The 144,179-nt window shown below is 46.8% G+C and overlaps 1 protein-coding gene and 1 long non-coding RNA gene across 2 annotated transcripts; both read right to left on the bottom strand.

Moving 5' to 3' along the window:
- Positions 1-62,147: 62,147 nt before the first annotated feature.
- LOC135362145 (uncharacterized) lies at positions 62,148-115,939 on the bottom strand. The gene is made up of 9 exons (XR_010406647.1): positions 115,430-115,939; positions 109,412-109,614; positions 106,192-106,374; positions 101,367-101,481; positions 88,061-88,194; positions 85,109-85,250; positions 82,272-82,402; positions 64,182-64,292; positions 62,148-62,607 (listed from the first exon to the last, which is right to left on the bottom strand). It is a non-coding gene; the product is annotated as an uncharacterized LOC135362145 (long non-coding RNA).
- A 4,943-nt stretch (positions 115,940-120,882) lies between these two features.
- On the bottom strand, positions 120,883-135,107 carry LOC135362144 (TBC1 domain family member 22A-like). The gene is made up of 4 exons (XM_064575582.1): positions 134,637-135,107; positions 133,310-133,650; positions 127,953-128,129; positions 120,883-121,079 (listed from the first exon to the last, which is right to left on the bottom strand). Exons 2-4 carry the CDS (start codon positions 133,485-133,487, stop codon positions 120,913-120,915), a joined length of 522 nt encoding a protein of 173 aa, XP_064431652.1. The 5' UTR covers positions 133,488-133,650; positions 134,637-135,107; the 3' UTR covers positions 120,883-120,912.
- Positions 135,108-144,179: the final 9,072 nt, after the last annotated feature.

Raw genomic sequence — 144,179 nt, 5'->3', positions numbered from 1 at the left:
ACTGAGGGTTCTAGAGGGGAGGGCGGTGGGAGGATGGGTTAGCCTGGCGATGGGTATTAAAGAGGGCACGTTCTGCATGGAGCACTGGGTGTTATGCCCAAACAATGAATCATGGAACACTACATCAAAAACTAATGATGTAATGTGTGGTGATTAACATAACAATAAAAAAAAATTTAAAAACTTAATGAGGTAGGGTGCCTGGGTGGCTCAGTTGGTTAAGCGACTGCCTTCGGCTCAGGCCATGATCCCGGAGTCCCGGGATCGAGTCCCGCATGGGGCTCCCTGCTTGGCAGGGAGTCTGCTTCTCCCTCTAACCCTACCCCCTCTTGTGCGCTCTCTCTCACTCTCTCTCTCAAATAAATAAAATCTTTGGGGAAAAAAAAAAACTTAATGAGGTAAAATTGACACATAATAAACTTCACATATTAAGGTTAAAAAAATTTAATGAAAAACTGAGTATTCATAGTTGGCTCTATAAAAATGAAATGTACCATTTTTCTTATCAAAGAATGAATAATATTTAAGCAGTAAGGCTATATTTATGTGATAACTATTTTAACTAAATTGTCTAGTCAATTCAATTAATAATTGGTGAAGAAACCAATTTAACTGATTTTGTTAAATTAACGATTTCTAATTATTTTAGCCATAATTGTGTATCTGTCATTGAACAATGGTGCATGTATTATAAAATTAAAATAACAACTCTATAGTAGTGGTTTAAATATTTTTGGAAAAACAGAATTCTATCTTCATAAACATGTTATGAGGAATTCCATGTATAAAAATGGATTAAGACTGCAGAGTCCAAATTGAAAAGCATTGCTTTACCAGTATGGATCTACCGGACTAATACACATGAGATTGTTTTAGTTCCTCAAGAGGGCCACAATATGCCTCAGCCACCTTAAAGGGGGAAACAGAAATTTCTACTAATGAAATGTTATGTACTAAGGTTTCCCATAAGCATGATCAATTTAGTGTAAGATACAACCCCCCATGTAACTTCTGTTTAAATACAGAATTCTTTTTTTATAAATTGAAAAGAAAGGGGGGGATGCCACTAGGAAAAAAAATGGCAAAATAAATGACTAAATAAATGCTAATTAAAACACAGATACCATTTTTTACCCATCAGAATATTAAACACTCAACACCATTGTTGAGGTTGTGAAAAAACAGGCATTTTTATACATTGTTGGCAGGTGCAGTGGATACCAAGAGTGGGATGGTGGGAACAGACCATGCCAGGTGCCCACAGTAAGAAAGAACATTGTCTATAGAGATTTTACAAACCAAAACTTAGAGTTGACTTGCTTATCATCATGTGTCAGTAATTTTTTAAAAAATATGAGCAATGAAATATTCCCTAGAAAAATCTTTTGTTGTTCCTAAATCTAAATAATTGTTGTGGCCACTGTTGTGTTTTAATAATATTATGCAAACCCAAAGTAGATGTTTTTATTACTTATTTCTTAAATGTTGAATTATATATGGAAGTTAATTTGGAGAACTCCCAGTTTAGCCTCTGATATACATGGACTCAATTTTACATATTCATTTCAGAAATTAAGTTTGTAATGGTTTGAATGGTTCAAGCTCCATTTGTGCACAGTCTCAAGCCCCCATGATATACTACATAGTCCTGCATTGAAACAATAGATTCCAAATAAACAAGGACAGCTGTATGCTATTTCTCTTTTCTAGGTTATCTGTTTTTTTCCTGGTAGGAAGTTTTAGATGAGTTAATCAGACCCCAAAATATTTCCAGACAGCTGGAATCAGCCTCAAACAATGAATAGTAAAACACAAAGCTTTAAACACAGTTATTTAAAGAACAGTGCACGGAAACTGTGGTTAAGGTCATTAACTATACCACAACAAAATGTAAGGAAGTGGACATTTACATAGAAGAATCAAATTTGGAAGAATGGTAGGAGAGACAACAAAAGATGCTACTCTTACTAGAAGAAACAAAAAGGCAATGTTTATTTGAATGCCTGGTTATAAACTAGTGGATCAAATAATGTCAATATTCATGATCATTCAGTCATTTTCTCTTCATATTGCAAATATAATAGACATTTAAGATGATTTTCTGGCAGAGATATTTTAGTAAATATTTTCTGTAATATACTATTTTTAATTTACTTTTACTAGTCGTGATTATATATTCAAATACTCAATAAAAGAATATAATGTTTCCATTTTGTTTCTATTATTATTATGGTTCATTTTATCTCATAGTTACTACTGAAAATAATTTTATCATATAGAAGAGTGATGTACTAAAAATTACCTGCTCCAGGCATCAAACACACTAGGTTTGCCGTTGTGGATTAAAATGATACAATGTATCATTTATCAGCGTAAAATGATACAACTAGCGTGGAAGAAAAAAAACAGGGACAGTTAGAGTTCTAGTTTCATAATAACAAAGAGAAACACTGGGGGGCTAAGCCAGAAATTAATAAAAATGGTTACCTAACATGGAAGTGGTAAAAGAACTAAGGTAGGGGGTAGGGATAGTAAAATCAAAGAAAAATTCTAACTATACTTTTTAATATAGTTTGACTTCTGAACCATACAAATGTTTTATATTCAAGAGAATAAAACCAAGCAAAAAATCAAAATCAGCAAACCTTAACAATGAAAACAAGTGGAAATAAATGAACTTAATTGCATATCAAGTTAGTAACATAACCACATGAAGATAAAAAAAAATATTTCAGGCCACTTTTTTTTTTTTTAGATTTTATTTATTTATTTGACAGAGAGAGACACAGCGAGAGAGGGAACACAAGCAGTGGGAGTGAGAGAGGGAGAAGCAGGCTTCCTGCCGAGCAGGGAGCCCGACGCGGAACTCTATCCCAGGACCCTGGGATCACGACCTGAGCCGAAGGCAGATGTTTAAAGACTAAGGCACCCAGGTGCCCCTCAGGTCACTTTTGAACAGAGCACTCTGACATATATACTGGGATATATCCTAAGGATAATAAAATGGCAAAGAAATCTTAAACCTCACAAGACAGCTGTAGTATTAATATTAGTTTATGTAATTTTGAACCTATTTTATTTGCACTGTACGATAAAACAGGTAGTTATGTAAATACTATTAGGAACCAAGAAGTTCGGTAGAAAACAGAAAACACCATATTGGATTGTGGTATTAAATCTGCACAGGTATCAACATGAAGCCATGACTTTAAAAAATACATGTGCATGTACAAACATAACTAGAAAAGTAGTATAATATATATACACAACTTAATTATATCCACTAGAGGTAATGGCAGCCCAGGAGCAATGCACGTCTCTAATGCTCAGATACTGTTTTCTAAATACCCTTCTCCATTTAAAGGAACCAGGGCTCCTTGAAGAAATGACTGGTTCCAGAACTAGGGCAGGAAAAGTATAAGCGAGCATAGTTTATGTTTTTCTGAAAAGTAAGGAAAAAAATAATGAAGGGCTGTCAAAAAGGCACATAAGCCAGCTTTGAGAGGCTCTCACCAGCCACTTGAGAGAATCTGAACAAAAAAGAAAACAGTTACAACTGCTTATGACAAATTGAACAAATAAAAATCCATGAGTCCATAATGATACTCTAACAAGAGAGAGCAGAAAAAAAGAGCTCATGTGTAACCAGTGGTGGAAATTGTAACACCAAATTCCCTGTCCTCAAAACTTCACATTAAAAGTAAAGAATTAAGCATTTATTCTGTCTTTGGGGGAAAGAACTGCTGTTCATCTCCAGCAGAAGAGGAAAAGTGCTTTACATCAGCTAACAGATGCAGAAGAAATGATAGAATTAGTACTGCCAATGAAATAATTGGTTCAGGCAAGAATCATCAATAGATACACTAAGGCATGTGGTATGCAATTATCACCTCACAGATTACTTGCTAATTTCAGAGGGGAAACGTATATTATGACACAGAAAAGATCAAATTTAGTATTGCTAACAGTCTGACACTCTGACATCCTTCTGATGTGGTACAACATGAAGTTCACAGTACCTCCTATAAGGCATATTCTTGTCCAAAATTTTAATCTGAATAGAATCAAGCCATTAGACTTATGTTCCAGTTTACAGGAATTCTAAAGGATAGAGGAACAAGATAAATGATACTACCAAGAAACACTCAAATAGAGGATTTAGAACATTCTGGTTTCTTAAAAAGCCAATGCTCCCTTGTAAAACAAAACAATAACAGAAAAAGTATGAAGATGTTCTAGAATGAAAGAGACTACAGAGGTGTAACACCCAAAGGCAACATGTGACCCTTGAATTCTGTTTAGGAAGGGAAAAAAAATCTTTACAAAACATTGAGATAATTGAGAAATCTGAATATGGCCTGAATAGTAAGGGATATTAAGAAATTACTATTAATTTTCCTAAGTGTGGTAATGGTATTACAACAAGAAATGCACGCTAGTTAGGAATATTTTAGGAGTGAAGTACCACAAAATTTGCAATTTACTTTGAAATGGTTTGGCTAAACATTCACAGAGGTGAAGAGTACAGAATCTAGGTGGGTTATATGGATGTTCATTGTCCTATTCCTTTCAAGTTCTTCATAGTTTTGAAAATTTTCATAACAAGAAGTTGAAAAAATAGAGAATTCTTTAGTAAACACAATGTTAACTAATTCTAGCAATATGTGTTTCAATAGAACACATAATTCACAAAAAGAACTTAGACCTCACTCTATGTCCTGACAATTTGAAATTGGTCTTACATCTTTTATTTCCCTCAGTCTGAAGCAAAACAGCAGTCAGCTACATCTTCTCCATGTTAGCAAATTTACTTCTCTAGACTTGCAACTTTTCTCAGTGGAGGAAGAATTTTCTTCTACCTGACTGCCACTTGACCTCAACTCAATGTCCTCTGAAGCCCCACGTTTTATACCTTGGCTTCTGACCTAAATAATACATTCTTAAGGATAACACAACCTTCATATGCCTTTCTCCCTATTTATCATGCTTTTCTTTGGGGCAGTGGGTGTGGGGTGGAGGGGTGCTGAGTGTCTCATTTACCCCTGCAACTTCTCTAACTATCACCTATATTCTAATAATTCCCCAAATGATATCTACTTCCAAACTCTTCAGCCTACTGAATGTTTTTACCTGGGCATCCCAAAGTTTCTCAAAACCAGCAAGTCCAAATGTGAATTCATCATCCCTCCTCTGCTACCAAAAAAGCACCATAATTTGCCTCAGAGGCCAAACTAGAAACTCAGGCATCAATCTTGGCTCTTCTCCCTCAATGACATATCGAATCAGTAATGATAACAATAATTGCAACTATACGTATATCATATATATGTATAGTATGATATTAATTCATTTAATCCTCATGACAATCTTCTGAGGTAAATACTGTGATTCTCTTCATTTCACAGATCAGGAAATGAGGTGCTGAGTGGTTCAGGAATCTGCCAAAGTTTACAAAGCTATTCAGTGGCACTGTTTGGATTTGAACCCCAACGTTTTGGCTCTAGAGTCTGTTTCTTTAATGCTGTACTTCCTCTTCCATCACCAAAGACTACTCTGATTTCATCTAAATAGTGCTCAAACTCAGTCAGTTCTCTCCACTGTAATGACAACTAGCCTGATGCGGGTCACCATCATCTCTTGCCTAGTTAAGCCAACAGCTTCCTCACTGGACTCCCTGCCACCAGCCCTGTTCTTCAGTGGAGCCAGGGTGATTTTCCTGAAGTACAAATCTGATTATATCACACCTCTACTTTCAGACATAACCTTCCGATGGCTTCCAACGGAACTCATAATAGCAGCCAAATCCTTTAATATGGGTGATGAGGCCTCCAGCTCTCCTCTTCAGCCTCGGCTCCTCTGTAGTTCCCTCTCCATACTCCACACACACTGTAATTCTTACATCCCTCAAATGTTCGTTTTTCTCCCAGGGTTTGTATGCAATGTGCTCTCTCTCTGGAACACTCTTCCTCCAACCCCTGGTCTGGCTATTTCTTGTACACCCTTTAGGTTACAATCATGTGTGTACATGAATGTCATTTCCTTAAAGAAGCCTCCCAATCTCCCAATTCTAAGTTTGCTGCCTCTCTTATTTGATGCCCCAGGACCAACTTACACACACACGTGCTTTATCACACTGTACTATAATTGCCTAATTACTTGTCTGTCTCACTCCCATGATTGCAACCATTAGGAGAACAGGGATGATGTAGCAAGAGCTCAATAAATACCGAAGAATAAAATATAACGAAGACATATCAGATAAAGGGCTAGTATCCAAGATCTATAAAGAACTTATCAAACTCAACACCCCCAAAAACAAGTAATCCAGTTAAGAAATGGGCAGAAGACATGAACAGACATTTCTGCAAAGAAGATATACAAATGGCCAACAGACACATGAAAAAATGCTCAACATCACTCATCATCAGGGAAATACAAATCAAAACCACAGGGAAATACAAATCAAAACCTCACACCAGTCAGAATGACTGAAATTAACAACTCAGGAAACAACAGATGTTGGTGAGGATGTGGAGAGAGGGGAACCCTCTTACACTGCTGGTAGGAATGCAAGCTGGTACAGCCACTCTGGAAAGACAGTATGGAGGTTCCTCAAGAAGTTGAAAACAGAGCTACCCTATGACCCAGCAATTACACTATTAGGTATTTACCCCAAAGATACAAATGGTAGTGATTTGAAGGGGCACGTACACCCCATTGTTTATAGCAGCAATGTCCACAATAGCCAAACTGTGGAAAGAGCCCAGATGTCCATCAACAGATGAATGGATAAAGAAGATGTGGTGTATCTATACAATGAAATATTACTCATCTATCAGAAAGGATGAAATCTTACCATTTACATCACAGTGGAAGGAACTGGAGGACATTATTCTGAGTGAAATACGTCAATCAGAGAAAGACAATTATATGGTTTCACTCATATGTGGGAATACAAGAAATAGCGCAGAGGATCATAGGGGAAGAGAGGGAAATCTGAATGGGAAGAAATCAGAGAGGGAGGCAAAAACCATGAGAGACTCTTAATTATAGGAAAAAAACTGAGGGCTGCTGGAGAGGAGGTGGGTGGGGGCATGGGGTAACTGTGTGATGGGCATTAAGGAGGGCACGAGATGTGATGAGCACTGGGTGTTATATGCAACTGATGAATTATTGAAATCTACATCTGAAACTAATGATGTACTATATGTTGGCTAATTAGATTTAAATTAAAAAAAAAGAGTAAAATGCAACAGAACTTAAAACCTCTGTCAAATAAAACAACCTTTTTAGTCTAACCATTTTTCTCTTCATAAGTCTAATAAATATCTCATCTTCGGGAATATTCTAATCAAAACATTTATTTTATTTTTAATGATTTTCCAAATCGTTCAAATTACTTCCATTAGTCATTTATCTTCTCAAAACTTTAAATTGTAACAGTTAAGTGGACTATAGAGAGAAAAAACATAGTTTAACAAAGTCTACTATCTTTTAATCTCTATATGCAGTTTTCAAAAGAACATCTTACAAAGCAATTGCTCCAGCCTCTTCAAAAATGTCAATGTCATGAAAGGAGAAACAGAAAAAGAAAAAAAGGCAGGAAGATTAGTCTAAATAGACTGAAGAGTCAAGACAAGTAAAGTAAATGTGATTCTTCTTTGATTCCTAGGTTTTTAAAAAGAGAAAGAAAAGAAAAAATAAAGAAAAAAAGCTACAGAGGACATTTTTGGAACAACTGGGGAAATCTGAACATAGCCTGCATATTAAATACTTCCACTGTCTCATTCTTACATTTCTTGAGCGTGCAAATGGTATTGTGGTTATGTAGGAAAATGTCCTTATTCTTAGGAGATACATGCTGATGGATCACAATATCACGATGTGTGCACCTCACTTTGAAGTAGTTTACTTTAAAAGATTACACACACATGTGCACATGCAAACACATGAAGGAGACAAAGCACATTTGGCATAGGTTAAAAATTAGTCTAAGCACAAGGTATATGAACATTCAGTGACTCTTCTTTTCCCATTTTTGAAGGTCTGAACTTTAAAAAACAAAGTTGAGTGAAAATAACTACCATTTACTGAGTGATGAATATGGACTGGACACCATCCTAGCATATTTGCATGTATTAACTCAATCCTCACAAGACCCCCTGTGAGTCTTAACATTGAACTTACTACCCACATTTGATAGATGAGTAGCCTGAGGCATTGAGAGGTTAAGTAGCTTAAAGTCATACAACTAGTTGTATGTACCTCTATTCCTGAATTACCAAATTATGAATCAATTTTCATGTGTCTTTATTTCCCTTTTTAATTTGGCCATCTTAACAAGAGAGGGTTGGAATTTTCTTCTAGTCTGTATTCCTCTAAGCTGGTTGGTTCAGTCTGTCTTCTCACCTCATATCAGATTCTTCTGTCATGTCCACAGCTCCATGAAAGAACCCAAGATGGGAAACCAGGAGGCAGGGGCTCTGGATCAGAGACTTTGCTAACTCTTCTTCCCCTTCACTTTAAGTCCCAACAGTGCCATGTGTGCAAACCTTGGTTTATTGTACTTGTCTTCATAGTTGTTTGGGTGTTTGTCTTCACCTTCTGCTCTCTTAGAGGCTGTGCTTTTCTTCTTCTTCTCCTTCTCGTTCTTCCCCTCTTTCCCCTCCTCCTCCTCCTCCTGCTGCTGCTTCTTCACCTCAATGATACAACTGGTTGTATGACTTTAAGCTACTTAACTGGATTTCAGGAAAGTTTTGCATTTAATGCTAATCTTCAATACTAATAGTAATCACATTTTGATTTTATACACAATTTTAGATGAAAAGAAGTCAGTCATCATCGTTTTCCTATCACAGCCATCCAGTGTGTGTTTGTACTCCCACCATTCCCAGATAAGAATGTCTCACTGTGCCTGTTTGTGAAAACAATGTGGTTCAGGCTGAACACGAGCATTCCCTCTGGGAGTCTAGAACTCTGGTATGTGCTAGTCAGAGGATACCGATGTGACTAGCCCCCATAAAAACGAGGCACTGACTCTAATGAGCTTCCCTGGTAGACAGTATTTCACATGTGTTGTCATAATTCAATGCTGGATGAAGTAAGGGCATCCTGTGTGACTCCGCTGGGAGCATGAACCCGGTTTCCTCCGACTTTGTGCCCTGTGCCTTTTCCTACTGCAGTAATAAGTCACAGCTATGAGCAGGACTATACGCTGAGTCTTGTAAGTCCTCCTAGCAAATCACCGAACCTGTGAGTGGTTTTGGAGACCCCTGACATAGGCATGCTAGATCAGATAGTAGCCCCATTATTTGGAGATAATGAACATTATCAAACATTTAACACATTTCCATAAAAAGTCATAACAAAAAGAAATTTAATAGAAGCCATTAAGATTTTGACTTTGGACTGTGTTTTACAATAATTACTTCTATCCAGTGGTTAATATAGGCTTCCCTCATGGGATAAGGAAGCAAAAAGATAATTAATTATGAGAAATTCAATCAAACTTTAAGCTATGAATCAGGTCTCAAGCCTCTAACGTAATGGAATTATTCTTAAGAAATCTCATTTCCATCCCAACCCACCTTCAAAAAGTCCATATAAACCCCAAAAGGCATACGTCTAGAACAGGTTTCTGGAGCACAAAGATTACATTTTAAAAGAAAAGTTCCTGAGGGTTTTGTTTCTGTTTGCATAGACAGGATTAGGGTGATGTCAGAAAGCATCAATGCCCTACCCCCCTGTTTTCTTTCTCCTAAAACAATGTGTAACTCATAGTTATGTGGGGAACAAACTGTTGCTCATTCCTCCAAAGAAATAAAATTTGGAGGCAGTATATATTCAACAGTTGTTTAGCGGTCTCCTGCATTATATATTTTGATTTATAAATAAGCAATGACATTCACTGAATAAGATGAATAGCATACTTATTTTTTAAACGATTTATTTATTTGAGAGAGAGAGAGAGACACTGTGTGTAGGGGGGTGGTGAGCAGAGGGAGAGAGAATCTCAAACAGACTTCACACTCAGTGTGGAACCCTATGTGGGGCTCAACCTCACGACCCAGAGATCATGATTTGAGCCAAAACCAAGAGTCAGACACCTAGCTGACTGAGCCACCCAGGCACCCCCTTGATGAATAAGCATACTTTATACCAAATACTAAACAATAGTCTAAATAAATTTAAATACTTTTTAATTAAAATAGTTACATTTAAGATCCCTTTAGAGACAACAGACAATACTCATTTTTACCTATCACAGGGAAATGTACTTGACCTAACGAGCTATTTTGCTTTGAAATAATTCTGTTAGCTAAGAGAAAGATTAGGTGCTTTGTCAAAACGTTAAATCACAGTATGAATGGAGGTAGCTAATAAATAGGAGTGGGGATGTGCAATTCTGATTGCGGGTGAAATGCTTCAATATCTAATCAAACAGCTAAGTGTAAGATACAAATAATTATACTTTTATGGTACAATATATAAATGTGTAAGAAAAAACACAGCAAGGTGACTTTTTTGACAGGATTTTAACTACTGTGCTTTTCCCAACCACTAAACTGAAATTAAGTATGAGGCTAATCATAACGTTCACTGGAAAGCCATTGCTTTTATAACTAAAAATATTTGGTTACTACTATTGAACGTATAAAGCATTACTCTAAGAAATATCAACGCACACGAAATCAGTCACGTTGAACACAGTGAATGGAAACTAATCTAACTTCATTCATTCAGTTATTCCATCAACACGAATTAACCATCACTGGGATGGTCTTTGCACTCCAGGAACAATGTGAGCAGTACGTTACTGGTGTTAATTCAGGAGCAGGTAAGATACATGTGGGGACACACAAGAGGAAGGGGTCGATTTTACAGATAGCCAAGGGTATGACGGTACAGGAAAATCTTCCTTGCAGCAGTGAGGAACCATTACAGGGTTCAGAGAAAGGGAATTAGAAGGGTCAAATTTCTGCTGCAGATCCAGCAGGGACCTAAATACACTGGGAGGAATCAGACACACCTGATGTTAAGTCCTGGCTGTCATTTATTTACTAGCTAAGTAAGTGGACTTGAGCAATTTACTTACCTCTGCTCCCTCACTTTCCTTATCTGTAAATAAAGATCATATCTATTCTATTCCACAGGGTTGTTTAAGGATTAAATGAGATAGTGAGATAATCATGTAAATGGTCTGGCACATTGGCACAGAGTATGCATTCAAAAAAGGTTAGATCACTTCTGGAAGTCACATATAAGTAAAAAAAACAACTTTAGTTGTGAAATTTAACTGCTTTTTAATGTAATGAACTTCTTTACTAATTTTAGACAGTTGAGAAGAGACACAAAAATTTATGCCCTAGGCTTTTTTTTTTTTTAAGATTCTATTTATTTTATTTGAGGGCTGGGGAGGGAGGGAGAGAGGGAGAGGACGAGAGTATCTGAAGCAGACTAGACACTGAGTACAGAGCCTGACATGGGGCAGGATCTCAGGACCCTGAGATCATGATCTGAGCCAAAACCCAGAGTCAGACACTTAACCGACTGAGCCACCCAGGCACCTCTCCTTTATCACAATTGAATTTTCTATTTCTATTTTATTGAGAATACTTGTTATGAAAAGGTTTGGATTTTGTCAAAGCTTATCCTACAACAATTGACATGATCATGTTTCTTCTGGATGTGGTCTAGGACACTGATTAGCTACGTTGAACAGCCTTTGCATTCCCGGTGTAAATCACACTTGGTCATGATGTAGAGTCCTGTCAATGTGCTGCTAGATTCTGTCTGCTAGAATTCTGTTGAGGATTTTTGCCTCGCTCTTCATAATGGATTTTGGCCTGCAACTGTCTTTTCTTGTAAGGTCTTTGTCAGTCTTTGGAATCGGGACAATGCTCGCATTCTAGGGTGATGTGGGAAGTGTTCCCTCCTCTTGTACTTTCTTCAGACTTTCAGAAGGATTGGTATTCTGTCTTCTTTAAATGTGTGGGACAAATCACCAGGGAAAGCATCAGGTTCTGGACTTTTCATTCTTGGGAAGTTCTCATGACTGCTTCAGTCTATTTACTTATTAGAGAGGTCTGCTCAGGGTTTCCATTTCTTCTGGAGTCACTTTGGTAGTTGGTGTGCTTCTCAGAATGATCGGCTTCATCTCAGGGAGCCAATTGGTTGGTATAAAGTGATTCCATTTTTGTCTCTTTGTCAATTTTGGTAAACCTGCAAAAGAAAGAACTGTTGTTTTCACTGATTTTTCTCACGTGCTCTTCTCTTCCATGTATCTCTGCCCTAATCTTCATAGTTTCCTTTGCTCTACTAACTTTGATCTTCTCCTTCGACTGAACCAGAGGAACATTCTAACTGTTCCAGATGCCAGCCAGCCAGAGGGCCATTGTCTAGGTCTGGGTTGTTGGGTAGAGAAGCAATACAGACTGGAGTGGATCAGGCTACCTGGGCAATTTCTACCTCACCTGGCATTCCAGGTCACCCCCAGACCGTCATTTCAGGCTGAAGCTCTCCTCCTGCCAGGCATGATGCCCAGCAACAGACTGACCTGACTTCCCATGAACCACTCATGACCTTAGGGGCCTTCTGTGCTCTAAGAACAAGCAGACTAGTTGAATTTTGCCAAGGAGCACTGCCCATGGGCAGAAAACCTGCATAGCTCATGGCACTGTATTCTGTGTGCTTCCTTCATACCTTCCCATGTGTGGGTCACAACCACCTGTGCCCACGGACACCCTAGAGCACCCATTCACCCAGGGTGTCGAATCAATGCAAAGTCAGCCCTTCAATTCTGCCACCACACCCCCCAACACAACACCCAAGACCAAAAGGAGCGCTCACTCCAAGTCCTGGGACCAGCTCAGATGCAGCCCCTACCTGCGCAGCAGGGACATCGCCTACCTGCTCTGCATGCTCCTCCAGCCCGATGTAGATGTGGACGACATTAGTGTGGGTTTTGTCCCAGGATCCCTGATGGCCAGGAAAAGGAGTTGACTGTCCCACCCTTTCTCCCTGACAGACATCCCTTCCTGGAGCCTGGGACCCCACTCCACAGCCACAAGGGGCCAAGAAGACTCAGTCTCTAGAAGCTTCTGGGCTAGATGCCGACTGGGGTTGCCTTACACAGACTGGTGTTTCTGCTGGCCTTGCCGTTCCTCGAGTTCCGGAGTTGACCTCCCAGTCGTCGCTGGAGACCTCAGGCATCATCTCAGCCTCTGTCAGCACCACCCCTCCTCAGCCTCCATCAGATCTGTTGCAGCCTCGGACTCACACGAGTGCCGTGTCTTGGTGTCTGCAACCACAGCTCCTCGCTGCCGCTCTCCATGCAGCAGGTGGGCGCCGCTGCGTCAACCCCATCAGCCTGGACATGAAGATCGGCACCATGTACAAGAGCATCCTGCTGAACTGGGCACGTGGGGCGTCCCTTTGGTCTCCTAACTCAGACGTCTCTGAGTACTGACCTCACTGGAACAGCTAGCTATTCTGACAAGAAGCCACATCTGGACTTTCCAGGCAGCATGCCCAGGCCTGGAAGGACGCAGACGACCACCACGGCCCCCACTCTACACGGAGGAAACTGTGGCAGCCTCCTCACCTCCGGCTGGTGCTTGCTTGGTGATCCATGCTTGGGTGGGGACAATAACATGCCCACCAAGCTCCTTCTAAATCTACGATGCTGTGGCTCTGGTAAGACAGCCCGGATTGTGTCCTGTGAACCGCCCAACCCGCAGTGTCCCCTGACTCCTTGCCCAATATCCAGAGAGCCCTGCGTGATCTGGTCTAGACATGCTCCCCAGTGTGCACACCTCAGCCCACTCCAGCCTCTGTAGGGCCTTCGTCCCCCAGGGAGCCCGGCAGGAATTTGCCCCTCAGAACCCCTGCTGTCCCTCCCTATGACCCCCATCCAGGATGGCCTCACCTCCAAGCCTGGGCTCAAAGGCTCCTTCCTCCGGCTCCTCTGTAAGCTCAGGCTTTGGGTCAGATTGAGCTGGGTTCAAACCCACAGCAGGGCCATGTCACAGCCCTGTGACTGGCAAGCTCCTGTGGGAACTCCTGGGACCTCAGTTTTCTACTTTGGAGATGGGGTCAGTGACTCCCACCTCAGGAGGATGGGTTGGGGTTGAAAGCAGGGAGATGAAGGTGTTTGAGTGCCGGATTTTGGCGAGAGGGGCTGCTGCCAGGAAGACAGGGGGAGGGGATGTAGAGGAGGAAAAGGCGGCCTGACCTCCTCCCTGCCACACGTGTCCCCATCACCCTCCCCTGACCCCCCCGCCATGCACTGAGACGAACACTGAAGTGGAACGTGGGGGCCAGGACGGCAGCGGGGGTATATTTCATTTCTCTCTAGTCCCCAGGTCTCCATGTCCACTCAGTCCAGCGGCCCTGCCTGGCGGGACTGGTCTGGCCACCGGCCTAAGAGGACGTGAGGGTCACTGAGCAGGCAGTGGAGATCGGGACACGGAGGACCAAGGCCACAGCCAGCCCCTCGGGGTTGTGTAGGCCTGCTGGCAGGTGGGGTTCCGCGCAGGCGCCGTCTGCTGGGCCGTGTGCGCCTGCGCAGGATCCACCTGCCTCCGACCCACCGTTGGTGGGAGGGCCCCGCCCACCCAGAGTGCACCTGCGCCACGTCCACCCAAAAGGTGGGAGCCGACCGGCCATGCCGAGCCACGCTAATGAAGTTCCTCCTCCAAGCCCTCATGGGACAGTCAGCAAACTGAGGGCAGTCGAGGCAGGGACTGGCCTGGGACCCACCAGCTGAGCAGAGGCTAGAGGAACAGGGAGGGTTCCAGCTTCCGAGGCCAAGCTTCACCTCGCAGGGGGTTTCCTTTGGGAACAAAGGCCCCTAAGATCTGGGGGACCACTGCCCACACTCCCATGTGGGACCCTTTCCTCTGGTCATCCTCGCACGGGCACACGTACGCAGAAGGGTCTCTGCCTGCGCGCGCATGCGCGCGCGCACACACACACTCACACACACACACACACATACAAACACCCCCGGGGTGTCCAAGGGGGCGTGGACCCTGGAGGGGACAAGGGGGAAAGAAGGAGGAGGTTGGAGGCAGCTGGGCCGTGGGCTGTGGGCATTGTCTCCTGGGAACATGCCCGGGGAATTAGCATGGGGTTCGGGGGAGACATGCCAGGCTGATGGCCAGGGCGTCCCCAAGATGCCCAAGGGCTGTCACAGGCACCCACATTCTAGAGACAGCCCCCTTCCTACTAGGTTCACTTGGCTGGAGATTCTGCAATCCTGCTGTATCCCGATGTCCCCAGGATGTGGTCTCAACAAAGCTGACAGTGAGAGCCGTTGCCTACACTGCAGACCTGGGGTCAGGTCCCACCCCTGACACCTCTGGCCATTTGCCTGGAGGGGCCCAAAGGGAACACAGGGAGGCCCAGAGCCAGCCAGGCCAGCCAGATACCGCTGTGATCCGACCGTGCAGCCCAGCGCCCCTCTGTGTGTGTGTGTGTGTGTGTGTGTGTGTGCAGAGGTCTCCGGCAGGGTAGCCCACCCTGAGCAGGAGCAGGGTGATGAGGGGCCAGATGCCTGGTGGGTGGATCATGTTGAAACCTCGGGTCAAGGCTGGCTGGGTGGGACGGGGTGTTTTGGGGCGGCCTCCTTCTCCCCAGGTTTGATCCGGAGCCCTGTCGATACATGTCACTGCACCCCGGGCACAGGGCTGTGCCCGCACGGGGCTGTGTCTGATCTGGGGGCAGCAGTGGGGCTGGGCAGGAGGACGGTGTGGACGGCCGGGCAGGGCTGTGATGCCTCCGGGCCGGGCGCCACTCACTGTCTTCGCAGAGCCCCATGGAAGAAATTGGGGAAAAGCTGGTCAAAAGGAGCCTCACTCGACGGCTCCCCGGCGTGGGGCACGTGCACCAGGCAGTTGGTAAGGGCTGGTGCGGGCTCAGGGGGAGTGTGTGGACGAGGGCGCTCCAGGACCGGGCTCGGGGAGGGCCGGGAGGGTCTCCTGCCCCGACGCCATCCGGGACACTGACGACCCGGGGTGCCATGACGGCTGTGCCCCTTACGTGGCCATGATCTCAACCAAAGGGTTCTGGGCTGCTCCCCTCACAGACACACACAAACAGACACACACGCCAAACACACACATACACCCAGTCCTTCAAACACACACACACACACACACACACACCTGGTCCTTCACACACAGACACACACACCCGGTCCAGCCGCAGCCTTGGCCAGGTACAAAATCACCCTTCACATACGTGGAAGATGATCCGAACCAATTTGGATATTCTGTTGCACTTCAGGACACGGACAGAAATAGTTTTGCAATTTCTGTGTTGTGAATTGTCCCTCCTTTATCCACAGATCAGCCCCACCGTGAACATGAGTTGGCCCTGCCGCTGGGGGTGAGCCAGAGGCTGTGGGCGGTCCGTGCTGACAGCCTGAGGAAGCTGGTGGAGCCGGGCCAGGCCCTCTCCTGTGGCCCCTCTCACGGAGCACCTCCCAGAGGAACGCCTCCCCAGCCCTTCCCACACCTGCTGCTCACCAAGGTGAGCAGGGCCCCCCGTCCCACCCGGAGGCTCCCCCTCACCTGCGGGCTGTGTGTCTCAGGCCTGGCACGTCCCCTCTCCAAACCTCAGGAGTCTCCTGGGGACCCTGCGTGCCACGAGGCCAGGCCCCACACACGGGGTTGCCGTCGGGCCTGTTGGGACCGCTCCCCGACCCTGTGGCCAGCCCACGGGGAGGGTCGCCTGGGGCTGAGGCGGTTCCTCTTCACCGTGAAGGAGCTCTCTGCCCCAAGCCTCGGTGTCCTGTGTCCCTGGCAAAGCCGCATTCCTGGCTGTGAGGAGGTTTCAGATTCCATCTGGGGCTCCCATCCTGGGTGGAGCCAGAGCAGGGATCCCTGGGGGCTGGCAGAGGGGCCCCAGAGCCACTCAGACATCTGAAAGGTGCTGGCTGGGCTTCATCGACTCCACACATGGACAGGAAGCCCCTTCTAGACATTTTCCATAATTCAGGGAACAGGGCAGACAAATGTCCCTGCCCCGCGGGCCTCTTTCTAGGTGGGGGTCCACCGCTCAGCCTAGACGACAAAGCAGAGGTGGGCACACGACGTTCCGTGGGACGCCCTGCCGGCCTCCTCTACATACGGATCCCTCTGCTCTCATTGTCCGAAGGATGACGGGCCCTAGGACGAAGAAGAGCCCTTGTCTCCGAGGTGGTGAGGGAACGCGGCGGACCGGTCAGGTGCGGAGCCATGGGTCTCGTGCACATCTGCCGCAGGGCTGGGTCATGGTCCAGGAGCTGTGGGCAGGTCGTCTGTGCACACCTGGCCATGATACACCTGGCTGGCCCTCTCGGTGGGGAGGCCTGCGTGCCTGGTGCACCTGTCCCCCACCTACCCCTGGAGGAGCAGCCACGTTCAAGCCTTTCCATGTCTGACCCTCAGGGACAGTTGGGAACCTGGGTCAAGAGAGGCAGGGACTGGCCCAGGACAACTGAGGGGTGCAGAGTCCAAGGAGCTGCTCTCCAATCCTAGGCCAGTCCCAACCCTCCCATGAGGTTTGCTTTGGGGGTGAGAGCCCCTCAGATCCTCGGGAAGAGCTACCCAACCCGTCCCATGTGGGGACATGACCTTGGCATCCCCAGGCACGTAGAGGCACGTGGACCTGCACATCCACCCCCCCACACACCCACCCACACACACACACCACTCTGACTGCCCAGCTGGGGGTCAGAAGGGGAGGACACCCTGGGAGCGAGGTGGGTGACAGCGGGGAAAGAAGAAACAGGTTGCAGACAGCTGGGCCATGGGGCAGGGCATCAGGACTCCTGGCAAGGACCCAGATGCATAGCATGGGGAGGGGAGACAGGCCAGGCTGAGGGTCAGGGGTCCCCAAGGGGCCCAGGGGGATGGCCAGGGCACTGGGAGAAGACAGGGTCTGGGTTCCGGTGTCCATCACCAGCCTGGGCACTTGGAAGCAGGAAGGCATACCCACCCCCAAGTCCAGAGGGGCTACAGCACAAAGGCCTCAGCTTACTCTTCTGTCACTTGGGCTGTAGAGATGCAGTGTCCCTAGGGTCCCACAGGCTTGTGGGAGAGCCTGATGGCCTTGGATCTCCATCCCCGACCCCCTGTGCTCCAAGTCCTGGGAAAATGCTTTGTACTCCCTCGAGGTCCTTCGGAGCAGGGGACAGACTGGGGGCTTGGGGGGCTGAGGACCTGGGTACTCAGAACGTGGCAGAGCACTGACCACTAGTCTGGGGACCAAGGCCAAGACCCTCCTTGTTGCAGCCTCCGGGTCTCCATTTGGAAGAGGTTCCAGATTCACTGCTCTGGTCCGGGTGACAAGGCCTTAGGCAGGAATGGAGCACCGGGACAGAAGAGGGAAACACGGACAAGGGAGGCTTCTGAGGTTTCTCACATCACCCCTGGAGTCCACAGATCCTGCTCCTGTGAGAGACACAGAGACAGAGACAGAAACAGAGAAGGAGACAGAGAATGAACACACGACACGGAACCAGAAGAAGTCACAGACTTTCCTTCATCAGCTTGGAAATGACATCCCAGCATTTGGCCCCATTCTCTTCCTGAGAGTGCGGTCACACAGGCCATCCACCCCGGAGGGGAGGGGATTCCACAGGGATGTGTGAGCAGGATGCGGGAATGCCCGGGAACCACTGTGGGGACTGCCCAGCACATGGGCGCAGACGAGGAGCCGGGGCCTGAGCCTAAACCTAATGGGAGCCCCTGGAAGTGTGCGTCACCAGAGGACAAGGTCGGAATCCGTTCATTGCAACCTTCTCACAGGGGCTGGGAACAGGCAAGAAGGGGGTGGCTTTGCCCAGACCCCAGAGCAGGCCCAGGCCCCTCTGAGCTGTGCTCCATGTCCCGCCCAGCCCCTGGCTCATCCTTGCATTGCCAAGTGTGCCCCAGCCTCCTGTGAGAGCAGGTCCGGAATGTATTTAGAGGTCCTACCCCTGATGGCGTCCCTAGGAGTAGAAGCCAGATCACCCCACTGTGCAGATGGGGAGCCTGGGGAGGCCCTGAGAGGTACAGGGTCTGTCCAGGTTCACAGCCCTAGGCACGCATAGGAGCCCAGTCTGAAGCCAGCTCTGTGTCCTCACAGCGGGGACACCGGCTGCACCCAGGCCTTGGGAAGGCTGTGGGGGGGCTGTGAGGGAGTCACTGTATGGATGGGGCATGGGGGGAGGGGGAACATTGAGCAGCCGCGGGAGGGGGCCCTCGGGGGCGGGGGTCTTGTGTGAGGAGGAAGTTGGGTAAGGGGACCCCAGGCACTGGTGACCTCACTTCCCTGACAACAGAGTCCAACAGAATTTGGAACCCAGGTAACAAAGGCACGCACATTCCACAGACAGCCCCCTGCCCAGCTCATTTCGTTGGAGATCATCCAACCATGAACATGTGGGCTTGTTGCCTCCCTAAGTCTGGATGCTGCAGGCTGAAGAAAGCCCGCCCTGCAAACGCTGGCCCCCGCTGGGGATGTCCGATCAGGGCTCCCCACCGCCTCTGGCCGTTTGGCCGGAAGGCCCGAAAGGTGACACCAGGAGGCCCAGAGCCGGCCACCCAGCCCCACAGGGTCTAATCCACCTGTGCAGCCCCAGGTCCCCTCCCCTCCGTGTGTGTGTGTGTGTGTGTGTGTGTGTGTGTGTGTGTGTGAAGAGGGGTCATGTGGGGTGGGCCAACGCCATTCAAGAGCAGGCTGATGAGGGGTCAGATAACCCGTGGGCAGGTCATGTTCAAGGTCAAGGCTGCCTGGGTGGGACGGGGTGTGGGGGGCTGTGAGCTTCTGCCCAGGGTTTCTCTCGATCGCCCTGCAGGGATGGGTCATTGTCCCGCGTGCAGGGCTGTGCACCCACAGGTGTGTGTCTGATCTGGGAGCAGCAGGGCGACTGGGCAGGGGACAGGGAGGTTGGCCGGGCAGGACTAGGATTCCTCCGGGCCGGCTACCCGTCCCTGTCTTTGCAGACCTCCGATGAGATCGGCACGAGGCTGGCGGAAACCCACTCCATGTCCGGCATCTGGAGCGTGACCCCACAGGACTCCCCTGGAGCAGGTGTTGGGGATTGCGGGGAGAGGCCTCCGACACCACCCAGACCACTGTCCCTGGTGGTCATTGACTGCATTGTGCTCCAGGAGCCGGAGCCCATGGAGGCCGAGCCTGAGGCTGAGAAGCCCGGGGCTGGGTGCCCGTGGGTGTGTGCGGAAGGGTGGAGGCTGGCCCCACAGGAAGGAGCCCCCAGAGCCTGGTGTGGGGCCTGGAGCAACGACTGGGCTCAGAGCGCCCAGCGGGTGGACTGCGGTCGGGGAGACGCCCCGGGGAGGGCTCCTTCCTGGCTGCAGCTTCTCTGGGAGGCCCTGGGCTGGGTTCTGTCTCCACGGAGAGCAGGCTCTGGCTGAGCTTTTCTCGTCTCACAGCTGCTCCACCACCTGAGGAGCTAGAGCCCGTTCCAAACCCATCGGCAGCTCTGGAGGGAGGGGTGGTGGCTGCGACTTCAGCAGGAGACCAGGAGCCGGCAGGTGACCCAGCACCCGCCCACGGAGAGCCTGACGGGGGCCAGGAAGGGCCTGCTGGACAACCTGCCTCCGGAGAGCCTGCCCCTGTGCCTGCCTCTGTGCCTGCCAGAGCCACCGCCCCTGCGCCTGCCCCGAACTGTGGCCCTGCTCCTGCCCCCGACCCAGCTCCTGCCCTGGATCCTGACCCATCCCTACCCATGCCAGTGCCCCGGTTCTTGCCCCTGACCCAGATACTGCCCCGGTTCCTGTACGTGCCAATGCGGCAGACCGTGTCCCTGCCCTTGTACCTGCCCACTCCCCTCCCCCGGCTTGTGCTCCTGTTCTGGCCCCTGCCCGATCTCCTGCCCCTTCCCCTGCCCCTGCCCCTGCTATAGCCAATGTCCCTTCTCCTGACCCACCTCCTGCCCCTGCACCTGCCCCTTCCCCAGCACCTGCCTGTGCACCTGTTCTTGCCCCTGACCCAGCTCCTGACCCTGCACCAGCCCCTTCCCTTACCTGTGCACCTCTTCTTGCCCCTGATCCGGATCCTGACCCTAACCCAGCTCCTGCCCTGGATCCTGCCCCTTCCCTTGCCCCAGCCTGTGCTCCTATTCTTGCCCCAGACCCGGGTTCTGCCCCTGTCCCTGCCTGTGGTCCTGCTCCTGTCTCTGACCCACCTCCTGCCCCTGCACCTGCCCCTTCCCCTACCTGTGTTCCTGTTCTTGCCCCGGACCCAGCTCCTGCCCTGGATCCTGCCCCTTCTCCTGCCCCTGCCTGTATTCCTGTTCTTGCCCTTGACTCGGCTTCTGCCCCTGCAACTGTCCCTTCCCCAGCCCCTCCCTGTGCTCCTATCCTTGCCTCTGACCCAGCTCCTTCCCCTTTCACTACCCGTTTCCCTGCCCCTGCGTGTGCGCCCATTCCTGCCCCTGGCCCACCCCCTGCCCCTGCACCTGTCCCTTCCTCTGCCTGTGTCCCTGTTCCGGCCCCTGCCAGAGCCGATGCCCCTTCCCATGCCTGCATCCCTGTTCCTGCCCCTGCCAGAGCCGATGCTCCTTCCCCTACCTGCGTCCTTGTTCCTGCCCCTGCCAGAGCCGATGCCCCTTCCCCTGCCAGTGTCCCTCTTCCTGCCCCTGCCCCTGCCAGAGCTGATGCCCCTTCCCCTGCCTGTGTCCCTGTTCCTACCCCTGCCAGAGCCAATGCCCCTTCCCTTGCCGGTGTCCCTATTCCTGCCCCTGCCCCTGCCAGAGCCGATGCCCCTTCCCCTGCTTTCCAGGGCCGCTGCCCCTTCCCCTGGCCCTGCCTGTGCTCCTCTACTTGCCCCGGACCCAGCTCTTACCATGGATCCTGCCCCTGGCCCTGTTCTTGTGTCTGGCCCTGCTCTGGCATCTGGCCCTGCCCCTCCTCCTGCTCCTGCAGGGCTCCCAGAACCACATCCAGAGCCCACATCCTCATGGGGAGAGCTCCTTGTACCATTACCCTTAGCTCCATCACCCGACCCCGATGCCCCGCCAGATTGTTTCCTCCCCTCCCCCTATGTTCTTTCTCTCTGGTTCGTATTAACTGTTCTATTCTCTTTCCATGTCCTATATGCTGTTTATTATTTATTTTAAATAAAATTCATTGTTTTCAGTTGAACAAGTCCTGAGCATCAAGTTCATTCCCAACGCTGGGCCCCACACCACAGGACATGGCTTTGGAATATCTGCTTCCGCAAAGGAGTCCCCGAACCAGAAGGCCACCCTGGAAACCCCTAAGCTGCTTCCTCTCTCTGTTCCTTTACCTGTTCTGGATGTTTCCTGTACGTGGAATCACAAAGTATGGGCCTTTGTGCCTGCCCCCCTATTTTCAAAGGGGACTCCTTCTTTTCTGGGTCACTTGACATAGAATTTCCCTTATTGGATGTTGAAATCCCCGATGGATTACAGATGAGATGGAACCATAGAGCCCCCTTTGGTAAATATGGACACAATCTCGGGGCGGAGACCCCTGTTCCTGCTGGGACACCTCAGCCTGACCCTACACAGGAAAGGGCTGGTTCCTCCTGTGACCCACAGAGAAACCAGGGAAATGCAGAAAGCTGGAAGACACACCCCAAAGGGCCAAAGCATTGCTGACAACCCAAGGCCACAGAAAGGTTTCCCATGCCTCTGGTCCAAACCATGCTCCAAGTCACTGGGTTCCACAGGGACAGAGACGAAATGCATGCAAGTCCAAGGGGAGGGGGACAGGCATGGGGGCAGTCAGAGATGCAGGAGCTCCCGGGGAAGGACTCTGGCAAAGGAAACCCTATGGAGGCAGCACTGGTCACCCTCAGACTGGCAGGTGTCTGGTCTGGGGACCAGCAGCCCTGGCGAGAACGGGAGGAAACGGAGGTCCCCGGGAGAGAAGGGTGACGGGCACCTCTGTCTGGGAGAACAGTGAGCAGCACCCATCCCAGGCCACAGGTGCACCCATCACCTAGCGTGGGCAGCTCACTCCCACCGTGTCGAAGGGAACACCGTGTCCATCAACCTCTCTTTGCCACAGAATCCATAAAGTGGAGTTTCTGGGTCAACACGTATACAGTGTTGAAGGTACAAGCCTCAATTTCCAACATCCCAGGTCTGCTTGTCCACCGTGAGCCTTGTTTGGGAAGCAGGGGTGGGGATCCCTGGGGCTGTGACCTGTGGGAAGGGTGGGGAGGGGGAGCTCTGAGTGGAGTGACCAATGTACCCGGGGTGACCTGCCCAGCAGGGACCCTCCCGCCCCAGCCCCTCTCCTGACCTCGTGCACGATGGCGAGGGTGTGACGGTGAAGGTGCTGGCCCTTGGCTGGCGAGTTCCCTAGCTGGTGCTGGAGCTGCTCAAGCTCCAAACCGGGCTCTGATCCCAGAGCTGGCGTGAGAGCCGAAGCGGCAGCTGCCCCAGTCTCGAGAGCTGCGGCACGCATCGGTGGAGGACCTGGCTCGAGCTCTGGGGCAGGTGCTGGAGCTGAATCCCCCTCCAGAGATGATCCAGACCCGGTTCCGCACTTGGATAGGGCTCTTGAACCCACGAACGGCTTTCCTCCCCTGCCCACTTCATGGATGACAAAACTCGGGACGGTGACGGGACCGGCTACATGGGGTAATGGCTACGGGGGGATTCTGACCAAGGATCCTGCATCCCCTTCACCACGTGCCCCACGCGGGTCGGTCCTGAGCTGCCAGACGGGGACAAGGGCCTGAACCGCTGCTCCCGGCAGCTGCCCCCAGCTGAGCAGAGACACTTGCCGGGGACCTGAAGTCCTCGTTTGACCTCTGCTCCGGCCAGCCCCACGCGAGCAGGGACCGTGCTTCCTCACCGCTGGGTCCCCAACCCCCAGAACAGTGCCTGGGAGGTGGTAGCACTTCAAAGTTTAGTGAGTCAGTGGGATTCCCCCAGCAGCACTGTGATGCAGCGGATGTTGTTACAGATGAGAGGTCTGGGCCACAGACTCTTGTGTTCATGCTTTCTTCCACGCGGGCATCACCCACACCTGTGTCTGTTCGCTGGAACACAGAGGGGACCCCCAGACATCCTCCCTGCCCTCGGAGCTCCCAGCCTAACCGGTGGGTCAGCATCTCACCCACGGTCAGCAAGTGGGCGATACAGAGCTAGAGCACCTCGAGCACGAGACCTTGCATGAGCCGTGGGGTAGCTAAGATCTCGAACCATCTGACGCACCAGAACGTGCCCCGGCGCTGACTCGAACCAGCCGTGGAAGCAGCTCGAGAGCCTGAGCCAGGGCCCTGCACACTAGAGCCCCTCCATCTCCGACCCGGGTCCCCCTGCGGAGGCAAAAGCGGCTCCGGGGTGAATTCCAGAGCAGAGCCACCTCCACACCAGTTCTCCCACCCGATCCGGCACCACTGGCAGAGTGAGAGGCAGCCCGAGAACGAGAGCCAGGTCTCGAGGCAGCTCAGCGTTGCTGGGGGAGGCCGGTTTTCTCTGACAAGGCACAGGGACGGGCTGTGGGGATCAGCACAGGGTGATCCCCCTGGCAGGGTGGTGAACTTCTCTCCTCCTGCTGCTTTGGCACCATCTCGAGACAGAGAACTGGCCTCTGCCCCGGGGCCAGTCACCGCTGCAGAGTTGACGCGGCTGCAGAAGCAGCTACAGACCCAAAGCCCGCTGCAGAGCTCGAGGCATTCCCATGTCCTGCTGCGGGGCCTTCGCCAGGAGCTCGGGAGCTGGAGCCACGTGCGCCCCAGTGGCAGGAAGCCCCTGGACGTACGGCTCCATCGCCGACTGCAGAGCTAGAGCCAAGGCAAGACTCCGAGCTGGACCGGCTCCACAGTCAGCTCCGGCGGCACCTCCGACCTGGAGCCAGCGCTGGCTCCCCCTGCAGAGCTAGGGCCAGTGGGAGCAAGACCCAATCCAGCACCAGCTACAGCCAGCTCCGGCCCCACCTCCCGGAGCAGCTGATGAGCTCCAACCAGGGCCAGTTCCAGCACCAGATTCGGCCTGTCCTCACCAGCGAACGCATTCCTTTTCTTCTCTTTTGGCTTTGGTTTCTTTTCCTGTCTCCAGGTATATTTGTAGTTTAAGATAAAATAAACTTTATCTTTTTAAACATTTCAAAGTGTGCAAACCACTGTTATCAACTCCATTTCCCGTGCTGGCACCATCACCCTATCTAGTCCCAGAACATTTAATGCCCTGGAGAGAAACCCCACACCCTCTGAGCAGGCAGTCACTGGCCATTCCCCATCCCCCTGCTCCCAGGCAACCACTGATCTGGCACCTGTCATTTACCTGGGACGAATTTTTCATACACGTGGGATCATACCGTATGTGGTATTTGGGGTCTAGTTTCTTCCACTGAGTAGGATGTTTTCGAAGTTAACCCACGTGATAGCGTGTATCACTACTTCATTCCTGGCGTGGCTGAATGAATCCCAGTGTATGAACAGACCAGGTTGTGTTTGTCCATTCAAGTGTGGGTGCACCTGTGGGTTGTTTTCATCTTTCGGTTATTGTCCAGAGTGCTGCTACGAAGACTTACGTGCAGGCTGTTGTTAGAGGGCCTGTATTCCATTCTTCTGTTTAGAGAATGAGTGGAGTTCGGCCAAATGAGAACAGTATGCTCAACGTGTGGACGACGTGCCACACCGTTTGCCACAGGGGCTCCGCCATATTACATCTCCCCCAGCAATGGAGGAGGGTTCTGTTTCCCCAGATCCTCTCCGACACTTGTTATTTCTGCTTATTCATTGGAGCCCCTCTTCCTGGGTGGGGGAAGGCATGTGACTGTGGTGTTGGCTTGCATTTCCTACGATCTCATGAAGAAAATCGCCCCATGTGCTCACTGGGTCGTCTGACTATCTTCTTTGGAGAAATGTCTGTTATTTTCAGTGGGGTTGTTTAGGTTCTTAAGTTGGAGGAGTTTTGTACACATTCTAGATGCAAGACTCGTATGAGATTTGCAAATATTTCCTACCATTCTTTGGGTTTATTTACATCCTCTTGAGATTACCCTTTCATTCACAACGGTTTTTAGCAACGTTGAAGTCCAGTGTCTCTGTTTTCTCTGTTGTTGCTTGGGCTTCGGTTGCCATACAAGAGACACCATATTACCAAATCCAAGGGAAGGAAGATCTGCCCCTAGGTGCTCTTAGTTTCCTTCTGAGTGGTAAGAATTTTCGCTCTTAAACTTCATTCTTGGATCCATGTGGAGTTCATTTTTTATAGGTTGGAAGGGAATGCTCTGTCTTCACTCCTTCGTATGTGGATATCCGGTTTCTCAACACCGTTTGTTGGAGACACTGTTTTTGCCTCATTGAATGATCTTGGTCTTCGTGTTCGAAAACAACTGACTGTACATGTATGTATTCCTTGATTCTCAGCACTATCCCATTGATCCATATGTGTTGGTCTTCTCTGCTCATACCTTTCGGCAAATATTATAATCTCGTACAGAGTTTTTCAAATTCTTAGGATTATTTGCATAGAAGATCATGTCCTATATAAATAAACTTTTTCTTCTTCCTTTCCATTTGTGAGCTCTTAGTAACTGATCTTGTATAATTTCTCTGACCAAACTTCCATGACAATATGGAAATAAAGTGGTGGACATGGGCATCCTTGACTTTTCGGGGATTTTAAGGAGAAAACTCTCAGTCTTTCACAACAGAGAATGATATACATATGAGTTATTTTTCATAAATATCATTTATCATAATTTTTAAAGAATTATTTATTTATTTATTTATTTATTTATTTATTTATTTATTTATTTGAGAGCCTGCAAACCCAGGAGTGGGGAGGGGCACAGGGAGAGAATCTCCAAGCAGACTCCTGACTGAGTGCAAAACCCTCCCTGGAGCTCAATCTGAAGACTCTTGAGATCATGACCTGAGCCCAAACCAAGAGTTGGACACTCAACCCACTGAGCCACCCAGGCACCTCTCCTTTATCACAATTTAACCTTCTATTTCTATTTTATTGAGAACACTTGTTATGAAAAGGTTTGGATTTTGTCAAAGCTTATCCTAAAACTATTGACATGATCTTGTTTCTTCTGAATGTGGTCTAGGACACTGATTAGCTACGTTGAACAGCCTTTGCATTCCCGGTGTAAATCACACTTGGTCATGATGTATAGTCCTGTCAATGTGCTGCTAGATTATGTCTGCTAGAATTCTGTTGAGGATTTTTGCCTCGCTCTTCATAATGGATTTTGGCCTGCAACTGTCTTTTCTTGTAAGGTCTTTGTCAGTTTTTGGAATCGGGACAATGCTGGCATTCCAGGGTGACGTGGGAAGTGTTCCCTCCTCTTGTACTTTTTTCAGACTTTCAGAAGGATTGGTATTCTGTCTTCTTTAAACGTGTGGGACCAATCACCAGGGAAAGCATCAGGTTCTGGACTTTTCATTCTTGGGAAGTTCTCATGACTGCTTCAGTCTATTTACTTATTAGAGGTCTGCTCAGGGTTTCCATTTCTTCTGGAGTCACTTTGGTAGTTTGTGTGCTTCTCAGAATGATCTGCTTCATCTCAGGGAGCCAATTGGTTGGTATAAAGTGGTTCCATTTTTGTCTCTTTGTCCATTTTGGTAAATCTGCAAAAGAAAGAACTGTTTTTTTCACTTATTTTTCTCACGTGCTCTTCTCTTCCATGTATCTCTGCCCTAATCTTCATTGTTTCCTTTGCTCTACTAACTTTGATCTTCTCCTTCAACTGAACCAGAGGAACATTCTAACTGTTCCAAATGCCAGCCAGCCAGAGGGCCATTGTGTAGGTCTGGGTTGTTGGGTAGAGAAGCAATACAGACTGGAGTGGATCAGGCTACCTGGCCAATTTCTACCTCACCTGGCATTCCAGGTCACCCCCAGACCGTCATTTCAGGCTGAAGCTCTCCTCCTGCCAGGCATGATGCCCAGCAACAGACTGACCTGACTTCCCATGAACCACTCACGACCTTAGGGGCCTTCTGTGCTCTAGGAACAAGCAGACTAGCTGAATTTTTCCAAGGAGCACTGCCCATGAGCAGAAAACCTGCATAGCTCAGGGCACTGTCTTCTGTGTGCTTCCTTCACACCTTCCCATGAGTGGGTCACAGCCACCTGTGCCCATGGACACCCTAGAGCACCCATTCACCCAGGGTGTCGGATCAATGCAAAGTCAGCCCTTCCGTTCTGCCACCACACCCCCAACACAACACCCAAGACCAAAAGGAGCGCTCACTCCAAGTCCTGGGACCAGCTCAGATGCAGCCCCTACCTGCGCAGCAGGGACATCGCCTACCCGCTCTGCATGCTCCTCCAGCCCAATGGAGATGTGCACGACATTAGTGTGGGTTTGGTCCCAGGATCCCTGATGGCCAGGAAAAGGAGGTGACTGTCCCACCCTTTCTCCCTGACAGACATCCCTTCCTGGAGCCTGGGTCCCCACTCCACAGCCACAAGGGGCCAAGAAGACTCAGTCTCTAGCATCTTCTTGGCTAGATGCTTAGCGCGGTTGCCTTACACAGTCTGGTGTTTCTGCTGGCCTTGCCGTTCCTCGAGTTCCGGAGTTGACCTCCCAGTCGTCGCTGGAGACCGCAGGCATCATCTCAGCCTCTGTCAGCACCTCCCCCTCCTCAGCCTCCATCACATCTGTGGCAGCCTCGGACCCACACGAGCGCCGTGCCTCGGGGTCGGCAACCACGGCTCCTCGCTGCCGCTCTCCATGCAGCAGGTGGGCGCTGCTGCCTCAACCCCATCAGCCTGGACATGAAGATCGGCACCATGTCCAAGAGCATCCTGTTGAACTGGGCACGTGGGGCGTCCCTTTGGTCTCCTGACTCAGACATCTCTGAGTACTGACCTCACTGGAACAGCTAGCTACTCTGACAAGAGCCACCTCTGTACCTTCCAGGCAGCATGCCCAGGCCTGGAAGGACGCAGACGACCTCCACGGCCCCCACTCTACACAGGAGGAAACTGCGGCAGCCTCCTCACCTCGGGCTGGTGCTTGCTTGGTGATCCATGCTTGGGTGGGGACAAAAACATGCCCACCAAGCTCCTTCTAAATCTACGATGCTGTGGCTCTGGTAAGACTGCCCGGATTGTGTCCCGTGAACCCCCCAACCCGCCGTGTCCCCTGACTCCTTGCCGAATATCCAGAGAGCCCTGCGTGATCTGGTCTAGACATGCTCCCCAGTGTGCACCCCTCAGCCCACTCCAGCCTCTGTAGGGCCTTCATCCCCCAGGGAGCCCGGCAGGAATTTGGCCCTCAGAACCCCTGCCGTCCCTCCCTATGACCCCCATCCAGGATGGCCTCACCTCCAAGCCTGGGCTCAAAGGCTCCTTCCTCCGGCTCCTCTGTAAGCTCAGGCTTTGGGTCAGATTGAGCTGGGTTCAAACCCACAGCAGGGCCATGTCACAGCCCTGTGACTGGCAAGCTCCTGTGGGAACTCCTGGGACCTCAGTTTTCTACTATGGAGATGGGGTCAGTGACTCCCACCTCAGGAGGATGGGTTGGGGTTGAAAGCAGGGAGATGAAGGTGTTTGAGTGCCGGATTTTGGGGAGAGGGGCTGCTGCCAGGAAGACAGGGGGAGGGGAACGAGAGGAGGAAAAGGCGGCCTGACCTCCTCCCTGCCACACGTGTCCCCATCACCCTCCCCTGACCCCCCGCCATGCACTGAGACGAACACTGAAGTGGAACGTGGGGGCCAGGACGGCAGTGGGGGTATATTTCATTTCTCTCTAGTCCCCAGGTCTCCATGTCCACTCAGTCCAGCGGCCATGCCTGGCGGGACTGGGGCTGGCCCCTGGCCTAAGAGGACGTGAGGGTCACTGAGCAGGCAGTGGAGATCGGGACACGGAGGACCAAGGCCACAGCCAGCCCCTCGGGGTTGTGCAGGCCTGCTGGCAGGTGGTGACCAGCGCAGGCGCTGTCTGCTGGGACGTGTGCGCCTGCGCAGGATCCACCTGCCTCCGACCCACCGTTGGGTGGACGCCCCGCCCACCCAGAGTGCACCTGCGCCACGTCCACCCAAAAGGTGGGAGCCGACCGGCCATGCCGAGCCACGCTAATGAAGTTCCTCCTCCAAGCCCTCATTGGACAGTCGGCAAACTGAGGGCAGTCGAGGCAGGGACTGGCCTGGGACCCACCAGCTGAGCAGAGGCTAGAGGAACAGGGAGGTTTCCAACTTCCGAGGCCAAGCTTCACCTCGCAGGAGGTTTCCTTTGGGAACGAGGGCCCCTAAGATTTAGGGGACCCCTGCCCACACTCCCATGCTCGGGCCCTTTCCTCTGGTCATCCTTGCGTGGGCACACGTACGCACAAGGCTCTCTTCGTGTGCGTGCACGCTTGCACACACACACTCACACACAAACACACACACAAACTCCCCAGGGACGTCCAAGGGGGCGTGGACCCTGGAGGGGACAAGGGGGAAAGAAGGAGGAGGTTGGAGGCAGCTGGGCCGTGGGCTGTGGGCATTGTGTCCTGGGAACATGCCCGGGGCTATAGCATGGGGCTCAGGGGAGACATGCCAGGCTGATGGCCAGGGCGTCCCCAAGATGCCCAACGGCTGTCACAGGCACCCACATTCTAGAGTCAGCCCCCTTCCTACTCAGTTCACTTGGCAGGAGATGCTGCAATCCTGCTGTATCTCGATGTCCCCAGGATGTGGTCTCAGCAAAGCCGACAGTGAGAGCCGTTGCCTCCACTGCAGACATGGGGTCAGGTCCCACCCCTGACACCTCTGGCCATTTGCCTGGAGGGGCCCAAAGGGAACACAGGGAGGCCCAGAGCCAGCCAGGCCAGCCAGACACCACTGTGATCCGACCGTGCAGCCCTGCGCCCCTCTGTGTATGTGTGTGTGTGTGTGTGTGTGTGTAGAGGTTTTGGGCAGGGTAGCTCACCCTGAGCAGGAGCAGGTTGATGAGGGGCCAGATGCCTGGTGGGTGGATCATGTTGACACCCCGGGTCAAGGCTGGCTGGGTGGGACGCGGTGTGCTGGGGCGGACTCTTTCTCCCCAGGTTTGATCCGGAGGCCTGTCGATACATGTCACTGCACCCCGGGTGCAGGGCTGTGCCCGCACGGGGCTGTGTCTGATCTGGGGGCAGCAGTGGGCCTGGGCAGGAGGATGATGAGGACGGCCGGGCAGGGCTGTGATGCCTCCGGGCCGGGCGCCGCTCACTGTCTTCGCAGAGCCCCATGGAAGAAATTGGGGACAAGCTGTTCAAAAGGAGCCTCACTCGACGGCTCCCCGGCGTGGGGCACGTGCACCAGGCAGTCGGTAAGGGCTGGTGCGGGCTCAAGGGGAGTGTGGGGACGAGGGCGCTCCAGGACCGGGCTCGGGGATGGCCGGGAGTTTCTCCTGCCCCAACGCCATCCGGGATACTGACGACCCGGGGTGCCACGATGGCTGTGCCCCTTACGTGGCCATGATCTCAACCCAAGGGGTTTGGGCTGCTCCCTTCACAGACACACACACACAGACACACACGCCAAACACAGACACACACACACCCAGTCCTTCAAACACACACACACACACACACCTGGTCCTTCACACACAGACACACACACCCGGTGCAGCCCCAGCCTTGGCCAGGTACAAAATCACCGTTCACATACGTGGAAGATGATCCGAACCAATTTGGATATTCTGTTGCACTTCAGGACTCGGACAGAAATAGTTTTGCAGTTTCTGTGTTGTGAATTGTCCCTCCTTTATCCACAGATCAGCCCCACCGTGAACCTGAGTGGGCCCTGCCGCTGGGGGCGAGCCAGAGGCTGTGGGCGGTACGTGCTGACAGCCTGAGGAAGCTGGTGGAGCCGGGCCAGGCCCTCTCCTGTGGCCCCTCTCCCAGAGCACCTCCCAGAGGAACGCCTCCCCAGCCCTTCCCACACCTGCTGCTCACCAAGGTGAGCAGGGCCCCCCGTCCCGCCCGGAGGCTCCCCCTCACCTGCGGGCTGTGTGTCTCGGGCCTGGCACGTCCCCTCTCCGAACCTCAGGTGTCGCACGGGGACCCTGCGTGCCACGAGGCCAGGCCCCACACACGGGGTTGCCGTCGGGCCTGTTGGGACCGCTCCCCGACCCTGTGGCCGGCCAACGGGGAGGGTGGCCTGGGGCTGAGGCGGTTCCTCTCCACCATGAAGGAGCTCTCTTCCCCAAGCCTCGGTGTCCTGTGTCCCGGGCAAAGCCGCATTCCTGGCTGTGAGGAGTTTTCAGATTCCATCTGGGGCTCCCATCCTGGGTGGAGCCAGAGCAGGGATCCCTGGGGGCTGGCAGAGGGGCCCCAGAGCCACTCAGACATCTGAAAGCTGCTGGCTGGGCTTCATCGACTCCACACATGGACAGGAAGCCCCTTCTAGACATTTTCCATAATTCAGGGAACAGGGCAGACAAAAGTCCCTGCCCCACGGGCCTCTTTCTAGGTGGGGGTCCGCCGCTAAGCCTAGACGACAAAGCAGAGATGGGCATACGACGTTCCGTGGGACGCCCTGACGGCCTCCTCTACATACGGATCCCTCTGCTCTCATTGTCCGAAGGATGACGGGCCCTAGGACGAAGAAGAGCCCTTGCCTCCGAGGTGGTGAGGGAACGCGGGGTACCGGGCAGGTGCAGAGCCATGGGTCTCGTGCACATCTGCCGCAGGACTGGATCATGGTACAGGAGCTGTGGGCAGGTCGTCTGTGCACACCTGGCCATGACACACCTGGCTGGCCCTCTTAGTGGGGAGGCTTGCGTGCCTGGTGCACCTGCCCCCCACCTACCCCTGGAGGAGCAGCCACGTTCAAGCCTTTCCATGTCCGACCCTCAGGGACTGTTGGGAACCTGGGTCAAGAGAGGCAGGGACTGGCCCAGGACAACTGAGGGGTACAGAGTCCAAGGAGCTGCTCTCCAGTCCTAGGCCAGTCCCAACCCTCCCATGAGGTTTGCTTTGGGGGTGAGAGCCCCTCAGATCCTCGGTTAGAGCTACCCACCCCGTCCCATGTGGGGACATGACCTTGGCATCCCCAGGCACGTAGAGGCACGTGCACCAGCACCCCCCCCCACACACACACACCACTCTTATTGCCCAGCTGGGGGTCAGAAGGGGAGGACACCCTGGGAGCGAGGTGGGTGACAGGGGGGAAAGAAGAAACAGGTTGCTGACAGCTGGGCCATGGGGCAGGGCATCAGGACTCCTGGCAAGGACCCAGATCCATAGCATGTGGAGGGGAGACAGGCCAGGCTGAGGGTCAGGGGTCCCCAAGGGGCCCAGGGGGATTGCCAGGGCACTGGGAGAGGACAGGGTCTGGGTTCCGGTGTCCATCACCAGCCTGGGCACTTGGAAGCAGGAAGGGATACCCACCCCCAAGTCCAGAGGAGCTACAGCACAAAGGCCTCAGCTTACTCTTCTGTCACTTGGGCTGTAGAGATGCAGTGTCCCTAGGGTCCCACAGGCTTGTGGGAGAGCCTGTTGGCCTTGGATCTCCATCCCCGACCCCCTGTGCTCCCAGTACTGGAAAATGCTTTGTACTCCCTCGAGGTCCTTCGGAGCAAGGGACAGACTGGGGGCTTGGGGGGCTGAGGACCTGGGTACGCAGAACGTGGCAGAGCACTGACCACTAGTCTGGCGACCAAGGCCAAGACCCTCCTTGTTGCAGCCTCCGGGTCTCCATTTGGAAGAGGTTCCAGATTCACTGCTCTGGTCCGGGTGACAAGGCCTTAGGAAGGAATGGAGCACTGGGACAGAAGAGGGAAACACGGACAAGGGAGGCTTCTGAGGTTTCTCACATCACCTCTGGAGTCCACAGATCCTGCTCATGTGAGAGACACAGAGACAGAGACAGAAACAGATAAGGAGACGGAGAATGAACACACGACAGAGGGAACGAGAAGAAGTCACAGACTTTCCTCCATCAGCTTGGAAATGACATCCCAGCATTTGGCCCCATTCTCCTCCTGAGAGGCCATCCACCCTGGAGGGGAGGGGATTCCATAGGGATCTGTGTGACCAGGATTCGGGGATGCTGGGAGTCACTGTGGGGACTGCTCAGCACATGGGCACAGATGAGTCCCTGGGACCTGAGACTAACCCTAATAGAAGCCCCTGGAAGTCTGTGTTGTGAGAGGACAAGGTCAGAATCAGTTCATTACAACCTTCCCACGGGGGCTGGGAACAGGCAGGAGGTGGGTGGCTTTACCCAGACCCCAGAGCAGACCCAGGCCCCTCTGAGCTGTGCTCCAAGTCCCGCCCAGCCCCTGGCTCATCCTTGCATTGCCAAGTGTGCCCCAGCCTCCTGTGATAGCAGGTCCGGAATGTATGTACAGGTCCTACCCCTGATGGCGTCCCTAGGACTATAAGCCAGAACACCCCACTGTGCAGATGGGGAGACTGGGGAGGCCCTGAGAGGCACGAGGTCTGTCCTGGGTCACAGCCCTGGGCACGCACAGGAGCCTGGTCTGAAACCAGCTCTGTGTCCTCACAGCGCGGACATCAGCGGCACCCAGGCTTCCCGGTGGCTGTGGATGGGCTGTGAGGGAGTCACTGTATGGATGGGGCATGGGGGGAGGGGGAGCATTGAGCAGCCGGGGGAGGGGGCCCTCGGGGGCGGGAGTCTTGTGTGAGGAGGAAGTTGGGTAAGGGGACCCCAGGCACTGGTGACCTCACTTCCCTGACAACAGAGTCCAACAGAATTTGGAACCCAGGTAACCAGGCACCCACATTCCAGAGACAGCCCCCTGCCCAGCTCATTTCGTTGGAGATCATCCAACCATGAACATGTGGGCTTGTTGCCTCCCTAAGTCTGGATGCTGCAGGCTGAAGAAAGCCCGCCCTGCAAACGCTGGCCCCCGCTGGGGATGTCCGATCAGGGCTCCCCACCACCTCTGGCCGTTTGGCCGGAAGGCCCGAAAGGTGACACCAGGAGGCCCAGAGCCGGCCAACCAGCCCCACACGCTCTGATCTGACCTGTGCAGCCCCAGGCCCCCCTCCGTGTGTGTGTGTCTGTGCGTCTCTGCGTGTGAGTGTGCGTGTGCGTGCGTGTGTGTCTGTGGGTGTGCGTGCGTGTGTGTGTGTAAAGAGGGGTCATGCGGGGTGGGGCCACCCTGAGCAGGAGCAGGCTGATGAGGGGTCAGATTCCCAGTGGCAGGTCATGTTCAAGGTCAAGGCTGGCCGTGTGGGATGGGGTGTGCGTGTGCTGCCCCTTCTACCCAGGGTTTATCCCGATAGCCCTGCAGGGATGGGTCACTGCATCCTGGGTGCAGGGCTGTGCACTCACAGGTCTGTGTCTGATCTGGGAACAGCAGGGGGACTGGGCAGGAGGACAGTGAGGATGGCCGGGCAGGGCTGTGATGCCTCCCGCCGGCTACCCGTCCCTGTCTTTGCAGAAGGCCACGGATGACCGCCCGAGGCGGCTGGCGGACATGCCCTCCTCCCTGACGGAGGGGTTGACCCCACAGGCATCCCCAAAAACAAGTGCTGGGGATTGCCGGGAAGACCTCCAACACCACCCAGACCACTGTCGCAGGTGGTTGGTCACCGGACAGTGGTCCAGGAGCCGGAGACCACGGAGACCGTGCCCGAGGGTGAGAAGGCTGGGGCTGGGTGTTTGTGGTGTGTGGGGATGGGTCGGTGTTGGCCCCACAGGGACGAGGCCCCAGAGGCTGGTGTGGGGCCTGGAGCAAAGACTGGGCGCAGAGCATGCAGCGGGTGGACTGCAGTCAGGGAGACACCCCAGGGAGGGCTCCTTCCTGGCTGCGACTTCTCTGGGAGGCCCTGGGCTGGGTTCTGTCTCCACGGAGAGCAGGCTCGGGGTGAGCTTTTCTCCTCTCACAGCTGCTCCACCACCTGAGGAGCTAGAGCCCGTTCCAACCCCATCGGCAGCTCTGGAGGGAGGGGTGGTGGCTGCGACTTCAGCAGGAGACCAGGAGCCGGCAGGTGACCCGGCACCTGCCCACGGACAGCCTGACGTGGACCAGGAAGAACTGGCACCTGCCCCTGACCCAGCTCCTGCTACTGTTCCTGCCCCTGACCCAGCTCCTGCCCTGGATCCTGCACCTGCCACTGCTCCAACCCCGATCCTGCCCCTCCTCCTACCACTTCCCCTTCCCCTGCCAGAGCCACTGCCCCTTCCCCTGCCCCTGCCCCTGCCTGAGCTCCTGTTCCTGCTCCTTTTCCTGCTCCTGCTTCTGCCCCTTCCCCTGCAAGACCTGCTGCCCCTTCCCCTGCCCCTGCCTGAGCTCCTGTTCCTGCTCCTTCTCCTGCTCCTGGCCCTGCCCCTGCCAGACCTGCTGCCCCTTCTCCTGCCCCTTCCTGGGCTCCTGTTCTTGTCCCTGACCCTGCTCCTGCCCATAACCCTACCCCTGCCAGACCTGCTGCCCCTTCCCCTGCCCCTGCCTGAGCTCCTTTTCCTGCTCCTGCATCTGCCCCTGCCCCTGCCTGAATTTCTGTTCCTGCTCCTTTTCCTTCTCCTGCTTCTGCCCCTTCCCCTGCAAGACCTGCTGCCCCTGGCCCTGCAAGACCTGCTGCCCCTGCCCCTGCCTGAGCTCCTGTTCCTGCTCCTTTTCCTGTTCCCATTTCTGCCCCTTCCCCTGCCAGACCCACTGCCCGTTCCCCTGCCCCTGCCTGAGCTCCTGTTCCTGATCCTGCTTCTGTGCCTTCCCCTGCCCCTGCCTGAGCTCCTGTTCCTGATCCTTTTCCTGCTCCTGCTTCTGCCCCTTCCCCTGCAAGACCTGCTGCCCCTGCCCCTACCCCTGCCCCTGCCTGAGCTCCTTTTCCTGCTCCTGCTCCTGCCCCTTCCCCTGCCAGACCTGCTGAGCTTTCCCCTGCCCCTGCCTGAGCTCCTGTTCCGGCTCCTTCTGCCGCTGCCCCTGCCCCTGCGCCTGCCGGAGCTCCTGTTCCTGCTCCTTACCCAGGTCCTGCCCTGGATCCTGCACCTGCCACGACTGCTGATCCTATCCCTCCCCTTGCCCCTGCCCCTGGTCCTGCTCTTACACCTGGCCCTGCCCCTGGCCCTGCCCCTATCCCAACCCCTGCCCCTACTCCTGCTCCCGCAGGGCTCCCAGAGCCACATCCAGAGCCCACAGCCCTGCGGGGAGAGCTCCTTGTACAATTACCCTTAGGTCAATCGCCGGACCCCGACGCCCCGCCAGATTGTTTCATCCCCTCCCCCTATGTTCTTTCTCTCTGGTTCATATTGTTCTGGTTCATATTGTTCATTTTCATGTTCTGTATACTGTTTATTATTTGTTTTAAATAAAATTACTTGTTTTCAACTGAACATGTGATGAGCATAAGTACATTCCCAACGCTGTGCCACCACACCACAGAAGATTGCTGTGGAATATCTCGTGTCTCAAAGGAGTCCCCGAACCAGTAGCCCCCCTGCCCATTTCTCCCCCAGCCCAGACCCTGGAAACCCCTAAGCTGCTTTCTCTCCCTATTCTTTTACTTGTTCTGGATGTTTCTGTATGTGGAATCATGCAATAGGAGCCTTTGTGTCTGCCCACCTATTTTCAAAGGGGACTCGTTTTCTTCTGTTTATTTGTCATAAAATTTCCCTTATTCGATATTGAAATCCCCGATGGATTACAGATCAGATGTAATCAGAGAGGCCACTTTAGGAATTATGAGCACAGGGGTGCCTGGGTGGCTCAGTCGTTAAGCATCTGCCTTCGGCTCAGGTCATGCTCCCAGGGTCCTGGGATCAAGCCCCGCATCGAGCCCCTGCTCCACGGGAAGACTGCTTCTCCCTCTCCCACTCCCCCTGCTTGTGTTCCCTCTCTCGCTGTGTCTCTCTCTGTCAAATAAATAAATAAAATCTTTTTTAAAAAAAGGAATTATGGGCACAATCTCGGGGCAGAGACCCCTGTACCTGCTGGGACACCGCAGCCTGACCCCAGACAGGAAACGACTGGTTACTCCTGTGGCCCACACAGATACTAGGGAAACGCAGAAAGCTGGAAGACACACCACAAAGCAAGGCCAGAGAAAGGTTTCACCTGACTCTGGTCCAAACCACGCTCCAAGTCACTGGGTTCCACAGGGATGGAGACCAAACACATGCCAGTCCAAGGGGGAGGATAGGCACGCAGGGAATATGTGTCAGAGATGTGGAGCTCCCAGGGAAGGATTCCGGCAAAGGAAACCCTATGGAGGCAGCGCTGGTCACCCTCAGACTGGCAGGTGTCTGGTCTGGGGAGAACGTGAGGAAGTGGAGATCCAATGCAGGTCCCCTGGAGGAAAGGGTGACGGGCACCCTTGTCTGGGAGAACAGTGAGCATCACCCATCCCAGGCTGCAGGTGCACCCATCACCTGACATGCTCGGCCTCGGACTCACCCCCGGAAACTCTGGCTCAGTTTTTCACAGATCTACTTTCAAGAGTGTTCATCACAGCGGTGGTGGAGATAGCAGGGAATGGAACAACGCTAATGCTCAAGGAGATGGATGGGATCCATGGTCCCAGTCCTCATGATAGAATGTCCTGTAGCCACTGTCACATTGTCCTTCGGGGCACAGGATCCGGGAAGCCCCTCCTGAGACTCCCTCCTGCCACCCTGTTCCTGGGAACATTGAGAATTGTTTGAGGAGGAGGTGGAGAGGATCCAGGATGACACCGGGTCCAAGGAGAAGGAATGTCAGCACTGGGAGGACAGATGGACGTGCCCTGAGCCACCATCCAGGACCCAGGCTGTGATGCCCTCGGACCTCACCCCAAATAATGGCTCCTGAGGTACAGATCCAGCTTCTGTGGTTTCACTCCCTCCCTCCCTACGTCATTTATTCACTCATTCATTCCCCCCTCTCTCTCCTTCCCCTCCACTCCTCCCTTCCCTCCCCCACTCCCTCCCTCCCTGCCTCTCTGCCTCCCTCCCATCCTCCCTGCCTCCCTCCCTCCCCTCTACCCCTCCCATCCTCCCTTTCCTCCTGCCTCTCTCCCCTCCCTCTCCCCATCCTGCCTCCCTCCCATCCTCCCTTCCCTTCTCACTCTCTCCCCTCCTTCTCTCCCATCGTCCCTCCCTCTCTCTTTCCCTCACTCCCATCCTCCCTCATTCAGCACAGGATCTGGGGTCCCTGCTGGGTACTGAGCACTGGGGCTTCATCAGTGACACCCCCCAACCCACATGGCCACGTCCACTGTGGGAGGTGATGGGGGGCAGTCCTCACGGCTACCTCTGGCGATGAGCACTAGGAATCTGCTCCTGGAAACAGGCCAGTCGCACAAAGAAAAGAATGGAGAGACCCGTGTTTAGCACCTCCTCTAGAAAAATCTCGTCCTGAAAAGTAATGAAAAGTAAGTATGTCCTAGACTTCATGCCATGTGAGTTCTAATGGCAGGTACGCACTGATTCCTAGAACCAACAAAGAGTAAATCATCCAGTGTCAACTGGGGAGTTGTGACACAATTTTTCTGACCAAATGACAGCATTTAAGCCAACATCTCCAGGGCCTCCGTGTTTTCCCAAGGGTCTCTGTGATCCTTTGATCCTTCCATCCACCTCCTTAGGAAGCTCTGTCCTGTCCTCTTCCTTGTCTCCTGCCTCTTCTGAGACCCTTCCGTGGCCTCCCCCTCCCCCACTTGCCAGGGCCGCCCTCACCAGGATTCCCCATGCCCCTTGGCTGGGCGCCCGCATCCCACACTGAGCCCCATGAGCCCAGCGCCTTCTGCAAGGCCTGTGCGCTCCCTCTGGGATCACTTGGCATCTCCCCTTACAGCGACCTGCATCGTCCTGTGCTGAGTCTCCTCTGAGCAGTCTGTGAGGCCGGCCTGTGCCCATGTCACAGGAACAGAAGCGAGAGTCCAGAACGTCCAGATGACCCGCTCCCAGTCCCAGCGTGTGGAGCCTGGGCCAAGGATGGTCCACGAGCAAAGGAGGACTCGGACCCAGGGAGCCTGAGGGAGGATGTGGCACATTGAGCCCATAGGACGAGAGTGAGCAATGTGGGGGCCTGGTGCTCAGACCTGCTGGGAGACCACATTGCACTGACTCTGTCCACAGGGCTGGAGGTTTTCAGGGTATCCACCCTCCCATGCTGTAGGCTGGCAGTGACTGGCAGGGGAGGAGGCACCTGGTGCAGGAGACAGCCCTCAGGCAGAGAGGAGGGGGCAGGCGCTCCCCCAGCAGCTGCAGGAACTCGGGGTAGCCACCCTCCCACCCTCCCAGGCTGCAGGCTGGCAGTGGCTGGCAGGAGAGGAGGCACACCTCGTGCAGGAGAGAGCCCTCAGGCAGAGAGGAGGGGGCAGGCTCTCCCCCAGCAGCTGGAGGAACTCGGGTAGCCACCCTCCCAGAGTGCAGGCTGGCAGTGGCTGGCAGGAGAGGAGGCGCACCTGGTGCAGGACAGAGCCCTCAGGCAGAGAAGAGGGGGCAGGCTTTCCCCCAGCAGCAGGTGCACTTGGGCAGGCTGAGGGGGCATCAGTGGACAGCAGTGCCTGCAGCTGGGGTCTCCACACAGACCCCCTCCTCAGCCTCAGCACAAGCTTGTCTGGATGACCTTCGTCCCCCAAACACAAAGTCTGACCCAGGACCCCCCTCAAGCCCTGACTCCCAATCCTTTCTACTCAACTCAAGTGACAAGAAATGGCCAATAGTTTAGGTGGTGTTGGGTGCACAGGAACATTTGTTTTTCTGGCCCATGCTGTAACGTTGCTGGCATTTTAAAGATCTCAGGGCTTTGATTCAAAAACGGTAGGATGCCGGGGACCCCAGACAGCTTTCTGGAAACGTGCCTCTGGGCCTTGCAGCCCTCCCATCCCACCAGCGCTCAGAATCCCACCAGCTGCTCAGAATTCCTCCAAGCCACAGACCCACAGTCTTGAGTCCTCAGATGGCCCAGACGACGTGCCTTCAAAAAGTGATCCCGGTGAGGCTGCAGGACACACTGCGGATTCCAGCAAATCCCCCTCCCAGAAAGTGAGGGTACCACTGGACAAACTGTCCAAAAACAGCCAGGTCAGGGTTCCAGGAAGACACCAGAGGCACAGGAGTAACTGAGGAGCTTCTGAAGGCCAGGTAGGGACAGTGAAAACCTCTGGTGTTTTTGCCTAGGGGCAGCTCCGGTCCCCCTAAACCCTCAGTGGAATGGCTTTACTGGGGCACTGGGGAGGAACCATGCCTGGAGGACCTGTGGCTCCACTGTCCGAGGTCGCCGACTTGATCAGTGCACAGGTGGGGAAAACCGGCCACACCCCGAAGAATTTCTAGAAACAGTAGCCATCTCAGTGGTAGCTGACCTGGGAGGTCAACCTTTCAGCTGCCTGAGGTGAGATCGAGCCACAGACTAGCACACTAGCCAGAAATGGAAGAAGGAGAACCAGTTCTTCATTTCATAGTTTCTAAGTCACCGGTTTGTTCCTATGGTTAGTATACCTTGCATCCTGGGAAATCTCTGCCTGTCTAAGGTCTTGAAACTGTTCTCCTCATGTTCTCTGCTGGAGAGGTTCTTGCAAAATCTCTGGTTTATAGGTAGAAATCATCTGGAATTGACTTTGGTTGGCACACCCATGCTGGGAAAAGGATGAAGCTTCCCCAAAATACTAAAAATAGAACTCCCATATGATCCCACTATCAGGTAGACCTTTTCAGGAAATAAAGTCAGTTTCTCGAAGTAAGATCTGCATTCTCCCACCCAATCTCCCTGAGGAGGGGCGGCCACCCTTAGCGACCCTCCCCTTGAGGCAGGTGCCTCCCTGGACAAGGGGCTACCCCAGGGCTGGAAGGTCTCCACAGCAGCACATCCAATGTCCTGGATACTAGGAGACACAGTACAACACTAGGCCAGTGAGGGTCAGGACACACTACCCCGAATATGGCACCTTGGCAAAATAAATACAGAAGCTAAAAGAACTTTTGCATAGAGCAAAGCAAGAAGGTCTCTCTGACCCCCAGCCATCAGCCCTTTTTCCCTTAAGCAGGTCAGAAGACTGCCATGTGGAACTTTCTCACCCCGGACCACAGAGATGACGTGCTTATCACCAGAGTCAAGGAATTTAGGACCACGGGGTCTATACACACACACCTGGTTAAACTAACCCTTATCTTCCTAGTTACTTCTTTACCGTTTACGAGCCCTAGTCCAAACCCCTGCCTCTGTCAATTCTTCACACACTTACTGCTTCTTTGTCTAAAAGGTAGAAGAGCTGTCAGCTCCAGTCACCTCTGCTGGTCTTCATGGTCTTGTGAGGCTCCCACCAAAGCAATCAATACATTTTGCTTGCTTTTCTCCTGTTCATCTGTCTTTGTCAATTTCCAGACTCAGCCGGGGACCTTAACAGGGTTGAGGAAAACTTTTTCCTGTCTTGCAGCTCTGTGGGGCAGGGGGTGGGGAGTCAGGAAAACCCATCCCATCTTCCTGGCTTTGGTTAAAACTGACCTCTGCTGGGAAGCAGCATAGGACTGTGCACGGCTGGGGGAGCCAGAGAGAGGCACGTGGAACATGTAGGAGCTACCTGACCCCCAGCCGGGGGACTTGGCCCCAGTGACAAGTCCAGGGTGTGATTATGAATATTATAATGGAAGCATCCTGAACATCAGACCTTCCCCACTCCAGGCTTCATGATTGCTGCTCGTTGTAGTTGCTACTGTTGGCTTAGTGACTTTTCTGAACTCACTTTGTCAAGTCTGTATTCTTTGCTGTGTGTGGCCACTGAATCCCTGTGCTGTTAACTCAGTGGTCAGCCAGTGGCTGGGCAGAGAGGTCACCCCTGTTTCTGAGCTATGGGCTACAGACTGAAAATCCCCACAACCTCCTCTTCAGGTTTGAATAATCTGCTCCCGTGGCTCATGGAACTCAGAGAAACATGTTACTTACTAGATGACCAGTTCATTAAAAGGACGGAACTCAGAGCCAGGCAGCTGGAATCGATGAGCAGGGCAAGGTGTGTAGAAGAAGCTCGGGGCTCCCCCGCTCTCTGAGTTAAAGAGGCCTTTGCCCACCCCCACTCTGACCTTCGTCTGTACTTCCTAACTGATGACGTCCTTCCTTCGGGCTCATCTGTTAACTCAAGTGAAAGACCCGGTGGGCACCAAAATGACTCCTCAAGTAATAACCACTGCTGATGTCCTGGTGATTCTTGGGCACAGCCATGAATCTCAGCTTCTTCATGATGGGGCGCAGCCCAGCAGCTGTGGATCCCACAGGTCCTCCAGGGGCAGCCCAGCAGCTGTGGGTAGCACAGGTCCTCTCGGGGACAGCCCAGCAGCTGAGGGTCCCACGGGTCCTCTGGGGACAGAACCTTAATGGGCTTATGGCCCAGCAAGTACCTGTTCAGGTGGCTCTCATTGTGCCACACAGCCTCAATCCCAGTGGCCAGGTTGACCCCCATTGCCTGGTGACAGGCCAAGGTCAGTTGGTGAACCTCTACCACCGACCCCCCAAAAAAGGTCCTCATGTAGTAAAAGTCGCCCTTGTCCCTGGGGATGTGTGCCTCGGACTGTGGCCAATGCTCGTAGCTGAAGTCCTTGCGGGCTGCCTGGTAGAAACCGGGGTGCAGGGTGCCGAAGACGGGGGACAGGATCTCCGTACTCACGTGGTCGCAGAACTTCATGTCCACCTCTGTGCATACCAGGTAGTCCACCTCACGGAGGAAGTGTGGAATTATTCTTAGAAAATATACTGTAAGCCCTCAGGAGTGATTGTGGAAGCAGCTGAAAGGTCAACAGCATTCCTGTTCTCAGACTATTGATCGCAAGGGCCCAGTAGGAGCAGGATCCCATGATCCCCAGGGGCAGGGCACAGGTTAGGAGCTAGGAAAGAATGTAACCCTCAGGTCCCCTTTCTGCACCTGGTGCTTGCTAGCACAAACATCCTGCTTTTCCCTTATCCCATGACTGCCTCCCTGCGTGCCTGCCCCTAGGGGAGGGTGCAGGACTGCTTTACAGCTTCAGGATACTTGCCATCCCTTTGTCCTCCTTTCCCACGCTTTGAGGCAACTGCCCTTGCTTTTCTGATAAAAAAATGAAATAAAAGCAGAGGCAGCCCTTCATGGTCACTCAGCTGCTGGGCTGCCCCCCATCATGAAGAAGCTGAGATTCATGGCTGTGCCCAAGAATCACACATGTTTCTCTGAGTTCCATGAGCCACTGGAGCAGATTATCCAAACCTGAAGAGGAGGTTGTGGGGACTTCCAACTCATGGCAGGTGGGGACAGAACCTTCAGGGGGTCAGCCAGGGGAGGGTACCTGCAGGGTTTGCCCGGGAGCTCAGCACAGGGGGAGTGTTCCTGGCTCCAACATGCTGACTGTGGGGCTGCATGGGTCACAGGGTCACCTACCCGAACCCTTAACCCTAACCCTAACCCCTAACCCAACCCTAACTCTAATCAAACATCATGCTCAATTTAGAGGACTGACAGCTCTACTTTGAAATCACAAACAAGTCCATCATGCTGGCTTTCACTCATTGCTCAGTATCGTACTGGAAGTTCTACCCAGAATAATAAGGCAAGAAATCCACTTGTGAAAGAAAACAGTAGAACTACGTCTATTCAGAGACCAGAGATGACATCATCTCCTAAACAATCAACACAAAAATGATTACAGCCAGTTAATATCAACACACAAAAATCTCTCTTATTTGTATACATTAGCCATGAATCATCCAAAAAATAATTTAAGAAAACAATTCTATTTTAGGGAACATTAACATTGACAAAATATTCAGGAATAGATGTAATCAAGGTGCAAGGCTTGTACACTGAAAATTACAAAACATTGCTGAAAGAAAGGGAAACCTAAATAAATCTGAGGACCCCATGGTGATGAAAAGACATACTATTGATAAGATGGCAGTAGTACACAATGCAATGTGGAAATTCAATGTGTTCCCGAGGAAATTCACAAAGGCCTTTGGAAAGAAACGCACAAGCTAATCCTAACAGTCATATGGAATTTCAAGGGACCACAAAATAGCCAAAACAATCTTGAAAAACAAAATCAAAAGTGAAAGGTCATACTTCCAAAGTTCAAATATTAATACAAAGCAACAGTAAATAAAACATTGTGATACTGTCATAAAGGTAGCATTCACCCTGAAACAAATAATACATTATACGTTAATTAGTTGAATTTAAATTTAAAACGTTTTTAAAAATAAATAAATAAAATAGTTTTTTTAAAAAGATATGCATACAGATCAGTGGGATTTAACTGACAGCCCAAAAATAAACCCCTTCATCTATGGTCCACTGAATTTTGACAAGGGTGGCAACATTACACTGGGGGAGAGAATGGTCTTTTCAACAAAGGGTGCTAGACAATTGACTATCCATGTACAGAGAGATGAAACTGGACCCTTACCTCACACCACATATAAACATTAACTCAAAATAAATTAAAGGATTAAATGTGAGAGGTATAACTATAAACTCTAGAAGAAATAAATGGGGATAAATCTTCATAAGCTTGGATCTAGCAATGCTTTTAGATCTGACACCAAAGCATAAGAAAGGAAAGAAAAAAATAGATAAAATAATATCCTCAAAATTAAAAATCTGTTCTGGGTGCCTGGGTGGTTCAGTTGGTTAAGCGTCCGACTCTTAATTTTGGCTCAGATCATGATCTCAAGGTCATGAGATCGAGCCCACGTCAGTCTCCACACTGAGTGTGGGGCCTGCTTAAGATTCTCTCTCCTTCTCCCTCTGCCCCTGACCACTCGCACACTCTCTCTCACTCACTCTTAAAAAAGAAATGTAGGTTTTTCATAGATGGCTTTTATGATATTGAGCTATGTACCCTCTCTCCCTATACTCTGAAGAGTTTTGATCAAGAAAGGATGCTGTACTTTGTCAAAAGCTTTTTCTGCATCTATTGAGAGGATCATATGATTCTTGTTCTTTCTTTTGTTAATGTATTGTATCACATTGATTGATTTGCGGATGTTGAACCAACCTTGCAGCCCAGGGTTAAATCCCACTTGGTCGTGGTGAATAATCCCTTTAATGTACTGTTGGATCCTATTGGCTAGTATTTTGGTGAGAATTTTTGCACCCATGTTCATCAGGGATATTGGTCTGTAATTCTCCTTTTTGATGGGGTCTTTGTCTGGTTTTGGGATCAAGGTAATGCTGGCCTCATAAAATGAGTTTGGAAGTTTTCCTTCCGTTTCTATTTTTTGGAACAGTTTCAGAAGAATAGGTATTAATTCTTCTTGAAATGTTTGGTAGAATTCCCCTGGGAAGCCATCTGGCCCTGGGCTTTTGTTTTTGGGAGATTTTTGATGACTGCTTCCATTTCCTTAGTGGTTATAGGTCTGTTCAGGTTTTCTATTTCATCCTGGTTCAGTTTTGGTAGTTGATACATCTCTAGGAATGCATCCATATCTTCCAGGTTATCTAATTTGCTGGCATAGAGTTGCTCATAATATGTTCTTATAATTGTTTGTATTTCTTTGGTGTTGGTTGTGACCTCTCCTCTTTCATTCATGATTTTGTTGATTTGGGTCATTTCTCTTCTCTTTTTGATAAGTCTGGCCAGGGGTTTATCAATCTTTTAATTCTTTCAAAGAACCAGCTCCTAGTTTCGTTGATCTGTTCTACTGTTCTTTTAGTTTCTATTTCATTGATTTCTGCTCTGATCTTTGTTATTTCTCTTCTCCTGCTGGGTTTAGGCTTTATTTGCTGTTCTTTCTCCAGCTCCTTTAGGTGTAGGGTTAGGTTGTGTACTTGAGACCTTTCTTGTTTCTTGAGAAAGGCTTGTATTGCTATATACTTTCCTCTTAGGACTGCCTTTGCTGCATCCCAAAGATTTTGAATAGTTGTGTTTTCATTTTCATTGGTTTCCATGTATTTTTTTTTAATTCTTCTTTAATTTCCTGGTTGACCCATTCATTCTTCAGTAGGATGCTCTTTAGCCTCCATGTATTAGAGTTCTTTCCGACTTTCCTCTTGTAATTGAGTTCTAGTTTCAAAGCATTGTGATCTGAAAATAGGCAGGGAATGATCCCAATCTTTTGGTACCAGTTGAGACCTGATTTATGACCTAGGATGTGATCTATTCTGGAGAATGTTCCATGGGCACTAGAGAATAATGTGTATTCCGTTGCTTTGGGGTGGAATGTTCTGAATATGTCTGTGAAGTCCATTTGGTCCAGTGTGTCATTTAAAGTCTTTATTTCCTTGTTGATCTTTTGCTTAGACGATCTGTCCATTTCAGTGAGGGGGATGTTAAAGTCCCCCACTATTATTGTATTGTTGTCGATGTGTTTCTTTGCTTTTGTTATTAATTGCCTTATATAATTGGCTGCTCCCATGTTAGGGGCATAGATATTTACAATTGTTAAATCTTCTTGTTGGATAGATCCTTTAAGTATGATATAGTGTCCTTCCTCATCTCTTATTACATATGAGGAATTCTTTTTTTTTTTAGATTATTTATTTATTTATTTAAGACAGAGAATGAGAGAGCACATGAGAGGGGGGAGGGTCAGAGGGAGAAGCAGACTCCCTGCCAAGCAGGGAGCCCGATGTGGGACTCGATCCAGGGACTCCAGGATCATGACCTGAGCCGAAGGCAGTCGCTTAACCAACTGATCCACCCAGGCGCCCCTACATATGAGGAATTCTTAATCGCAGGAAACAAACTGAGTGTTGTTGGAGTGGGGGGTGGGGTGGGAGGGATGGGGTGACTGGGTGATGGACACTGGGGAGGGTATGTGCTCTGGTAAGCGCTGTGAATTGTGCAAGACTGTTGAATCTCAGATCTGTACCTCTGAAACAAATAATGCAATATATGTTAAGAAAAAAAAAAAGAAGAAGAAGAAGAAGGTAGCGGGAGGGGAAGAATGAAGCGGGGGAAATCAGGAGGGGTAGACAAACCATGAGAGACGATGGACTCTGAAAAACAAACTGAGGGTTCTAGAGGGGAGGGGGGTGGGAGGATGGGTTAGCCTGGTGGTGGGTATTGAGGAGGGCACATTCTGCATGGAGCACTGGGTGTTGTGCACAAACAATGAATCATGGAACACTTCATCTAAAACTAATGATGTAATGTATGGGGATTAACATAAGAATAAATTAAAAAAAAAAAAAAAAGAAATGTAGGGCGCCTGGGTGGCTCAGATGGTTAAGCGTCTGCCTTCAGCTCAGGTCATGATCCCAGGGTCCTGGGATCGAGTCCCACATCGGGCTCCCTACTCAGCGGGGAGCCTGCTTCTCCCTCTGCCTCTCTCTCTCTCTGTCTCTTATGAATAAATAAAATCTTTAAAAAAAAAAGAAATGTAAAAAAAAATAAAAATCTGTACATCATAAGATACTATCTGGAAAGTGAAAAGAAAGCCCCCAGAATGGAAGAAAATATTTGTACATTATTTATCTAATAAGAGTCTGTTGCCCAGAATGTGTAAAGAGCTTTTACAACTCCTCAGCAAAAAGACAACCCATTTTTTAAAATAGACAAAGGACTTGGATAGACCTTCCTCCAAAGAAATCATACAAATGGTGAACAGCACATGAATAGATGTTAAGCATCCTTAGTCTTTATGGAAATGAAGATTTAAACCAGTTAGATGTCCTTTTACACACGATAGAATCGCTCTAATCAAGAAAACTAAAATAACAGATTTTGGAAAGGATGTTGAGAAACTGAAACCCTTACACCTTGCTTGTGAAAAATGGTGAGTCTACATATAAAATATTTTGGCATTTACTCAAATAGATCAAATTAGAATTACCATATGGTTCAAAAATTACACTCCTAGATGTATACCCCCAAAATTGAAAACACTGATACAAACAAACAAAAATATACAGAAATATTCGTAGCAGCAGTGTTCACAATAGGCAAAACCCAGAAACTATGCAAATGTCCATCAATGGGGAAAGGATAAACAAAATGAGGTAGATCCATAAATGGCAATCTTGTTCTGCCCTATGAAGGAATGAAGTAAAATGGTTCATTTGTAGAAAAAAATAGGGTGGCTCCTCAAAATATTGAATGCAGAATTCCACTGCAGCATATATGCCCCCCAAAACTGAAAGTACAAGTGCCCTTATTCAGAGCAGCAATTTTCACAACAGCCAAAAGGTGGAAGCAACCCAAGTGCCCACTGACGGATGAATGGATAGACAAAATGTGGCATATACAGTGTGGAACTCGATTCGGCCTTAAAAACGAAGGGAGTTCTGACACAGGCTACAACACGGATTGACCCTGGAAGTTGCTTCGCTGAGTGAAATCAGCCAGTCACAGGAGGACAGACACTGTGTGATCCCACTTACAGGAAGTATCCTGAGACACGAAGTAGAATGTGGCTGCAGGGGCCGAGGGGAAGGGCAAAGGGGAGCTGGCGTCTCATGCACAGAGTCCGCCTCGCGGAGAAGGAAAGAGTGCTGGAGAATGAGGGACAACCGCGCAACTCGGCTGAGGCCAGAGAACTGTGCACCTGCAATGTTGTAAGTGGTCGATATTATTATGTTTAGTCACAGTGAAAAGATGAATGAGGGACTGAGGCAGGTCACAGCGTGGGTGGACACTGAAAACAGCCGCAGGGACAGAAGCCAGACAGGAAAGGCCAGATTGCAACCAGCTTGCTCTTTACATCCGCCAAGGTTACCCGCATAAGGCAACGTGTCGGGAGCAGTTCCAGAGGAAGAAAACCGGACGCGAGTGGAAAAGGACGCTTCAGACAGTGGGGCAGGTGGTGACCGTGGAAGCGGGCCTGCGGGCTGGGTTGCAGTGTGGACACCGGATGATCTCCGCACTTAGGGTCATGTGCCGGTTCCAAGGGACGGCGTCCCTGTTCGGGGTCCAAGGCACCCAAGCGCCCCGTGTGAGGTGGTGAATGTGCTGAGCCAACGACAGCTGGGGGCCTGAGTGCGGAGACCGAGCGTTTGTGCCGCTGGGACAGGCTCGCCGCAGTCGGTGACTCTTCCGAACACCCACGTCAGCACCTCCCAGAGAAGCAGAGATGCCAACCTCCGTGACGGAGCCGGAGCCCCACCCAGATCCTGACCGCGTGGACGCGGGAAGGAGCACGAGCCCCGCGGCGGGTGTCCCCTCCCTGCCTGCAGACTGTCTGAGCAGCCCCAGGAACCGAATCCGAGTGGCCCATAAACACAGACCCCGGGGCCTCGGAGCGGATCCGAGCTCAGGAAGGGGAGACCCGCCACCCCCGCGCCCAGCCCCGCGCGGGACCCCACGGCAGCGCACACAAAGCCCCGCATCTACACAGCGCGCCCTTCCCCAGCGGGGTCCCGGGAGCTCGCACCCCCCCCCCCCCGCAGTCCCCGCTCAGGCGGCTTCTCCTCACCTTCTAATCCTGGGGGGTCCTGACGCGGCCGGACTCCTGTCAGCGTGGACGCGGCCCCACGTCCTCCCGGAGTCTCCACAGCGGGTCCTGAGGAGGCCCGGCTGCCGTCAGCGTGGACGCGGCCCCACGTCCTCCCGGAGTCTCCACAGCGGGTCCTGAGGAGGCCCGGCTGCCGTCAGCGTGGACGCGAACCCACGTCCTCCCGAAGTCCCCACAGCAGGTCCTGATGAGGCCGGACTCCTGTCAGCTTGGACGCGGCCCCACGTCCTCCCGAAGTCTCCACAGTGGGTCCGGAGGAGACCCGGCTCCTATCAGCGTGGATGCGGCCCCACATCCTCCCGGAGTCCCCACAGCGGGTCCTGACGAGGCCAGACTCCTGTCAGTGTGGACGCGGACCCACATCCTCCCGAAGTCTCCACAGCGGGCCGGAGGAGGTCCGGCTCCTGACTGTGGATGAGGCCCCTCGTCCTCCCGAAGCCTGGGCGTCAGCACAGTGGGCTCTGAGGCTTTGGAACGCCGGTCCGCGCCCCGAGGAGAAGGGCTGAGCGCGCATGCCCCGCAGGGTCTCGGAGCGGGACTCGGGCGCCCCCTGCGGGAGGCGGGGGCAGTGCAGGATGCGGTGCACTCAGTTCAGCGGAGGCACCTGTCCTGGGGTCCAGCTGAATCCATTACATTTCGGAAATTCGAACTGAAATGGAGTCCCATTGTCCCCGACTTCTCCAGAAATAGAAACAATTAATTAGAAACCATACGGAATTAAGTGAAATGCAGACACAGGCTTTACAACTTACAGCAAAATTCATTCAAAACTGTAGATAAATTTAAAATGTAAAACTATCAAAATAAAGGGGACGCCTGGGTGGCTCAGTCCGTTAAGCGTCTGCCTTCGGCTCAGGTCGTGATCCCAGGGTCCTGGGATCCAGCCCCGCTTCGGGGTCCTTGCTCAGCAGGGAGCCTGCTTCTCCCCTGCCTGCTGTTCCCCCTGCTTGTGCTTGCTCTCTCTCTTTCTCTCTCCCTCTGCTAAAATAGCTTTTTGCAAACCAGAAAGAAGTGTTTAGGACACCTTCTAATTTGGAAACTTGGCAGTGTGGCTTTAATTAGTAGATCAGAAAAAAGATTTCTTAGGAGGTGGAGTGACTTTTCCAAGGTCCCATGGCCACTTTTTACAGGCTCCCAGTCTAGTGCTCTTTCCACTACTGATACATTTTCCATTCTCCCTCTTTTTTAAAAAAAATATTTTACTTATTTATTTATTTGAGAGAGAGAGAGAGCATGCACACAAGTGGGGCGAGGGAGAAGGCGAGAGAATCTTGAGCAGACTCCACACTGATTGCGGAGCCCAACGTGGGGCTTGATCCCACGACCCTGAGATCATGACCTGAGTCAAAACCAAGAGTCTCTCACTCAACCGACTGAGCCACCCAGGCACCCCATCCATTCTCTTGTAACTAAAATACTCCTTGGAGTGACAGCTCTAGGGATTCTACACCAAGTGGACTCTATGCTTTCTCTAAAGGACCATTAGTAAATATTTTCAGCTTTGGGGGCCATATGGTCTCTGTTACAACTGTTCAACTCTGTCTGTGTAGCCGTACAGCAGCCATGGAAAATATGTAAACAAACGGCATCACTATGTTCCAATAATACTTTAATTACAAAAACAGGCAGTGGGCTAGCTTTGGCCTGTGGACTGTAGTTCTCAGGCCCCTATATAGACTAAGGTTGGAGTCCAGTTTCATTAACCCTCACTTTCCTGTTCTGTAAAAAGGGTATAATAATCAGTATAGCTGTATAGGTTGGTTGTAAGGCTTCAATGATGTGAGTAGGTCATCTGTTTATAGCACCTGGCACATAACACTCAATAAATGTTGGAAATTATTATTAGTATTATTATTATTTAAAGACTTTATTTATCTATTTGAGAGAGAGAGAGAGCTTGAGTGGGGGGATTGGGGGGCAGAGGGAGAGGTAGAAGCAGACTCCCTGCTGAGTAGGGAGTCCAACATGGGGCTCAATCCCAGAACCCCAAGATCATGACCTGAGATGAAGACACTTAACCAACTGAGCCACCCAGGTGCCCCTTTTATTTTTTTAAATTTCACTACAGTTAACATACTGTTATATTAATTTCAGGTATACAGTATAGTAACTCAACAATTGTATACATTACTCAGTGCTCATCATGATAAGTATACTCAATGTCTTTCACCTATTTCACTCATTCACCCCTATTATTATTTTTTATTATTATTTTACCACTAGTTTACTTTTTACCATACCTTCCAAAAAAAGGAAGAGAAACAAAGGAATCAACATTTAGTGATCTTTCTTTTTCCCTTGCCCCAGACAAACCAAAATGTGCCCACTGCCATGAGCCCCCCACTGCTTCACGGACATTATCGGGTAGCTGATCATCACAATCACACAGATGGTAACATCACACTCTGAGCTCCCAGGGCTCCGTATGCCTCAGATAGACAGTGTGTTTTCTATTTGGAACCCTGGTAAGTTCTGAGCTCCAACAGCCTCCTGGCTCCCTGACACCAGGTGCTCAAATAGGTAGTTTCTTTTAAAATATTGAACAGCTTTCACTTTCACTGTTTATTTCTAGAGATTTTAATGAAGCCAGGTGCATAGTTTCAAAGACCAGTCGTTTTTGCTGGTGCCACCCTGCCCCTTCTGTTCCCTTCTCATTCGAGATTTTGTACTTCACAGAGCTCCATCTTTCCAGTGCTTGTGAAAGCTACAGGAACTGGGGCTTCAGCTTTGTTGAAACCTTACTCATCTCTCCTCATGCAAATAGGATGGGATTCAGGATAAGGTGGGCTATCTTTCACCTGCTATAGTTTTTACTGAATTATAAAACTTCATCATTATTACATTTCAATGACACAGGCCCCAGAGATTGCATTATGACAAGGTTCTACTAAACTTTAAAATACTAAACCCTTTTAAAGCTGAAAGTATTTAATAATGTGTCTCATTAATTCTTTAACCTCTTATCTAGGTGACAAATATTCCTGAATTTATGGTTGACAAATTAAACCCTAGAGACAGTCCTGAAGTAGATTGACTGTAAACTAATGAAATACCCTGTAAAATTGTTCTGTCCAAGCTTGGATTCGACACTGGAAGTCTTCACCGTATCATTGCCATGGAGCTCTGAAGTCAACACGTTCATATATAAGAAATATCCATTTCATAATTGCCTTAATGCACCAGCGCATGGCTCCAATAAAAGTATCACAAAATCAGGGCGCCTGGGTGGCTCAGTTGGTTAAGCGACTGCCTTCAACTCAGGTCATGATCCCAGGGTCCTGGGATCGAGTCCCGCATTGGGCTCCCTGCTCTGCGGGGAGCCTGCTTCTCCCTCTCCCACTCCCCCTGCTTGTGTTCTCTCTCTTGCTCTGTCTCTCTCTGTCAAATAAATAAATAAAATCTTTAAAAAAAAGTATCACAAAATCAGAGATACAGGTGTCCTTTTCTTCACAATTTTGGCAACTATGTGACATTGCATTAAAGTTTCCTGAAAATGACACACGTGTTTCTTTCCTTTCACTTTCTTCAATGTGCCAACAGATCAACCTTCATGGGCACACTACCACATATCCGTCCTCTTCGGTGGGGTCCAAAGCTTAGATACACATTACAGAGGGTCTTTAAATTCAGCAAAGACACTTCCAGTCTAACTTCCAGTGATTTCCCTTCATGAAACTTCTGCCAGATTTGAGATAACTACTTTTGGTGCCGTTCATGCCTTGCCACCTCCTCTCCCACACCTGGTAGGTGATATGCGTCCATCCTTCCGGGCTCAGCTCAGAGCCTCCCACCTCCCTGCTGTCCCTCTGCATCACTCGGGGCAGAAGCCAACTCTCCTTCCCCTGTATCCAAATACCCATCACCCGTGCAGTCAGCGCTGAGGTGACTCCCTTGCTCTCTGATCGTATGGCTTCTTGACTCCATACAGGACTTCTTCTCTCCTTTACTAGACCACAGGGTAAGATTATTAAAATCCTTTTCCCTCGGAGCCTAGCACAGGTACCCTGCCCAAATGACAACTTCAGTTAATGTTTATTGAAAGCTCAGTGCAAAATCTAAAACAGATTACCTTCAGGCTCTATTAAGGGGAGCCCCATAAATTAAATGGTATTAATTTGTAGTTTTTACCTAAGAAAATAGATTTTAACTTCAAAGTAATCTTATTAACTGCACTTAAAAAATCCATTTAGGAAGACAAATGAATGAGTCAAATTGTTTTTCTTGAAAACTCACTTCCATACAGGCAGCCCAGAATGATTTCAGTCCTGCGTGTGGCAAGGAAATCTGTCTCAAGAAAAGCAAGTGCTCTGATCTTTTGCTCCAGAGGGGAGTTTTGGACCAAAACAAAGACCTTGCTGAAACTTCAGATCATGCTTTGAAAGCCAACCAACGAAGGCTACCTTTGGTTTAGTGAAGAGTTTTATACATCCAGACCCTAGAGACACATCTTGCTTGGTAGCAAAGCTACTCAGATTTGGGACCAGAAAATGAGCCCCAAGGCTAAGCTTGTGAATAAAAAAATTGGGAAGCTATATGGAGCATGGGAGCCAAGAACACTAGGCTCCATCCAAAGCCCTTAAAATATGCCCTTTTAAACAGCACTCTTCCAATTTCCCTCCTTTGCCTGTTCGGAGATTCAGAAATTCACTTATAATCTTTCAATGATAGACATTTATTGGGAAAAAATATTAAAATATTTAAAGCGTTAGCTGGCGTACTTCAAAGGAGCTAGTCCCATTGACTCGTTGTTCCCACCCCAACCCCTTGGTCCTTTTCTCCTCTGCCTTCCAGATTTTGTTTGACATTTGGAAGGTTCATCTCGGTACACAGGAGCCAGCCCCAATCCCACACTTGAAGTGAATCTGACTCTGTGCCAAAGGAACTTTGCAATCTTTGGGCAAGTTGCTAGTACACACATCCTTAACTCACTTATCATTTTTTAAAAACCTTCTTCTTCCTTACATTTGAAAAAAATTCCTTCACGATATAATTAATTAAACACAATTTTATTAAACATATTGAGCAAAATATGCCAGGTGGTGGGAGCAGCAGGGACAACGTAAGAGGATGTGTTCTGAGGAACCTACTACGACCGAGTCTTAGTTGTGCAAGTACACACGCCCCCGTCCAGGAAAGTACCTAACGGAGAAAGCACAGCACTGGGGCAGTGGTGAGAACCACCAGTTTAAGTGTTTTTAGCTCTTTCTAACAAAACACTAAGCTCAAATGGCTTAAACATTTAGCAAGGTGGCATTATTTCACATAACGAGAAGGTTGGAGTTGGTTCATTCAGCTGCTCAATGTCATCAGGGACCCAGGCTCTACTCATTTTTGACTTGGTCGTCTAGTTGACTTTTGTCCTCAGGCTTGCCACCGCAAGGTTGCAAAAGTGGCTGCGGCAGCCCAAGCATCAACACTTACACCAATACTACCTTTAAACATTGCGCTCTGAGGGTAAGATGCTCCCTCCTTCTGAAGAGGAAGGAGGCCTCCCCCAGGAGTCCCCAACTGACTTCCCATTGGCCAAAATTGTGTCACATGCCAATTCCTAAATTCATCATCCAGCCTGGAGAAGAAAATTCTCATGACTAATTTAGATCAAGAACAATTCACATCCTGAAGCTCCTGGGTATCTGATTATGAATAAAATCAGGGTTTATTAGCATGGAAGGCAGAGGGGCAATGACTGGTCATTAAGCAACGACAGTATCTTCCATAAGGAGGTCACATACTTCAGGGAGATTAGGAATGCAGTTTGAAACCTCTATACTTTAATTTCTGGTAATGGGAACTTCCTGAAGGCTTTTGAGCAGGAAAATAATATGAGCAGATTAAGATGTAAGGGATTTGGAAAAATTGTAATTCTGAAAATTATAATTCTTGTTTCACAACATTTACTGGTGGTACACATATTTTCATTCATTTATTGAACAAATATCTTCCGAACGCCTGCTGTTCCAAGTGTGAGGATGCAATGCTGAATAAATGCTGGGGTTCTTGCCTTCAGGAGAGCTTATATTCTGGTGGGGAAGGCAAACTACATCATTTCAAATTTGACTCTGTTTAAGCAGAAAGGAAGCAGTGTAATAAAAATACTCAGTGAGGGAGTGGAGGTGGGACTGGTTTAAATTGGCTGGTCAAGGAAGATTCTTGAGAAGATGATGCTTGAATTAAACCAGAATAATAAGGTGCCTGCCAGGGGAGGATTTGAGAGCAAGTTTGAAGCAGAAGGAACAAGTACAAAGCCCCCAAGAGGGATAATCTTGGCATGTTAGAGACCCATAAGGATCCTAGACAACAGTCAGAAGGGGGCGTGGTGGGAGATAAAGCTGATTTGGGTCGGGAAAGGATTTCTTAAACACCCTCGCCCCCTTCTCAGAGTTGAGATGGAGGAGAAGGACACGGACCAAGCCAGGCACGGCTTCTGGCCATGGTGAAAGGTTGTATGTTATTCCAGGTGTAACGGGAAACACACAGTTTTCAAGAGGGAAGATATTTTTCAAATTTTACTTTCTTTTATTTTCTGGCTTCTGTGTGAAAAAAAAGAGACATAAGGGGCAGGAGCCCTCTTACAACTCTTTTGTAAGGCAGAGTCCCAGGTGCACGAAGGTGACTTGGAATTGGGTGGCAGTGGGACAAGTAGACAGGTATTATGGGATGCTTCCTAGAGACTGTGAGGTATAGGAGTTACGGTCAAGAGCTACTTGGAAAAGTTCAGTAAGAGCAGAGAGAAATTACTCCCTGGGAATGTTCTAGGCCAGTGCTTTAGTGTGCATGTGAATCCTCTAGGGATCTTTGTAAAGTGCAGATTGTGACTCGGGAGGTCTGAGGTGGGGCCTGGGCTTCTGCTTGTCTAACCAGTTTCCAGGTGATGTCACAGCTTCTGGTCTGAGAACCACACTCAGTAGCAGGATTCTAGCACAAGTGACCTTAACTTACATATTTGGTTGTATTTCCTACTACTGTCCTGTGCATACCATGTACAGACCGGTACTGAAACAGTGGCTACATGTTGCTAAATTTAATTAAGCTAAAATAAGACATTCAGTTCCTTAGTTGCACTACTACATCTCAAATGCTCAAAGCCACAGGTGGCTAGTGGCTGCTCTATGGGACAGCCCATGGATGACGAACTTGCCCTTATTAAAGAAAGTTTTACTGGGTGGCGCTGCTCCAGGCAGAGGAAACTATTTCTAGTTCTCTACGCCTCCTGTTACCATCTTTCCTTATTCTGTCTTTTCCAAGGAACACACGTGTTGTCTCTGTTCGAATCAAATGCATCTTTTAAGAACTGTCTCAAATCTGTGTCTTCTACGGAACTTTCCTGGAACTGAAACTGGGTGAGCTGCTTCCTTCAGATCTGCGTATTTGGATTTTCTCCGCGATGTGTTTCTACTGTATTTTGTCCACCTCGTATTCAAGGTCCCCAGCCCTTTTCTCTGGTTGTAGAACCCCACCTTCTATGGGTGTGCACGTTGGGGGGGGGGGACTATTTCTCACTTACGCGATTCCGCGTGATTCATGCGAGCCGAACGCTGCCCTCACCACGGTCATTAACACATGTGCCAGAGGAAGCGACGTCAGTGCCAGGACATTGGCTGAATAATTGAAGGCGCTCTCTCAGCGGGGCACCCAGGAGATAAGGACAGATCCTGGACGACGTCGTCTCGTGCTTGGCTCTGCCTGTCTCTGGAACTCCTTCGACCCTCGACCGTTCCTTACCGGGAACAATCGATCTCCTCGTTCCGCTTCAGCCGGGGGGCCACGGTCATTATCATATGAGCCAGAGGAAGCGACGTCAGTGCCAGGACATTGGCTGAATAATTGAAGGCACTCTCTCAGCGGGGCACCCAGGAGATGAGGACAGATCCTGGACGACGTCATCTCGTGCTTGGCTCTGCCTGTCTCTGGAGCTCCTTCGACGCTCGACCGTTCCTTACCGGGAACAATCGATCTCCTCGTTCCTCTTCAGCCGGGGGGCCACGGTCATTAGCACATGAGCCAGAGGAAGCCAGTGACGTCAATGCCAGGACATTGGCTGAATAATTGAAGGCGCTCTCTCAGCGGGGCACCCAGGAGACGAAGACAGATCCTGGACGACGTCATCTCGTGCTTGGCTCTGCCTGTCTCTGGAGGTCCTTCAACCCTCGACCGTTCCTTACCGGGAACAATCGATCTCCTCGTTCCGCTTCAGCCGGGGGGCCACGGTCATTAGCATATGAGCCAGAGGAAGCGACGTCAGTGCCAGGACATTGGCAGAATAATTGAAGGCGTTCTCTCAGCGGGGCACCCAGGAGATGAGGACAGATCCTGGACGACGTCATCTCGTGCTAGGCTCTGCCTGTCTCTGGAGCTCCTTCGACCCTCGACCGTTCGTTACCGGGAACAATCGATCTCCTCGTTCCGCTTCAGCCGGGGGGCCACGGTCATTAGCACATGAGCCAGAGGAAGCGACATCAGTGCCAGGACATTGGCTGAATAATTGAAGGCGCTCTCTCAGCGGGGCACCCAGCCGGCCGGACGCGAGTCCGGGTCTGGGGCAGCCTTTTGCCCTCAAACGTGGAGCCCTTGGCGTGGGAATGAGAACCGCGGAGAGGAAAGCCAAGCCAGGAGATGAAGACAGATCCTGGACGACGTCATCTCGTGCTTGGCTCTGCCTGTCTCTGGAGCTCCTTCGACCCTCGACCGTTCCTTACCGGGAACAATCCATCTCCTCGTTCCGCTTCAGCCGGGGCCTTGCTGATGCTCGGCCACCCCCCGTCCGGCCGCCCGTTCAGCCGGTCAGTCGCGCTCGCGCTCCCTTGGTTGCCGCTCACAGGTTCGCGGGAGTCCGTGAGCAGATACCTACCGAAACTACGTGTTTCTTTACAAGTCTTGATAGTCAAATTATTTTGACGTGTTGATAATCAAATGTGACGGAGCCAAACACAATTTTCCTTATATGCTAATGAGATGCTTATGGAGAGTTCTCTCCCGAGTTTTTAGCTTGGCACATGCATACTACAAATTGACTAGCCTCTGTACTACGTCACCCAAAACAAGCCCAAACTCCCCAGTTAGCACGTTCTCACTTGCCCGGCTAACCCACAGGATCCTCTGGCGTATTTGTCCTTCAGCCGCCCCACCTCCCGCCTTTGAAGGACTTCTCTGAAAGCCACCGCCCTGGGCGCTGGGTGGGGCCGGCGGGGTGCCTCCAGATCCCACTCGCCCTCCTGATCAGCTCACGGGAAACTTCTTGGCTTCCTGTGTCGTCTTCCTCTCACTACTGTCCTGTAACATACGGAATCTGACCAGACCCTGCTCCTCCAATTGGCTCAGAAGGCCCCACAGGTACCACACTGTCCGGAAGGTTCCCACACCCCAAACTCAAAGGTGGCCACAAACCCAGACAAACTCATCACCACCCCCGCCTGCCACTTGCTCTCTCAAACTGTATTTCCCAACCAGCACTGGGCAGAAGGTCTAGTGATTCATTCTTGAAGGAACAAAGAACAGACCCTCACTCTTCCACCCTACGCCTCAAAATGTACTAATTCTTGTTGTTTACAAAATAAGACTTAAGCAGCACTCTGGAGGACTACGTACATGGTAAGATTTATCTTTTATTAGAGATCTTATATTACATATTCCCAAAAAGATATAAAACCTTCCAAGAGAAAAATATCAAAACCTATTTGATTCCAAGATAAGCAACATAATCAAAATGAAAGCAAAGATTTTCTTCCAAAGGAATGTGAAAACATTTCGACACAAGTACAACAAAGACATGGGAAGGTAATTAAAATGTTTCACAACACATTTTATAGCATTTTATTTTAATCAGTATTTGAAGAAAACAAGAATGCCGAGTTCTCAAACACTGCAGGTAAAAGCTCAAATTACCAAAAAAAAAAAAAAAAAAATCACAGGAATGACCTACTCGCTCAACTGAACATCTGCGGTAACAAATGTAATAAAACCCAAGCAAACAAATATGCCACCGAGATCACAACTGAAATGTAGGTTTTTAGGTGTGCCAGAGACACTAAATTAATCAGTTCGTGACCGCAACCCAAAGCAAAAGCATCCTCTCCTCATTTCCCTGATGATTTATTCTAAAAATAAAAAGCAGAAATTTGCTGGTTTAAAGAGAATTTCTGCTTTACCTGTGAACGGTGGCAACACACACTAAGACCCCGACTGACATGGGACAGATCCATCTCAAACAACCAGAAGTGGCAAAACCACTGTTATTGCATCAAGATTTTTTATTTCAACTGATCAGAATTTCCACAATGATTAAGCACACCCACTTAACCACAGAACACAGTGAACTCCCAAAGGAAGGTTTTACATTTAAGATGCAATGAAAATACTGATCTTATTCCTGGGATTTGCTTCTGGCAATCTTAACATCTGTAGATGTCCACAAAAAGGAAGTGTTTTGTTTTTTTTTTTTTTCTTTTAGTTGTTTATCCCCCAAAATGAGGAAGGAAACTTACAGTACATGTTTATTGCATGAAATTACTCCCTTATAATATCTTCATCAACACCAGTATTGTTTCCTTAATTATTAAAGGCGAAAAAAATTTATGAACTTAACATAACTTAGCAATAATTGTAGGAGCTGCATCTTGGTAAAAAAAAAAAAAAAAAAAAAAAAAAAAAAGGATGATCATCAGACTACCTGGTGAAACAGAAATTAGGTTTCAACTTCTCTATAAAGATGCTGGAATGGCAGGAGGTAAAAGGAAGTTTAAAGTCAGAGAATACTAAATTTATTAGGTAACACAAAGAGAATTTTCAAAAGTGTACATACTCAGTGAATCCTTTCTATCCTAAAACTGAATATTCTAAATGTTTCTAATGTTGCTTCAGTGTTAATGTCATGTTAATCATGATCCCAAATAAATTTTATCAAAAGTACTGTAATGGCACATAGGCTTGGAACTTCACTTTGAGGTTAGCACGTACAAAAGTTTGGAATTCACTCAACACACATGTTCTTTAATAAAAGAAATCAGGATGAGCTACCTATAAGTGGATTTCAAAACAGGGTCCCTTTTAAAGCATTCTTTCATAGAGTTACCTCCTGTGAAATGGAAACAGTGTATGGATTTTGCATGTCACAAAATCCTTGCTTCAAGCTGCCATCTTCTTGGCAGCAGCGGATTTTAATGGAACAGTACTTTTTCTTCCTTGTTTTGTTTTCTGACATCTCAGTACATTCAAATAGTCAAAATGTTTAGAATAACATCACCACAAATTTAATGAAACAGATCAGAATGTGGCCAGCATTGTCAGGCAAAACCGATAACACTTTACGTGTCATAGAAAGTACCCACCTCCTCCCCACCCCCGCCCTCTCCCCCTTTCTCAGTCATATGGACACCAAAATATTTAACAAGACTTATAAAAAAATAAGGCACATTTATTTTGATATGGTTATTTTTAAAATAGAAAACCCCTCTCCGAACATCTGTATTCAAATGAGCTGTGTAAAAAGACACCTTGTGGTACCTAAAAGAGGTTATGGTACCTATGGGATTGCTTTTTCTACCTTAGTGACAATGGAATAAATTGCACCTATCCCACATTGTCAAGTAATGGAAATATGCCTCTTTTTCTACTATTGAATGATTCAAAATCTGCTATTTCTGGAAATACAAAGAGTGAGAAGGGAGGGGTCAAGTGGTACATTAGAAAAAGGTGTGAAGATCAATGATGTACAGATATCATAAGGGTTGATGGATTGCACTTTTCCACATATTTCAATACACACAATTTTTCGAATGCGTATGAACAATTGCAACCATTTTGGCCATTAGCTATTACCCTTCAGCTTTTTATTCCATTTTGGTAAAAATGGGTATTTTTGTAAAACTAATGAAGGATCAGCAACATGAATACTTATAACAATCTCTTCACAACTCCCGACACAGATATAGTTAGTTAGCATTTAACCTGAGATACAATCTGTGGAGAGGTTGTTTTAGACATTTCTTCCTTCATTGTTGCATCGATTCATACTGATGGTGGTGATTCATGGATGGAACTTAAAGAAAAACTGGCTATAGCATGGCTTTTTTTTTTTTCTTTCTGTACTAGTAAAAAAAAAAATAATAATAATAATAATTATAATAACAATCACAGAATTCATGTCCTCACAGTAGCCAGAAGCTAAAATAATCTGCTTCCTTATTGCACGTCAAACCAAGAAGTGTATAAAAGACAATGCTTCCCAATCCAAATTTGAAAGCCAGGTTCATCTCAACTGGATTCGGAATGTGCTGATTTCCATGGGACTCAAGTTGATCTCACTTATATTTCGGGCGTCTGGAGGTGAATGCATCAAGGATAATGATGAAGGTATGAGACTTGCGACAGTAAACATGCTAAAAAGCTTCTGTACCAAAATCTAGAAAATAAATGATAAAAAAAATTGCACAGTTAGGTCAACTTTGAAGAAAGATTAGTAACACATCTATATATTTATTCAGTGGAAAATAGTAGGAGAGTAAAACAGTGTATTTGAAGTTTCCTTTTAATGATAAAAAGAGGAAGAGGAAGGAGATTAGATACAGCTATGCATGCCTGGACACACAGACCACCCTGGGAGGGACACCTAGGAGAAGTGTAACCAGGAGAGGACAGCTCACTCTACATTCTTCTTCTGAATTTCTTGAGAACTTATCACGTGCAGGGGCCACTTTTTCAATAAAAGAAAACACATCTATGAGCCAGCAAGCTTTAAAAACATCCGTATCCTCTTACACCCAACATTTACACCTAACAGTTGTCGTTCTTCTTGTTCCCAAAGAGCTGAGAGAAAGGACACAGGCTCCTCATGTCAGTGAGTCCCATTTTCAGGGTTGGGGGGTTGCTGAGAAAGTACTACCCTCATCCCATGTCTCTCTGGACCATATAATCCCCTTAAAACTTGACGCCTTAATGTCTATATACAAATGCTTACAACCAAGTACACTCACATCATCAGTAATAAGGTGAAGCGTAAATATCATGAAAAACAAACCCAAAACCATCAGTGCTTTCTTCGCACCAATTCCACGGAGGGCATGATACGAGAAATGAAGAAGCTTATTATCTGCCTAAGTGGATTTTGACCCCCTACCATATTGTCTTTTCTCTCCTTTTCAGACCCTATGCACATTCTAGTTGGTAGGGTTGGAAATGAATCTCTTAAGTCTGATCTACAGGTTATCTGTGAGGTTTTGGAGAAGAGCTGGGTCAGCTGAGCTGCCCCGTGGGGCAGACCTGCCTGTGTGCCATCCAGCTGTCTTCTCTGAGCACAACCTGCTCAGAGCCAGAGGCAGAAGGCTGGAGGTTCATTTCCTTCCAAGGAGAGCCTGAGGGAACTATCAGAAAGACCAGCTCAAAGGAGACAGAAAAACTGGGCAGCCGGCAGGTCAGCCTGAAGACCTGTTTGGCTGGCACAGCGAGGACTCCTATGCAAATCTGTCTTGATCAGGAGATCTAGACCCTCATTTCCCCTGGGACAACAACTGACTGGAGCTAAGTAAGGTTGCTTCGGGGCCGACTGGCCAGTGTCACCACTTCCCTACCCCACCCCACCCCACCTTTAGTTATTATAAAACCTGCTTTTGCCCCTCTGAGACTTCATGGACCTAGATCCTACATGAGCATGTGTGAGAGAGGAGGGAATATTGGGGGATGGGGGGTGGGGAGAGGATGTTTTGTCAGCTGGCAACGGAAGGCCTAGGAATGGAGGAGAATGTTGCCCCTACACGTGCCCATGTTCCAGACGTGCATTTTGATGCTGACAAGGAGAAGAGATCGAAGGTTGAGAAAGTGCTTTCTTAAGATGGAGAGACTTGAGCTAAATTACAGCAGCTGAGGGGAATGAGTCCACGAAGAGGCAATGAAACATTATCTTATTGTCAGAATGATTAGCAGAAAGCAAGGATTTCAAAGCACATGAAATCAACAAGCAAAAACCACTTTTCAGCTCACCTTTCCCTGGGTTGTGGAACAAAGCAGCCCCGTGTCTCTGCTCGAGAAGCGGCAGTCAAACCCCTTCCTGTGGAGGATCAAGGCTGCCTCATCGGAATGCTTGCCATCCACCTGCAGATGAGCATAGAGTGACAAGACGCCACAGCGACATTAAGGCAAATAGCGACACTACTGTATACTCCACTGTTTTAAAGTCAGCGTCCCCAAACCAAAAATGCTCACTTTATTTAGCAGTGAAGCCAGGAAAATTCATTTCCCCTCCAGTCCCACGTTCACTGTCACACCTGCTACATCCCCTCTACCTCCCCCACAAGGAGGCAGGTGACAATATGTTTTAAGTCACCTCATGCCCTGGTTTCTGGCACAGTCCCCAAGGACCTGCGTGTCCTTTTGTCTACATGCCACATACTGTTTTATCAAAGTTTCTTCAAATAAAGCATTTACATTTTTTTAATTTAAATTCAATTACTTAACATATAGTGTATTACTGGTTTCATGTCTAGGTAGAGGTCAGTGATTCATCAGTCTTATATAATACCCAGTGCTCATTACATCACGTGCCCTCCTAAATGTCTATCACCCAGTTACCCCATTCCTGTAACCCCTCCCCTCCAGCAACCCTCAGTTTGTTCCCTATGATTAAGAGTCTCTTATGGTTTGTCTCCCTCTCTGGTTTTGTCTTGTTTTACTTTTTCCTCCCTTCCCCTATGATCCTGTTTTGTTTCTTAAATTCCACATACGAGTGAGATTATATATGATAATTGTCTTTCTCTGACTGACTTATTTCGCTTAGCATAAGACCCTCTAGTTCCACCCACGTCGTTGCAAAGGGGCAAATAAAGCATTTAATTTTTATTTATTTGGTTTTTAACATACACGCCAGCTGAATAAAGTGTACCTGAATTTAGTCCTTATCTGGTCATTGAATGATGTATCATCCATCTCAAAACTGAAACACACTTCTTTATTGAATGCTAATTTTTGCTAATTGCATTAACATTTTTAATCTTTAATACACTGGTTCATTATTTTTATATAAAAGACATTTAAATTGAGTTAGTTATGCTTATCACTTGCTAGGCCAACCACATTTATTAGCTTGATGTATCATTTAAATTCACATTACAGAAGCTATTCTTCTTGTGCAAAGAGAAAAATACTAAACATGACAAGTAAGCTACAGGGATCAATATATACTTTCTTGCAGTAAAATTTCTTGCATCCATTTAAATAAAGATGCCAGGAGTGCTCTGAATATTTTAAGTTACAATTCTCTTAATAAATTTTATGTTTCCTCAAGGGGGGAGACGCTTCTGATAATAAGCAAAATAAATTAAGAATCCTTGGACGAATTAAGAAAGGGACAGCTATTCAAAGGAGTTCAGTGTGCTCAGCACTGACCTGTGATGAAAATGATCCCTTTTTCTCCTCTGTGGCCACAGATACGAATATGTCCAAGTTCTTAATCATCTTCACTGGGGGATATGATTTTTAAATGTGCCACAGAGACATCTTTTCTGAGGAGGAGCTGTCAGCATTCTCACCACTGATTTGACTTTAATGTGCCTCAACAATTTAAAGCTGGCCTCACCTCGGATTCTTGGCTGGAATAACCTGCTTTATGATATTTCACACTGGTATTCTGCAGTGGTACTGCTAAGATTTTGTTTGAAGGGAGAGGAAAAAGTCATTTAAGGAATTCTGAGTCATCACAGGACCAACATGATAAACATAGCAAGTTTAAATCATATGACAATGTTTTCTAATAAAATTTCAAGGTGGGGCGCCTGGGTGGCTCAGTCGGTTAAGCGACTGCCTTCGGCTCAGGTCATGATCCTGGAGTCCCGGGATCGAGTCCCGCATCGGGCTCCCTGCTCGGCAGGGGGTCTGCTTCTCCCTCTGACCCTCCCCCCTCTCATGTGCTCTCTCTCATTCTCTCTCTCTCAAATAAATAAAATCATGGGGCACCTGGGTGGCTCAGTTGGTTAAGCGACTGCCTTCGGCTCAGGTCATGATCCTGGAGTCCCTGGATCGAGTCCCACATCGGGCTCCCTGCTCAGCGGGGGGTCTGCTTCCCCCTCTGCCCTCTTCCCTCTCGTGCTCTCTGTCTCTCATTCTCTCTGTCTCAAATAAATAAAATCTTAAAAAAAAATAAAAAAATAAAAAAATAAAATTTCAAGGTGTTTCACACAGTCCCAAAAGAGCATGAAAAGAGCACAGTAAAAAAAAAAAAAAAAAAAAAAAAAAAAAAAAATCCTTCATTTATGACATACATAAGGTCTCCAGAAGGACAAGGACAAGTCTCTCGTGTGCTAAGTGTATAGGCTTGGAATAGTTACTGATCACCTAAGCATCAGTTTCTTTGCCTATAAAATGGACCTAATGCAGGTTTCCCCTCTTCATGGAGTCATGGCGTCTAGTAAGACGTTGAAAATACGAGGTATGGTGGCTTAGCTTATAGGACAGAATGTGTTGGTGTAGAAGCTACAGAAAATGGATCAGAACCTGGGCTGGGAGTCAGGCAGCTCGACATCTAGATCCTAGCTCTGCAATTTCCTAGATGCTTTTAGCAAAACCTGGTTTCTCCTGTAGCATAAAATGGAGATGAAATTCAATTGTGTAACAGAGACTCAGCCCAGTGTCTGCAGCAGAGGAAGCCCTTGGTACATTTTAGCCATTATTCTTTCTGTCATTGTAATCTATCAGATAAGTACTGGTGATTATTTTCCCAATAGCTCACTTAATTTTTTATTCACAAATTTTCTTTAGTGACATTATAACTCTGTAGCTGAGGAATCAGAGACCCTCCAAACTGTATGTCAACAATTATGCATCAAAATCATAACATAACAAAATCATGACTAAGTCCCAATTCAGATTCACTATTTACATGGTCTATTGATGAGGCTCTTTTAAAAGCACTTATCATTATAACCTGAAGCATTTAGCCATTTTAACTCACTAAACCATCCTTACAAAACCACCAGACAGCCGGCTTTGTGAAAATTCCTGCAACACATCTGCTCTTGAAATAATGAATGTGTGAGGCCTTTACCAGACTGGAGGTGATAATAAAAAAAAAAGCAAAAGGAAGCATCTTTGGAATTTTGCCATTAGTTTTACAAGAGATTTAAACAATACAAAAGTAGAAATTGAAGTCATAAAGAGTAATTTTCACTGATGGAAAAATGTTACACTTTCTCTAAAAACCAAAACTGCATCACTTTCGTAAGGACCAGAACACCAACTGAAATAGCAATCATCTTGTCCAAGTTTTTAAAAATTAAATATTCATGAAAGTATCAGTTTTCAAGCAAAAATACCTGAGGCAAAGCAGCAGTTTTTCAGTTTCAAAGTCTGTCTCGTCATTTTATTTCCAAGAAAACTGTTTTTCAAAGTAGGGAAACTGTGAATTTAACTTGAATATGCATGCAAGAAAACAGATACTTTCGCAAAAAAGATGCTGTTCACTCGAGGAGAGTAAACAGACTCTGAAAGACCTGTTTTTATATTCATTAATGTATGAGTACTATCCGGACCTCAGAAAAAAAAGGGGGGAGGGAGGAGGGAAGAAAATTGACCAAGTTTGAAATTGCACCAAGCACTATGCTAGGTGAACTTCAAATCAAGTGTCTCTGTTTACAGCTCAGATCACATTTGAGACTGAATCCCCTCGGGAAGGCCTGGGTGTTCCGAAGTCACTTGGAGAATCCACCGCAGAACTTACTTCCAGGGGATAAAGCAACCTGTGGCTCTGAGGCTAAGCAGGGCCCGGGAGGTTTCTCTGGCAACGGGGTGGGGTGGGGGGGACGGAAGATGGTGCGGCTGGCAGAACGAGGCCATCAAGGCTAGAAGCAGCTGGACTGGGGGCAAAACACACGAACCAGTCCTGTGTCTGCAGATACGTCATTTAACCTCTCAGAACTCAGAAAACTCGGGAGACTCGTGAAGCGCCCCTCTGAGGATCAAGTCCCAACCACAATGACAGTAACAGTAATCGCAGCTAACACTTTTTGAGCACTTGCCGTGTGTGGGACCCTGTACAGAATACTTCTCACGGAAGAACTCAATTCATCTCATAACAGCCTTTGAAACAGTGGAGTTGGTATACAAGTTTGTATTATTATATTTAAGTGCACATGAACATCGCAATCATGAAGCATGCCTTCTCATAGTCAACTAGCAATGATCACTGACCGACCCTACATTAGTCCTTCATGACCTTTCCCACAGATGGTGGATCCTTCTGAGGGTGTCCCATCATAACTGAGTGGTCAAGAGAAAAACAGGCAGAGTATTCCCTAACATTTTCAGCACTCTCACTCCCCTTTGTTTCCATACAAGAGGAGTAGAAGGTTCTGGGCGGGGATCTGGAGTCAACATGCTGGGGTGCGCCTCTCAGCACACCATTTACTGGCTGCATGACCTGGGAAAGCTACCTACCATCTTTAGGTCAGCTAGTTTCCTCTTCTGTAACAGGGGGGCACAATATTGCCTACCTTCACAGTACTGCTGGGAGAGCTAAATAAGGCTCTCTTTACAAAGAAAACACTCAGCATAATGCCCGGCACACAATTTTAGGTATCTTATTAACTTTTCAAAAAATATATACGGAATACAAGTCAAGGTGACATCGAGATTTACTTTGGGAATAAAATTCAACCTCCAATTTATAAAAAAAAAGTGCCTATATTTTATTTCATTTTTAGCAACAATCACCACTGCTCATGACTGAACTCTCACTGTTGACAACCTTCATTCGTCACGCACTCAGTGCTTAGTACGTGCCAGATACTGTTCTAAGTGCTCTACAAACATTAACTCATTTGATCCCTAGGACACCTCTGAGGTGTGTCCTGTTATCATGGCCACGTTGCGAATGAGGCAAATGGGAGAATGAGGGGCTGTGTGCTAAGCAAACTGGCCGGTAAGCACAGGTGATGTGCTCAAACAAAGGCAGCGGGACTCCAAAGTGCTCTACCAGCTTCGCCCCCCTGCCTTCGCGCTAGCTATGGACTGGCGCTCAAGGACACCCGCTAGGAGGGGAAAGAGAAAGATCACTTTTAATGTAACAGAAGAAAAGGCTATAACCCGAAGGAGCTCACTCTCTGATCTGAGCTTAGAAAAAGGGAGTATTTAATCCAAGGTTCCAGCAGCCTAAAACCACGACTTATCAGAACATACATTAGTTGAGAAAGGAAGGCATGGACACTGTCATTTCCACCCACCCGCCCCATTTTAAACGGGATTTAAAGCCATTCTGAAAATCATATATGCACACGGCAGTGTCTCATAAGCAGAGCAGCAGGCAAGTGTCCCTCCATCGACATGGGTGAGAACCCAGAGGAGAGAGCTGTGGCCGTCCCGTCTCACACCAAAAGAAATCTGACTTGCTCATTAATAAGGTGAGCTTCACAGATAAGCACACTCCTGGAAACTGTAGTCAACGTTATGTGTGCACCCTTTTTTTCTGTGGAAGAGAGAAGCCATAACTTCGACTAGATTCCCTAAGAGAAATGTGTCTCTATCCTCCTCAAAGAATGTCTAAGGTCCATACAAATTAAGGCATGGCTAAACAGCTGGTGGAGAAATTTCTCCAACCTGCCCAGATTCCATGAAAATGCCGACTGACATCCATCTTTCCCTGTATTCTGGCAACTGGAAAGGTGGGAAAACTGCACACTGCATTTTAAGTCCTGAGACAGGATGTAACCAGTAGGAATTCATTTTCCAGGGCATTCATTAAAATGTCCAATAACAGTTATCCTGTTTCGATCAACAAGATAAGATGACAGAAAGAACAGAGAAGGTGAAGGGCTGTATAACGAGGAAATTTTCTCCACAATTTTCACCTTTCCAGAAGCCAGGGAGATTAATAAAGCACCGATCAATTCTTCTAAGAAAGGCAAAATGAAGTAAAAACCTTAAACTGCCTCTTATAAGAAAAGGGGGTGTGTAAACAAGTGGAGAGAGAAAATCTTATTCAGTAAGTGGTGATGTTGAAATGATAATATTTAACTATTTGCAAGAAATGGTTAAGCAGAAATCAGAATAAAATGTCAGAGATAGAGTTAAATGTAATACACAGAGAGAGAAGTAGATACAGATATAAAGATACATATCTATAAATGAATTAAATAAAAATACATCTGAACATAAAAGAGGTGGAAATAATCTGGGGGAAAGAAAAAGGTTGAACAACGTATCATTGTGCAAAACATCAAGGCAGCATGGCTCCATGAAGCCTTTAATTAAATGGCTTAATCAAATTCCTTCTGGTCCCTGGAATGTCTGCATTCCAGGCTGAAGCTATCTCTCCAGCCTACAGAACCCCGACCGATGATCCATGCCCCTGTGAGATTCTCCCAGCATCCTCTCTACCAAGACTCCCTTCCCCCCTAATCAATACCCTTTCCTGAGGATGGCATGGTTTTCCTGTTCCCGACCACTTCACTGGTGCTCCTGTTCCCCAGCTTTCAAGCCTTTACAGAATCTTCTTTTTAATATCTCAAGCTTCTGACAGTACAAGAAAAGGAGATGGTAAAGAGAAGAGAGGGGGGCCGAGCCTCCAGGAGGAGAAGGCTGACAGTTCACTGCTAGACGGGACTTCACTGGCACACTCGGTGGTGCTGCGAGGCAGGGTTTAAGAGATGCCTGCTCCCATCGTCCTCTGACTGCAACTAGATGACATGCAATCAGTTTTTTCCAAAAACATATAAAATAAGAGCAACATATGCTTATATAAAACCATAAACTCATCTACCAATACAGAATAATTCCTGAAAAACTGGACTCTGAGGAACAGATTTAGTAACTCTTAAGAAGTCAAACGCCACCCTCTGAGGCCCTGTACAGCACCCAGATTCAGAAAACCTGCATGTGGGCCCTAATTCTGCCATGTACCACTGTGTAATTTTATCTTAGTCATTTAATTTCTAACTTTTACTTTCCCAATTTAGTCAATGGAGATAACAGTAATTTCTAGAATCATGAGAGTTTTTGAAAATTACTGATTCCTAAGTTGCCCCACCCCAGACCTAGGGAATCAGAATCTCAGAGATGGGGAAATTTGTAAGTCTTCTCTATTTCAAAATCTCCCTGGTGTGATCTGGACACATAGGACTCTGAGGACTGGGAGCTGGAAATGCTGCAGCACCTTTGTGGGTTAGCAACACCTCCAACCCTACCTTGCCTCTCTCACTGTTGCTCGAGTCCATAACCCCTTTCTCCCTGAGGAGTCAGGCTGCCCATGTGACGTTTAGAACTTGAAGAACCATCAGACGGTGACCCGGGAGCTGGGCAAGCAGGGGCCTCCTCCATCCCGCTGCCGACGAGGAGGTGCGGCAGAAACAAAGACATGCCTCCATCGTGTGAAGGTGGTTCTCAGACATGTTTCTTGTGGGAGGTGGTAGTTAGGAAAATGCTTACTTACATACAGGCCAGTGGAGACCCTGGTCTGGCTTGGAAGCTAAGAGCTATGTTCACACTACTTCAATGGGAAAAATGCTTTGCAACCTCCAGAGGAACAATTCATTATTATATGTTTGGAGCTGCCAGCACACAGAAATAGGGATGCAATCCAAAATGCTGAGGTCTGGTTTCTGGATTTCTTCCAAGTGATTTTTGTCTTCTTTTAGTGTAACCATGAAATTACACTTGACACCTTTTTAAGTACCGAGCTTTCTTTGATTCAATACCTACGTCAGCTTCTTTCAATGATTATTTTCCTATTATCAGAGGTTAAGGGACAGAATGCAATTCTTTAAAGAAGTGATTTTGAATGGACAAATCAATCCCCTTGGATTACCGGTGAGCTTTTAACCAACTGTTAGAAATATGTGCTAAGAGTCAAAGACTAACACAGGAACCGGCACTGATTGATAGGATAAAGTAAAACAGCCCCCAATAATACCGACTTCTGATCATGTGCCAGTGTGCTAGTTATGGTTACACATAATATTTCAGCCTTTATTCTTCCTGGTCAAATTGTTAAATTGCTTTCTATTTCCTCTGCTAAAACCCTAGTTTGCACCTGAGCCGGCAAGTACCATAAGCACCATCAGGACAACGCATGTTTATAAAGCACTTCTGTTTCCAAAGGGCTTTCACAAGCATTAGTTTATGTGTTGCTCACAACAGACCCGCAGCAGGCAGATCTGATATCAGCCCCATTTTATAACGGGCAGCTGAGTCGGCACTCGGCCAGCCATCAGGGAGTGGAGGTGGGCCACCTGTTGAAGGGTGTGAGGAACAAGGGGAAGCCAAGCGGACATAGTGAGTGGAGACCAGACCACACGGAGCCGAATTCTTCAGAGTGTGAACCAACTGAATAGCAACATTCATTGACTCCAGACAACTGGATCTGCTTCCAGAAAACAATCATGGGAAAGAGTCATCTAGAAACGAGGCTAAGGAACAGTGGCCGCCATGTGCCCCAGAAGCCTTCAGATCCTTAGGTTGCTAATGTCCTCTACCATCATGCCCAGAGGTGGCAACCTGAGGCTCAGAGTCTTTAGTACCACCCCCCCCATCCCCTCATTCCCTTTGGCTTATGAATTAATGAGAGGAAAAGCTCAGGGAGGCTATCCATCGCTGGTGTGTTCTTTCCATGAGTCAAAAAGTTGACCCACAAAAGACTAGCAGAATCCTAGAAACAGAGCTCATGAGATTCGCTCAATCAGCAAATTGTTGCTGAGCCCCTTCTATGTGCAACCATTCTTCTAGGCAACAGGATGCAGCAAGGAATCAAAGAAAAGACCAGCTCACATGGAGCTTCTATTCTCACCACGGCACCCACGTTTAGGCCTTTCTACTTGCTTGTAACTCTTCCTGGACCACTCTACCCCCAGAAATCTGCATGAGTCACTTACTCTCTAACCTCCTTCAGATTTTTACTCCATTAACACCCTTTCTGCAAGGTCCTCTTCCAACCACACTATGCAAACTCGCATCATCTTCCAGAACCATCCTTACCTATTTTCCCTAACACTTATCACCATCTAACACATTATATGTTTCTCTTATTTTTTCTTATTTTTCTCCTCCCACCAGAATCCATGCTTCAGAAACGCAGGGGTGATTGTCTGGTTTGCTCATGACAGTATCCCTAGTGCCTTTAGCTATAACTGGCACGTAGTAGGCATGAAATAAATCCTGGTTCGTTCGCATGATCAAACAAGGCTTTTGACACATGCAGATATGTGCAGGCCTCCTGTGTTCACCTGTATTCATTATCATAAGCCTCATGGATATTCCTACATAGGCCTAAGTTCCTTCTCTTGGTCATACAGTTTTAAAAGCCCTATATGTCCAAATTTGCAGGCATTTATCCTTACTTTACTTGGTTTGCTTTAGTTCTTTGTGCTTAAACGAAACATTTTTCTCTTCTTATGTGGTCTTCAAACATGAGCATTCTCTTCTTTTCATACTCAGACCATTTATTACATTCCCTGCAGAATCCCTAAGCACTTAAGACTATTTGTAGCTACACATATGTCAATTCACAATATCACAAAACAGCTCTACAAAAGATAAAAATGATGTCAAATGTCTAATTTTTATTCTTTTCAAATGCAATCTCTGACTTTAAAAGTAGGCATACATGTAAACAAAAGCAGTCTAACTGAATTAAAATTCCAAATCTAATAAAACCTTCCCCTCTCTTCCTCTAGTATATCTTTGGATGTCTCTAAATAGTTGGGTTTCTCAATGCAAACATCTGAGTTGCAGTGATTTTCAAGAGAAAGATATGAATGTACAAGGCCTCTGATACAGAAATAATTAAATGCTATGCTTCTTAATTCTCTAACTCCTCAAGAAACACTGGCTAACAAGGAGAAATGAATGGAAAATGCCAGAAGAGCTGATCTTATGGCCTGTTCTCCCACCTACTATAATGTGACCCCAGGGCCAGTTTTTGCTTTCTTATCTGTACAAAGATAATATACCCTGACCTTCTCACCACAAAGAACTTTTCCGGGAATAACATAAATTAGTAGTGGGATATGCTCTAAACTACACAGCAACAGTCAAATGAAAGGTAGAATGATTTTGCCTAAAGGCCAAGTCCTCTTAACGGCTCCTTGAGGCGCAGTAAAACCCACAGTACCGTTGACCCTTGAGCTGTGCAGGGGGTTAGGGGCGATGATCCCCCTCCCCCGAGTCAAAAATCCGCATGACTCTAACTCTCCCAAAACATAACTACTAATAGCCTACTCTTGGTTGGAAGCCTTACTGATAACATGAACAGTTGATCAGCACACATTTTGTATGTTATATGTATGTTACACTGTATTCTTATAATAAAAGAAGCCAGAGAAAAGATGATGTTAAGAAAATCATAAGGAAGAGAAAATACATTTTCAGTCCTGTAGTGTGTTTATGGGAAACAATCTGTGTAAGTGGACCAGTGCAATTCCAGCTCATGCTGTTCAAGGGTCAGCTGCAGTTCTTTCTGCTTCTCATCCCCTTATATCAAATACATCACAAAAAAGTAATTCTTTATAGATACATTTTGGGATATACCTTTGACTGTATTGTCCTCAGATTTTTTTTTTATTAAAGATTTATTTATTTATTTTTATTTGAGAGAGAGAGAATGAGAGAGAGCGAGTACATGAGAAGGGGGAGGGTCAGAGGGAGAAGCAGACTCCCTGCCGAGCAGGGAGCCTGATGCGGGACTCGATCCCGGGACTCCAGGATCATGACCTGAGCCGAAGGCAGTCGCTTAACCAACTGAGCCACCCAGGCGCCCCTGTATTGTCCTCAGATTAACGAGATGAATGTCACAAGGCAAAGATGACAGTAACGGAGAGAATTCACCTAGCAGCTGAGGGGTGGACACGGGGATCTTTTCTGTCATTGTAAAGACAGGATGATTCAGGAAAGAGGAAGTTATGTGGCTAACGAGAGAAGGATAACTGACTGACTTCTTTTCTTCTTCCTATCAAGAAAAAACAGAAATGCTTAAGTGTTATATATATATGCAGTTTTCACAATATTAATGGAATTACCTGACAGGGTTTAAATAGAAAAGAAATATAAACAAAAACAAATATTTTAATTTTATATTTTGTAAATAACAGTCTTAGCCAACACAGAGATTACCAAGTCCATTTGTAAGCAATACAAGAAAATGAACAGTGTCCACCTAACTCATGTTTAGAAAGATCTTTTTTCCATTGCTTTAGTACTAAAAATCCTGATAACATTTTCCAAAAAACATTTTAGGACAAGGCATAACATTTTACGGAAACTCTTTCTCAACCTACCACAAAATTCTTAAATAGATGGGCTGGGATATTCACACATCTTGCACATCATCAAATGTGATCTCTTCTCCCTCAGGTTTTACCCACCATATACTCATGGTTTCATTTATACACTCAACTAGACCATAACATCTTGTGATCTGAAGCTATGCTCCATATATGTTACCCAATGACAGGATTTTTTGGGGAAAAACTCTCAAAATAAATAAGGTTTTTAAAATAACACAAGGAGTATACCTATATCATCTGTTAAATTTGGTAAATCACTACCACTGAACTGAAACTGTTAAATTATGTTATATAATAGTTAGTACATATTTACCTAGTACACAATTATTCAGTAGAATTTAAAAGTACTTTGGTCATTGCTATGGTATATACTTAAAGACAAGTGTTTCTGCATGTTCAAACATTAAACAAGTCTGCCAGGGCTGGCGATAGGCATATGGTAGATGACACACTCAATTAACTAAATCAATGACTAAGTAGAATCTTAACCAATAATGCCTAAGGTATAAGAGCACACAGAGAAAAACACTGAGAAGAGAAAATAATTTATGTAGAAAGGTTTTTTGATCAACAGTGACATGTGGAACAAATTTAATTTTGTATCTTATTTTTAAACTGTCCATTTCACTGATATCCTCTGATTTTGCATCCTTTCTGCAATACAGGGCTCAAATAAAAGGCTTGGCTACTTATCTGGCCGAAAAGATAGGATTTATAGGAGATACGGGGCTTAAAATTCAGAATGTCAGATTAGCACTGAACAGAGGGTATTGAGCAAAGAGTGACAAGCATCTTGCCAGCAGCGAACTGTAGATGTCATTACAATTCAGACTATGGAGAAAGAAAAAAAATTAAAGGCAGTAGAGGGACAGTGCATACTGAGATACTGACACAAGGTCTAAATGACTTGTAAATAAAATATGCACCCATCCCACACTCTTTTTTTAAAAGAAAGATTAAAAAAGCATATATAATAATATTCACCAACAATACTGAAATTTAATGCATGTTGTTGAATACTGAGGGAACAGTTTCAACTGGAAACTTTAAATGTACTCCAAGATCAAAGGACTTCATAATCTAGGTCAGGATTGCTGACAAAATCACTTTTCAATAATAAAAGATAAAAGATCCCAACAGAAAAGAAGACACCTGCCGTATTAGAATCAGAAGGCATTAAGTCCATTCTAGGTCAAGTAACATTCAGAGAAAGCTCTCTGGCTTTGTTCTATGCTCTTGGAGGAATCCCTGGACACTTCAGTGAATAGGTGGGATACTTCTTGATGGATTATGTATACCTTTCAAACAGTAATGTGCATATATACTCTTCCTCCCAACCACACCAGTTCCCTTGACTCTCAGTGCCCCCCTGCAACCTACCATACATAAAAATGGCTTGGGGAGCTTTAAACATAGATCCCCGAATCCTAACCCAAATCTACTTAATCAGAATTTCCAGGGGTGAGCCCTAGGTAGCCAAAGCTTAACAGCCCCCAGAGTGAATCTCAAATCTCGGTCAGTCTGACACAGCTCTGTGGACACGTGCTGGGAACCATCACCCCAGACATCCTCCCAACCTTGTAGAAGAAACCGCTGCCTTTGCAATCAAATGTCTGAGTCTCATCCTTTAACTAGTTTTGGATTAAGAAAATGATTCAGACTCAGAAACATGTTAATGCTAAGTCTCGTCAAAGGAAACAATATCATGACTGTAAGTGCTTCGAGAATTCAAGAACTGTGCCATTTACTGTCCTAAGCAGGATAAGGGAGAGAAGTTTAGGGAAGATTTGTGGTTCAGAGCTATAAAAGCACCACGAACAAATAACGCTGCTGGAAGCTGGCCAGGCAGGGTGGGACAAAATCTCACAGAAGGTTCCATGATTCATGCACTTTCTTAACATGTTTATAGCAACGAGGGGCTCGACAAGATATTTAGCTGGTGAATTATCACCTTTTGATTAATCTCCTGGAAAGGTAATCTTTTAACTGTAACCTTTATGATAAACCCAAAGCTTATAACACATGTTTGCTATAGGAAATTTTAAGCTGTAAATGAATTCTCCAGACTTGCAGTACTAATATACTACTCTAAACATTATTTGGTTCCTTGTGGGTTGGAAGGCTTCAAGCTGTTCAGATCTAGCTTTCTCCTTGCATTCTGTATGAAATTATAAAGAGTTTATAGCACATTCTGATCCAAACCACAAGAAGTTGAGATCTCCATTGGGTTCCAGCCCTTATTTTATAAATCAGAACTTCCTGCTAGGCTCCATGGTGTCCTTCATGAAGCCCATTTAAGTTATCTGATCCCTAAACATCAAAGGTTTCCATCCATCTACAGCAAAACTTGCTAAATAAATTATCTAAGACAATAAGAGATGATATTTTGAGTCACTTTGGCTTATTCAGTATGACCTGATACATGGTGAGAACTGGATAAATGTTTTTTTAAACTTAATCTATCAACAAGTAAATGTAATATAAATAAAGGAGAGAAAAATACAGTAGGAGAAAGGATGTGGTAAAAAGAGACAGAAGAAATAATTGATGAAAATTAATGAATCATAAGATTTAGAAATATATCTCATTTAGCGCAGAGGTGAAGCCTGGTGATCTGTGAGCTAAATCTGCCTACAGATAGGTTTTGATAGGTCTGCATGGTATTAAAAAGTTGTCTGTTTTTTGGCCAACTCTCAAAAAAGAAAAAAAATCCAGGAGATTTCACAGTGAAATTGTCAACAACAACAAAAAAACTCCCTAAAACAGGTAACTTTTTTTTTTTTTAAACCCAAAACACTGGAAACCCAAGTCACCCTGGGCCCCCATATTCCCTCAAGCGCAGCTGAGTTGTAGCTCCTTGGTGGGATGTGTCCTCACTCATCACAGACCCGGGGTCACCTCACTTACGCGTTTGCCCTTAAACCTGACCAACCTCCCTCATGCCATCACTTTTCTGAGTCCTGTCAGCATTTGAGCTTTTCATCTGATCTCTCCTAGCTCCTTTTCCTGACATGTAAAGAACTGGTATCCACAGGTAAAATGACACAACTGTAATACCTGAACACTTCCCAGCACTTCTAATTCCTGGTTCAATGCCCTCTACCTATAGCAGTCTTCAGCAGGAAGGGATAGGGAGTAAGTGTCAAAGAAACAAAACCTAAAGGGTCAATGCCAAAGAGACAATTCCCACTTTCCGCTTCCGTTGGTCATTACACATGGATGATAGTCCACCTCACATAGCTACAGTAACCCACTGGGCATCTGCACATCTCACAGCAATTATCATTCCAGTCCTTGTTCTCACTGCCTCTCTGCAGAACACTCACGAACAGGATTCGGTTCCACTTAGTCACCCAGATAACTCCTCCCAGAGGCTCTGGCAGGCTGAAGACTTTCTACTAAAATGCCTTCCTGTACAGAGACTGTCTCCTCACCATGGTTCCTACCATCGACATCTTAAACATGAGAGTCTGAGTTGAAAATAAAAACACTTTCTATAAAGTTTAAGTTATAGGAGATGGAACATTCCTTAATCAAATGCCTTTTTAATCAATTGCACTAGAAATTAAAATGTATTTTCTCTTCTCTAGTTCATTTTTTATTGAAAAGAAACTATTGATTTAAGTCCAAGAATCTATAGTTGAGCAAAAAGAAAAATTTAACCAACATAGGATTATACAAACACTGGATCAAATTTCAATCAATTACTATCCAAGGAGTTTTGAATGGGAATAAACAAATTATTTCACTTCTAAGTGAAAGCTTTATAGATCTGACATGAAAATGCTTATTGCCATAGTTAATAGAAGCTTTGCAAATTAGTGTCTATATAGAGAGAAAAAAAAAATCATAAAAGCCAGAGACATTTTCGGGAGGAGAAAAAGACAGTAGCTGCCAGCACTCAGACAATAATTTTCCTGTGCAGTTTTAGTCCTCAAATTAAGCTATCCTGTCAGTAATTGATTTAAACCATGAGTCCCAAGAACTGGTTTAAATCTTGACATCTAAAAATGGATATTAAAATCTTTTTTCCTAAAAGATTCTAGATACTGAAAGAATTCTTGGCTTTAATGAGCTGTTGCCATTTCATTCAATCAACCAGTGTTTTATTTATAGAATAGCTACCATAGGCAAGGAGCCCTGTGGGGTACATAAAAATGAAGCAGACAAGTCCCTGGAATGGAGCAGGGGAAGAGAACATGCCGAGTATGACAAGGCAGTAAGCAGGGGCTGGGATAAATGCGGTGGCACCATGCGCTATTACAGCTCACTCATTTATGCATTTGTGCATTCATTCATGCAACACATATCGGGTGCTTCCTCTACCAGGAACAATTCTAGAAGCAGAGGAACATGGCCCCCACTCTCATGAAGTTATGGTCCAAAAGAGGAGAGAGACAATGATCAAATATAATCACATCTATGCACGGAGAACAGATGCGCAATTCTGAGGAGGCACTGAGGATGGTGATCTGGCCTGGTCAAGAAAAAGCAGTTGACCAAGGCAGCTTTGGCCTGAACTATTATGAAGAGTTCCCTGGGCACAGAATGAAACCACAAATGCAAAGGTGCTGTGGGCCCCAGGTGCGTAGGGAGCACTTGGGACTGAAAGAAAACTAGTGGGCCTAGAGCAGAAATAACACGAGTCATGCTGGATGAAGCTGGGGGACAGGCAGGGCCCAGATCATGAGGGGCTCTTCAGGCCATGGGAAGGATTTTGGCTTTTATTAGGAGAGCAATGAGAAGACACCTGAGGGTTAAGAAGGGAGCAGTGAGGTCAGATTGAATTTTGAAAAGATGAATCACTTTGCTTACTTGATTTGAGAACAAATACGGCAGGAAAAGAAGAGCAGAATGATTCAGGAAACACATGATGTTTGTTTAGATAATGGTGGTCAAAATAAGCGAGTTTATAGATTTGAAATATTTAGGCAATAAGATAGTCAACACTGGTGATCATTGTTTTAAGAAAGGGGCAGGCAAAGGAGAAGTATCAATGAGAGATGACTGCTATGTATGTGGCACTGGATGGAAGGTGGTACTAGTCCCCGAGAGAGCAAACACTAGAAAAGAGCAGGTCTGGGGGGAAGGGAAGAGAGATCATGAGAGTGATCATGGATATGTCGGGTCTGAATAGCAGGATGCAGCTAGGTAGATGGGTCTGCAGGTAAGAGGTGAAATATATGTGTGGGTTTCATCTGCGTAGAGGTGGTCACCAAAGCCACAGGAGTAGGAGAGATTGCAGAGGGAGAACATATAAAACGAGAAAAGGAGAAGGCGTGGGGCCAACCCTTGAGGACTCTGACATTTAATGGCTTAATAACCATCAGAGAGATAAAGAACCACTTGAGAGCTAGGAGGAAAACCAGATGAGCATGGCACCACGGAAGCCCTGGCTAGACTGTCTTCTAAGAAGTGACATGGTCAGTGTCGAATGCTGCTGCAAGGTGAAGTAAGATGGTGGATCTCGTGACACTGGCAAGGGTGTGTGTGTGGTGGGGGAAGCTAAAGCAAATCTGAAATGAGTCGAGTGTGACACGGAAGCAATGAAATAAACCCATCTTCCAAAGCGGCTCAACTGGGTGTGGAAGACAGGACGGGAGAGCAGGGCAAATGGACACGAGTCTGTGTGGAGGTTGTTTTTGGTATGTATGTATGTATGTATGTATTTATTTATTAAAGATTTTATTTATTTTTTAGAGAGCGAGCGAGCGAGAAACAGCATGAGAGGGGAGAGGGTCAGAGGGAGAAGTAGGCTCCCCGCTGAGCCAGGAGCCTGATGTGGGACTCGATCCCAGGACCCTGGGATCATGACTCGAGCCGAAGGCAGACGCTTAACCATCTGAGCCACCCAGGCGCCCTTGGTTTTTATTTTTAATAGGAGAAAATGAAGAGTGTCTAAAAGCCTGCAGAAAGGGTTTCTTTCCTAGGGAAATGTCAGCTATGAAGGGCAGAGAGAGGGAAGGAGGATGATGATGCTGAGGAGGGCGCTGGGGTACGTTGCAAGGACAAGTGGAGGTACTGGCCTGGGAGGAAAGGAAGGTAAAAATGTCTCTATTGCAACATGAGGGAAGAAGGAAAGGGTGGGAGGAGATGGTTGATACCTAGAACAGAGAGCCCTGTCAGATGTGAAGTCGATGGTGAGGCCACCAGCTAAAAAGAGTAGAAAAGATCTGAAATGGATCAGTGAAGAAAGAAGGAGAGCAGAGTGAGAAAAAAAGGGCTGTGTACAGATCATCTGAGGTGGGAAATCAGTAAAGCACGGAGGACTGTGATGATGACTTTTGTGTAGCCTTGAAGAGGCGTATTGTCATGTTGGTTTACATCCAACTGAGCTTTAGCCAGATTTTTTTAATGGAATGCTGAGGTTTTGTCTTGAGAAATGAAAACTGAGCAAGAAGATAGACAAGTAAATCCATTTTCAATTGAGGAGTCTAAGACTAGAATAAGCACACTAAGGTTTCCCATAAATTTTACTAATCAAACTTAATCTAAGTATGTGATTAAGTTCTATTCTTAAATTCAACTCTTATTTTCTTTCAAAATAATCTCAGAAAATCTCACCCAAACTGATTCTTTAACATTTTACATCTACATAATAAGGAAAAATAAAAAATAAGATGACCTAAATGCAAATCTGACATATGTGTAACTGAAGTTCTCTTTTTTGTCAATATAGGCTACACCTATTATAAAGATATCTCAATCCTGGGAACTGAAAATCATAAAAAAAGTGGACAGTCATAATTTCAAATTTTGGGTGGCAAAGAACAAACAACATCAGAACGTATGAGTTATTATTTTTTCCTACCGTATTCACACTTCTTTTTTCCAGTAGTAGTCGAAATAAATTAGCTGTAACCTTGTTATCATGGACACCTTGCTCAAGGCCGCGATTATCATCTTGCATGAGTCTTCGATCCATGATAACTTCAATCTGACCTAACAAACAAACAAACAAACAAACTGGCCAGAGTTATTTAATACAAACATCCAGTGACAATCACATAAGTTTAGGCACGGTCCTGATTTAAGCCAAGGAGACAGATCCATATAGCCCAAAGTACCAAGGGCTTTCTCAAAACAGCTAGGATAAATGCAAAAAACAGGACTTTATTTCCATTCTTCTTCATAAATGTCTGGTAAAATTTGGTAAGAAATTTGAAAATGAGACAGATCAAAACTTAAGTGAAATTTAAAAAGAATTAATCTGAAGAGTAAATTATGTCCTCTAAAATTTTTAGTGGTAGCACCTGGAATTTAAAAACATTTACGAGGTTCATTAGGAAACATACATCACACCTGGAGTAACAAGGCAAATACAGATGTGTAGAATCTAAAAAGGATTTGAAAGACTAAGCGTTTTGGTTACTTGGTATCTGCTGATTCTCTGAAGAAACCCCAGGATTTGGAGACACCCAGCACGTACCCCCTTCCCTCCCTGGTATTAAGTTAGTGGCATCAACTATCCTCTCTCCTCTAGTTCAAGAAGAGGTCATATTTGGTTCCTTCATTGGCTGTGCAGTAATTCCACACCTCCTCTAGGTTAAGTTGTAAGCTAAGAATTAGGCTATGAGACTACAAACCAAAAAACCCTATCCAAAACAAAGCAAAAAACCACCCAGAGCCACAGTCATATATTTACACTAAAAAAAAACCTAGTCATACATAAAAAAATATATGCATATTCATCCATCCACTCATTCACATTTGTTACAGTACTAAATGATCTTTTGGCATAAAAGAGCAATACATAAAATATTTTAATAACTATTATTTTTACACAGTCAATCCAACTCTGTTTAGTTCTTTCTTCTCAATTTAGGTACCCAGTACATAAAACTGCCAGTGATGGTCAGAATTTTCGTTGTTACTACCTCCATATTTATTTTAGAACACAACTGTCTAGAATGTGCTCCTCAGGCACTGGGACGAATTGGCCATCTAGAGCTTGATCATGTCACACCCAAATGAGTACATCAATCTCTTGGCAGTTTCTCTCTTCTCCCTGCCTCCAAATGTTAGCCCTCATAATATGTGACACTCAGTAAATCTCCTGGGCTGTACTCAAATTGTTCTTCTGTTTGTAGGTACTGAAATGCTAGGGTGCTTGGCTGTCTGTAGCAGGGGCACCTGGGCCAGGTGTGACTCTTGAGCCCCCCATTTTTAAACGTTGCCTTAAATTCTCAAAGCTGGGTCCTTAAATAGGGAACTAGACATTAGGACTGGAGCAATCATGGAGTAGACAGTTATGTCACTTCCCTTGACAAAGGCAAGCTGAGAAATAAAGCTCCTCTGTCCCTAAACCACATTTAGGAATTTTATGTGAAGTTGTCCAATCTATAAATAGTTGACTTAATTTTTTAAAAATCAAAACATATGGAGTGCCTGGGTGGCTCAGTCATTAAGCGGCTGCCTTCAGCTCAGGTCATGGTCCCGGGGTCCCGGGATCGAGCCCCATATTGTGCTCCCTGCTCCCTGGGAAGCCTGCTTCTCCCTCTCCCACTCCCCCTGCTTATGTTCCCTCTCTCGCTGTCTCTCTCTTTCTCTGTCAACTAAATGAATAAAATCTCCAAAAAAAAAATAAAAATAAAAACATAAAAAATTCCAGACTCCTGGGCTCTTCAGAAGCAGAAAAATTTGGCAACCCTGGGCCCCTTTCCCCATGGTGACAACAACCTGGCGCTGAGCAGCGGCTGCCCCACCGTTCACTGGGAATGGTGTGCCCCAGTTTGCCGAAGCCCCACCACTCCCCGCTGCATCCCTGATGTGAGGCCATTATTATTTTTCTAACAGCGTTAATGTCTTTACGGCATCATCTCATGAGTCTGTGTAATGAAAGCCACAAAAGAAGATGAGTAGTATGCTTTTTTGTGGGGGTGGACATATGGAATGTATGTATATGCCCAATTAAAAAAGTGGGTTTGGGGCAAAGGGTACGTCAGGTACCTGCACACCTTTATTATCTGCCTGGCTCCTTAAGACATTTGTCTTAGCAACTCTTAATATGTAAGAAAGAAGAGCAATTTGACTACATATAAATGATAATGAAAAAATATGTATTATAAAGGACATACGCCTCTCCATAGAAGGTTTTATAAAAATTAATCTGTGTTTACGATTTATTTTCTCTGTCCATCTTGTTCTATCTTTTGGAATCCTTAAAGTTGTGTCTGTCACCTCTTTATCTGCCTAGCTGTATCATTGCAACTCCCTTTCTTCTTTCGGGTAGAAGTGCCCTAGAACGATACGATTCAGAGGAGGAACTAGGTTTGAACTGTTACGTCCCGCCTTTGCGAACTTAGGCAACTCTGGGAATTTCTAACTTTTACCCCAGCTCCCTCTCCTCTTTGGCTTCTGGGAGAGTTTCCACAGCCATTCCATTATGACAACGACAGAGGCTTGTGCAAACAATGAGCTATCAGGAGAGAAAAATTATCTTTAAGAAGCCATGGTTTCATGGAGCTTTAGGTCCCTCATTCTTCATCAGAAGATTGAAGAAATACATTATTTTATGTTATTCTCACAAAACCAAAATTAACTAATAGCTGGTGTCTGAAGATGATAATTAATAATATGACCAACAGAAAAATTATACATTTGGAACTGAAACTTGTAAGAGCAAAAAAGAATCCAAACAACACGCACCACTTTTCAAACTTGAAACCCCTAAAGACTGAGCTGAGAGTAATGTCAAGCGATGCTTGGTGTCCTGTATATAGGCCATTGTGGTCATCGGATAGACATTTGCTTGAAGAGGCAATTTGCTCATCGTCATTCTGGGCTGAATCTATAAGACCAAACAGTTCACTTTAAAAAAAAGAAATCAAGGGATATTTACAGATGTACTTTAAAAAATTAGTACTGACTACAGATGACGTTTCTTCCAAAAAGAAAAAGGTATAGCTTCCTTTCTTGTTCAAAGGAAGAGCTAATTTAGGAATTAAAACATTCTTTCAAACAATATGAAAAAAAAAATGAGGATCTTAGAAAACTTTTAGGTGAGAAAGGTAGAACTTATCCAGGTTCTTAAAATAGGCATTCCTATTTAAATTCAGAATAAAAATCCTTAACAAAAGTCTTCTAGCTTTCCAATATTTGCATAAAACAAATTATAAAGGTAGCAAGTATTCATTTCTCATCTAAATCTAACATACTGCTTTTGTAATGAATGCTAAGCATAATAGCTCTCTATCCCCTTTCAAAAAATCTCTCTTATAATTCTTGAATCAGTTTTAATAAATACCACAGATCCCCTTATCAAATCCTCTAACATATTACATTAAAATAATCAAATTAATATTTATATTTAAAAACTCTTCAGTGCTTATTCTTCCTGTTTAGTGTCAATGTAGGTAGTTCCATATTTTAACTTCTCTTGGTCTGGTATGTGAATGCATGAAATACATTATTTTATTTTTTGACCGAAAATTCACTAAGCTGGTTGGGGCTGAGGAGAGTCCCTCAAACCTCAGGAGGAAACATCAAACAGAGACTTTGTTACGAGGTATCTTATTCACACCACATAAAAATGACATCTCTCCTGTTCAGCTCATGCAAGTCTGACATGACACTCAAGAAGAAAAGGAGTACAAAGTTAATGTAATAGTATTGAGTGCCCATTATAACGAGACAAAGTACGGGCATTCACAAATATGATCTTTAATCTTTACAACAACCCTGTAGTGCATCCTTTAACTTACTGGTTGTACTGAATAGTGTCCCCCAAATTCATGGTCATCCATAACCTGTGAATGTGATTTTGTTCTGAAATAGGATCTCTACAGACATAAGGTATAGTGGATTAGGGTGGGCTCTAATCCAAGGGCTGGTGTCCTTCTAAGCGGGAAACCTGGACACGAAAGGACACACACGGCAACACAAGGAGAATGCGACAGGGACTCTGGGACAGCAGAGGCAGACAGTGGAGTGATGGGTCTACAAGCCCATCAGAAGCCCCAACAGGCAAGGAAGAGTATTTCCCTAGAACCTCTGGAGGGAGTGTGGCCCTGAAGACATCTTGATTTGGGACTTCTGGTGTCCAGAACTATGACAGAATAAATTCTTGTTGTTCTAAGCCACCCATTTTGTGGTAATTTGTATCACAGGCCCAGGAAATTATGAACCTGAAGAAACAACTGCAAAATGTTAAAAAAAAAGAAAAAGAAAGAAAGAAAGAAAGAAAAAAGAAGAGAGAGTTTCAAAGAATTTTCCATTTCTCCTTTCCAATCTGGATCTTCCCAATCAAATTAACTTGTATACTCACTGAAAAGGACATTCACACTGTCATGACTATAGGGCTGCCACCCTCACTCCCTACCTGTTAGTCTAGATTTCTAGTTTTGCTCAAGGACTACTCTTTCCAAGGCTTAAAAAATGGCCTATTTTAGAAGCAGAAATATTTAGGTCATAAATTTAGAAATTTAGAAGTTTAGAAATAATATTTTCCCATTTATTCAAATGCTTGATCCTTGAAAAGAAAATTCACATGTTTATTCACTTTTACTAAGTTTTTTTCATTCATGTATACACCCACACATACAAATAATTGCTTTTGTAAGATTTTAAGAAAAGAGTTTCTTTTGTACACAAGGAAAATGAATCACCATAAAGTCAGGGCTTCATTTGAAAACCAAACAGCTGTGGTAGAATTAACATGTAAATTCAAAGTGTATAATGCAATTTTTATGCTTTGGAAAAGGTTTAAATTTAACCTTTGCAGGAAATTGTAGAAGAGAAAATTATCACAACCCCTTCCACTCATCCCAGTTGAAAATCAGACAAAGTAAAATCATTTGTTGTGAAATTATTTCTATTCATAGCCAGAAATTTCTAAAATGCTAATGTCTCAAAAACATGCTAATGTTTTTAGTGGTAGTATTTCAAAGCTATGTTGTCACACACATATACTCTGAATATAGAAATTTATGTAACAATCAAAAGAGCCCTATTAAATTAAAGAGCTAACAATCTGAAAAAAATTGAGTCAATTTTCTCATTACTATTTCAAACTATTTTGTGAACATTTTGATTAAATACATACCTGCCCACATTTCTATATATGTGCTTGTATTTCTTTGTCTATGTATATGTACACAAGTGTGTGCATAAAGGTAAATACACATACATTATTGATAAAAAGAGGGAAAGAGCTTTCCTGAAATTTAAAAGAGCCCATTATTACATTATACATTTAAAAGTATATATGTAATAGATTAAATACACACATACCATTTCTTTATGAGGGGAAAAATACATACTCCACCAATCCCTAATTATGTTTCCTTTCTATTAAACAAATTCAGATATATTTTGGTGTCAAGGCATTTAACATGCAAATGGTCACCAAATCTGCCTTTGAAAAAACTACCTCCGTAAATCAGATGCTCTACAAACCAATCTCTCAAATATCTGTTCTAACTTTGGACATCTGGTTGAATATAGAACCTATAAGTACCTGTTAAAATTCAGTTTTCCTTTAGAAATAATTTGTAAACTTAAGCATATTTTTCAAAGGATCCAAAATTAACTGGCCCACTACCATATATAAAAGTTACACACTAACACAGCTATTACTTAGACATTTTAAGGGAAAATTACCTGATATCCATTCAGGTCAGTATAGAATTTGTTTTGACTGTTTATGCTAGAAGAAATTCTCATTGCAATCTCACGGTTATGTTCTTTTCAGATGTCCACGATATTGGACACTTCCACAGACTGTCCGTCTATTCCTAAATTTAAAAGAATATATATGTTAATAGAAATTGATTGCTCCACTTTTCTTATACTGTACAGAACTTCCAGAGTGACATACATTTTCCCGTTTTCTATTCCTATCTTCACCATTTTTCATGCTAACTGTGCCACCGTTCACCTTTTTCTTTCTTTTCTTTCTTTCTTTTTTTTTTTTTTACACTGTCAGACAGTAGAAAACATTTACTCCGGAGAACATGTAACTCAACAGAAGGATGAAGAGCTTGGGATGAGATAAACGCAGATGAAATATAACATGCAAATGATTCTCCAATGAGTTCTGGAGGGAAAAGAGAACTTTAAATGAGAAAAGGTTAGCCCCACTCCAGGCCAGGCCGCCTGTCACGTGTACGGCCATTCTCCAACAGAGCCATGTGAGCCTATTTCTTCACGGCTCGCCTTCCGTGCTGGAAATCTGAAGCAGTGAGATCTACACTCTGTTGGTTCAAGAGACAGTCTATTACTGCCCATGATCTATAATCTAGGAAAAGAGACACGAGATCCAATGAGATGCTTTATGGCTAAAATGGATATTATCATATTAGTATTTGTGGAGTATAATCTGGACAGCTCCCCAGAAGTTAAATCAATTTTTTTTAAGATTTTATTTATTTATTTGACAGAGAGAGACAGCGAGAGAGGGAACACAAGCAGGGGGAGTGGGAGAGGGAGAAGCAGGCTTCCCGCCGAGCAGGGAGTCCGATGCGGGGCTCGATCGCAGGACCCTGGGATCATGACCTGAGCGGAAGGCAGCCGCTTAACCGACTGAGCCACCCAGGTGCCCCAAGTTAAATCAATTTTAATTGAGTTTGGTATCTCTTAGGACCCCTTGTTATGGAGTGATTCATTTTGCCCTTTGCTATATGAAGCAGAGGACAGCTTGAAGAAGTCCCAGATGTATCAAACATTTATTTTTTTGGATAAGCCTAAACTTTTCACTAATTTCTATCTGTCATGCCACCCTAACTATATCTTCTGGTCCTGAGTGAAGCCTTGGGTCTATTTCTGAGACGGAGAGGGGAGTTATGGAGTTATCCAACACTCCTAATACAGACTGAGTATGTAGAAGAGATACTGGATCTCCTACAAAAGAGCAATCAGGAAAGCAAGCAATCAAAAGAAGAAAGACCGGCCCTATCCTATTTCATACGGCAGAAGGTTTTTAAGGTTCTAAGAGCCCTGGACACGTACCTGCAGTTTTCAGTCGTTACCCACCAGGCCTCACACACACTCTGTCACAGCGTGCTGATCACCAGGACACTCTTTAGACAAAGAAGGCTATGTAAAGAGAAATGGGGAGTGGGAGAAGGGAGTAAGGAGGACTTTTTCTGGAAGCCAAGAAGAATCCCCAGGGCTTAGAGAAGATGAAAGCAAACAGTTAAAGGAAGGAAGTTTGAATCGGTGGGACTGGTGGAAAATAATGAAAATGCAGCTAGCTGAGGCACTATAGGTTTATGTGAGAAGTACACCGGAAATTGTAAGACATCAATAGTAATATGCTGACAATACTAAATGGGCAGAAGCCTCCATCAACAGATTTTTCAGAATTCTCACAGAAGTTCTTTTCTGGGAGATGTTACGCCTCCAACTCGACAACCTCAGTCAGAGATGACTTCAGTTTCTTACTATGTTCATAAAGCTGTGATGAGCAGTATGACCTCATGTGTGGGGGAAGAAGGTCCTTTTCTTTTCCCTCCCACTTTATGGCCAGTCTGAACCACTAACCAGTAAAATATACATATAACTTTCCTTCTGACAATTACCAGATAACTGACCCAAATAGCTTCACTACTACTGGGAAGTTAAAAGAAAACAAAAATCACATCCACTGATGCCAGAACAACGGTGTTTTCTTTGACTAGGAAATGTATTACTTTCGATGCAAACTTTCCTTTCAGTAGGTTTATGTCAACCCCAATATCTTTCAAAGCCAATGAAATGTATATGGAATTCTAACAGACAAGCTTCCACAAATGAACCAAAGATGCCAAAAAACACAAAATACAGCATAGGGATGAAGTCCCCCATGAAGCATTCAGGCGAACACCTCATCTACTGGAGGCATTCGTGGCTGTTTGGCACCACGTCCGTTTTCTCCTCTCTAGACTGGATATTCTCCCAGGGGGTCAATAGAGTACATGAAATGAAATAAAGTCTTTACAAAGGAGAGTGTCATTAATTTCAAGTCACGTATCTCTGGAAAACATTTACAAAAAACATGCTTCAAGAAAAAATAAATAATTTCACATTACCTCCGGCAATAATAAATTATTTCTGTTGAGAAAATGATCTTTCTTGAGCTCAGTATTATGCTCAGATCCGGTTGTGGCAACAAATGCTTAAGTCTCCTTTAAAAGGAGCCTCGATGTCCATTCACAGTTCAGCAAGACATCTGTGCCAGGACAGGCTTTTAAAGTAAGATCAAACCTAATACTCTTATTACGAACAAACCAAATAAATCTTGTAATGGTAATCAAAGCAAGGAGGTATCCCTGAGTCATCAACGGTAATTTATTACTTTTTAAAGAAGAATCTATGTGAGGGGGATAAAGGACTGCTACCTTTTCCTACTCTAGGTCAAGAATTCCCTAAAGTGTGCCATTCCCAAAGAAGCTCATGGGATTGAGGGGAGAACTCCCTGGGAAGCATGGGTATGAACCGATCGGTCTCAGTGACCTGCAGAACCTTTGCAGCAAAAGGTTCTTTTACCAAATTGGTTCCACCTGGGCATGGATGGCCAGGAATTTCTAAGCCCCTCTGGTTTTTCTTCAGTCCTGGGAAAGAAAACAGCTCCTACCTAACAAGCGTAGTCCAAAGAGTTATGTCATTGATAAAGACAGAGAATTAAGAACTCCCTTGCTGCTAACACCTCACCCTCTGTCCCCAGAAAGAGAGAATGGAGATTATTTATCTTTATTAACAGAGGCAATGCAAGGTAAAAACAGAGCAAGTCCACAGGTGGAAAGCCATCATAGAGAAGCGGAAAGAGTCTTGCAGAACTCTGAAGTTTTTTTTTTTTTTTTTTTTTTTTTCTCCTCCCTGGAGCCTGTTAGCTCCTTACAGATTGTCTTACACACCATCTCTGCATTCCAGTTTTTAACAATAATTTGGGGATGTAGTACGTGCTGAATCACCATTAAAGAGAATGAGTTAAGATGTGAGAGGCTGTCCTTCATGATGCAGAAGTCAGCTGACATGGGAGGAAAGCAAACTAGGCCATGGACAGAGTTTAAATAGAAAGAAGGGAATAAGTACTTAGATTTTGAGCAAACACATGCATGTTAGAATGTAAGCTCCTCAAGCACTGGGACCATGTCTTATTTATCTTTATGCTCCCAGCACATAATAGGCAGATAGTGTTTGCTGAGTAACGGGCAGCAGCTACATGGAAGAATCAGCCAACAATTACTGAGTCCCCGCTATGTACCATATGCCCCGCCATATGCTTTACATACAGTAACTCATTCAATCCTGACCCTAAGCCTAGGAGAACATACCTTGCCCCAGATCACAAGGCTGACAGAACCAGCACTAAGCCTCTCGGCCATCATGTCTCACTGGCAAATTGACCACTAGAGAATGTTAAAGTTACTTTGGGACCATGGATTAGAGAAGCTTTGCAGTGACTCTAAGTAGAAAGGAGACCTCCAGGTTATTTTTTAAGAAAGGGAGAGGGTACTGATCTGGGATGATATGCTGCAAGTGCTACCTAAAGGAGACAAATACATTATCAGTAAAATAAAATAAAAATAATAAAAAATAATTATGGGACAGGCTTGCCAGAATACAAAACTTCTTCAAAACAATCCGAAATCTTTTCTTTAAAAATGTCACGGTCACTTTAGAAGCCAATAAAGTAATATATACTAATTAAAGACACTGTGATCTCACGTATTTACCTAAGATGAACACTAATCACAAGCACAAGCATGTTCACTGTGCACTGGTGCCAAGTGTAGAAACATGGGGAAACAGGCTAGATGCCCACCAACAGACAAATGAATAATAAAACCAGTACATCCACGTTTTGGACTGCTCTGTAGCAAATGAATGAGGTAGCTCTCTGCCCCGGCAAAGAAAGATATCTGATGCAAGAGGTGAATGGAGCATTTGCACAGTGTGATGAACTTTTTGCTAAAACCAAACACAATACTATACCTTTCTGCAGATATGCATGCAAGAGAGGTGTGTGTGAGAGAGAGAGAGGAGATAGAGAGAGAGAATGCAAGTGATCCGAGGGTGCACACAGGTATCTGATTACCTCTCTTGAGTAGTGGATAGGGACCACGCACAGATTCTAGAGGGATTTTACATTATATACATATACTATAATGTGTGACACTTTTGTCAAAAGAGTATACATATATATTATTTGTATACATAAAAATTATTATCTTTTTTATTCTATTTTTTTTTAGATTTTATTTATTTGACAGAGAAAGACACAGCAAGAGAAGGAACACAAGCAGGCAGAGTGGGAGAGGGAGAAGCAGGCTTCCCGCTGAGCAGGGAGCACGATACGGGGCTCGATCCCAGGACCCCGGGACCATGACCTGAGCCGAAGGCAGACGCTTAACAACTGAGCCACCCAGGTGCCCCCGAACTTACCCAACTTAACCAGGAGTTGACGCTTAGGGTTATTAACTAATACACACTGCTTCACTCAACACATAAACGACAATTCTCGCAACAATGATAAATTTAGTAGGACAATATGGAGATGATGTTTCTAAAAAAGCAAATATTATCATTTTTAAAAACTGTACTCATATCTGAAAGTACCAAGAATAAAAATGGTAATAACTCCCATAACTAGATGACCTTTTTGTCCATGTTGACTTATTCAACTTGCCTATCCATTGTAAGATCTAATTTATCCTCTGAGGTACTTGCTGATTTCCAGGTCTGTAAATGTTCATATTGACTATTTCTCCACAAGTGAAAATTTTAACATCTGCTTTCATGAATATAAATTTGAGTAAATTTCATTCCAAGTCTTGAATTTAAGAAAATGATGATGCACCACTTCGTTTCATTTCTAAAGCACTTGATAAATAACTACTACGACTTATTGATCAACTTATCATGAGCAAGGCACTAGTCTACATATTTTAGGCTTTTCATTTCAGTAATTCTTAAAATGACACAAAAGTAAATGCATAATAGGAAAAGTAGAGCATTTTGATTCCATGGATTGCAATTTTTGGTTAAAGATGACACCAATTAACTACAATATACTTGAAGACCTAGTAATAGAAAAAAAACACACAATAACACTGAAAGCTGTCTTTTTTTTTTTTTTTTGTCCTATTAAGCATTGATTTTAAGAAACAATAGGTTTGGGACGCCTGGGTGGCTCAGTCGTTAAGCGTCTGCCTTCGGCTCAGGTCATGATCCCAGGGTCCTGGGATCGAGTCCCGCATCAGGCTCCCTGCTCCTTGGGAGCCTGCTTCTCCCTCTGCCTCTGCCTCTCTCTCTCTATCTCTCATGAATAAATGAATAGAATCTTTAAAAAAAAAAAAGAAACAATAGGTTTTTTGGAAGCTCTCTCTTGGAGGGAATACAACATCTACATCAGTAACATTTTTTTAAATCCAAAACAGACAAGATCTAACGAAAGCACTTCCATGGGGAGTGAATAAAACAGCTCACAACACTGTAGAGCTTTCCTGTTCCCTTCCCAAGGATCCAAGCTGGGGCTGGTCCAGGACAAGCGAGGGAAGAATGCTAGAATACTCATAATGGTCTGTTCGCATACTCTCCACACTGACAGTCACTCTGAACTTGCCTACTTCCCGCTCTCCCAAACATGCTCCTTTCCAAGGTAGCTTAATGCAGGAAGCCTGGATTCTGTGTACTCTTACTTCTCAAGTTGATCTTGCTATGGAGGCAAGCAGTTCTTCCTTGTTTTTTTCAAATCACACTTTTACCGTTCCTTCTCTTGAATTAACAAAAAAGAATCAGTAGCATACCACTCATTCATCCTAACTCCAGTGGACGCTGAACAGAGACAATTTGCAATACTGGTGTTTGGTTGAACTTTAAAGGCTGGGTAACAAATATTTTCCAAAACATGTGATTTTCTATTGTTTGCCTTCAACAAAACTGAAGGTGTATCTAATCAATTTGTCAGGCAGTAGATCATTAAAAATAATTGATTGAAACTCAAGTTTGACAATAGACAATTCTGTGATTTATGGACCATAACTCATAAGGAGTTCAAGGGACTGAATGACATTCTTATAATAGAACTCCTTCCATTCCCACCTATTTATGGTAACATCATTTTTTGGCCTTACCTTTATAAAAACAAAAATTAAGAAGAAAATCGATGCTGAAACCTATCTCATTCTAGCAATAAGTAACATTCACCAATGGATACATGAACATATGGGGATACAAAGGGTAGAAATGATTCATCCACTGAGCAAAAAGTTTCCTATAAGTTCATGAAATAAATGACCAAAATGGCAATATACAGGAGGCAGACGCTTAACGACTGAGCCACCCAGGTGCCCCTATACAGGGACTGTTTTGATCAACTGTATACTACTAATAATCTTTATAACTCAATCCAGAAAAAATTTAATACTTACTTTTAGGATGATAGAATTTTTAAACTTAATATACACATACATATGTATTTCATAAGAGTAATGAAAGGTTGATGAATAACAAGACTCTCAAGCATAAAAATATTACATTAAGATAAAATTCTGTGGAAGTAGAATGGAAATACGAGTTCAAGGAGAAAATAAGGATGCGAAATTTGACTGTTAAAGATCTTATTCAGGCCTTTTTAAAAATGCATGATTTGGAAATCAAATTGCTACTCACTGGATATGCTTATTTTAAAATGTCAATATTTATTATATTCCAGAAAAAAACATCTGCAATTCTTTAAATGTATAAAAACTAGATGCCAACTTAAATATATGTAATAGTTTTTCAAATTCTAATAGGAACAAAGGAGTCTGATTAAAAAAAAAAAAACCCCACTTCACGCTTTGTAATGTTCTTTCCCTCCTTTCTGCCTATATAAATGACATTTCTCTAAGACATAGCATCTCAACAGCTCACTTCCTTTATCAAATCTTCCCCAACACCCCCAACCCTCAATGGCTACTGTCTTTTGTAACACTTATGTCTAATTCATCTGGCCCACATCCTCTTTTTTTTTTTTTTTTTAAGTAGACTCCACACCCAGCACGGAGCCCAATGTGGGGCTTGAACTCACAACCCCTAAGATCAAGACCTGAGCTGAGATCAAGAGTCAGACGCCTAACCGACGGAGCCACCCAGGTGCCCAAAGCCTACACAACCTCTTAAGGAGACACAACACTCAATATGTGCCAGGCTTTATGTATATTAACTCAGTTAATCTTCCAACACTTCTGTGAGGTGGATTCTATTATTGTCACCTTTTTCAGTATGACAAAACCAAGGACAGAGAGGTAATAACTTGCGCAAGGTCAAGCAGCTAGCTAGTAAGCGGCAGAGCTGGGATAGGAGCTGGAGATGACATGCAGGTACGTGGACTCTGGAGTCTGAGCTCTTAACCACCATACTCCCCCTATATTTCCCATCCCCCTGCCCTTCATCTGAGTTTAGTACAACACTTATTTGTGGGGGAGGATGCTTCCCTGCTAAGAAGCTATGCTTTCAACACAGCAGCTGCTGTCAACGAGCCCCCAAGATAACCTCTGAGTTCTCAATTTGTGTAGCCAGAATGTGCTTATAGTCCCTTAAAATAACCTCCTCTTTCATGCCTGTAGGGAATAATCAGATTCAACACATAGCTACTTATTTCAATTTTTAAAAGTTCCAATTAACAGGAAAGAAAAATCCTTAGCAGTCAATTGCATATTATGGTATTCCAAAAATGTCTGAATTACCTAAGTCTGCCTAGCCATAACTTACTTAATGCTTTTTACTCTTAAACTAAATATGGAACGCAGTCCTGGGAAAAAAATGAGAGATTGATTGCAAACCATTTTAATATCCTCATGAATCTTTTCATGGAAATAAAAACAACTTCAGTGAAGCTCTGAGACCTTGTTTACAAGGAGGAGGACTCCAGGGATGGAAGGCCCAGATTCAACCATCCTTAGAAGATGAATTTAGGAGCAAGGAGTTAAGCACAACAGAGACTTTATGTAATACTAAGTTTTGTGAAGACTCTTTAATGGTTATACCTAATTGGCCATCTATCTAGTCTTTCTACAGTTTAAGAAACTGAGTCCGTAAGAAATCTAAGGACAAACTCAAGGTCACTGGTTGGCTTCAAGGCACAACTGAGGATTCAGACCTCTAATTCCCAGTGTGATTCTCTTATGTGTTTAACTAGATGGAGTTCATTTTGACTTTCTAAAAGTCAAGGGTCATGTTATGAATCCAATCACATTACATATTCAAAACAGAGAAAAACTAAGCGACCTCTTTTTGAATGCTAAATGTGCCCATGCAAGGAAATTACTCAGTCATTGCAGCCAAAGGAAAGTCTTTTCTTCCATACTTTTTGATGGCAGTTCATTACATTTTACCTCCAGGCTACTTGCTTTCTTTTAGCAAGATCCATTACATATAGTACTTTCATAGTATGTTGGTGGAAAATAGGCAAAAGTATTGCATTTAGATATTTCTCTTAAGGGTTGAAACATGGTTTGCACACATACTCATTCATTCACAAACACCCGCCTAGGAGAACGTAGTCCTGGGGCGGAGAGGCGGGGGGAAGCTTGAAGGTATATATTTTAACCGATCTGGAACCTGAACCTTGTGCTAGTGAAAATGTACAGGACACACTGGTAACCCATAGCAACCTCATTCTTCAAAGTAGCTGTTGATGTCAAAAAACTAGGGCACCAAAGTCTAATAATTACAACTCCAAAGACAAATGAAGCCACAGCTAGCAAATGTCACTTACTGATCATGATGTCACTGCAAGGTATGCACTTGTTGTGATGAAACAAATATAACGTAAGGGGATACAGGGGCTTCTGCCTGTATCACATTCTATCTTCCATATCAAGATTAACAAAAAAAAGCTAAAGTAGCCTTAGTGACACGAAAAGCTTCAATTTAATGAAAGATGATTATAGTGCAAGAAAAATTAATCCTCATTTCTCCCATCTTTTCCTCCAGAAAAATGTTATTTTCTACAAACTAAATATAATCTTTGAAAAATTAAAAAAAAAAATAGTTCCAAAGGGGCATTTCATTAAATTATGGGTGCTACAAAATGGATTTCTTATTTAACCTGATAGAAGGCGATACATTGTGTTGCATTAGAACTCTTTCAAATCCCTCTGATCTTGTAGAGCTTTTAAAGCTAGTGAGCACAAGATTTCCTCTAATTTAATATTTCTAGAAACGTTTTGAATGTAATGTTTGAACAATAATGAAAAGAAACACAAGAGTGTTTTTTAATAGCTTAAATGATGTTAAGAGAGGACTCTAAACTGCACCTCTGACCATTTTCAGAATCTGGAGAGAACACAAATAGACACTAAAACTTAAATATAAAACACCAAGAAAAAAACAAAAAACAAAAAAACAAAGTTGGTTGAACCTACGCCTCCCAACTCAGTTTGTTGCAAAATCAATGATGACCACACAGTTTTTATAATCTAAGAAGTGCTGTTTGATTTCTGTTCTTGCTTTTCTTTTCTCTCCCAAAGCTTAATTGGAGCCAAAGGTTACTTTGGGGGAGAAAACGGTCAAAGAGTAACTAAAATAGAGACTGAGGAATTTAAGGATACTTTATCAGGTTTGTATTACTTTAGTTTTTTTAAAAGAATATTTCAAGTAAACTGAATTTGAAACATTTAATATAGACTCTCAACAAAGACAGATATTCCATAATATCAACTCTTTCTGTTTCTTTATCCTTGTTGCTGAGAGGTAATAAAATCTTTTGTATAATTAATGGTTTAGTAACCTAATACCATTATAGTACCTAATCATAAAATATTAATAGTTTCTCTCCCCCAAGCCCCATTTTTTTCTGGCTCATAAATTTGGTACTAACAACAAACAGGCTCTATTCATTAATACTCATCCGAATAACTGCATCTGGTCAGTTTATTTAAAGGGGGCACAATTAGCATGCATCCAAAGACAATTTAGAAAGTTAAATTTGAAAGTAGGTATTTACGTTCTTTCAAGAAATATTAAACACAAGCCACTCGACAAAAGCATGGAAGTTGGCTGATGTTTTCTCTACACCTAAGACGAAAAGCTACATCCTGTCCATGGATTTTGATCAATCGCCCAGATACCTGGTTTACATGAGGCCGAAGTTTAAAACACCGAAGAGCTTTCAAGTATTTCACAGTATGGCTGCTTTGGTGCAGCATAACCAGACCCCATTCAGGCACTTTGAACTCGTCGACATCCAAACACCCTGAAGACCTCACATCTCTTCCTTAGGTTTCGACCAGTGATTTAATTAAAACCCCAATGAGCCAGGATCCAGACAACCTGAGCCTTCATGCACCGGTATGTGAAAGAAAACGACAGATGGAGGGAGGTCAGGAAGGCGACTGAGAAGAGGCTCTCTCTCCACAACGGGGCTTATTTTTTCCAAGAGGGAGATTTGTTGAGAGGGGCTCAGATACAAACATAGAAGGATGTATAGTTTGAATGAAAGCCTTTCAGGTGAACTGGTATCTCCATCTCCCACCGATCGCTTTCATGTTGGAAAAAAACAAAAAATATAAACACTCTGGGCTTGAGAGAGCAAAAATAAAGATCGCTATGTCACTTCGAATGGTTATACACGCTGGTTTCAGGTTCAATCCAGGCCAAGAACAGTAAAACCCATCTGGAGAAGCACTCTAAGTTAACTTCACGTTATACCTAACTTATTTATCTGTTGTTTCCCACCAACTTCTGAAGCTTTCTGCTTTCAAGCTACAGAAATCTCATCCAAATGCTTCACCCTGTTTATTCCACCCATGTGACATCCAGAGGCAATTCGAGGTCTGTATTCTTATTTTATTATTATTATTTTTGTTATGCTAATACTCTAAGCGTCCAGTTGAGAACAACTTCTCTTTCTTAACTGACCAATCCACTGGCATTGTCACCTTGGAGGGCTGGGAGGCAGTTAAATCTTGGTGGTTCCTGGTTCTGCAAAGGGGCTACTAGTCAGCCATTGGACATTTTGGACTGCTTAGCTGGGGAGAAGGAAAGAGGAGAAAAGAAAAGCTTTTAGGGCCTGGTAAATGCATGTTTGTTGGGTTGAGTACACAGTCAAGTCAGAGCCTATTAATTTCCAAATCAACCACTGGGCTATGACGGCAAACTAAGCTTATAGTCACAGCAGCAGAAGAGGGCCCTCTAATTTACGGAAACCATCCTCTGTGATGAGCTCCAGATCCCCTGGACAACCTGCGAAAACTCTGAGGCTGCAATGATGGTGACAGACTCATTTAAACAAAAAGAAAAGCAATTAAGCAAACGGACTTGACTGAGAAGTAGGAATTCTCTGGCGAGCTGCTTCAGCATTAACTCTGTCACACAGCCTACCTCCTAAGTAGACCTAAGGAAAAACAACAGTAAACCATGCTTGATGACACAGGCCTGGGCCAAAGTGGGGGCCATGCTGTACTCAAGGAAGAAACATTCCATTACAAGCAACAGTTTTTTAAGCAAATCTAAAAGCAGATAAGCACATCTCCTGTGTGATGGGGATGCTACTTTCTACCCATAAAATGAAACCTCTGGCCGTAGCTGAAGGTATAATTTTAGAGCTCTCAGAGATGTTGAACAATGGCTTATGCAAGAGTAGAAAAGGATGGTCAAAAATATTGTTTCTGGCTTACCAGAGATTTTAGAAAACTCAATAAAACTCAATAAAAGATTATTTCAGACTTTCTTGTAGGTAGCAAAGTGAACATTCCCTGAACACAGTACCCTTTGCTTCCCCACAAAACCCAAAAAGCAAACAGCGCCTGCCCATATATTTTATCATTAGTTTTCAAACGCTTTATTATCTACTGGTATAAAGATTCAAGGAAACAATATTTCCTTTTCTAACTTTTTCAGCCTAGCTAACAGCAAAGAAGAATCTAAAGTGGCATTTTTATGAGGTCCTTTTCTAAGAGAGTTTATACCATGGTTAAGTGGTCTGGTTACTAGGATTACATTTGTGGTTGGAAAAGTACTCCATTCTAAAAAAAGTGAATTCAACATGAACCAACATAAATGTGCAACTCTGAGGGTGTCTGGGAGCCACGGCTCCATCCAAATCCTAAGGAAGGACAAGAACCACTGCCCATGGTTAAGTCCCTAAGAGGATTAAAAGCCTATTTACTGTCACTTGGTTGATAAAGATGCTGCTCATCAGTCCCATCCTAAAAGCAATAAACAATCGCCCGATTTTATACTCTCCCAGGTAAAGACTTGTAAACAGAAAGAACTAGTAACGAACGTTTTTCTTAAAAGAAAGTTAAATTCCAGTAACACCTGCTATTGTAATACATTCCATATTTAAGGCAGGCCATACGTGGGGGGGGTGTGTGCATGTCAGAGACGGTCAATGATCTACTAACTGAAAGCCGTAATTGACAGAATTCCCATTTTGTAAAATTAAAACAACAACAAAAAACCCCACTGTTTTTAGATCTTAGAAATAAAGATTCCAATTAATGAACTCATGACCAAGACAAATATTATGAGACGTAAGAGGAGATATATATAGGGAAAGAACATACATATGTAGAGTTAAATGTTTTACCATTTCTGATTATCAAAAGGCTAAGTATATTTTTAAACCACACAGTGAGTATAATGACAAGTTTAGGAAAGACCACCATAAATACCATGTTCAAAAACCAATTGCTCCATGAGAGGCGATGGACTCTGAGAAACAAACTGAGGGTTCTAGAGGGGAGGGGGTGGGGGGATGAGTGAGCCTGGTGATGGGTATTAAAGAGGGCACGTACTGCATGGAGCACTGGGTGTTATGCACAAACAACGAATCATGGAACACTTCATCTAAAACTAGTGATGTAATGTATGGTGATTAACATAACATAACAAAAAAACCCCACACAAAAAACCAATTGCTAGTTTATTAAAAATGACACACAAAGAATTCCAGAACCAGAGTACATGTTTCACAGCTATTGCTTTGTTTTCTTACCTTGGATGTTGTACAGTCGGACCCTATGGGTAACATGTTCCAAAAAGCAAGTCACGTCTGAGTAAAACCTTCCACGTTGCACTCTGACAAAGGGCAGTGTTGTGTAAACATAAGGCTGAGGAGGAAATGACATTTTTAAGAAAAAATTTCAGCTTTTAACTTTTCCAAGGGATGTTTATTATCATTTCCCAAATGGCAAATACATACCACCTGATATTTGCAATCTCAAGTGAAAACAAAACCTTACAAGGTATCAGAACAGGCGCATGCTATAAAAATGGAGTATAAGGTTTTTCATTAGACAAAAAGTGCTGAAAATAGAAAATAAAAATGTTTACAACTTGACTGGCCTAGGTGATCTACAAACATTCCCTCCCAGCTATAAAAATTTCTAATTAGGGCGCCTGGGTGGCTCAGTTGGTTGAGCAACTGCCTTCGGCTCAGGTCATGATCCTGGAGTCCCGGGATCGAGTCCCGCATCGGGCTCCCTGCTCTGCGGGGGGTCTGCTTCTCCCTCTGACCCTCCCCCCTCTCATGTGCTCTCTCTCATTCTCTCTCTCAAATAAATAAATAAAATCTTTAAAAAAAAAAAAGTCTTAAAAAATTTCTAATTAAAACCCTTCTATATTGTCCATGTGCTATTTATTAGAAATACCATTCATTCTACAGCAGTGACATTTTCCCAGGCAAACGTTTATTATAACCGTGGCCCCCTAATGTTCAGGGGTCGGGCAGGTGGCAAGGATGACCACAGGGAGTCATCTAAGCAAACAGAAAGCAGGATTCAGAGAATTGCTTAATCACACTTAGGTTTACTAGTCTATAAAACACACTGCCCTTTTACTAGAAAGAACTGAATATAAAGCAAATTTACAAACTTGAAAAAACTATGGCAACCACTGGTTTAAGGTTTCGTCATTTCGAATCTAGTTGTCAAGAAAAATCAGGAACAGAACATACTTCTGTGACATAGGAACACATTGAAAGCATTTATGAAGAATTATATTTTCTCTTTTTTTTTGAAGGAATTATATTTTCTTAAGCATTACAGGCTGCAGAAGCTCAACAATGGCATGACGAGCTAGGCTTGCATTGCGAACTACTTAAGTAGCATCAGATTTTCAGAACTGTGAAATTTTCTTCCAAATGTACCTCTCTGGTTCTAGAAAAAATATTCTGAAATTAATATAATGCATTAAGAGTTTACAAAGTTCTTGGACCTAATTTTACCATATAGCTAAAAAGTAAGGGAAGAACATGAAAGCTGGCATGGGGATTTCTGGGCTCCTACCTGGTTCTGATGCACCCACCTGCCTCCCTGATAGTCTTTTATTTTCTCTTTGTAAATATATGATAATTCTCTTGGTTTTTTAATTTAATATTAGAGCTATTTAAAGATAGAATAATTTTAAATAAATTAGTCACAATTGCCCATGCATAATATTCCAGAAGTATTGTTATTTTTCATTTTTTCTTTGGTATAAGAACAGTCAATCAAAACCAAATTCCTGGGGTGCCTGGGTGACTCAGTCGGTTAAGCGTCTGCCTTTGGCTGGGGTTATGATCCCAGGTTCCTGGAATCAAACCCCACGTCGGTCTCCCTGCTGAGCAGGGAGCCTGCTTCTCCGTCTCCCTCTGCTGCTCCCCTTGCTTGTGCCCTCTCTCTGACTCTCTCTCTCAAATAAATAAATAAAAATCTTAAAAAAAAAAAAAACAACCCCAAACCCAAATTCTTGTCCAATTGAGAACAGACTGATACAGCTTATACTTAGGATCCACTACCCTTCCTAGAACGGCTACTATGAGCTGTAGTTTACCTTTAATTCCTCACTGATTAAAAAAAAAAATCGAAACAACAAAAAACTAGACTCCTTAGAACGGTCAATGCTATTCTTTAAAATCTATTATTTGGGGCGCCTGGGTGGCTCAGTCGTTTAGCATCTGCCTTCGGCTCAGGTCATGATCCCAGGGTCCTGGGATCGAGCCCCGCATCAGGCTCCCTGCTCAGCGGGAAGCCTGCTTCTCCCTCTCCCACTCCCCCTGCTTGTGTTCCCTCTCTCACTGTCTCTTTCTCTGTGAAATAAATAAATAAAATCTTAAAAAAAAAAAAAGTCACGTTCTCCATCAGCTAAAACCTTATATGTATTACAGTGCACTGGAGCTTAAACTGAGGGAATGCCACACATCAATGTTTGTATCCTAAAGGCACATGCACAGTCTTCTAACGAGGTAAGCACTAAGAACTGGTAGTGTATTCCCCAAATGCTTTCTCAGGATGCATAAAGCCATTCTGTTTAAAGCAAAACAAGACTAAACACAGTAAATAAGTTTGGGAAACATTGGGTAAAGCAAAATTTTAATGTTTCAACAATTCATCATTGTGGGATTTCCCAGAGCCTCTAATTTTCTAACATGCCCGTATTTTATTATCACTGAACTGGACCATCACTTAGAAATCACAGTTTTCTACTCTGGTATCATTACTACTGTTTCAGGCAGATACTATCATGTTTGTCAGTGAAGTTTGATCTATACATATGGGCCCTCATACTTACCCTTTGTTCATTTTTTTCTCCTACCTACCTTAACTACAACATAGAAATAGGCAGAATTCTAAATATTTCTGTAACTGATCTCATTACCATTTCTTCTCTTGCACATAGCCCCATTATCCACTTTTAGGCTGAACATCCATCACAAACACTGTCCCCCTCTAATTCATTTTTTCATGCCATGATTAGAATTAACCTTCAAATAGCCATGATGTATTCTTGTTCTCCAGGTGATAATTATATAAACATTCAATCTACTGTTGAGAGCAGTACTCTAAGTAAGAATCACCTTTAGATGGCAGAAGAGAAAGCTAGAAGGGTCTGGACCCCTGTCGGCACTGTAGAGCTGCTATACCTGAACTGGGGACCTGCAGACTTCTTCCACGTGGCATAAAAATAAGTAGGATAGGATTTATTCAGTTTTAAGTTGTTATTACTAGCAGCCAAATGCAATCCTTAACTCATACACTTGTTCACAGGGACACTTCTGCCAACATTTGAATAAACAGTCAACAGTCTAAGAACAAGAGAGCACCCAATGCTAGCTGCCTCTTTGTTTATAACTCTCTAACTTGTGTTTTGAAATTTCCTACTTAAAATGTCTATGCTAATGACTTGATAATTGTGTATGACTTCTCAATGAAGTGTGAAGTGCTCGCAAAGCAAATTTACAAATGTCAAGTATAATTTGAGAATTATTGTCTTTTTTCTCTAAGATGCAATTTTGTATGGTGATGTTTTTATAAGCTAAAAGCATAACCAAACATATGGAGGAACTAATGACAGCCCTTCTGGAAAGGTTATGAGATAGAAAATGTTCAGTTGCAAAAACTCAATGACCTGTACCCAAGTCTCTTTCAATATGGCAGCCAGAGAGAGAGCAGGTAGACAGTATAGGAGAATGACTTCTTCATTTCCTCTTAGGAACTCTTTTCTGAATATAAGCCTCACTTTTAAATTCAATAAACCAAGAAGACAGGAGCAGGTGAAAAGGAAAAAAATGGAGGATCTGACCTTATTTTAAAAAATGCCTTCTGTGGGAGAAAAACCAATTATCATTATCAGCCAATGAATGTTTTCCATTTTAAGCCCAGCTCAACCTCAACAGATGCCAAATACATTTGCCACAAGAAAACTGAGAAGATATTCAAGATGCTACCATGAATATATTTTCAAGGATTCAAGTCAACTAATGAAACCTCAAGAATTTGTTTTTCAAATATCTAGAAAGGCAGTCAAAATACTATAACTAAAATTTTAATTAACACTTATAATGATTAGTGATATCAGTTGTGGATCAATCTGTAATGTTGACTTTATACGTTGTATACACTTTTAACATACGGGAGAGAGCATTTATTAAAAAAAGAGGTTCACTTCTTAAATCTGTATTATAAGAAAATCAGAGCACACTTTAACAATTTTAAAATATTATTGAAGTACACCATTTTTGATAGGAAAAAATCTGGAAGAAATAATAACTAAGCCATAATGAAATAATAGTCAAAACTCCTTCCCCAACATAGGAATCTCCTCTACAATGATCCTAATGAATGGTTACCCAAACTAGGGCATGATGATGGAAATCTCACTATCACAAAAGGTAAGCCTTTTGATTATTGGGAAGCACTATTTACAAAGTCTCCTGCTGTTCTGAGCTAAAGCCTGTACTCACTGTTTCCAATCCTGCAATGTGAAAATAACTGAGCTTCCCCTCCCTCACTCATCTCACAGACCTTCTAAGAGTTGAAGATGGTTTTGATATCAATACCCAAGCCAACCCTTCTCATCCCAATTCCTTATATCATCTATATATGTCAAAGTTTCTAGGTTCTTCTACTTCCTGGCTAAACTCTAGGCTGAGAACAACTGGATATGAAATAGGATGAAATTAAACTGCTATACAATCAAGTATGGCTCTTTATCTCCTTGGATTACAGCTATGATTTATTTGATACCAAATCCCTGGTCAACAAGGTAACCCCAATTACCACATTATACTTGGGAGAAAACAGAATCAGCTTTATAATAATGTTTTACTACTCCATTTGCAGAAATGCACTGCAATAAAAAGTTAGGACAGCTAGTACATTCTCCATACAATTCTTGAAAAATGCTTTGAATATTGATGTTGTTTTTCTATAGCAATACTTATAAGGGATGTCATTATTGATATGGTCTGATGTACATTAACAATTTCATCAAAGATATAAGCCTGTGACCCAAAATTAAAAAAAAATTGTTTTATAATCACTTTTTAATAATTATATTACCTGGTACCATAATCCACAACCACCCAATCTTTTGCAGTTCCTGTGATAGCATCATGATGTTGAAACAGTCCCAAATTTCTTCTGGCTTCTGTCAGTGCCATGTAATGGGATGATGAAAGAAATTTACTTATCTTGTATTTCTGAGCTTGTTTCAGGGCGAAATAGTAAAGAATTTCAGCAGCCCTAATTGTATAAAACAGTCATTAATTCTTATTTCAAAACAAACATTTACTATTTAAAATATGTGGTACTGATACAATTTTTAAATGCATTTTTTAAAAAATCCACATTTCAGCACAATTGATAAAAAAGATATTGATAATAAACATTCCTATAAAACCATCTAGGTATCCATCTAATATATCTAGATTATCAATCATCAGAGAACATCATGTCTAAATTGATATAAAGGACGCTTGTTCTAGATGGTCCTGGAAAGAAGCCAGTACCCACTGGCAGCGAGATAGGTGTACTTATGTATAACATAGTGGAAAAAAAAAAAAAAGCTCGAAACAGCAGTAAAAAGTGGATAATGGTTGCTGCCCTTTCTTCTCTCCAAGATCAGCCCAGACACATACCAGGAACTTCATCACCAGAAAGCCATTCACTCTCACATACATACATTAAAGGAGAGACGGTGCAGAAATGGTCACATGAGTGGGAGACTAACAGTGAAGGAGAGGCAGAAAGCGATGGCCTGACAGCTCAGTGACAACAGCTAGTCTCTGTGCTGAATGAGAACATTCGACAACTAGAGGGAAAGTAACAATATAAACTGAAAGGTGATAAAACATATGCTGTCGCTTCTCGTTTATTTTAAAGAAAAAACACTTGGGCTTACGAGTAGTTTTTGAGCAAGAATATGGGGACTTATCATTTTCATGCTTTATTTTTTTCATCAGAGGATATGGTTCAAGACAGGTTTCGAAAAAGTTCTTTAAAAAAGAGATATGGCTTGGGGTGCCTGGGTGGCTCAGTCGTTAAGCGTCTGCCCTCAGCTGAGGTCATGGTCCCAGGATCCTGGGATCGAGCCCCGCATGGGGCTCCCTGCTCCGCGGGGAGTCTGCTTCTCCCTCTCCCACTCCCCCTGCTGCGTTCCCTCTCTCTCTGTGTCTCTCTCTGTCAAATAAATAAATAAAATCTTTAAAAATAAATAAATAAAATCTTAAAAAAAAAAAGAGAGATGGCTTGATGAAGTAAAAAGTTTAAGAAGGTTCTTTATGCCAAACATATTAAGAAGGATGGAGAGAAAACCAAGGCAGCTTGAAAATGTATCACAATATAAGGAAAAGGACAAATTTAAAGTACTCAAAAAAAAAAAAGAATTGTTTTAAATTTTGAAATAATTAGAAGATACTAAATAATCTCTGCCTTTAAATTCTAATCTTTCTAAAATTCATGGCAGGAGAAACACTAAGTTTGAATTAAAGAAATTGTGTATATATGTCCATCTATACCCATAGCACATATTCCTGGCTTTGCAAAGAGTACCTATACATATAGATATCCCAAAATGTAAAAAGGGGGTTTAAAAAATATTTTCTTCTTTATACTCCTCTATCCTATCCAAATGTTTTACAAATGAGCATCAAGATGAAATATCTATAATCAGACAATAAACTTATTTTCAAGTAAGTTGATTACATTTTGAAATTTGTCATTATTATATGGTTTTTTGTCATTTTATTTTAAAGCAGAATTTTCAAAATATATTATTACTCACACTAAGTACTTCACCTTAAATATGTTCAATAAATTAAAATTGAATCAATATTTGTAACTCTTTGTCACTAAAAAATAGTTGACACTTTTAAAAAAGTGCAGTAGTCCAAAAGAATCTCTACATTACTTAGTACGTTCTCTGTTTTTATCATAGGTAGTTTAGAGTAACAGAGAATTAATATTCTATTGGGCAAGAATGCATCAATCTCTCTAATATAGAAATACTATTTTATTACAAATACAGGAATACGTATCCATCTGGCACATTTGTGAATATCCCAAAAAAAAGGCAAAGGTCAGGCTTTTGAAATAATGCTGACAGCATGAAACAGTAAAAATAAAAAAAAACACACTACTATACCAAAGTACAACTCTGGGAGAAATTCACGATCTTTATAAAAGGGCTTTCCAAAATGTACTATTTCTACCAGTACGGAGAAGAAGGTAGATATAACATGACTTTTTATTTTTAATACTGAGATTCATCATGAAAATTAATCATCATGAATTCATGATCTGAACTAAGCTGAAAGTGAACTCATCCTGAAAATGAATTAAGCTCCCACGCTACACACACATAGAGAGAGCCCCAGGAGCCCCCAGGGTGGTTCATCCTTACCAAAAAGCAACAGGACCCACAAAGATAGCTACTAGCCACGTGTGATTATTTATTTACATTTAAATCAACTCAAATTAAAGGAAATTAAGAGTTCACTTCCTCAGCCACACTGGTCACATTTCAAGTGCTCAACAGTTACATGTGGCAAGTGGCCATACTAAACAGTGCAGAAAACAGAAACAGAAGATTTCTACCACTGCAGAAAGTTCTGTTGGACAGTGACTGAAAGTTCTACTGGACAACGCTGGTTAGAGCGTTTTTGTTTTCTCCTGACTTTTCTGCTTTCTCCCTGTCACTATGCTTTTTCAGCCAATCACTCTGCCGCCATCAGTTCTCATCTCTTTCAAGTTTTGCTCTTCTAAGCAGAGAATCACACCTATAGAAATATGTTTCAATAAATGAGAACTGAGGTGGAGCCTCTGAAGTTCTCCCACATATAAAATACATTAGTTTTAGATTGTGTACTTTGAGGCCCACATTTTAGCCACAGAGAGGCCCTGTTTGTTCCTTGTGACCCTTGCTTGTTTCCAGCAATTTAGTCTGTCTGGCTACTGACCTGCAGACACACATAACAATGCCACTGGATATTATCACGGTGTGCAAACAATACCAGTAATTAATTAGAAACATATAAAACATAAGATACAGGAGAAAGTCTAATCAGATAAACTGCTTTTTTCAGAACAAAAGCCCATATAATAATCTGATTATGCACTGGAGACATAGCTCTGATTGCATTAAAATTTCACAATTACATTAAACACATCCCAATACTGCATACATGTTGTATATTATGCAAAACTCTATGCTATGCTATGTGCTATGATCACATAAAAAAGGTGAATAATTAATGTAGCTTTCTAAACGTAAATTTTGTACCTTAGATGGGATTCCAATATCCTATCCATTCGTTTGTAGAAGGGTCTGGATGTAAAATAGCCGCTCCAGTAATGATCGTCTCGGTCAGCATAAGTGAAAAAATCTCCACTTAGAACAGGGAACATGGATTGGCTATTCTTTCTAATGGTTACATCTTCTTTATCCAGTGCATCAAAATAATCTGATAAAGTCCCAAACTGTATCTAATAAAAAAAAAGTGACACTTATTCATCTCTACCTTAAAATTACTTCTAGCACTAAAAGGAAAAGTTAACAGTAAATATTTAAGATGCGCTTTCCAGTTAAGATGAAATTCTAGCTCAGATTTTACAAAACTCAAAAGCAGGGGGAAAAATATACAGTAGCTCTTTCACTTGCATCAGGTCCCAAAGTAAACTAAAATAAAACTTACACCCCTAAGGGGTTAGAAGAACTACTGAGATATACAAATCTGTGGATCTGAAAACACCTTACCAATCTCCAGAATTTCAAAGTGTGCAAGGGTCAGGGAATAGAATAATTCAGAGATGAATAAAAGATGGGAGGAAGCAGCAAAAATAAAATATTTACATACAGTTTGGTTAACCATTAAGTATTTTCATATGTCATATGCACATACACTCCCCTGGCCTCCCCATCCCCCTTGCTTGAGCTCTCATAAGGGAGACTTTAAGAACAGCAGGTCATTAAAAAAATGGACTTGCTCTACCAGCAGGTAACATTGAATAGAAGTAAAACACAAAGAGTGACAAGAACTGCAAGGTTGACTGCTCAAATGAAAAGGTCTTTTGACTAATGATTTAAATTACCAGAACATAAATCCATTTTTATGAGCCCAAACTATTCCATAAATCAAAGGAAAAAAGAAGTATTATACCACACCATGTAAACAGATATTAAAAGGCAGTGTTTTTAGAGATAAACAGAGAATTTAACAGGGAATGTATTTCTTTGAATATTAAGATGCTATTTTTGTTGTTTCCTACCACACACAGATACACACACACACACACACACACACAGATACTAAAAGCTACTTTGATTCAATGTGGCAGAAAAATAATTAAGAGCAGTTAAAAACAGGGGTGCCTGGGTGGCTCAGTCATTAAGCATCTGCCTTTGGCTCAGGTCATGGTCCCAGGGTCCTGGGATCAAGCCCCACATCGGGCTCCCTGCTCTGCAGGAAGCCTGCTTCTCCCTCTCCCACTCCCCCTTCTTGTGTTCTCTCTCTAGCTGTGTCTCTGTCAAATAAATAAAATCTTAAGAAAAAAAAAAAGAGTAGTTAAAAACAGTGAGTAGCACTCTAGAAGAGTGGTTAAGAACAGCACAGAACCTGGATCCAGATAGCATTGGTTTGAATTCCATCTCTACCATTTACCTAACAATGTGGTTTTGAGCATATTTATATATTGTCTCTGTGTCTGTGTTACAGCTAAGAGGGATCTAAGTAAAATGCTTAGAAACACAACTGGGAAATAATGGTCTAAGTTTTAGCTATCATTTTTCTATTGCAAAGGCAAAATTTCAGCTGGAAACATGATGATATTAGTAAGACAAATAGAAGTTATCATGTACCTGTGACACAATAAATTTTATAACAGCAAAATAGATAATTATTTCTAAATCCTTATGTTTACATCACAGAAAAGCAATTTTCAATAATATTACCTAGTCTTATCTTGGCTTCACCAAATACAATGTATCTTGGGAAAGTTATTATATTTGTGCCTCAGTTTCCTCATCTCTAATGGGGATAATTATAGTACCTACCAGAAAATGTTCAGAGAATTAAATAAGTTAACTAAAGTGAAGCACTTTAAAAAGTTAATAGCAGGGGTGCCTGGATGGCCCAGTTGGTTAAGCACCTGACTCTTGGTTCCAGCTCAGGTCATGATCTCGGGGTCATAAGATCGAGCCCCACATTGGGCTCTGTGCTGGGCATGGAGCCTGCTTAAGATTCTCTCTCTCCCTTTCCCCATCCCCACGCCCCCGCACCCCCAAAGTGCATGCTCTCTCTCTAAAAGAAAACATTAATAGCAAATAGTAAGTACTCAAAAATTAAGTGTTATTTATTACTCACTTAACACATTCTAAGAAGCAGAATATAAGTGTGTGTGTATAACCATGAGGGTCACAAATGCAAAGAAATACAGCATTAACTTCAGGCCCAATAGTACAGACAAGCTCAGGGAAGTATACTGATAAAAGTAAAAAATATTCAACAATCTAAATTTCTGACTCACTTTCTCATCTATATAAAAAGGGATTTCTATGAGATAACAAAAATTCCCTTCAGTTTCAGATTTTAGGGAACTGTGGCATGCTACAGAGTTAATATTCACAACAAAGTATACCCTTTTAGAATATTGTAACTAATTTTTGGTATTAGCCAAGATGAAAGTATTTCCTTCTTGGCAATTGCCCCAGGCAAAGTTCATTTAAGTAGCCTGGTGAGCATTCTCACAAATTTAATTCAATCTCAAAGGACTGATATATAATCCTGTATCTATCCTAGAGTAGTTTCAAAAGAAATTATTTAAGAGTGAATTTTTCTATAGTCTCTTGGTAGCTCAAAGTACGTATTCCAAATAACCAAAAAAAAAGGTAGATGTTTTTTACTTCAAAAGGCAACAAATTATATCTTTAACATAACCTTAATCTTAAACATAATCAAACTCCTCTATCAGAGCAACATATGAGAAAAATACATAAATTGTTAAATAAGTGATGACCAATGGGAAACTGACTGGCTTGGTTGGTACAATGTCAATTTTTTAGCCATCTAAATTCAATTGCTTACTTGGGTTTTTCCTTTCATTAAAAGAAAATAATAAACTGAAGCTTCTGGCTTGGACAAAATAACTTCAAACATCCTACAGAGAACAGATACTAGATAAACCACAGAGAGAAAAAAAGCTTTTGTTTGAAGGTATCTAAGGACAATCAAAGCAGCCGACACTTGAGTGACAAAAATTCCAGAAAGAAAGGAAATGCATGAAGGTTACTGGGTACAAGGTTAGAATGCAAAAGTCAAGTGTATTTTTATACATGGAATATACCACATTCATGGATGGCCTAATATTTGTAAAGAAGTTAACGGTACTCACATTGATCTATAGGTTCAATGCAATGCCAATCAAAATTCCAACTTTTTTTGGTAGAAATTTAAAAATTGATCTTAAACCTATACAGAACTATAAAGAAAACCAATGCAATCTTGAGAAAGAAAACAAAATTAGAAGACTTATGCTATCAGAAATTAAGATCCATTCTAAAACTATAGTAATTAAGACAGTCCGAGACTAAATAGACAAAATTGAATAGAGTCTATACAAGAGCCACACAAATAGTTTCACTCAAAATTAATGAAAAAGATGATGCTGCAGTAAAGTGGGCACACTGGTCTTTTCAATAAATGGTGGTAGATACCCATATGGGCAAAAATGCACCTTGATCCCTGTCTTCATACAATTCACAAAAAAATCAATTCCAAACAGATTACAGACCTAAATATTGAAGGTAAAAAAATAAAGCTTCTGGAGGACAGCTTCATAGGAAGCGTATTTTCATAATTATGGGGTATAAACAAAAATTTCTTAAGCAGAACATGACATGGAAAGGAAAATACTGTTATATTAGATTTAATTAAAACAAAGAATTTCTGTTTATCAAAAGACAGCATTAAGAAAGAAATTAAAAAACAGGCTCACATAGTGGGAGACAATATTTGCATAACTTTTATCTGAAGGAAGACTCAAACCAAAATATATAAAAGAGTTATAAATGGTACAAAATAAACAGACAACCCAATTTAAGGAAAAGTCATCAAAAGATTTAAATAGTCACTTCACAAAAGAGGATACCTAAATGGCAATAAACTTATGAAAAGAGGTTTAATTCATTAACTACCAGGGAAATATAAAATAAAACCATCATATCGATCATAAAAAAATAAAAATGAAAAAAAAATCCTAACAAAAAATCTGAGTAAGGAAGTACAGCAACTGAAATTGTCATACAATGCAACGACTAGTGCATCTATTTTGGGATACCATTTGGCAATATCTACTGAAGTTGAACATGTGCATACCCAGTGACCAAAAATTTCTATCCCATTTTATACCCACATAAATTCACATACATGTATATAAAAACATGCACAAAATATTCAAAATGGCTTTATTTGTAATACACAAAAACTGGAAACAACCCAAATGTCCATCAATAATACAATGGACAAATCGTGATGTATTTATCAAATGGATATTAAAGATAATATACAGTATTAAAATTGAATATACTGTGGGGCGCCTGGATGGCTCAGTTGGTTAAGAAATCCAACTCTTGATTTTGGTTCAGGTCATGATCTCAGGGTCATGAGAATGAGCTTCACATTGGGCTCCGCACTCAGTACAGAGTCTGCTTGAGAGTCTCTCTCTCCCCTCCCCCTGCCCCCCCCCCCGCTCATTCAAATCATTGCCAAATCTTACAAAAGTAACCTTATTTTCCCTTCTATCATCATGGTTAGTGTTTTTTCTTTTGAAATGATACAAGAAGGAAATCTTAAGTATGTGACCCTGAGACCATGACCTGAACCAAAATCAAGAGTTGGATGCTTTTTAAAGTGACTTTACAAATTGCCCTACTGGGCAAAGAAGGAAATAGGTAAAATACAAAAATCAGTACTTTAATTCTTTAGAATGAGTGGTAGATCCTTTTATGGATCTCAAAACCATTCACTAGGAAGATGTACTTAGGGATAAAATACCCATCTGCATATGCCATCCCCTAAGTAAATGTTTGTGTATCAGCTTCATCTTTGAGGAGATTATAGAGATGATTTAAACATAGACCTAAAGTTCATAATTTGGTAGAAATTCAGTTGTAAGTATCTTGAATACACCTGGCATTTTATTTAAGTTTATTTAACTATTTAATATTATTTACATTTACTTAATAAACTTGAATTCTCCCTACATAAAATGTGACCTATCATCAGCTTTCTAATTTCCTAAACAGTAACATCTCTTCCTTTCTGTAGTATTTCCACAAATATTCTACTGTCTCATAGGTTAGTATGTGAATATAATAAACACATTGGGTAATTTTCTCATATAGGGTCTAATATAGGACTCTTGTTTGAATCCTGACTCATGAAACATATGCTTAAAAAAAATACCTGTATGTGATCAGGAAAATCTGAATCTATCTGGATATATGATAATATTGAATTATTGTTAATTTTTTAGATATAATAGTGGCATTATGATTGTATTTTTAAACAGAGTCCTTATCATTTAGATACATAATGAAATGGTTACAGATGAAACTACATGACTACTATTTCCTCCAAAATAATCCCTGGGAGAGGGTGAGAGAGGACAGTGAGGCACAGCTGAAGTGAGAGTGACCTCGAGTTGATCAATGTGGTAGCTGAGCTATGGATATGGGGAGGCAGGGGTCAGGGGAAGGGTACTTAAGTTGTTCTCAAAACTTTAGGGTACATTCAAAATTTTCCAAAAGGGAAACAAAAAAAGAGAGAAAGAACTACAGGTAAATGATTAATTTTGGAAGTCTTCTCAACTAAGAAAGATGCTAGTGTATTCTCTGGACACAAGACATTAATTTGCAAAATTCATGACACGTTCATCTGCATTGCCCGTCACATTACTAAAATCACAAGGATGCAGCCGTCAGAAACAAACTTTTGATGCTGGTAGAAAAACAGGACATCACTGAAAACTGAAGATCACAACTTAGTAGGTGCATATTTACAACTACATAAAAGTAAAGTCTCTTTAATGCTGTAGGAATGGGGGGAAAGGGACAACTTCAGAAATGCAACTATAGTACTAGATAATTTTCCTCTTTAAGAACTACACTCTTACATACAAACTACATATTCTAGGAAATATTGGGATGTGGGACAAAGAAACTAAGGCTGTTGTGTTTTAGCCTCATTTAATAATGAAGGCTCAACTTCAAATACAGTATCATAATTAAATATTTTCAAATTACCTTAACATTATACTCAGGATGAGAATTCATATAATCAAAAAGCAGCTGATAATTCTTATACTGATGATCCCATTCTATGCGTTCACAGTAGCGAAAATCATCTCCTAGTGGGGCCAGGACAACTGTAGTATGGAAGAGCTTTGACTTCTTTCGGTACTGATCTAGAAGCATCTCAGCCCTACAAAAGAAAAAGGAAAATAAGAACAGTACTAAGAAAAGGACAATGGGGCAACTCATTAAAAAGTGTATTATGTTAAAAGAAATTGTTGTATATTTTACCTGTATTCTAGGTTAGTATGATTTATAAGGCAGATTTTTTAAAACTACTATACTAATTTTCATTATCCACTTAAAATATTCATAAATTTTGGGGTGCCTGGGTGGCGCAGTTGGTTGAGCATCCAGGCTTTTGGTTTTGGCTCAGTCATGGTCTCTAAGTCATGAAATCAAGCCCCGCATTAGGTCCTGTGCTCAGCGCAGAGTCTGCTTGGGATTCTTTCTCACTCTCCTTCTGCCCCTCCCCTCTGCTCTTTCTCTCTAAAATGGATAAATAAATCTTCTAAAAAATATATTCATAAATTCTTACCAGAGAGAAAAACCCACAGGTTTCCAATGGATTATCCTTAGAGAAATAAAGTCACATACCAACTTTGACATAAAATTACTGGGAACATCAATGGCCTCCTGAAGCCCGGCCATAGACACTGGATCCCAGATTGCCTGTATTTTAAGATAATTTAGTCCAAGAAGACAATAAGGATTTCTTATCTATATAAACTTTGAAGTTGGCTTTGACTCAAGATGCCTTTCTCTAATTTGATCTAAACTTGCCTGATTACACATAAAAAAATTAATAGTTTGAATGAAACCAATTATAGAACCTGATTTCCTCTTCAAACGGAAGAAAAACAACTCACTTAACACCTGCCATCAATAAACTGGATATCTGTCAGTGTCCTTCTCAGGGCTGATCAACAGATAAAGTTTTGGAGATCAAATAGCTTTTTTGATTTCTACCTTCCTCAGATCTAACCCATGAGTCCAAAGGTCAGCTAAATACTAAATGTGCTGATGTGTTTTTATATTTCATATTATTCTAGTATTCTGCAGAAAACCTTTGGGGTTGAACTGCTGAATGCTGAACCGGGGTACCATTTGAGGAAGTCTAGGAATACAAAGTATTTAAGAGGAATGGCTTATAAAAATGAAATTAAATAAGCGGATGAAGAACTCAGAGTAGTTCTCTATGTTTGTAATGCCAAGCTTAAGAAATCAGTGATAAATGACTAATGTGCTTTTTACCCAGTATTCCAATTTTCATTTCTAGGGTTATCGAGAAGTTCCAATTCACAATATAAAAACTTACGAAAGAAACTCAAAGACCATCAATAATGGAACGAAGTATTTTATAAAATTAAAAACATTTAACTAAATTTAGAAATTCACATGATCTTTTTATACTGATAGTCTCTGAAACTGCTTTGCAAATATTAAATTATTAGCAAAATTCAATAACTTGGTGAGTAAAATATAACCATAATGTTCTTACATAACATAGTTTTCTGAGATTAGCGTTCAGTAGAGTACTTAATTTTTACTAATAATTTACTAATATTCCACACTTAACCAAAAATAACCTTGGATTATTAGTTATAATTAAAAAAATACATGTCTAATGAGACTAATCAAATAGAAAGAAAAATAAGAGAAAAAAACCAAACATATAAATCAGATATGAGAAAGATACACTATGACTGAGCATCCAATCAGATTCCCCTAGGCAACCAGCATAGAAAAGGATAAGTGATCATTTAAATGAATGCCAAGGTTTACTACTAGATATACCATATCTTGTGTGTATATGCATATGACACATAAGAGGAAAGAATCACAAACATTAAGTGTGAGTCTTCCATTCAGCATCTGTCCTAACTCCCAAGCTCCTGCTCAGAAGGTGTCAACACGGAATTCAAGAGACCAATCTATACTACCTGGTAGAGAGTGGATATTCACTAAATACATTGTACACTAATGCCAAATGAAATGACCGATATCACACTTGAAGATGTGCAGCAGCAATCTGCTCTTCACTCCTACCAGGTTAGAAATGTCAACTTAACTAGAACCATTTGAGGGAGTCACTGTATGGATGGGGCATGGGGGGAGGGGGAGCATTGAGCAGCCGGGGGAGGGGGCCCTCGGGCGGGGGTCTTGTGTGAGGAGGAAGTTGGGTAAGGGGACCCCAGGCACTGGTGACCTCACTTCCCTGACAACAGAGCCCAACAGAATTTGGAACCCCGGTAACCAGGCACCCACATTCCAGAGACAGCCCCCTGCCCAGCTCATTTCTTTGGAGACCCTCCAACAAAAAGCATGTTCGGGTGCTGCTTCCCCAAATCTGGACGCTGCAGGCTGAAGAAAGAGCGCCCTGCAAACACTGTCCCCCGCTGGGGATGTCGAATCAGGGCTCCCCACAGCCTCTGGCCATTTGGCCGGAAGGACAGAAAGGTGACACCAGGAGGCCCAGAGCCTGCCACCCAGCCCCACACGCTCTGATCTGCCTGTGCAGCCCCAGGCCCCCCTCCGTGTGTGTGTGTCTGTGCGTGTCTGTGTGTGAGTGTGTGTGTGCGTGCGTGTGTGTCTCTGTGTGTGTGTGTGTGTGTAAAGAGGGGTCATGCAGGGTGGGGCCACCCTGAGCAGGAGCAGGCTGATGAGGGGTCAGATTCCCAGTGGGCAGGTCATGTTCAAGGTCAAGGCTGGCCGTGTCGGATGGGGTGTGTGGGCGCTGCCCCTTCTACCCAGGGTTTATCCAGATAGCCCTGCAGGGATGGGTCACTGCATCCAGGGTGCAGGGCTGTGCACTCACAGGACTGTGTCTGATCTGGGAGCAGCAGGGGGACTGGGCAGGAGGACAGTGAGGATGGCCCGGCAGGGCTGTGATGCCTCCAGCCAGCTACCCGTCCCTGTCTTTGCAGAAGGCCACGGATGACCTCCCGAGGCGGCTGGCGGACATGTCCTCCTCCCTGACGGAGCGGTTGACCCCACAGGCATCCCCCAAAACAAGTGCTGGGGATTGCCGGGCAAGACCTCCAACACCCCCCAGACCACTGTCCCAGGTGCTTGGTCACCGGACAGTGGTCCAGGAGCCGGAGCCCACGGAGACCGAGCCCGAGGGTGAGAAGGCTGGGGCTGGGTGTTTGTGGTGTGTGGGGATGGGTCGGTGCTGGCCCCACAGGGACGAGCCCCCAGAGGCTGGTGTGGGGCCTGGAGCAAAGACTGGGCGCAGAGCATCCAGCGGGTGGACTGCAGTCGGGGAGACACCCCAGGGAGGGCTCCTTCCTGGCTGCGGCTTCTCTGGGAGGCCCTGGGCTGGGTTCTGTCTCCGCAAAGGCCCACGGAGAGCGGGCTCGGGGTGAGCTTTTCTCCTCTCACAGCTGCTCCAGCACCTGAGGAGCTAGAGCCGGTTCCAACTCCATCGGGAGCTCTGGAGGGAGGGGTGGTGCCTGCAGCGACTTCAGGAGGAGACCAGGAGACGGCAGGTGACCCGGCACCCACCCACGGACAGCCTGACGTGGACCAGGAAGAACTGGCACCTGCCCCGGACCCAGCTCCTGCTACTGTTCCTGCCCCTGACCCAGCTCCTGCCCTGGATCCTGCCCCTGACCCAGCTCCTGCCCTGGATCCTGCACCTGCCACTGCTGCAACCCAGCTCCTGATCCTCCTCCTACCCCTTCCCCTGCCCCTGCCAGAGCCACTGCCCCTTCCCCTGCCTGAGCTCCGGTTCCTGCTCCTTCTCCTGCTCCTCTCCCTGCCCCTGCCAGACTCCGCTGCCCCTTCCCCTGACCCTTCCTGAGCTCCTGTTCTTGTCCCTGACCCTGCTCCTGCTCATAACCCTACCCCTGTCAGACCTGCTGCCCCTGCCCCTGCCCCTGCCTGAGCTCCTGTTCCTGCTCATTCTGCTGCTGCCCCTGCCCCTGCGCCTGCCGGAGCTCCTGTTCCTGCTCCTTACCCAGGTCCTGCCCTAGATCCTGCACCTGCCACGACTGCTGATCCTATCCCTCCCCTTGCCCCTGCCCCTGGGCCTGCTCTTACACCTGGCCCTGCCCCTGGCCCTGCCCCTATCCCAACCCCTGCCCCTACTCCTGCTCCCGCAGGGCTCCCAGAGCCACATCCAGAGCCCACAGCCCTGCGGGGAGAGCTCCTTGTACAATTACCCTTAGGTCCATCGCCGGACCCCGACGCCCCGCCAGATTGTTTCATCCCCTCCCCCTATGTTCTTTCTCTCTGGTTCATATTGTTCTAGTTCATATTGTTCATTTTCATGTTCTGTATACTGTTTATTATTTGTTTTAAATAAAATTACTTGTTTTCAACTGAACATATGATGAGCATAAGTACATTCCCAACGCTGTGCCACCACACCCCAGAAGATTGCTGCGGAATATCTCATGTCTCAAAGGAGTCCCCGAACCAGAAGCCCCCTGCCCATTTCGCCCCCAGCCCATACCCTGGAAACCCCTAAGCTGCTTTCTCTCCTTATTCTTTTACTTGTTCTGGATGTTTCTGTACATGGAATCATGCAATAGGAGCCTTTGTGTCTGCCCACTTATTTTCAAAGGGGACTCGTTTTCTTCTGTTTATTTGTCATAAAATTTCCCTTATTCGATATTGAAATCCCCGATTGATTACAGATCAGATGTAATCAGAGAGGCCACTTTAGGAATTATGGGCACAGGGGCGCCTGGGTGGCTCAGTCGTTAAGCATCTGCCTTCGGCTCAGGTCATGATCTCAGGGTCCTGGGATCGAGCCCCGCATTGGGCTCCCTGCTCCATGGGAACCCTGCTTCTCCCTCTCCCACTCCCCCTGCTCGTGATCTCTCTCCCTCTCACTCTCTCTCGCAAATAAATAAAATCTTTTTTTAAAAAAGGAATTATGGGCACAATCTCGGGGCAGAGACCCCTGTACCTGCTGGGACACCACAGCCTGACCCCAGACAGGAAACGGCTGGTTACTCCTGTGGCCCACACAGAAACCAGGGAAACGCAGAAAGCTGGAAGACACACCACAAAGCAAGGCCAGAGAAAGGTTTCACCTGACTCTGGTACAAACCACGCTCCAAGTCACTGGGTTCCACAGGGATGGAGACCAAACACATGCCAGTCCAAGGGGGAGGATAGGCACGCAGGGAATATGTGTCAGAGATGTGGAGCTCCCGGGGAAGGATTCCGGCAAAGGAAACCCTATGGAGGCAGCGCTCATCACCCTCAGACTGGCAGGTGTCTGGTCTGGGGAGAACGTGAGGAAGCGGAGGTCCAATGCAGGTCCCCTGGAGGAAAGGGTGACGGGCACCCCTGTCTGGGAGAACAGTGAGCATCACCCACCCCAGGCTGCAGGTGCACCCATCACCTGGCATGCTCGGCCTCGGACTCAACCCCGGAAACTCTGGCTCGGTTTTTCACAGATCTGCTTTCAGGAGTGTTCATCACAGCGGTGGTGGAGAGAGCAGGGAATGGAACAACGCTAATGACCAAGGAGATGGATGGGATCCATGGTCCCAGTCCTCATGATAGAATGTCCTGTAGCCACTGTCACATTGTCCTTCGGGGCACAGGATCCGGGAAGCCCCTCCTGAGACTCCGTCCTGCCACCCTGTTCCTGGGAACATTGAGAATTGTTTGAGGAGGGGATGGAGAGGATCCAGGATGACACCGGGTCCAAGGAGAAGGAAGGTCAGCACTGGGAGGACAGATGGACGTGCCCTGAGCCACCATCCAGGACCCAGGCTGTGATGCCCTCGGACCTCACCCCAAATAATGGCTCCTGAGGTACAGATCCAGCTTCTGTGGTTTCACTCCCTCCCTCCCTACGTCATTTATTCACTCATTCATTCCCCCCTCTCTCTCCTTCCCCTCCACTCCTCCCTTCCCTCCCCCACTCCCTCCCTCCCTGCCTCTCTGCCTCCCTCCCATCCTCCCTGCCTCCCTCCCTCCCCTCTACCCCTCCCATCCTCCCTTTCCTCCTGCCTTTCTCCCCTCCCCCTCCCCATCCTGCCTCCCTCCCATCCTCCCTTCCCTTCTCCCTCTCTCCCCTCCTTCTCTCCCATCGTCCCTCCCTCTCTCTTTCCCTCACTCCCATCCTCCCTCATTCAGCACAGGATCTGGGGTCCCTGCTGGGTACTGAGCACTGGGGCTTCATCAGTGAGCACCCCCCAACCCACATGGTCACGTCCACTGTGGGAGGTGATGGGGGGCAGTCCTCACGGCTACCTCTGGCGATGAGCACTAGGAATCTGCTCCTGGAAACAGGCCAGTCGCACAAAGAAAAGAATGGAGAGACCCGTGTTTAGCACCTCCTCTAGAAAAATCTCGTCCTGAAAAGTGATGAAAAGTAAGTATGTCCTAGACTTCATGCCATGTGAGTTCTAATGCCAGGTATGCACTGATTCCTAGAACCAACAAAGAGTAAATCATCCAGTGTCAACTGCGGAGTTGTGACACAATTTTTCTGACCAAATGACAGCATTTCAGCCAACATCTCCAGGGCCTCCGAGTTTCCCCAAGGGTCTCTGTGATCCTTTGATCCTTCCATCGACCTCCTTGGGAAGCTCTGTCCTGTCCTCTTCCTTGTCTCCTGCCTCTTCTGAGACCCTTCTGTGGCTTCCCCCTCCCCCACTTGCCAGGGCCGCCCTCACCAGGATTCCCCATGCCCCTTGGCTGGGCGCCCGCATCCCACACTGAGCCCCATGAGCCCAGCGCCTTCTGCAAGGCCTGTGCGCTCCCTCTGGGGTCACTTGGCATCTCCCCTTATAGCGACCTGCATCGTCCTGTGCTGAGTCTCCTCTGAGCAGTCTGTGAGGCCGGCCTGTGCCCGTGTCACGGGAACAGAAGCGAGAGTCCAGATCATCCAGACGACCCGCTCCCAGTCCCAGCGTGTGGAGCCTGGGCCAAGGATGGTCCACGAGCAGAGGAGGACTCGGACCCAGGGAGCCTGAGGGAGGATGTGGCACATTGAGCCCATAGGACGAGAGTGAGCAATGTGGGGGCCTGGTGCTCAGACCTGCTGGGAGACCACATTGCACTGACTCTGTCCACAGGGCTGGAGGTTTTCAGGGTATCCACCCTCCCATGCTGCAGGCTGGCAGTGACTGGCAGGGGAGGAGGCACCTGGTGCAGGATACACCCTCAGGCAGAGAGGAGGGGGCAGGCGCTCCCCCAGCAGTTGGAGGAACTCGGGATAGCCACTTTCCTAGGCTGCAGCCTGGCAGTGGCTGGCAGGAGAGGAGGCACCTGGTGTGAGAGAGAGCCCTCAGGCAGAGAGGAGGGGGCAGGCGCTCCCCCAGCAGCTGCAGGAACTCGGGGTAGCCACCCTCCCACCCTCCCAGGCTGCAGGCTGGCAGTGACTGGCAGGGGAGGAGGCACACCTCGTGCAGGAGAGAGCCCTCAGGCAGAGAGGAGGGGGCAGGCTCTCCCCCAGCAGCAGGTGCACTGGGTCGGGCTGAGGGGGCATCATTGGACAGCAGTGCCTGCAGCTGGGGTCTCCACACAGACCCCCTCCTCAGCCTCAGCACAAGCTTGTCCGGATGACCTTTGTCCCCCAAACACAAAGTCTGACCCAGGACCCCCCTCAAGCCCTGACTCCCAATCCTTTCTACTCAACTCAAGTGACAAGAAATGGCCAATAGTTTAGGTGGTGTTGGGTGCACAGGGACATTTGCTTTTCTGGCCCATGCTGTAACGTTGCTGGCATTTTAAAGATCTCAGGGCTTTGATTCAAAAACGGCAGGATGCCGGGGACCCCAGACAGCTTCCTGGAAACCTGCCTCTGGGCCTTGCAGCCCTCCCATCCCACCAGCGCTCAGAATCCCACCAGCTGCTCAGAATCCCTCCAAGCCACAGACCCACAGTCTTGAGTCCTCAGATGGCCCAGGCGACGTGCCTTCAAAAAGTGATCCCGGTGGGGCTGCAGGACACACTGCGGATTCCAGCAAATCCCCCTCCCAGAAAGTGAGGGTACCACTGGACAAACTGTCCAAAACCAGCCAGGTCAGGGTTCCAGGAAGACATCAGAGGCACAGGAGTAACTGAGGAGCATCTGAAGGCCAGGTAGGGACAGTGAGAACCTCTGGTGTTTTTGCCTAGGGGCAGCTCCGGTCCCCCTAAACCCTCAGTGGAATGGCTTTACTGGGGCACTGGGGGGGAACCATGCCTGGAGGACCCGTGGCTCCACTGTCCGAGGTCGCCGACTTGATCAGTGCGCAGGTGGGGAAAACCGGCCACACCCCGAAGAATTTCTAGAAACAGTAGCCATCTCAGTGGTAGCTGACCTGGGAGGTCAACCTTTCAGCTGCCTGAGGTGAGATCGAGCCACAGACCAGCACACTAGCCAGAAATGGAAGAAGGAGAGCCAGTTCTTCATTTCATAGTTTCTAAGTCACCGGTTTGTTCCTACGGTTAGTATATTTTGCATCCTGGGAAATCTCTGCCTGTCTAAGGACTTGAAACTGTTCTCCTCATGTTCTCTGCTGGAGAGGTTCTTGCAAAATCTCTGGTTTATAGGTAAAAATCATCTGGAATTGACTTTGGTTGGCACACCCATGCTGGGAAAAGGATGAAGCTTCCCCAAAATACTAAAAAAAGAACTCCCGTATGATCCCACTATCAGGTAGACCTTTTCAGGAAATAAAGTCAGTTTCTCGAAGTAAGATCTGCATTCTCCCACCCAATCTCCCTGAGGAGGGGCGGCCACCCTTAGCGACCCTCCCCTTGAGGCAGGTGCCTCCCTGGACAAGGGGCTACCCCAGGGCTGGAAGGTCTCCACAGCAGCACATCCAATGTCCTGGATACTAGGAGACAGAGTACAGCACCAGGCCAGTGAGGGTTAGGACACACTACCCCAAATACGGCACCTTGGCAAAATAAATACAGAAGCTAAAAGAACTTTTGCATAGAGCAAAGCAAGAAGGTCTCTCTGACCCCCAGCCATCAGCCCTTTTTCCCTTAAGCAGGTCAGAAGACTGCCATGTGGAACTTTCTCTCCCCGGACCACAGAGATGAAGTGCTTATCACCAGAGTCAAGGAATTTAGGACCACGGGGTCTATACACACACACCTGGTTAAACTAACCCTTATCTTCCTAGTTACTTCTTTACCGTTTACGAGCCCTAGTCCAAACCCCTGCGTCTGTCAATTCTTCACACACTTACTGCTTCTTTGTCTAAAAGGTAGAAGAGCTGTCTGCTCCAGTCACCTCTGCTGGTCTTCATGGTCTTGTGAGGCTCCCACCAAAGCAATCAATACATTTTGCTTGCTTTTCTCCTGTTCATCTGTCTTTGTCAATTTCCAGACTCAGCCGGGGACCTTAACAGGGTTGAGGAAACCTTTTTCCTCTCTTGCAGCCCTGTGGGGCAGGGGGTGGGGAGTCAGGAAAACCCATCCCATCTTCCTGGCTTTGGTTAAAACTGACCTCTGCTGGGAAGCAGCATAGGACTGTGCACGGCTGGGGGAGCCAGAGAGAGGCACGTGGAACATGTAGGAGCTACCTGACCCCCAGCCGGGGGACTTGGCCCCAGTGACAAGTCCAGGGTGTGATTATGAATATTATAATGGAAGCATCCTGAACATCAGACCTTCCCCACTCCAGGCTTCATGATTGCTGCTCGTTGTAGTTGCTACTGTTGGCTTAGTGACTTTTCTGAACTCACTTTGTCAAGTCTGTATTCTTTGCCGTGTGTGGCCACTGAATCCCTGTGCTGTTAACTCAGTGGTCAGCCAGTGGCTGGGCAGAGAGGTCACCCCTGTTTCCGAGCTATGGGCTACAGACTGGAAGTCCCACAACCTCCTCTTCAGGTTTGAATAATCTGCTCCAGTGGCTCATGGAACTCAGAGAAACATGTTACTTACTAGATCACCAGTTCATTAAAAGGACAGAACTCAGAGCCAGGCAGCTGGAATCGATGAGCAGGGCAAGGTGTGTAGAAGAACCTCGGGGCTCCCCCGCTCTCTGAGTTAAAGAGGCCTTTGCCCACCTCCACTCTGACCTTCGTCTGTACTTCCTAACTGATGACGTCCTTCCTTCGGGCTCATCTGTTAACTCAAGTGAAAGACCTGGTGGGCACCAAAATGACTCCTCAAGTAATAACCACTGCTGATGTCCTGGTGATTCTTGGGCACAGCCATGAATCTCAGCTTCTTCATGATGGGGCGCAGCCCAGCAGCTGTGGATCCCACAGGTCCTCCAGGGGCAGCCCAGCAGCTGTGGGTCCCACAGGTCCTCTCGGGGACAGCCCAGCAGCTGAGGGTCCCACGGGTCCTCTGGGGACAGCACCTTAATGGGCTTATGGTCCAGCAAGTACCTGTTCAGGTGGCTCTCAATGTGCCACACAGCCTCAATCCCAGTGGCCAGGTTGACCCCCATTGCCTGGTGACAGGCCAAGGTCAGTTGGTCCTCTACCACCGACCCTGCAAAAAAGGTCCTCATGTAGTAAAAGTCGCCCTTGTCCCTGGGGATGTGTGCCTGCGACTGTGGCCAATGCTCGTAGCTGAAGTCCTTGTGGGCTGCCTGGTAGAAACCGGGGTGCAGGGTGCCAAAGAGGGGGGACAGGATCTCCATACTCACGTGGTCGCAGAACTTCATATCCACCTCTGTGCATACCAGGTAGTCCACCTCACGGAGGAAGTGTGGAATTATTCTTAGAAAATATATTGTAAGCCCACAGGAGTGATTGTGGAAGCAGCTGAAAGGTCAACAGCGTTCCTGTTCTCAGACTATTGAACGCAAGGGCCCAGTAGGAGCAGGATCCCATGATCCCCAGGGGCAGGGCACAGGTTAGGAGCTAGGAAAGAATGTAACCCTCAGGTCCCCTTTCTGCACCTGGTGCTTGCTAGCACAAACATCCCACTTTCCCCTTATCCCATGACTGCCTCCCTGAGTGCCTGCCCCTAGGGGAGGGTGCAGGACTGCTTTACCGCTTCAGGATACTTGCCATCCCTTTGTCCTCCTCTCCCACGCTTTGAGGCAACTGCCCTTGATTTTCTGATAAAAAAATGAAATAAAAGCAGAGGCAAGCCTGCATGGTCACTCAGCTGCTGGGCTGCCCCCCATCATGAAGAAGCTGAGATTCATGGCTGCCCAAGAATCACACATGTTTCTCTGAGTTCCATGAGCCACTGGAGCAGATTATCCAAACCTGAAGAGGAGGTTGTGGGGACTTCCAACTCATGGCAGGTGGGGACAGAAACTTCAGGGGGTCAGCCAGGGGAGGGGACCTGCAGGGTTTGCCCGGGAGCTCAGCACAGGGGGAGTGTTCCTGGCTCCAACATGCTGACTGTGGGGCTGCATGGGTCACAGGGTCACCTACCCTAACCCTAACCCGTTCTTGCAACTTTCTTCTACATTTGAAATTACACCTAAATAAAAGGTTTAAGACGTCACGTGCATCGTCATGTGCGAGATCTGACCCCAGCGCCCTCAGCAGCTCAGCGTTAAGAGAACGAGAGGCCTCCCTTCCTGTCCCTGGAAGAAGACACCTGGAATCACGCGAAGGAGGGAAAGCAGGGCTGGGGAAGAGGAGAGCGACCCATTTTTACCGCACATCCTCTGGTGCCGCGTGACTGTCTTACGTGTGCGTGAGCAAATCAATCAGGAAAATGAAAACGCAGAAACTCGCGGGAAGGAACCCTTCTGCACCCACAAGGGGAGCAGCATCCTCAAGGACAGGGCCTATCCTTCAGCTCCATGCTCGCTCCGCCTCCGCCCGCCTCCCTCCTGGGCAGCCCAGGCGCGTGCCTCACGCGCCACCTGCTGGCGGAGCGGGCCACTGCGGCCGAGGCGCGCCAGCCCTCCGTGCCACCCTGGCACCCACCCTCCACCATGCGTGATCTCGTGACCGCGGCCACATACCACCTTCCGGAGAGCCCCCGCAGCCAGCAAGATGCCCAATGCAGCGTGGCACTCCGCAAAGATGAGACGTACCGAGGAAAGGACGCAGCTTCGAGGGGAAGCCCAGCAAATGGACCTGGAGGCGAGCACCCGCCTCAGAGCCTGGTGGCAGAGCGGCCCCGCGGCCATGGTGACCCCCGAGAACCACACTGCTGACTGTACGGCCCCCTGCTGGCCCGCCCACCCCAGCCCCGCCTGCGCTCCCGGGGTGTTCACAGCCTATCCCACACTTTACACCAAGGAAGGTGTAAAGTCAGCAGCACTCAGGACCCCGGTCACCAGCTCTGTGTCCCCACGAAGACTCTGAAAAGCAGGGACACCAAGCTGGCCAGTCCTGTGGAGCAAACCAGTTAACCCCCAGAAGCCAAAGGAGTTCAATCGGAGCATTAAAAAATAGAACAGAACAGAAAATACCGGATCAATGGCCCCGGAAGCCCATGACCAACACACAGCTGAAGTAAACCTCAAGGACAAACGGCTCATCTCTGTGACTCGCGCAGGACGGCACAAACACATCGCCCTCTGACAAAGTAAACCACACGTGGGGGCGCAGGTGCACGTGCCTTCCGCCGGCGAGGGACTCACCGAGGTCTGTGTTCAGGCCGGCAAGGAGCTGCTTGAACTTGTCGAGCCGGGAGGCCTCTCGTTCACTTAACGCTGAGCTGCTGAGGGCGCTGGGGTCAGACGTGCCACCCACGGCGGCCGCCACCGAGTGCGGGAGAGACTGGGACCACTGCAGAGGAGCAGTGTCGCCGGCGCTGTCTGGGGAGAGAGCGCGCAGGGGGTGAGGATGGCCTCCTGGACCCCCCCCCCATGGCCCTGTTCCCCAGTAAGAAGGCTCCCACCCGCGCCACCTGCCCTTCGGGAACGCCACCGTGCCACAGCCATCCCCTCCTCCCGTAACCGGCCAGTGCAGACCCGCGTGACCGGGGCAATAAAGTGAAACTAGTGAACACCCAAAAAGCCCACTGGCCTTACTGGTAGAGCGTTACTCCATGGGAAAACAGACGTGCCTCACACAAAAGCAAAACGACAACCAGAAAACTCCAGACCCCCCCGGCTACCCCACTGCTAGCAGGCCTGCCCAAGTGACACAACCCAAGGATCTGCTGGTGCCTGTGGGGCTCACCTGGGCCTGAGCACAGAAGGAAGCCACCGAGCCACACGTGGAGGAGCATGAAGCCCACAAAGGCACTGCACCCCTTGGATCTCCCCAAGCCCCATGAGGGAGGCGGGCAGGGACCATCACCAAGAGAAAGCACAGGAAGCTAGAGCGCATGCAAGCAGGGGAGGGGCAGCAGGTTGCAGGCCTGCCCAGCACCCCCCGCCCCAGGGCACCACCTACCACCACGCACAAAGGCCCACCGACAGGGACACACAGGGCCGAAGTGAAACCGTGCGTTAAATCCAGGAACCCAGAACAGGAAGAGCCACAGAAAAGAGCCCAAGGCCCAACACCCACTCAGAAAGAGCCACCAGGGACCAACGAGGGGCCCACAGGAACAGGCAGCACCAGGCTGTACACCCCCAGGTCTAAATACCCTTGAATGGTCACATCTCCCAGAACTGAAATTTAAAGTAGAGGAAAAAACCAACTCCAGGAGATGGGGCGGGAACCAAACAAAGTGAAGAAAACATGCCGGCTCCTGGCCGCCGCTGTCAGACTCCCACCGACCCCCTCCTTCCCGCAGAGCTGACTCATTACCCTAAAATCGAGGCCCGGAAATGCTTCACACAGAAACCCTCAGGCTACAGAGGAGCAGTGTCTGGCCCAGTTAAGCTTCCAGAAAAGCCTGGAGAGGTGGGCATCGAGGTGAGGGCAAGTCCCAGCCCCTCCGCAGGGCTGACCCCTCGCTTGCAGGAGGTGTCCCCACCGGCCTGCCCTCCGGGAAGCCCGGGGCAGCGATGCTCAGACCCCCTCCTCCCCGCCCTCAGAATCTGCCACTCCGCTGTGCGTCATGATTCCTCAGGAAAGACGATGGGCGGGAGGAGGGATTCCTCGTTCTAACGCGGAACCAAACGTGCTGAGTTTTACTTCTCCGCCATCTTAGAGAGCATCCCTGTGACTTACTCCGACATGTAAGGACCACGTCGTCCTGAGCAGAGCACACATCCGGTCCCCCTCTAAGATGGGACGGGCAGGGTTTGCAAGGCACAGTGAAGCCCCCTGCCCCCCGAGGAAGCAGGAAGGTCAACAGCAGGTCTCCCTGCTACTGTAAGTGGAAAACACATCAGTGTCCCCCTCCGGGGCAGCCAGTGTCCACCCAGGACCCACTTGCAGCTCAGTCCCCATCAGCGATGGACAGTCCTCCCCAGCCACGCCCACTGAGCCCTTCGCAGCCAAAGGCGCAGGCTCCCCATTACGCCAGCGGCACCCTAGACCAAGCAAAGGGCATCTGACTTCAGATACAAAGGTACAGATACCTCAGACGCTGATTAAGAAAGTCAGGACAGTCGAAAGGTAAGCAGGAGGCGCGGGGAAGGCCAGCCGGAGACCCCTGCTGCAGCATCCCGGAACTTTCAGGCTGCCATCTACCCAGGGCTGAAGGCCAAAGGCGAGGGCAGCCAGCAGGCCCTGTGGACGCTGCGTGGGGTGACGTGAGCTCCCACGGTGGCGCACCATAAAGGGACAGGCACCGACACAATGCCGGCAGTGGGAAGGGCAGGCAGCACTCTGATCAGACTGGGCCCCGTGAAACACAGCGTCCAGGCCCCAGAAACACAACTCCGCTCCGAGGAGCACAGTCACATGAAATGGCACTCACAGGTCCCTCACCTCAACAGAGGCCTGGCCTGGCCCTGGGCCGTGGGGCCGGTGCAGGGACAAGAGTGGGGCAGAACATGGAGGAGGGGAGAGCCCGCGGTCACCAGGCCCTGAAGACACCTCAGTTTAGCTCAGCAACATTCACGTAATGACACAGGACCCCAAAGGGAAACAAAGGTAATGGGGCATGGTCCCTGCCTTGGGGGAACTTGCAAACCACGTAGATGAGGTGTGCAGTCAGCCAGCCCAGCCCACCCGGCACCTCCCCTCAGCTGGGATGGCCCCACCTCCTAAGCCTGGAGCCTCACCCTACCGGTAACCTTAGAGACATCACCTCCTCCGTGAAGCCTTCCCTGACACGTCCTGGCCCTCCCCAACAAGACTGAACTGGGACTTCTACCCCTGGGTGCTTCTGGGTCCTGTCCATCACTCCAAGGCTCCATTCCACCCAGGGAGGTGAAAGACTCAGATCCTTGTGTTTCCCCACTAGACTGCCTGCCAGTCAACACATCTGCGCCGGGCCCAGCCCAGTAAGAATGAGGGCTGACGTGGTCGTCTTAGCGCCAACACCGAGTAAGCCAGCCCCACGACTAACAGCCCACCAAGGGAACTGAACACAGGCCCACGAGTTCTGCGCACCACTGCCAGCCACCCGTGGGGTCGGCTCCCTGAGAGGCCACCTCGGGCTCCAGAGCGGCCCTCTCCCCCTTGGCACTGTGCACGGTCGGGCCAGAGAGTCCCCTGGGGGCCAGGCACCCTGGTCTCTGCCCACTTCATGCCAGGAGCACACACTCCCTGCCCCAGATGTTAACAGGAAAGGTCCTAACACAGGACCTCATGTCCCCTGGGGGCGGCATCACCAGCAAAGAGGCCCTGCTCTCTGTGGGGAGGTCAGCAGCTAGCAGCAGGCCCTGGCCTCAGACGCCCTGGACTTGAACCCTACCCCACCGCTCAGCATGCTGGGCGAGCCACGTGACCTCCCTATACCTCCCCCGTAAGCTCTCTCCTAGACTGGCTGCAAAGTCAGAGGGATCTGTTCATGACGAGGGCCCGACACAGTCTCTGCCCCACAGTAAGCGATGGACAAACACTAGCTGCTATCATGAAATGAACTGCTCACAAAAAGCCTGCTCAGAAAGCAAAGGAAAGATGGTTGATGCGCCAGCGGGTGGAGGCAGAAGGCAAACACAGTAATCGGCCCCTTCCCCAGCATGAGCCGCTTGGGGTATCCTTCACCTGGCTTTTACAGGAGGAGGCCACCCCAAGGCTCCCCACCCTGGCAGGATGCAGCCCAACTGCATACCTGGCCATGGGCTGAATGCCGTGAGGCCCCAAAGTCCGTATGCGCAAGTCCTTCCCCAGACGGGACGGTGTTAGGAAGAAGGGCCTCAGGTTTAGAGGAAGTCAGGAGGGTGGGGTCCCCTGATGGGATCGGTGCTCCTGAGGAGTCACGAGACAGCCCGTTTCCCCTCTCTAGTCTCCCCCATGTTGGGATACTGTGAGAAGGCAGCTGTCTGCGCCCCGAAGAGAGCCAGGACCCAACCGTGTTGGCCGCCTGACCTGACTTCCGGCCTCCAGAACGAGGAGACCTAACTTTCTGCTGCTCATGCACCATCGGCCTGTGGTGCTCTTCGCAGCAGCCCCACGGCCTGAGAGAACAGGAGCCTGCCCGCTCAGCCGAGATGGGCCCCCACCTCTACGGGTGCTGAGGCCCGCCCCCCAGCAACTGCTCAGATGGCAGGTGTCACAGAGGCTCTACCCAGGCCCCAGAGGCGTGGGGCACAGCAGAGGGCAGAGGAATCCGGGGCACCTGCCAACTTGAACAGGCACCCAGGCTGAGGGTACTGCCCGGCTGGGGCGCGCAGGCGGTAATCGGCATAGGATGCGTCAGTCTCGGGGAACCCCGACCCACTCGCAGAAGCCCTAACCAGATTTTCATTTTTAAACTCAAATACTTTGAAGTTCAGCCTATTTTGGAGAAAAACAGTTCAGATTCCAATATGAAAACTGGTCAAAGGAACTAATTCACAGCGTTCTCACCCACGAAGACGTGTGATGTTCCAAACATTAGTCAGCTCCCGGGACGGGTTTCTGAAAACTAGACAGGGGGATGAACGCCAGCTCCGTGGTCCCAGCAGGGCAAGCTGAGGCTGCCCGATGCCCTCTTCTCTCCTCTGTAAACAAGGGGCAGTCCCCCTGACCCCCAGAGACCCTGGGAGAGGGAGGCCGTGAGTCCGCCGCGGTGCAGGCCGGCCCCTCTGCCACCAGCTCCCCACGCCTCACTGCCTCACCTCACTGATGCTCGTGTCACCTTCTCAGGAGGGCATCTGGACGCTCTGACTGAAGATTACGCCCCAGGTCCAGGCTGCTGTCGCCACCTCCCACCTCTGTCTCGACCCAGGGCGCTTGTCTCCTCCCCGCACGATTCAGGCCTCCTTACTGACCCAACGTGTAGGTCGGTGCTTGTCCCCCTCACCAGAACACACACTCCAGGCCAGGGACTTCCTGGGGGCACCCCAAGCCCTAAGAGTCTGGCCCATCACAGAGGCTCATCAAATACTGGGTTGTTTTACATCATAGACACCCCCAAAAACAAAAAGCAAAGCTACTGAGAGCCGTCTCCAGAAAGGCTACTGAGCACCAGGCACGGGGTACAAGACATGCGCTGATCGCATCCTTGAGTTTATGACCTGGAGGCAGTCATTCCACACCCCAGACTCTGCCCCCTACAGACTCTGAGCCACGTGCAGGTGTCCCGGCGGGGGAGGGGTGTCATTGGAAGCTGCCGGAGGAGGTGCAGCCTCTGAACGTGCAGTTGGCCTGGCCCCTGAGCTGGAAATTTCCCCCTGGGACAACCGGGGCACACTCAGAAGGGAGACACAGTCCCCTGGGGCCTGGTGCTCACTGTGGGCCTCTCACAGCCAGGCCACGAAAGCCACACACCACACCCTCCAACCGGAGGAGAGAAAGAAGCACTCAGCTGGGGACACAAAGAAAAGTCTACGGCTTCTCCTGCCTGGGAAGGCCTGTGGGCACGTGGATCACAACCTCAAGGTCTTCCAAGGGCACGAGCTCCTGTGGCAAAGAGGACGGAACGCCCGCTAACCTCCCGCACCGAGAGGCCTCCAGCCCCTCTCCCTCGCAGCACTGCACGTCATCTCCTCGCGCCCCCGCCCACCTGCAGGACAGGATGTGTGGCTCTCGCTGACGGACTTCACCAGCCGGAGGTCACCGCTCGGGACCGAAGGAGGCTCTGCCGAAGGCTGTGGCTCCTGCTCGGGGCCCGGCGCCTCCTGCGGCTTGCGGCGCTCCTGCCGCTGGCTGTGGTTGCGCAGGACGCGGTGGGCCGTCTCCATGACCACATCGGTGTTCAGGCTCTCGCCTGCCACGGCCAGGAGCCCGTCATCGTCCTCGCCGGCATCCCAGGCGTCGCTGGTGTTGCTCCCAAACTCCGGGAAGGTGCTGATGCTCTTGGCCTTCACAGGTGTGGCGGGCACCTTCGGCGCGCCCTTGAGCAAGCTGCAAAGCAAAGGCAGACTTCAGCTGTCCCCTCGGAGGCTGGAGCGGACTCACCCCACGACCGGTCAGAAAGGAGCCCTTGGATGAAAGGTGCACATTCAAGCTTCCAGTGTCAACTGAGCTGAGGGTGAAGAGCAAGCACAACCCAAAGAGGCATCCGAGAGAGGACTCCTGGGGCACCCAGGGGGCTCAGTCGGTTAAATGTCTGCCTTCGGCTCAGGCTGTGATCCCGGGGTCCTGGGATCGAGCCCCACATCCGACTCCCTGCTTGGTGGGGAGTCTGCTTCTCCCTCGCCCCCCTCCCTACCCCCCCCACTCTTGTGCCCTCGCTCTTTCTCAAATAAATAATCCTAAAAAAAAAACAGAAGAGGACTCCTAGGATTCGGGCGCAGGAAGGAGAGGCTCTCGAGGGGCAGTACCGCTGAGCAGTCTCTGCTCAGTGACAGAAGCCACTCAGGAGGAACCCCAGCACCGCAGTCACGGCATTCACAGGGAGTCCCCAAACCTCACACGGGCCAGTGCCCGCAAACCGAAGGCAGCAGTGGGGGCGGCGGGGGCAGGAGCGGCTGTCCTTCGGCGTGCAGACGCGACACAGCACCACTAGGGCAAGAGCCCCCGCGGGGGGCCCAGTGACACCCGCCAGCACGGGCGGGGGGTCACACCAGCCCCCTGCGTGGCTCTGGTGGAGGAGCCAGACACAGGGGCAGAGCGTGCAGTGGAGGGCAAGGGAAGTGAGCTGACCACCGAGAACAGGCCCGGGGCCAGGCCCTCCCCATCAGCTAAGGGGGTGCCAGCTTCGTGCTCTCCTCCACTTTGGGCTGGGCTTCCTCCTCTGCCCTTGTCCGGAGGACCAGTCGTGCGAGGCCCTGGCGCGTGTCTGCTCGAGGGAAGACCACGCTGCTCCCCTCAGGACCCCGAGGAGGCCGGCGGGTCACCAGGACGCCCAGGCGCGTGCGTGATGCAGCATGACCACAGGCCTCACTTACGTGCCGTGTAACAGTGGGTCGAAGGGGGGGTGCTGGGCGCCGTACACATGCTGGATGCTGTTTAAAAAGAAAGGAAAACCGATTAGCTTCTCTCCAGCTTCCTCAAGAGCCCACACTAACTCGGGAAAAGGACCAGTTCCCAGTAACCTACACGCCTGAGCAGCAACTCTCCCTCAGCTGCCACGGGTCCCGAGGGCCCGTCTGGAAGGGATGAATGGCGCCACACAGGTCCACGCCACACACACAACGGGGCATTCAGCCTGCCGGGCAAATGGGCCTCAGCCCGGGGAGCCGCAGCCCTGACCGCATCGGCAGGGCCTCAGGCGCCGCTGCCGACGAGGCTGCTGGGAGCTGGGAGCCACTCAGCATCGCCCAGTTCCAGCAGCCTCTGCTCCCGGACCGTGTGCCAGCGGCAGGACTACGAACTAATGCTGAAATGCCCGTCTGGAAATTCCCATCTGCTGCCATTTCGTCAAAAACAGAATGCAGAATCACAAAAAGAAGATAAATGTGTTTTATAAAGACTTAATGATTTTATTATAAAAGTTTTCTGGGGGCGCCCGGGGGGCTCAGTCGGTTAAGCGTCTGCCTTCAGGTCAGGTCATGATCCCAGGGTCCTGGGATCGAGCCCCACATTGAGCTCCCTGCTCCGCGGGAAGCCTGCTTCTCCCTCTCCCACTGCTGCTCCCCCACTCGTGCCCTCTCTCTCTCTCTCTCTCTCTCTCTCTCTCCCTCTCTAATAAGTAAAATCTTTTTAAAAAAGATAAAAATTAAATTTAAAAATAAAGTCTTCTGTTCATCAGAGTAAACTTGGAAAACAGATGGAAACAAAACAGCCCCCGTGGCAGACACCAGGGCAGTCCACTGAGTGGCCGCACCCGCACCCCTTCCTCGGCGGGGGCGTCCAGCCAGGGGAGGCCCTGTGACCCAGCGCAGCTCAGTCACCAGCAGTGTGGGCCCTTCCTCATCTGCCTGGAACACACATGTGAGGCCTAGAGGTTCCCCAGCCTCATGCCACCATGAGAAATGAGCAGGAGATATCAACCACCCGAGAACGCGGGCACGGCAGGAAGATGAGAAAGAGCACGGGTCTCGGGGGCACTGCAGCCCTGCCAACACCTTCATCTTAGCCCAGCACCAGAACTATAAGACAGCAAGTGTGTATTATAAGCCAATAGGGTTATGCTGATTTGTTACAGCAGCAGCAGAAAACCAAAAGAGAACAGAATGGTGAAAGACAGGTGACAAAGCCATCCTCTTGCTTATGGAAGCTTAAAGGTCTCTGTGGTTAAGTCAACCTCACTTTTATGCGTTACATGGGGCTCTCCTTTGAGGACTCTACTTAAAAAGGCCCACCCCCAACTGTCTTAGTCCATCCCGGCTGCTATAACAAAAATACCACGCATGTGGCAGCTTATAAACAAAGACATTTATTCCCCACAGTTCTGGAGGCTGGACGTCCAAGATCAAGGCGCTGGCAGATTTGGTATCTGGTGAGGGCCTCAGCTGGTGCCTTCTGCTGCGTCCCCACCCAGCGGAAGAGGCAGGGAAGCTCTCTGGGGTCTCTTTTATAAAGGCTCCAATCCCACCATGGGGGACTCTGGCCTCAGGACCTCCTCACCCCCTCAAAACCCCCACCTCCTAACACCCTCAGTCTGGTGGGTAGGGCTTCCTGTGAGTTTTGGGAGCGCACGAACATTCAGCCCAGCCGACTTACTGAGATGGCATAAATCTCCAACTGTGTCCTAGTTCCACACTTGTGTGGTTTTATTTTTTACCCTTGAGTATTGAGTCACCTAGAATTTATTTTATTTTGCTACAGACTGTAGAAAACATTTTTTTCTTTTGACAGAGAGAGAGAGAGCGATAGCAGGAACACAAGCAGTGGGAGTGGGAGAAGGAGGCTCCCCGCCGAGCAGGGAGCCCGATGTGGGGCTCGATCCCAGGACCCTGATATCATGACCTGAGCCGAAGGCAGACGCTTAAGGATTGAGCCACCCAGGCGCCTGCAGAAAACTTTTTTAAAAAATAATCCACTGCTCCAATGACATTGGTTAAAAACCTATCCTATTCCCTACTGGTTTGCGGACACTGTCTTCAATACGCAGGAGATTACTCTATGCTGGGGCATTTTTTCAGTTTTCCATTCATTCCTCCATGTCTGTGCCTGTGACACAACATTTTAATTACAGAAAATGTTCCCTTTTATATCCTAAAATGTTTCAGCAAAATTTAACGGACATTCGATAGCCCCCACATTGCGACGGGGTTATGAGGAGTACGAGGCAGGCAAAGACAAGCACACTGGACTCCAAACTCGCACGAACCTTTAAGTTTACCTACAAAAATAAAAAAAATGAATTGGCATTTATAATGTTCTTGGACAACAAAAACATGGTAAACTGGAATATTATTCAGTGAAATAGTCATCAGCTAAAAAATAAAGTGCTAGCTCACGCTGTAACACGGAAGAACCTTGAAACCATCACGCTACGCGTGGGAAGCCAGTCATGAAAAAACACCTATTCTGGGGCGCCGGGGTGGCTCAGCCGTTGGGTGTCTGCCTTCGGCTCAGGTCCTGATCCCGGGGTCCTGGGATCGAGCCCCACGTCGGGCTCCCTGCTCCGAGGGAGGCCTGCTTCTCCCTCTCCCACTCCCCCTGCTTGTTCCTGCTCTCACTAACACTCCCTCTCTGTCAAACAATTAAAAATCTTAAAAAAAAAAACACCTATTCTATGATCTCACTGACATGAAATGTCTAGAAGGGAGACAGAAGGGAGACTAGTGGTTGCCTGGGTGGAGGATGGGAGACTGGGGTGACAGCAGAAGACTACAGGGCTTCTTCCTGAGGGGACAAACATATTCTAACGTTGACTGTGGCGACGGATACACCGCAGTACCACTGACTTTCACCCCTTAAATGAGGGAATGGTGTTGTACGTGAATTTTAATGGGTGAACTATTATTATATGTGAGTCTCAATGAAGATGTAAGTTTTTAAAGGCAGCACAGTTTCCACCTGGTTCTCTTGGGTTCTCCCTTGGAACCCAGCCACCAGGCTTTGAAGAAGCCCACATGTAAGCACTAGAACCAACAGCTTCAAGGGGGTGTCCCAGCTGATGACGGCCGGCATCAACCTCGACAGGCGTGAGTCACCAGCCTTCTTCTGATTTCCCTCCCAGCCTCTGAACCTTCCCAGTGACACCATGGAAAAGAGACCAGTCTGACCCACAGAATCCAGGAGGGTTTGGGGGTTTGTTGTCATTGTTGGAAAGAAAGAGTATCAGCCCACGGAGGTCATGCACAACCCCTCTGTCGTGGTCCCTTTCCAGAAATCTCTTGGAGGCTTCCCCGACCTTGGTAGGTTTCCTGTTTTAAGAACCAAAGGGCCTGGGTAATTGCTGTAGGCTTTAGCTTCCTCGTCTCGGAAATGGGAATAAGAACGTGTAAGAAATGAGACAGCCATAAATGGCAGCAGCTTGACTACCGCCAAGTGACCTACAGACAGCATTCACCGGTACTATGCACCTACCTTGCTGGCTTGCACCCTTCCCTTATGTCTCAGTACACGAATAGGGCTCAAAACCAGCAGGCAGTGGGCCTCTGCCCTCTATGTGCAAGGCATTTCCATGGGTCTTGCAGTGTTACCACAAGCTGCAGGCCCCTTGCCTCCCAGGAAAGCGCCAGTGCATTAATTCTTCATGGGCACACCACTTGTGTTTATTGAGCAGAAAATGTTCCAGCAAAGTTCAAGCTCAGACTAAAAGGCATCTCATTTTATCTTATTAAAATTGTATTTTTATCTGGTCTTGCATAGCCAAAAAGAAAAACAGGCTTCATCTAAAGCCATTTTAAAAGAATAAGTAGCACATCATGAAATCTTTCTTTAAAAAATATGTTCACCAATAAACTTTTTAATGAATTGTACTGCTTAAAAACACCACAGTAACTCATTGCTTTAAAGAGGACCCCAGTGATTCCTCACAAAAAGCAGATACACACGACATAATGCCACTTCTAGGCACACGCCATGAAAACCCCTTGTGTAAGGATGCAGAAGGCAGGTTCAGCGATGTCGCTAACGCTAAAAAGAAAAAAAAAATTAAGAAAAACTTTTATCCATCATCAACTGAAGAATGAATTCACATTATCCCTTGGTCCACTATCAACTGAGTTCCAACTGAGTTCCAACAAACTGGAACATACACCTATAATGGAATACTAACTACAATAAAAACGAAGGAACTACAAGAACCAAGATCGGTGAACTTACAAGCCTACCACTGAAGAGTAACTTGAATATGCACAGTATGATGTCATCTATAAAAAGTTTTTAAAACGAGAAAATGAAACTATCTACCGTGTCGGATACATACATGGTGGTCAAAACTCCCAGCTCATGATGGTGATGAAAACAAACGGAGAATAGGATGGGAGCGGAGGGCTGGGGGTGGAGGGGACTCTGGGGCTGGGAAGAGGATGCAACGGCTTCAACTCCAAATAGCCAAAGTGCGCAAACAGTCCCGAGGCCCATCGGTGGGTGACCAGGCACACGCCGGAATATACCGTCAGCTTCCAACAAGGAATGAAGGGCTGACAGCCGCTCCCACGTGGATGAAGCCTGGAAACATCACGCGCAGCGAAAGGAACCAGTCACGAAGACCACATTCATATGATCCCACACGCATGAATAAGCACATGTCCAGAATAAGCAAGTCTACAGAAACAGAAAGCAGATGAGTGGCAGCCAGGGGCTGGGGAGGAGGGACTGGGGAGTCACGGCTGGTGAGGCAAATGCTCTAAAATTGACTATGGTGATGATCGTCCAACTCCACAGACTAAAAATACTGAACTGTACACTTTAAGTGAGTGAAATAGAGGACAGGTAAATGACGTCTCCACAAAGATGCTGAAAGGAAGGGAGGAAAGGGGGAGGGAGGGAGGGAGGGAGGCGGAGAGGCGGAAGAAGCAGGAGGGTCTCCTCCCTGACCGGGTGTCCGGGAAGGTGGCTGTGCCGTGGGGGGCGAAGGCTGGAGCAAGGCAGCCCTTCTGCACCAGCCACCCGGCTGACCTTTAAACAGGTCCGAGTCTACCTCTGCAGCCCCGAATGACAGAAGTCCCTAATGCCACCAGCCCAGAACAAAACATTTTAGTAGCTTCAAGTGAAGATGACAGACATGATATCACCCCTGAACTAAGACCACGAAACTTCAGAAGGATTCACTGGTTATCAGCAGGCCAACAGTGGGGACCACAGCTACATTTTCTGGGCGGGCGGGTCTCCATCCTGTATATAGTATACGTAGTGTATAGCGTTAGTGACCACACAACTGGGTGGCCGGGAAGGACTCTCAGATGGAAGAACAAATGCACGAGAACTCACAATGAGTCATGGACCCAACCCTGTGGCCCCACAGAGGTTCCCATCCAGCTGAGAGGGAGGCGCCCAGACCAAGGACCGCACCCCACAGGGCAGCCCAGGGACAGGCAGGTGGAGAGATGCCCCCCAGGATGGCGCCCGGAAGAGGACCCCCCGACAATAGCCCCTGAGTTCTCAACAGAGCACACCCCTCCTGCATGAGGCACAGGGAGTCACCCCTGCAACGCCCCCACCAGGAAGGGGAAGGCAGGCGACAGAGACAGTAAAGCTGAGATTCACCACAAGCAGGAGGTGGGAGCGAGGGGCGCCCCCAGGCAGAGGAGGTCACAGGTGAGGACAGGCTGGAGACACGGGTCAGCTGGGGGAGGCCCACAGAAGAGAGACGGGGACCCCTGAACAATCACCGCTGGCTCCTCAGGACTCTGCTCCACCACCTTTACAACTCGGGCAGGGAAAGTATAATAAAAACCAGAATCTAAGGCTGTCTGAGTGCCCACTTGTGGATGGCCAAGTGCTCAAGCCTGGTCCCCCTTGGAGAGCACCCTTCATTCGGCAGACACTGGCTGAGCACCTGCTGCAGGCAGCGGCACCGGAGCTGGAGAGACGCCAGGGAGCCAGGGACACAGGGACAACCCCTGCCCGCCCCCGGCTCCCACGATGGCAGGCGATCATCTGAACACAGGTGAGCAGAGCAGCGGGAGAAGCAAGAGGGCGATTCTCTCCCGCGTGTCCTGGCAAACATGTCTCTGGTCTAACTAGGACGCCCCACCACCAAGGCCCTGGCTCGGCAACAAAACTGACGAGCCAGGGACCAGGATGGCTCTCTGTTCCTCAGTGAAAGGCTGGAGTAGCAGGGCTGCTTTCAGCCCTGAGACAGTGAAGCGTGAGAGGAAGGGAAAGTACGGAAAAGAAGTGTCCTAAGCACCTAAAAGGAAACCAAGAACCTATGCCGGCATTTAGGATGAAGTGCTCGCCCGCAGCTCGGGCGCGGGGCATCAGTGGGCAGGTCGGGAGCCCCCGCCGCGGCCACCACCTCCCCAGCCACCAGCCTCCCCGGCCGGGCTCACAAACCATGCTGCGCCCCCTCTGCGCTCAACATGCTTTTCTGAAATATGAACTCAATTGGCGACTGATTTACCATTAGGCTCGCTCTAACACACAGCGATGTTCCCCAGGTTTATAAAATATTCAGAAGTAAGTTTTCCAAGGAAATTAACTTTAGAAGGCTTCAGAGGAAAATGCGTGAAACACCACTATCACCACAGCAAACAATTCCATCGTCCCTCCACCCACAGCAGAGTCTGGAGCTCTCGGCCCCCGCGGAGCCAGCTGCAGGCACACGTGGCCCCACGGACCCAGACCGGAGCACCTCTCGAGCTGTCCCAGCAATGACACCCGCGCCACCCCACCCGGCATTGCCGCTCAGCCTGTCCCACACACTCTTGGCCGTCCAGTGCCCCCACAGGGCCAGAGCTCCCCGTGAAAGGGACAGGATTTGTCTCCTGTCATGCTCCTTGGGGCCCCCAGAACCCAGCAGAGACTCGGGCAGTTGTTGAGTCGATCAGCAGGTTGCTCCATGGACAGTCTCTCGGAATAGATCTTGGAAATGAGCATGTTTACAAAAAAGTGCTCCTCCACATGAGAAGAGGAACGTGTGAACTCACAGATACAGGGGACAGGCTGGTGGCTGCCTGATGTGGGGGGAGTCAGGCAAAAGGGTGAAGGTGGGCAGGAGGCACAAAATTAAATAAGTCCTGGGGAAGTGATGTGGGCAGCACGGTGACTACAGTTAGTAACACGGTGTCGCAGACTTGACCGCAGCTGACAGAGAAGACCTCACAAGTTCTCACCAGAAGAAAAGCAATCTGAACCTTGTGTGGTGGTGGAGGTTAAGGACAGGCTGTGGTGATCATCTCACAAGATATACACGTATCAAATCATTACACTGTCGTCCAAAACTCCTACAATGTTCTATGTCCACGAGACCTCAACCCAGACAAAAGTGATGGGTGTGTATTATGGAAAACAGAAGATACGATGAGTAGGAAGAAAGGAGGCTTTGGAATCAGCAGGGAAAGTGTACAGCGTGGTGGCCAGCCACCCCCAAGTCCCACCTTCCCTCAATCCTCCTGCCCTCGTCTGGCCTCCAGACGCACCTCGTCCAGCCCTCCCGACCTTGCTCTCCATCCCCCCATGCCACCGCACCCCCTTTCCTGCCGGCCTGTCCAGGGGCTCCTCAGACTGTTCTGCACATTCCTGACCTCCACACCCCACAGCCGAGGCCCCAGCCCTGCCTTCTTCCCACTTTACGGGAAACCACGCGCTTTCCTGATGCTCCTGACCGTCTCTAGGTAAAGGGTTCTCAAACCGCTGCCTCTGGGGCACCACTGGCAACTCAGCCACACGCTCCCCACCTCACATTAACGGGTCCACTACGGAAGTCAGCTCCGCCCCAGTTGCCACACCTCATGCCCACTTCTCACAGTGTCCAGCCCCGGGACAACCCCCACGGATCAGGCAGAAGACTAACGAGCGCACCCTGCCTCCTGCACCCCCCCACGCCCCTCTGCCACCAGCAGCTCCTGGCCCTCCTGGGCCGCCAACGTCTGTGGCGTCAAAACCCACCTGCTATCCCCACCACCCTGGATCGGGGCTCGGTCTCTCCTCCTGCCCAGGTCACCAACTCCCTCCATGACCTAATCTCCATGAATGGCAATCCAGGAGCCCAAGGGCCCCCCTCCCCTCCTCCCTGAAGCAGGCCACCCGCATTCAGCCAATCTCCACGTCCTCCTAAACCCTGAACCACTTCCCACAGCTCCACCCTCCCCTCTGTCACTGTCCCACGCGGCTGCCTCTGGTTCTGCAGAAAAAGCTGACAAAGTACAGCATCCTTTCTTGATCAAAACTCTTCAGAGTATAGGGATAGAGGGTACATACCTCAATATTATAAAAGCCACCTATGAAAAACCTACAGCAAATATTATTCTCAATGGGGAAAAACTGAGAGCTTTCCCCTAAGGTCAGGAACGCGGCAGGGATGTCTACTATCACCACTGCTATTCAACATAGTATTGGAAGTCCTAGCCACAGCAATCAGACAACAAAAAGAAATCAAAGGCATCCAAATTGGCAAAGAAGAAGTCAAACTCTCACTCTTTGCAGATGATATGATACTTTATGTGGAAAACCCAAAAGACTCCACCCCAAAACTGCTAGAACTCATACAGGAATTCAGTAAAGTGGCAGGATATAAAATCAAGGCACAGAAGTCAGTGGCATTCCTATACACCAACAACAAGACAGAAGAAAGAGAAATTAAGGAATCCATCCTATTTACAATTGCACCCAAAACCATAAGATACCTAGGAATAAATCTAACCAAAGACACAAAGGATCTGTACTCAGAAAACTATAAAATACTCATGAAAGAAATTGAGGAAGACACAAAGAAATGGAAAAACGTTCCATGCTCATGGATTGGAAGAACAAATATTGTGAAGATGTCAATGCTACCTAGAGCAATCGACACATTCAATGCAATCCCCATCAAAATACCATCCACTTTTTTCAAAGAAATGGAACAAATAATCCTAAAATTTGTATGGAACCAGAAAAAACCCCGCATAGCCAGAGGAATATTGAAAAAGAAAAGCAAAGCCGGCGGCATCACAATTCCGGACTTCCAGCTGTATTACAAAGCTGTCATCATCAAGACGGCATGGTACTGGCACAAAAACAGACACATAGATCAATGGAACAGAATAGAGAGCCCAGAAATGGACCCTCAACTCTATGGTCAACTAATCTTCGACAAAGCAGGAAAGACTGTCCAGTGGAACAAAGACAGTCTCTTCAACAAATGGTGTTGGGAAAATTGGATAGCCACATGCAGAAGAATGAAACTGGACCATTTCCTTACACCACACACAAAAATAGACTCCAAATTGTTGAAAGACCTCAATGTAAGACAGGAGTCCATCAAAATCCTAAAGGAGAACACAGGCAGCAACCTCTTTGACCTCAGCCGAAGCAACTTCTTCCTAGAAATATCGCCAAAGGCAAGGGATGCAAGGGCAAAAATGAACTATTGGGACTTCATCAAGATAAAAAGCTTTTGCAAAGCAAAGGAAACAGTCAACAAAACCAAAAGACAACTGACGGAA

This window comes from Mirounga angustirostris, unplaced genomic scaffold (assembly GCF_029215605.1).
Source record: "Mirounga angustirostris isolate CCGP_5_RB_7025 unplaced genomic scaffold, mMirAng1.0.hap1 SCAF_12, whole genome shotgun sequence".
NCBI lineage: Eukaryota > Metazoa > Chordata > Mammalia > Carnivora > Phocidae > Mirounga > Mirounga angustirostris.
The sequence above is the reverse complement of the archived record's forward strand: the minus strand, read 5'-3'. Positions and strand labels throughout refer to the sequence as shown.

What these genes read in the sequence shown, in the direction of transcription:
- LOC135362144 (XM_064575582.1), bottom strand. Translation starts at nt 133,487, where the DNA reads ATGGAGACGGCCCACCGCGTCCTGCGCAACCACAGCCAGCGGCAGGAG. An exon ending in CCACACATCCTGTCCTGCAG is followed by an intron (nt 128,130 to 133,309) that starts GTGGGCGGGGGC and finishes CTCTCTCCCCAG; the next exon opens with ACAGCGCCGGCGACACTGCT. An exon ending in CGGCCTGAACACAGACCTCG is followed by an intron (nt 121,080 to 127,952) that starts GTGAGTCCCTCG and finishes TCCCAGGAACAG; the next exon opens with GGTGGCAGGACGGAGTCTCA.